Below are 106,518 nucleotides of genomic sequence, written 5' to 3' on the forward strand. Positions count from 1 at the left end.
CTTCTTATATAAGTTGTGTATGGTCACTGTGTATAATGCTGCACTGTAATTTCCCAGCTTGGGATAAATAAAGTCTATCTATCTATCTATCTATCTATCTATCTATCTATTGCATTGATTTCTTTCTTTGTTTGTTTATGCAGAAATGCTCGACAAACAGATGCACAGCAATTTTTTTTTATCAGGACAGCAAATAAACCTGTTGGGTTAGGGTTATCTATCTTTCTTTCTTTCTTTCTTTCTTTCTTTCTTTCTTTCTAGGTATCTGTCTGCACCACCAGCCTCTCTTCATGTCCTTAATTAACCCTTAAAAAAAAATGCACTTCATCCCATTTTAAAACTCTAATTTAATCCAGGTGGTTGCAGTCACAACAATTACAAAAACTCACCCTCCCCCCCCCAACACCTTTTCTTTTTTTTTTTTAAATACAAACCTGCCCCCAATATGTGCCGTGCCGTGCTGTGCCATGATGACCTGCCTATGCAACTTGCACCGACTGCGCATGCTCAGGTTGAGATTTCGTAAGCGTGGACGTGCAGCACAGCCAATGGGAGGCGAACACACATGGCGATACAACAATATAGTAAAAACGTTCATCAGAAGAACTCAGCTTGCTTAGCCCGATAAACAAAAAGATTATTTGATATATGATAAAAAATGAGTGTCAGGTTGCCTTGGCAACACTCACCGGCCCGGATAACGTCGGTTGCTAACGACCACCGCCTCCTGGTACGCTTCCCCGACACAGCTCGTCACCTCGAGCAGCGTCTTCGACTTCCTCAGCTCGCCCGGGACCATTTCTCCAAAAGTCCGCACAGAATCACGTCCACTGTCTCTCCTGGCCGGTCACCGGCTCGCGCACAAGTTACACTTGGACAGCAGCCGCCGCTGTAGACACCGCTTACAGTACGAGTGTCCGCAGGCTATCGTGACAGGTTCGCCCAGGAAGTCGCGACAGTTGGGACAGTCGAACATATCGTCGTAGGGGGCGGGGTTGAGGAGCGGCAACGGTCCAGTTTGCTGCTAAGTTGCGGACGACACAGTCCACGAAAGTGCTTAAATGCTCGGGTATGACGGGACCGTACCGCATAGCCACCGAGAACCAGTCGATAGCTTCTCTGAGGCGGTTCTCCGACGCCAACGTTCGCTCTCTGTGGATAGTTGGCGGTGGTCCTCTCCGTCTTCTCCAGGACGGTTGTCCGGTCAGCCCCGATGAAGAAGCCGCTCCCCGCTCTCCCTCCCCTCCCTTCCGTGTGGATCGACATGTCGTCAAACCAATACAATAAACACTTCTTCTCCTGTGTCTATACATTTCGTGTGTGTGTCCTCCGGCCCCGCATCAGTATTTTAGTGAACACACACTTTTTTTTTTTTTTACATAAAAAAAAAAACACCAGTCACGTGAGCGCCAAACTCGTGCCGTGATTGGTCGGAGCGTGTCTGTTAAAAACGTGCGTTGGAAAGTTTCATACTACGGAAAAGCGTAAAGTTAAGTGACTTGTGCCGATTACACTCAACTATTGTGATATAAAACACTGGGAATATGGCCAGCTAAACACATTATGATGTAACTGCTTGTTGATTATTTATCAGGACAAGCATCCGAAAAATGAGAAAGAAAAAAAAAATGTCTATAACTGGTTGTGTAATATGATTTTGTAACACTTGATAGTTGCACCATATTTAACAATAACAGGTTTGTTTGCTGTCCTGTAAAAATGTGGCATCGTTTGTCAAGCATTTCTGCACAACAACAAAGAAGAAAGATCAATGCATAGATAGATAGATAGATAGATTAGATAGATAGATAGATAAGATATAGTAGATAGATAGATAGATAGATAGCAATCAAAATAGCAATAGTAATAAGTATATTTGTAACAAGTATATACAGCAGTTTGGCAGTGTTGATTTAGTGCAAGTGAGAAGGTGTTTAAACATATGGTTACTGTGTTATAGGTTAATTCTAATGTATTCTAATCAATGCATGTTTGCATGCATGCTGCAACTGGATGCAATAAAGTATCTATCTATCTATCTATCTATCTATCTATCTATCTATCTATCTATCTATCTATCTATCTATCTATTGCATTGATTTTTTTGTTTGTTTGTTTGTTTGTGCAGAAATGCTTAAACAAAAAGATGCACAGCAATTTTTTTTATCAGGACAGCAAATAAACCTTGTTGGGTTAGGGTTATCTTTCTTTCTTTCTTTCTTTCTTTCTAGGTATCTGTCTGCACCACCAGCCTCTCTTCATGTCCTTAATTAACCCTTTAAAAAAATGCACATTCATCTCATTTTAAAACTCTTATTTAATCCATGGCTGGTTGCAGTCACAACAATTACAAAACCCACCCTGCCCCCCCAACACCTTTTTTTTTTAAATTACAAAACCTGCCCCCAATATGAGCCGTGCCGTGCTGTGCCATGATGACCTGCCTTATGCAACTTGCACCGACTGCGCATGCTCAGGTTGAGATTTCGTAAGCGTGGACGTGCAGCACAGCCAATGGGAGGCGACGACACATGGCGATACAACAATATAGTAAAAACGTTCATCAGAAGAACTCAGCTTGCTTAGCCCGATAAACAAAAGATTATATTTGAATATATGATAAAAATGAGTGTCAGGTTGCCTTGGCAACACTCACCGGCCCGGATAACGTCGGTTGCTAACGACACCGCCTCCTGGTAACGCTTCCCCCGACACAGCTCGTCCACCTCGAGCAGCGTCTTCGACTTCCTCAGCTCGCCCGGGAACCATTTCTCCAAGAGTCCGCACAGAATCACGTCCACCTGTCTCTCCTGGCCGGTCACCGGCTCGCCGCACAGCTTACACTTGGACAGCAGCCGCCGCTGTAGACACCGCTTACAGTACGAGTGTCCGCAGGCTATCGTGACAGGTTCGCCCAGGAAGTCGCGACAGTTGGGACAGTCGAACATATCGTCCGTAGCGGCGGCGGTTGAGCGGCTGCGGTCCAGTTTGCTCCTAAAGTTGCGGACGACACAGTCCACGAAAGTGCTTAAATGCTCGGGTATGACGGGACCGTACCGCATAGCCACCGAGAACCAGTCGATAGCTTCTCTGAGGCGGTTCTCCGACGCCAACGCGTTCGCTCTCTGTAGGATAAGTTGGCGGTGGTCCTCTCCGTCTTCCTCCGAGACGTTGTCCGAGTCAGCCCCGATGAAGAAGCCGCTTCTCTCCGCTTTCTCTCCTCCTCCTCCTCCTCCCTGTTGGATCGACATGTCGTCAAACCAATACTAATAAACACTTTCTTCTCCTGTGTCTATACATTTCTGTGCGTGTGTCCTCGGCCCCGCATCAGTATTTTAGTGAACACACACTTTTTTTTTTTTTGTTACATAAAAAAAAAACACAGTCACGTGAGCGCCAAACTCGTGCCCTGATTGGTCGGAGCGTGTCTGTTACAAAACGTGCGTTGGAAAGTTTCATAACTACGGAAAAGACGTAAAGTTAAGTGACTTGTGCCAGATTACACTCAACTATTGTGATATAAAACAGTGGGAATATAGGCCAGCTAACACATTATGATGTAACTCCTTGTTGATATATTTATCAGGACAAGCATCCAGAAAAATGGAGAAAATGGTCATAACTGGTTGTGTAATATGATTTTGTAACACTTGATAGTTGCACACATATTTAACAATAACAAGGTTTGTTTGCTGCCCTGATAAAAATGATGTGCATCTGTTTGTCAAGCATTTCTGCACAAACGAACAAAGAAAGAAAGAAGTCAATGCAATAGATAGATAGATAGATAGATAGATAGATAGATAGATAGATAGATAGATAGATAGATAGATAGATAGATAGCAATCAAAATAGCAATAGTAAATAAAGTATATTGTACACAAGTATATACAGCAGTTTGGCAGTGTTGATTTAGTGCAAAGTGAGAAAGGTGTTGCACACATATTTAACAATAACAAGGTTTATTTGCTGTCCTGATAAAAAAAAAAATGCTGTGCATCTGTTTGTCAAGCATTTCTGCACAAACAAACAAACAAAAAAAGAAATTAATGCAATAGATAGATAGATAGATAGATAGATAGATAGATAGATAGATAGATAGATAGATAGATAGACTTTATTTATCCCAAGCTGGGAAATTACAGTGCAGCATTACAGCATTACACACAGTGACGATACACAACTTATATAAGAATAAAAATATAAAGAACAAACTATACATGATAAAATATCAAAATAGCAATAGTAAATAAAATATTTTGTACAAAAGTATGTACAGCAAATTGGCAGTGTTGATTTAGTGCAAAGTGAGAAAGGAGTTGCACACATATTTAACAATAACAAGGTTTCTTTGCTGTCCTGGTAAAATAAACGCATCTGTTTCTGCCAAGCAATTCTGCATAACCCTAGCATTACTCTACATCTCTCCTTAAGTTGCATGCATAATAACCCTAGCATTACTCTACATCTCTCCTTAAGTTGCATGCATAATTGATAAAAAAAGGCTTGCATACTACCCAAAACTAAATATTTAATAAGGTCCTGAATCCTACATTACACACAAATTGATATAGATCCCTGTAAGAGCCAGGCGACTGGCACTGAAAGACATTTCAACCTTTTATTCTTTGATACTTTTGCATTTTTTATGTGTGCTCCATCTGAGTTAGCAATGGATGGATACTTTGCTTGCACCATATAGGCTGTCCATGTGAATAAAATCCACAACACCGGCCTGAATTTTGTATTAGAATCAGTTGAGAAACACAACAGATGTTTATTTTTTTATTACTTGTGTACTGCAGTGTCCTCTTTACCATTTTATTTTTTTACAGGTATCTTGTCTCATTTTTCTGCATGTTACTTGTTTTAAATGTTACATGCTGTCACTTATCTGTGTAATTATGTATAGGCTCGACCCAGTCCTCCTTTTCAAGACTCAGTATAGCTCTGGCTAAAGAGATGCCTCCTGCAGACCTGCTGTCACCACATGTTGCATGTCTGTCACCTCACATCATCACCTGTCATCTTGTGCAGTCTGTGCACTGTGTGTCTAAACCTGGAACCACTGCGCCTGCTTTGTATAACACAAAGGCTAAAGTTAGTAACATGTCAAATAAAAGAAGAAAGTGCTAAAGCAAACGGTTTAAAGAGAACATGATGGTGTTGTGATCACAACACCATCATGTTCTCTTTAAACCTGTAAATCTTTAAAGATGTTGAGGATAAATATGATAATTTATGATAAATATTTGAGCTTTGAGATTGAGTGGGATTTCTTGAACCCCCTTCAAGTAACAATTCAATAAAACAGATTTATGGCTTTTATATGTGAACAACAATGGTACATAACAGGAATATGAAGATGGCAATAATAATAGCATCAAACACGTTAATCCTTCCGTCCTTTTGGCTTTAATTTTGAGGTCTTAAAAACAGCTCTGGGCTTAAAGAAAACACATGATGTGCTGCATGTGTTACCAAAGTGTTAAACATGTTATTTAACAGCAACAACATGAAAACAGTGCTGTTATGATATTATGGTCCATAAAAACTTCCTCTGCCAACACCATATTGATCAGAAATCACTATTGATAACAGAGTTTATTTGTTTTTGCACACTTTTCTTGTGAAGTTCCAATGAAAAGAAGTGTTCCTGCTGTTGGGGCTCATGTGGCTGTTTATTCATGTATGTAGTGCTAGTGGAGAACTTTGGAAAGCTCTTGCATAATGTAGGTGAGGTTGTGTGAGGCCAAAGGAGGCGTGAACCTGATGCAGCTCTGCATAATATGAGGAGACACTGCTCTCTGGTGGTCAAGGTGTTCATGTACTGCAATAAGACAAAGGCAGAGAAGAGCTACTGGAAAATCTAACTGACTAAATTCTTCTCGAAGAAGTGTCATGACGTCAAACAACTGGGGAGCAACAGGTAATTGAATTGTGCATGAGTGAAAATACATGTGACAAACAAATAAACATATTTCAGAGTTTACCAAAAGTTGAAGAACTAAAGCGACCAAGAGTTTGTATCTGAAACTGTGTTTCATGGGTTTCTGTCATTTGTATGTTCTTATTATTGTGTTGGTAGGGCTCTCTGAACTTACACTCACCTTGTTTTTTTATATTTAAAAGCTTTAAGATTAAATTAATATATTGAATCATCAAAAAATAAATACTTAGTTTCCCCCATCCTCCAAAAACATACACAAGTAAACTCGGCATATATATATTTTGCAAGATGCAGATAATGTTCAGTTGCCATAGCACATAATATACATTTTATATGTTTAAAAAAGTGTGACTATGGGAGCTGAAGACAGCAGAGAAGTTCACGTTGTGGGTGAGTGTGCTAATTGCCCAGCAGAGGACAGTGTTGAACTGTAAAACAGCCATTGGTTCTGACTTAGAGCCAAGTTTAGAGACCCCCTGTGTTTGGCCTGACACATTTCAACAAAGCATCAACTGCATGTCTTCCATGCCTTTTATTCGCTTGAGTGCCGCACAGGAAAAATACAATTATTAAATTGTAAGACAGAAAGAAAATATGAAAAGATGAAGGGCGGCAGGTGAACATCTCGAACTCCAGGCAGAGAAAGATGAATGCTGCAGGCAGCACTTCAAAAAAAACAAATTCTAGTCCAGTTTTTGCATCATTTTTACTTTTATCTTCCTCTTTCACTAAAAATGTTCTCATGATGTGTGCATACAAACATGAACACTGTGATATTTGGATCTGACCTCAGGAATGCCGGTGATTAGGTAATTAAATCAACTCGTGTGTGTGAGAGAGTGTGTGTAGGTGTGTTTTTGCTGGCACAATCTTTTCATACTTGAGTATACGACAACTAATTTTCATTGGACGGACTGATCTGTTCTTTCCCAGCTTAAAAAACTTAACTTCCAGACTTTGGCATTCCTGGAAATATCAAGATATGACGAGGAATTATATGAGGTCAGCTGTAGAAACACTCTGTGACTGAACACTGCGTTATCGTGATGACATACCATTTCTGTTGCAACAACAATACCACAAGAAATCCATCAGAGCATTCCAGTCCAGATGGAGTTATGTGACCCCAAAGTCCCTGTCAGATATTTGGCACACCTGTGGAATCTGTGACCAAACATAAAACTCTTCTTTTACCTGCATGTGATGCGATAAATAAAACAAATCTTCAATAAGCAGGTTTGTGCTGGTGGTGTCAGATATTTGGCACATATGGCAGGCTCGTCAAACCGCTGCGCATGTTCAAGTTATGTAACTTGAACATTTCATGAATTTAACCTTGCAGTTGGTTGAAGCCTGTCATCTTCCAGTCTTGCTTCCTTTCCATCATTATTTCAAAGACCCAGATCAGTGTTGCTGATATTCTCTGGTTCAGGAAAAACAGCACTAACCTTCACTCTGTTCTTTTGCAAAGTGAGTACAGCATTTCTGATAAACGCTGAACCCAGTTTTTGCATGTAAGCGTGCACTTGTGTGTGTGTGTGTGTGTTCATTTATCAATGTGGGAAAACCTTCTGCGCCGGATTCTCAAACAACGGTGCAGGAATGCAGCCCTGGTGCTGACTCTCTCTTGGTCAGCCTTATCTGGCCCTGCATAATCTCCCAAAGGTGTTTGGGTTCCCAGCAGAAGTACATACACATGTACGTGCTAACACATACCAGCACTTCAGTGTACATACACACGGACACACGTAGAGGAATAATAGAAAAAAAGAGGTTCATGTTATTCAAGACAAACATGTTGAACGTGCATTACAAATTCAAAGGCGAGGACATGCATACATCTGTGGTTACGTGTACGCCAGCACAAAATGTAAATATCTTGGCTGTGGGCTTCCACAGTCAAGTTAACACTTGTTTCTGCTGCCACACGTCTGGAAAGTACCGCCCTTGAGATACGGAAATACATAGTTTATAGATCATGATAATACCAATGTTTAGATAAGAACCAAGCTGGAACAAAACAAGAACTGCACGTGTCATCTTGGTGCAGTATGTGCATGTGAAAATATGTTTTTCTTCCTACGGATACGCCTGGTTCTGTCAAGTAATCAGATGCTTAACTGACACTGGTCCCCGCTCTGACCCCTCAGATTCCCCCCTTGTTTTTTTTTTAACACAACTGCCCTCATCCTCATTGAGTCAGGACCAGGCCAGCTGTGGTACAACGTACTGCATTGTATTCTGCTATGTGAAGCCCTTATGTAAGAAACAAGACGAGTGAGATCACCATCTTCCAAAACCTCTGCAGCACACGCCTCTGCGGCCCCACCGATCACGGATTTACTGGTGTGGAATGAGGTGGATGTGACGGGAAGCGAGGAGGGAAATCCTGAGTTAGTCTGGATCCGAGAAGGTGTTAAAAAACTGTAGCGTAAACAAGCGAGTGAGGAGATTATGAAGGATTTAAAGGGAAGAACCAGATTCTGGTCTGAAGAGTCTCCCAGTGTACCCATTATTACATAACTCACAGGACACGTCGTTTTTATTTTAATACATTTAATAGTGCACTTTGATTAACCTGTACAGAAATAATATTAATAAAAAAGATAAAACATTTGTTCATTTCTGTAACACAAAGCTTAACATTTACAATAAAATAAAATAAAATGGTATGATACAAAACAAACATATATCTGAGGTATAAATATATTTGTTTTAAATTAACTGTCATTGCCATGCGTTATTATTTGACAGGGACACAGTTAAAAAGGTACAAACGTTTACGATGTGAACAATGGCTTAGTGAATTAATCCTACAACTCTACATGACGAATGACGCGGAGCCCTCAGATCGAAGCGTGAGCGTTACGTAATGAAGAAGGTCGACTTCGTTTATGAGGACCTCAATCTTTTACTTCTTTTTTTAAAAAATTTTTTATTTTTGAAAACACCGACACAAGAGCACAGAGAAAGAAGCTTACGCAAAGATAGTATTCCTTCCTTTTGAAATCACACACAAACATTCAATCTGCCCTCTTCTTTACAGTAAAACCTGTAAAATCTCCACCTTTATAAAAGGACCATGTTTTCCTCTGTTTACTTCTCATCTTTTTATAGGACTAGCCAGAGGTTTCTGTTGCAAGTTAGAACAATATGTTGTTTTTTTTCTGTTCTCATGTACATCAAAAATCATCGTGGAATCAATATTTTTTTTTTTATATTGAGGAAAAGTTCAATACTTCTTTCAGCTTTTTTTTCCAAATTTGGTCCATTATCGTACATCTGTTGGTCTTAATCCAGTCTCTTAACACTGAGCCTCACAAACTGTCCCAAATGAGCTTTTACTGTTGAATAATTAGCTTTTTACATAACTCATTTAGCCCATTTATCTTCCAATCAAGGTCATTAAACGTGAATTTTAATTCTTCCTGAGGGACTTGAGCAGACATCTATTTATTTACACGTTAGTATAAGAGGATCTTTCTCCGATCGTTCCTTCTCTTTTCGGTGAGCCAGCCACCGGTTCTCGTCTCTCTTTGCCTTTCCTCTACTCTGTGCTATCCACCACCTGTCATCTCACTACATCCGGTCTATTGTCTCTACTCGGTCTGCGTATTACCAGCACATTCACATCTTTCTTCACCCATGGATTCATCAATCAACTGACTATAATATTGTCTACTATTCCTCCTGTGCTTTGCTGTAACAGAGGAAAAAAAAAGGAGCAGAGGTAACACAAGACAGACACAAACCATTACCGTGAACAGGATACTGTATGTACATATTATGCTGCCACTGGAAACCAGTGCGAGGATGTATTTATTAACCGTTTTTGTCGCATTGAACACTCATGCACACACCCGCACACACACACACACACACACTTGCTGAATCCTCCCTTGCTTCTCAGAAGCAATAGCACCCTTTGGATAAAGTTTAAACCTCACATCCCGTATCGGCGACGTCATGTCCTTTGGCCCAGATAAATGTCCGTGTGACATGAGGCCTCTTGGCAGCACACCGAGAGCCCCAAACAGAACAGTCTGCTGTGACAAAATCAGAGCAAATAAAAAGTCCTTCAATCCAGGATCCAGGATTTGTCCTTTTAATGTGACTATAAAGAGACTTGGACCCATCTAGCTCTCTATGTTGGAATGGGTGTAATGAGTCATTTCGAGTCCTCTGGAGGATCCAAAATATGGTCGAGGTTCAAAGGAGCTGTTGAGTCTGTTGTCGCCCACATTGCACGCTGCTTTCTCATTTGTCCATGGACACAGTGAATGAGTCACGTATCCGCGCCACCTCGGCGGCGCACAAGTGTCCATACAGTTTATTGTACCACTCTGGGAAACGACCCCTAAAGAAAAGAAAAGAGACGTGGAGTTAGCTGAAAAACACTGAATGACCACCGAACTAGGTCAAAACGAATCCTTTAGTTTGTCTTTGCTCCTGTCGGACATTCACTCACCTGCAGTCGATCCTGGAAATATGTGTGAGTCTGGACTTGCTGGATCCGCAGGGCTCGATGTAGTAACGTGAGGTGAGGACATTGGCCCGGACGCCTACAACAGGCACGCCTTCATGGTCCACAGATGTACACACAAGGGCACAGGCTCCCTTTGGCAGGTCTGTCGCCCATGTTCTGGTAGAGTGAATAAAGAGTTTGGATTAAAAAACAAAATCGGAATAAGTTGAAGACAAAGGAGGCAAACGGAGGACAAGGACGGGACTTCTCTACCTGAGCACCAGGTGGTCTCTTGTGGGGTGTGGAGCCATGGTGTTCCTGACATACTGGTAGACCTCCGTCCTCTCATCCAGGGACTCCACTATCCGGCTCTCGAGCAGGTCCTCGTCCCAGTGCCCCTGCTCCCGCAGCACTCGTGCCAAAACCTCTTCGGGGCTTGCAGGCACCTCCACGTTCACCTTCCACAGCCGCAGTGGAAACCCATCGTGCACCTGGAGGAACAGATACCAAGTACTTTACAAAGGGTTCCCTTTTTAATTGCCGATAGGTGAAAGCAGAGAGATGACAGGAAATGAGAGGAGACAGGAATCCTGGTTGGACCGGAACCGGAGATCCGGTTCATGGTCACAGATCTGTAAGATACTTGACTTAAGTGGGCAGGAGGGGTTAATGTGGTAAATATATATGAAGTTCAAGCATCTTATGCGTGCTTCCTTCAGTATATCTAATGTCATCAGTCGTATTCACAGAAATTAGACATGGCAATCCAGCTTTAATTTAACGCAACAACAGTCAGGCTGTGTTTCAAAGTCCATCAATGCCCTTTAGTCGAGTCAGCTGCTTCGATTTGCCATCAGATGATTAAAAAACAACAACAACAACAGAAAAACACTCTCTGCGCCTTGTGACTCTGAAACTAGAGGAAAGATAACTTCGTACAGGGGCCCCTTGCGCAACTAGACACAGGAAATGTGTATGTGTCTATGTCAAGCTGATGTCATTCTGGGATAGAGGCCAGTGCTGGGATGGGAATGAGAAGGCAAGGGCTAGGCCAGTTTCACACGGATGTGTTTCTATACAGGAAACCCTAACTGCTGGTTTTCCACTAGATATTTAGAGAAGCAGGAGAGAGTTTGGAAAGGCAGACATGAAGAGGAAAAGGAGAAGACAGGAAACACAGATAGTTGAGTGCCTCATGAATAGTGACTTGTTTACACACTGAAGACAGATTGACTGATGATCTGTATTTTTTCTTTTTATTTGATCACCGCTTTTAGACTCAAGCCCGAACAGATGACGTGTGAAAAGAACAGTATTTTTCTTAATGATGAATAAACAAGTGCTCTTACCTTCCTGCATGCCAGCTCGGCGTGCTCGGGCGTGGAGCAGCTTTCGTAACCCTTAAACTTGTCCTTGGCCTCTTTGAGGTGGGCGTCTAGGCTGTCCTGTAGGAAGGCCCTGTAACCTCCACGCCCGGCCTCTTCACCTGCGAGGTCCTCCAGGCGTTGTGGCAGCAGCGCCTGCTCCACGTACGAGTTCCTGCAGCGGCTCATTTCCTCTGGGATCTGCGTGAAAAGACGAAGGAGAGGGAGGACGATGAGTGTCTGTCCTGACTTTTACATTATGTCGGTGTATGATCAGTAAATGTGTTGATTTGCTTTTTTTCATTTATGAGAAATATCGATAAGTGCCAATGACAAAACTGTTGTTTGTGTGCTCACCTGATATCTGAGTTCAGGTTCATGTCTGTACAAACATTTTGTGACATTAAAACTAGTTTAAAAGCCAATATGCAGCTTACAAACTGACAAAAAACATCTGATATTCATATATATTCTGGATTTCTGAATGAGGGATGAGTTCATTGAGCTTATTTGCTTAAAAAAATGTTTATTTTTCATAATTTTTATGTCTTTAAACTTGTCTGGAGGGAATCTTTAAGTTATAAATGTCCTATGATCAGTCTCTAGTCTCTATTCGTGTTTTGTTTTTGTCAGGAATCCCCACCCTGATTACACTGATACCCTTGATTAGTGGGAAACTGTATTAAGCGTGACTTAATCAATTAAAAATGGAAAAACAAAGCACATCCTATTTTCATCTCCGTGTTTGTCTAGCTCATTCTCATTCCATATTTCAGGTTTAATTGAAGACTAACAATATTACAGTCTAAAAACAGGGTTTTCATTAGATAATAAAAGGCTCATTAGGACGGTGGTGAATTACCAGTCAGTTTATTTCATGGGTCATATTCCTTTTATGAAACTCCACAAGCAAACAGAGATCTAATTAAAAGAAAATAATTTGCGAGGTAATTGGGTTTGCTTGCTGTGTGATGTGAACATGACAGGAAGCCAGGAAGCTCCTCCACAATCTAATTAAACTTTGAGCAGTAATGACCCGCAGTATGCAGCCTTTTAGCATTTACTGTGGCATGTCAGAGATAACTGCACTGGGCAGGGCAACGTTTCAGGCTGAATGGGATCCAAAATTGGATTAGTAAGAGTGTAGTTTGCTGATTATTTCAAGTTTATCCAGTCAAGTGCTCTGCGTGTGGACACACAGAACCACACCAGATGACGTGGTTCATGTTTTTTTTTTTGCGTGTGCTGTATTTTAACTTTAAATGGACAGAAACATGAAGTAAAGCCCAGTTTCTGCACAACGGGGCCATTTAAACCAGGAGCACGGCTGGCACGGCTACTTTATGTAATCATAACACTGCTTGACCAAATGACAGCACGGATCGGATCAACAAATTATGTAACCGGGACTTTGTTTGTTTACTGGACAAACACAGGCGCACAAGGTGTCCAGGTGACATGGTACACTGACATTCAAGCTGTCAACAGACACAACTCATGCACGTTCGCCACAGGCTAGTAAATCTACGTGACATCGTCAACGTTTCGCTTTAACCCTAAAAGCGAGACGTAAAAAAGCTAAAAAGCTACTGACCCGGAAGAGTTTCCTGCACTCCTGGATCATGTGTGCCAGGCCATGAGTGGCAGCCAGGTTCTCATTCAGGTCTCTCTGGTCCGGCTTTCCCAGTGTCTGCTTCCTGTTCATCACCCTTTGACAATGAAAAAAAACAAAAACGAAGAGGGACACAATGAGATTAGAAACAGCATCCATCATGGAGACAGCAGGTGTTAGCGAGGGCAGAGGAAGTGAAAGAATGAAGGTGTTTTGCTTGTACGCCTGATGAACCCTCATCTGCTAAATGCGGAACATAATATGTTACTTAATTAGCTGAAGCTGTTTGTGTGACCTTTCTGTTTCCTGTCTCTCTCCTTTCCTACTCCCCAAGTTTTGCCCTTTTCCTTTTTCCTTTCCCCCCCGAGGCCTGCTCTGTTTTTTCCTGTTTTTGAAAACGTGGATATTACACGTTATATAAGCTGTTCATACAAAATCAGTGACCGGTGATCATTACAGACCGCAGACACACACACACCTTGGCGAGGAGCTCTCCTTGCGCCGCAGCGTGTTGAGGTGGAAGAGGGACGGGGCCAGACAGACTGCCAGGTTGGTGGGGGTCATCTGGTTCTCGCCGACGCTGGCCGTCACGTCGCTCAGCAGGCACAGCAGCGTCCGCAGCGCCTCGCGGTTCTCGTCGGGCAGCAGCAGCACGGCGGCGCGCACCGCTTGCAGACGGAGTTCTTTAGGCATGTCTGGAGAGGAAGGAGGAGGATGCCGTGGCTCGGATTAGCGTTGAGTGTGGAAAAATCTAAAACTAATAACCACTGCCGTGCTGCGTTATGTCATCTTTTTTTTTTTGTGTGTGTCTGCTGGTTGAGTTTGAGTAGAGCTTCCCTCAGCCTGCCAGGAATGAGCTGTGATGGGCTCTAAGTGTCTTATATAAGCCCTACATTTGTGTGTGTGTGTAAACTATATGCTTCATGCTTCATACTTCATGCACAGGACTGCTTTTGTTTCACCTTATATAAACAGTTCCTAATGCGGCCATTGCGATCGCACAGGAACAGAACCTGAACACTGTGAGTCACAGGAGGATGAGCCGACTCTGTATCACACATATCACCTCAGTCCGCAGGTATTTCCTACACTTATCTTGTTTGTTTTCTTTTTCACAGTTTCACAATTTCTTGCTCCATGGCGGGCAAACAAAAATCCCGCTTGATGCAATCATGTTACAGACTGTGCCTCTGCAAGATTCTGTTTACACTGTGCGTGTTCTTACACTGATAAATCTGGAGGAAGGTCTCAGACAGTTTGCTGGTGAGCAGGGGCTCTGGCAAATCTCTGAAGTACTGCTTCAGCATGTCCGCGACGTCGTACGCCGATTGGCCCTCGTAGTTGACTCCTCCCCCGTCTGCGCCGCACGCCTCGTTCATCTGACGGAGAGCTTGGATGCGAGATTTAACTCCAGATTTTCTGAAAAGACCCACCTGGAAAAAAGGACAAAGAGAGGAAGGGTTACATCATGTGTACGCGCACAGAAACCTGATAAGTCTAGCTTTGAACTTTAATTCCCTTATTAGTCTCAGCATTACCACGAGCACAATGTCTGATCCTATCATTAAGGCGTATCAAAAAGTGATTAATGTTCCCAAAGCACATTGAAAAAAAAGCTGCAGTCTGTTATCATAGAAAATAATATTCTTGACTTATCCCCAAATCCAGAGCTTACAGTCAATATAGTTACATCAAAACAGGTCCTGTTGACTGTATTTACGGAGATCTGTGACACCCAGTGGGCATTCTTGTACTGAGCGTTGTCTAGGACCTCGTCGGTGGCCTTATTAGGGTGTATGAAATGGCAGCGTTGGGGAGGAAAAAAGAGAAAAAAGGGCCACTGGCTTGTCCAGCACGAATATTTTCCATGAGCTTTCACCACTTCCAAACAGAGGCGCCTTGTCCTACGCCTCACGAAAAGGAACACCATCACTCTGTTTTCTGTTTTGCCTTCCATTAACAGCGATTTTGCCCGTGCTGCCTCTTTCTCTCTCCTTTACGAACGTACACACACACACACACACACACTTCGAGATACACCTTTCGTAATGTCTCTGCATTAAACAAGACAGACAGGTGATTGAACAGCTGCGCACTCGGACTCTCTCCAGGCCTCACCGCTTCGGCAAACGTGTGACAGAAAAGGGGGACAGACAGAAACTGTATACACACACACACACACACACACACACACACACACACACACTGACTAAGTGGGTATCAGACTTTTTCCGATTCACTGCTCCATCTTATGTAACGGTGAAAAAAATCATGGATGAACATTTGACTGATTGCAGATGTCCTCACATGCTGACATTATGTAAGTTTTGCTCTTTGCGATGGAAACTGAAAACGACACACTGGCAGGAATCTTGACGCTTTATGTACACTGCAATTACACATCTGTCCATCAGTGTGTGTTTACTTGTGTATTTTACGTTACCTGGTCGAGGCACTGGTTGCGCAAATAGCGCATGGCCTGCTGGATTCCCTGAGGGAGGGGCTGTCCTGTCCGCTGGACGATGACTTGTAAGGGCACACCGAACACATTCCTGTCTTTGTAGTCGCGCACCTTGATCCGCTTCATAAACTTTGGCACAGCCCTGCAACATACACACACACAAAAAAAGAGAGAAAACTCATCAACGTCAGCTGGACGATGACGTGGATTTTATGCGAGAACATGACGCAAATGAGAGGAAAAAGAAGAAGCGCCAGTTGATATTCAAACATTTGACGCACAAGATGGATTCAGATGGTTTTCCGTTGAATTCAGACTAAATCAAATTACTGCAAAATCAGCTCGGCTACCAAAGTGTGTGTGTGCTTAATGTGTGTGCGAGGAGGAAGTGTCTGCAGAAGCCTGTCTCCAGGTTTATGAGAGGGGTGGTAGGATGTACGCCGGGGTGCCAGAGGGGGAGGATCCCACTGCTTTATACATCCGCACACAAAGTGTCTGTCTCCCCATGTGTGTGTGTGTGTGTGCACACTTGGGTGCAAGTGAACACCAAGTCTATAACCACAAACCCCAGAGTTGAAACATGCAACTCCGTCCTGACCGTTTCACAAGAATGCGGCCACAGATTTATAGCCGTGTGTCTATCTGCATGGGTGTGAGTGTGTTTAGCGGAAAGACGCTATGCGTGACTCAGGACAAGCTCGTCTTTGTAAGAGCAGCCGTTCACAAGACACGGAGCGCTTCTCTAAACCGCAGTTTAGGAAAAATGGAAAAGGAGCATATTATGATCCACGGCCTGGAATTCTGAATATGTGTGGGCCTCCGGCGACCCAACAAGTGGCCTCTGTCTTTCAGTGATCTTTCAGCCTGTCATAAGACAAGCCGGGGTCATAACGCTTTCTATTCCTGTCCAAGGAAGGCCCCGCGGGCAGAAGGGACAGGGGAAGTCGAAAAACACATCAAGATGATGTGTTTTTTCACTTTAGGTTCATTGGACGTCGTAAAGTTGTATAAAACATTGATGGTAAAGGTAATTCTGGGTGACTCTCAATGTTGGCGGTAAACAAAGTTGTCGTCACATCAAGACTTTTCCCCAAAAGTTCCTTAAAGAAGAAAAAAGGCAACAATACAGATAAAAAGGGAAGGTAGACGTTCGGCACTGGAGTCCAGTAATAAGTAGGATATCTGGTCCCATCAGACCAATAGTCTAAAAGTGGTAGAGAAGGTAGTGGTGGAGGGATAATTGTTGAGGGCCGATCTTTCCAGCCTCCAGCTCTTGTAACACCATGTGTGTGAACTGCCATGATTGCCCCGTTGAGAAAAAGACAATGTACACCCCTTCCCAGCAATTACGGGCCTGGGAAAAGAATGTGAAACCCAAGCTCTGTGGACAGCCGTCACCACACTATACAACAACCTGCAGATGGAGGGGATTGGGAGAAGGGTGGGATGGAGCGGTAGTAGTTGGATGGATGGATAAATTCAAGGGAATCGCTTGTGAGGAACAATTAGCCAGATGCAGAAGCTTTAAAAAAACACGTATACTCTTCTAGTCCACTCACCAACTGAAGCCATGTTTGTTTGTAGGCGTGTGTTTCTCCAGCAGAGCAGTGAGCTGCAGCAGGGAGAGCTTCTGGAGCAGATTCATCTGTAGCACAGACTGGCAGCTAATCTGGAGCTGGGCCGACGCCAAGCTGGGCCGATGGGAGTTCTGGAAGCTTGGCCAGCGGAGCTTCTGTGGCCTGGAGTGCAGGGAAAGAGAAGGAGGCGGCACAAATTGAGATGTGAGAAGAAGAATGTTGATAAAAAAAAAAAAAAGGAGCACTTTGAGTCTTAAGATGTCATGCTTTTATGTACACGTAAAAAAACGAACACAGCCACACACAGTATTTGTAGTTTTATGTGCCAAGTGATCGGGTTTAGGGATTACAGGGATTTATGTACACATCAATCAAGAGACTGTCTAAAAGACTAAAAAAACCCACGCCCCCCGAAATGTAATTCTGCCTGTGGATTCCTGAAGGAACAGCAACAGTCCCCATGGAGACCAGGCAGCATTCCAGTGTATTCTGCACCATTACGTAAGGAGAGAAGTCTCAGCGTGCCCCCCTGTTTATCCTTTGCTGTCACTTTCTTAGAAAACTCTGTTTTGTTGGTACCTCTGTGTTTGTCTTTCTATTGTTTTGTTGTCCCTGAGCTTTTTCGAGCGTTAAGGTAACGTTTGGCAGACGTTTCACAGAAGAAAAGCATGAGCCTGTTTGGAGGGAGCAGGTTGGATTTTGTCTCTTTTAAAGGATCAGTTCACCAAAACAACAAAAATATATAAGAAGTACGTTTTCAGAGAAACCTTTAGTAGATCCTGCGTCAGTCAGAAGACAGTTTAGATGTTCTTTACTGACCTGCTGCTTCTGGTTAGAGATGCTCCAACACCAGAGTCTCTTCTCTCCCTCATCCCTTCCTCTCCCTCGCCCAGCGGGTTTCCTGTGCTGTCTTGGTCACTCCCGTTCTCCGTCTCCTCCAGCCGGTTCTGCAGTGGAGACGATGGACAAGGCGAGGCCGAGTCCAGTGCCGAGTCTGAGTCTCCTTCTTCCTCTTCATCCTCTTCCTCCTCCTCTTCTTCACCGGCCACAGCTTCCGACCAGGCGTTGACGAACCGCTGCAGGCCGCTGACGTGTTGTAGCACTTGCTCCAGTTTGGGTTCGTCTCCCTCTTCTTCCTCCTCTCTCTCGGTGTAGGGGACGTTGTCATAAAAACTGAGCCGGCTGTCGACGGAGCCCGAAGAGCCACGGCGCTGACGTCTACTTTGCCGCCCCCTGAGGATCACCGAGTTCCCGTTATCGTTCCCGTTGTTATTGCGCGAACTCCCGTCCTGCAGGGCTTTGGGGAAGGTTCCAGGCTTGTGACCTTCTGGTAGATAGAAGAAGATCATTCCGTCCTCTTCCTCTTCTTCTTCTTCTTCCTCCGCTTGTCTGTTATTACCTCCGACACTGAAGTTGTTCCTGCGGTTCTGCTCATCCACTGTCATCCCGTTACTAGCTTTGCAGGGAATGGGTGGGGCAGATTTGGGTGGGGGTGTTGGCTGTCGATCTGAAGCTTGTTGGGGAATGCTGAAGGGATCAAAACCCTCCAGATACATTCCTCCTCTCTTACTAGAGCCTGCGGCCGTGCTGTGGCTGCGAGCGCGAGTCACCGGGCTCGGTGTGCTCACTGCGCTTCCACTGCTGGCTTCAGACTGGCTGCTCCCAGTGCTTCCAGTGCTGCCGTTGCTGGTCTGAGTGGAGTAGGATACGGAGCGATTCCTGTTAAGTGTCATAGTCTGAGTGGGATTGCGGTGGTGATTGAGGTTCTGGTTGAGGTTGATACTGGAGATGTCCACACAGTTGAGCCTCCGCAACTTGTCATCATCTAGACCCTCCTTGATGACAGGGCCGCTGATTTCTATCTTCCCTCCGGTGGTGCTCCCTTTCTTCTTTCTCTTGGAGGTGGTGCCACTGCGCAGCCGTAGGCTCTCCATCCTCTTGAGGAAGCTCTTGGCTCTTGAGCGTGTGCTTTTGCCGCTGCCTCCTCCTCTGTCCAGACTTCCTCCCAGTCCTCCCATCCCTGTTTTCACATCGAAGGTGAACTGCCCGAGTGTCTCCAGGGGCGATGGGGGCATCCCATCAGACAGAGAGTCCTCGTTGGCGCATCCTGACCCGCCCGTGCCGGACGACGAACACATGCTGGCTACAGAGCTGGCCCGAGTGGCACCAGCGGGTACAGCTTCATTTGTCAGGGTGGCGGCATGGCTCTTCTCTTCTCCTCTTCCTCCACTTCCGCTGCTGTGGATGGAGCCCACTTCAGGCTGTTCACTGAGGTCGGTCAGCACACTCTCTGAACTGTGGCCTTCGTGCAGGGAGAGCTTTCCTTTCTGGGATACTTGGTCCTTGGGGAATGGCGGTGGGGCAGCATCTGAGGACAGTGAGGAAAAAACCTCCAGCTCATCCATACGGGACCAGCGCTTGCTGTCCCTCTGGAAGGTCCAGCGGCCACTGATGGCACAAGGCTCGTCCTCATCGGAGTCCTCACTCTGGATAGGGGAGAAGGAGGGGATAAGAGAGAGGGAGAGAGAGAGGGAGAGGGAGGAGAAAACAGCAAGAAGAGATGGAAAAAGGGAGAGGGGACAGTTAAGAGTTAGACATTATGCACTGCTACGTTTTCCATTTCTTCTCCAACATTCCTCACCTTGGTCCAGGAAACTTTCTGGAGTTATGGAATTTATTTTATAATTGTTGCACTCGCACGTTGCCTTCTGCACATTCGTGTTCAGCTCCTATTTAGTTACTTATGTTGGTTAGCTCTCATTTAGTCTCATTTGCTTGTCATCATTATTTACAGTCCTTTTGTCTGCTTGTTATTAGATATTATTGTCTTCCTCCATCATTACTCAATTTATTTGGTTTGCACTGGTTGGTATTGTCTGTACTGACAAAGCTACTGGACGTGTCCTTAATAATAGATTAGAAATTAATAGTATCTAAGTAAGCGTACAACATGTACTGATGTATAATCACAATAGCCTTTACATGAGCACATCTAATGAGGAATTCCTCTTGGAACATGCCAATGACATAACGAGACAACAGTTTTGCATAACGTTATCTTAAACTAAGAGCATGTGACTTGATGCAGCAAAGATAACTGAGTTCAGCCAGTGGACACGTCTCAGTCGCTTCCTGCGTGCTTAGACAATACACAACGCAGCACAAAGAAATGACTGAGTCACATATGCACCTTCGCAAAATGCACACACCTCCCCCAGTTTGGTTAATCTATCTCAGGCCCTGGAGGGAGTTCAGGAAATTCCATTATGACCCCCATAGTTCACAATGCAGCCGGCCAGACTGGGGTCGCTCCCACCCCTGCCATCTTTATCCCCGCCGTCTGTACATACGCACACAGAGTGTCACTGATACGCCGCTACTGTCAGTCCTTATTCGTTATACCTCTTTAACGCTAACACGACTTCCTCACAGTTTCCAATCAAAGCGGAGGATCAAACCTCATAAAAACAAATCACAGCCCGCGATTTAAACACCTCCATCTTTCTAAAGCTCTATCTATAATCAGAACTTAGCAAAAACACATCTGGATCTGTCAAAATAAAACTTCTGGAAAGTAATTGACTCGAGGGTTGTTGTTTTTTTTAAAGCAATAATCAGAGCCTCTTTTACAAAGATGCCAGGAAATTAGCACTTTGAATAAAAAATTCCACTAGTAAAATGATCAAATCCGTGAAATCCATGTTCCACTAGTTGACTGCCAGTGTTCCTGTTTCACTGCTCACATGGGCTGCACATACAGGCATCATTAATCACATGTTCTGCAGTGGAAACATGATGTAATTTCAAATAAAAATGAACAAAGAGTGTAATGTATGCTCGCTCCTTACGGGGATTTTATTAAAGTCATTGATTTAAAGAGGACGAGGGATTTTCGTGAGTTTTTTGGATTCCACTGTGACTTTTCGCTCCAGTTATGTTGTCAGGAATGTGAGATAACAGCGGTATGCTATTTATTGTGCACAGACCGTCAACTGGTTATCAACATTCATATCTTATCCTCAAAACCATCGAGCCACCAAAAGATTTACTGCAACGGTGACTGCTTTGAATGTGACACGGAGTCTGCGCAATGAAAACTATTTATTCTTACACTTTGACGCATCAAATCAAATCAAGAAGACTGTGAAGCTGTGAGATGGAGATTTAAGAAAGTGGGAATGTTAAGACACGAGGAGATCAATGCATTCCTAAGCTGTCTAAAGGGGGTGGGGGGGCTCTTCTACTTTTCTCTGTTGACTCCTGAAATGAAAGGTGCCACAGAAAGGGTCATCCTAATGAATACCACCACACACAGAACAAGGATGTTACTATGTAGCACTTAAGGCCATTAGGGAATTAAAGTTGATTTGTACAAAAAAGGAGCAATTCTCGTCACAGAGTGTGCGCCAGTCTAGACTTTCAGGTTTGCTTTAAAACAGGCATAGTCTAAAAAAGTGGGATATTCACAGAATTAGCCTCCCTTCTTTGAAGAGGAAAAACACTTTCCAAGGGGCTCTTTTCCTTGAAAGTGAAATCTAAGAGTCTTGGTGTTAGAAGGGATTACTTAGAAACATAGCATATTGCAAAAGTGCCACAAATGCAGCATACTGATTCCTTTTGTGGTGAACCAGAGGTATGAGGAAATATTTGAGAAAGAAGGGGAGCAGGCATTGAGTAGGGAGGAGTCCTAGTGAATGCAACCCCTTCATTTAGACATTAAAGCTATCCTCCTTCCCCCTAGGGTCCTCACAGCCCAATTGATATAGAAATAAACCCAACAGGTGCCTTCTCATTAAACAAGACGAGAAAAAAAAACACACACCTTTGCGCCCTGTGGCCACGAGTGAACTGATGGTTGAGGTGAGGGTAAGCAATTGTGGTTGGAAGAGACGTGCAAAGGGGCTTTTCAGAAAAGGAGTGGGGTTAATGTGTGTGCACTTACTCTCTTTCTCTGCGGCGATATCTCCAGTCTCATTAGAGCACACTTGTTGAGGGTGTTCAGTCTCCTGCAAAGCACAAAAACACACAACACTGGTTTACATTTAAGACGTTTAAAAATCTTCTAGCCCTCTGACTTTTCCTAAAACGCAAACCTCTCATCGCCAAGAGGATGTATGATGGAAGAAAGGATGAAACAGGATGAAAAACTGAAGAGGGGAAGAGAAAGACAAGAGCAGGGGGAGCGCTGGGTGCACCCAGGCTGCCTAATGAGCTGCTGAAGGATAATCCCCACATGAGCGGGAAGAGAATGAGAGGGAGACAGAAAGGGAGAGAGCAAGGAGAATGAAATCTGCTGGAGTGGCGACGACAACTTGTGGAGGGAGGGGGGGGGCTTAGGCAGAAAGCTTATCCCCCCAGCCACCTGGAGAAGGGGAAAGAGGCTGGTGGTGGGGTCCACCCTCTGGAGAGCTCTTAGACCAGATCATGTAACAATGGAGAGATGAAGGGATGGGAACTGAGGGATAGTTGGGGCAGTGGGGAGGGGGCGAAAGGCTGCCAAGAGAGGAGACATTGAGATGATAGCTTCCAGATGTATGGAGGGACACCTGCTGTGGTTTATTACAGAGAGTCGGAATTTGATGAAGGAGTCAACTCCATTAAAGAGCCATTAACCTTCTTCTCATATGCTAATTAATATAGTGGGGGCACCAACTAGAATGCAAACCCAGTCCTCTCCAATGATACTGTCATTTAGCCCCCTTCATAGACACAAACCAACATTCCTGAAACTTTTAGGCACTCTGAAACCACTAATGCCCCAGTCGGGGAGGCAAATTTTGGAATCTCCTATAACACAAAGAGGCTGAGAATGTAAGGAGCATTGCGTGACCGTAGCAATGCCGCAGTGAAAGGTAGGAGCGAGATATCTGCTTGCCAGGATACAAAAGACTCTAATGACAGAGGTAAACACTTGAGAGGTAAACTCATGAGAGAAGAAGAAGGTATGGGCATGTAAAACTGAATGGAGAGAGGAAAAAGTACAGTGCATGGCTCCAAGGTGCTTATCGTGTCATTCTTTCATCTCATAGGCAACTTTCCAAAGCATGCCTCCTTTTGAAGTCATGCCCTCATGGCTTCATTCGAGGGGGGAAAACAAGAGATAGCATAGAAAAGAAAAAGCGTGTAACATCAAAAGAAAGAGAAAAGAAGCACAAAAGGTTCAGTGTGACTTGAAGTTTCACCTGCAGAGCGCCTCAATAGCGTCCCGATCGAGGAAGTCATGGTCTCTGGTCACTGAAGAGATGTCGATGGGAAATTGGGCATCTAAACATAAAGATAGAGTCAGATCAATGTGGGTATCTTTGTGCCACTGATTGGATCAATGTGCGCAGACAAAACTAAGAATACAACCCATAGTCTTTAAAAAACACGCCCACCCACTCAAACACCCACCAGGACCTTCCGTCCCACCTTCTCCCCCCCATACAGCCTTGATGAAAAGCTAAAAGAGGAAGTAGCGTCTTAGCCGACCAAACAAACACAGCTGCAGCTTTCAGACCTGGCAGGCAGGGGGGATGTGGAGCACAGAGGGAGAAAACAGGGGATTGATTGAAGAATGACAATAGGTACTCCACCACCGCTCAGAGGTCCCACTTCCTTTTCTCCTTCTCGTTCTTTCTCCCCTTGTCTTCCCCATTAACAGGATCACTTTTTTTCGCAGAGTCGCAATGGCACAAAGATAAAGTGTGCCATTAATCATACAGAATATTTACGCAACATAGTCTAGTACGGGTATGGATGGACAGATTTGAAGTTTTCTGGAATGCCCTGACCCAACCCAAAACGGGAATCCTGCATCTAAACCCCCCCAGGCTGCGATGATGATAACAAAATGCCATTCAAGGGAGGCCAGCACCTTCAGCCTACTGTACTGAAACAGGCCTATCAGTATGCTTATCTTTAGTGGGGCAATAGTCTTGACAGCACTGACAATAGAGATTGTCCCACGGATATAAGGGAAGGAAAAATGCTCGCCTGGAGAAGGCGACTAACCAGCGAGTGTGTAAAATCGGCGCGTTGGTTTGTGATTGATTGTGGTTTGGCACTTTTGTGTTGCTGTTCATAAACAGCCTCATCACCTGTGTGCAAACACAATGAGTTTTCCGTTCAAATAGGAACCCTTTCACGGTTAAGTGACGACGGGCAATGACCTGTTGACAATAGCGGCTTAGTCCTGCTGTCATCATCCTGTAGTTACGTAAGGGCAACTGGTGCGCACATGGTATGCTACAGTTTAGTTTTAGGAGTTGCTATACGAAGTGTCAAGAATGTCTGATGTATTCTGGTGAGCATGTATTTAAAACTCCGGGGATCAGGCGATGCTTTCTTTCTCAGCCATTTGTCATTGTATGAGTAACTTTAGAGGGTGCAGAAAACATGTTTTGTGTTTATACTACCAAGGTAAGAAAGACCTTTGCTCCCTCAGAGTGTCACTATATGAGTTACATCATAGTTAATGTTTGGAATATAGTAGCTAAGGTTTATGTGACTTTAATTGCATAAGCAAAGCAAAGTACTGGGACTAAAAAGAAAAGCACAGCCCTCACTCCTCAGGAATGTTATACTGTTTGTGGTGAGTATGCATGCAAAGACCAAGTGTTCATGTTGGTGTTTTGTGTGCTTGAAAAGGACACAGTGGTGTTCTACATGAGTTCATTTATACAACACCAAACGGGCATGTGCTCACAGTTTAGATTTAAAAAAAATGAAAGAACGCTCTTTTAGTAGATCTGCCTGCTTTTAATTCAGATTTCTTTTTTGCCTGTAGACAATGATTGTGCCATCGTTCCCAGTGTAACTGTGGATTTTTCCACATGGTGCCAGTGTGAATAGAATCTGATTTGTCTTTCCTATCTTGCGGTGGGAGAGTGGGTGGAGACGTCTCATAGAGGTCCTTACCTTCGTAAAGCTGGGCGTACTGCGGGAACCCTGCTGCTCGGAGCCAGGTACAGGCCTCTTTGGCTTCAATCTCTGCAGAAATAGAAAAACAAAAAAACAAAGGCACGTTAGGTGTTGTGGGAGATGCTTTAACCCACCTGAAGAGAAATATAACTGAAGTACACATACAGCAACATGTGACACCAAGGCTTAAGTATAAACTAAGCTTGATTTGAAAAATACAATCCTGTCAAACTATCAAAGTAAGACAAAACTCCAACACACCAACAGCTTATCAAATGTGAACCCCCTTGACCTTATTAGCTATCTCACACTCGGCCACTCTCCTCTCACATGCTCCTAAAGCTCAAAGCGTCATTCGTGCGAAGTGTGTTAACTTGCCTCACACCCCAAGTGTGTGCAACTTAAGCTCCTTATCCAGGTACGGTGGTGGGTTTCGTTGTTCACACAGAGATCTCGGACAGAAAACGTCTCAGCAGAGCTCATTTTGTGACATTTTAACGTTTTAAAACTGCTTGTTTGTTTTTTGGATGTCTTGTAAATTCATAAAACTTAAGGAACCTTGACTAGGAGACAATGTTTGCGTCCAGTGTCCATCAGTGCCATTACTACATTTGGACACTGCCATACAAACTGCTCCAAAGCCCCCTTTAAACACAAGGTGTGACATTTGGGCTTGTTGTGCTAAGTACTGATTGAATGTTGGGGTCCACTGTGTCAGAGGAGCCACGGTGATGTCTCCCAATTATCTGCGAAAGCCCTTTTAGTTGACATATGCCAAATGGCTGCAAACACCCCAACCTCCTCAATTGCTCCTTCACCTCCACAGTCAGCAGATTGTAGAGAGGAGGCAGACAGAGGCATGTCTCCAGGCCTTAAGAGCTGACTTTACAATGTCCTCTTTAGTGCAATGACAAGTACAAATGTAGCACAACCTTGAGAAACACTTGTAAACCAAAACCAGTAGAACAAAGGCAGGAAAAGACACTGGTAAACCATGAATGAAAGTGACAACATAAAGAATGACTGCAAAAGTGAAATACCTGCTAATCCTGTTACCGGTGCAGTGAAGTTTGAAATTTAAGGCACAAAGGTTTTTGTTTCAAATTATACAATGCTTGCATTTAGACATTGTGGTGATGTCCTTTAGGCTTTAAATAGGGGTGCTATGTTTGGCTGAGCGTGCCTGAGCTAATAGTAACCATCGGTAAAGAGTTTATTTTATCTTCGAAACATCAGTCCGGCAGTTCCACCTCATTTCGGGACTAAATTACACCAAGGATTCGTTGTTTTAGCGAAAAGAAAACAGAGGCACTACAGAGATGAATGTGCAATAAATAATGTCAAACAAATGTGAAACCAACAGCTGCGAATTGACTTGACGTGGACAAAAGAAAGGTAACCATCAAGTATTGTCAAGACAGACAGGGAGGTCAGAGGAAGACTACTGCTGCTAAGGGTCTGGGCTCAACTATATACGAGCATTTACATACCAACAACAAGCCTAGACGGCAGACAAACCCACTAACAACAAGGTGTGACACGACCAAGACAGGGTCTCCCTTCTGCCACTGCAGGGGCCAGCAGCACACCTCAAGCAAACCGCTGTGACACCAGCATGCACCCGAGTGTCAAATAACACATTAACAACTATGTTTTAACGCTATTCTATTTGACAAATGAGCTCCGTCTCTCCTTGTGGATGCGAAAAGGAATGTCTCAGAAGCTGCGTGTTCGGTGGGTGTGTTGAGCCTAGTATTTTTGGAGCGTAGTGAACCCAGAGGAACCGAGAAACCAAAAGGGTAATTATACCAGCATTCTTGAAAGCGAGCGCTGCGTAGGGCCAGAGATTCTTGTGTCTGCTTGCGTATCTATGTGTGTGTGCACATGCGAGCCCCGTGTGTGTTTGCAAAGACCGACCTCATGTTTAAAGACAAACCACTCAAAAGACAGTAAAGCTATTGAAATGCAAATTGGACACACAAACACATGGTTTGCTTTCCACCCCAAACCCCCAAAAAAGAGAGCTATGGGATCCATTAAGTGCCTTTGGAGGGAAGCTATCCAGTGACACACCCCGATGGGCTACAATATGTGTCAAATCTACTTTAAAGTGACATATTGTGGGTTTGTTGCCCCCTCGGAAACAAAATAATGACTGTATTCACCGCACAGATGGATGAAACCGAAAAATATTTGTCGCTGCACCGCATTGTGTCTCAAGCAAGAATATTTTTCTATCTTTTGTTTGGCTGGAGGAAGTGGACAGGGGCATGGGGCATCTGGCACAAACAACCCTAACAATAGAGCCGCACACATAAACGATCTTACGTATCTGGAATTGGAAAAAAAAAGTTGGATCAACAAAGTCATAAAAGAGGTTTAAAGAATATCTCAGGCACTCTGGTCATAAAAATGTCATCCTACAACACTCCGCCCAATCCTTTACATTTCTGTTTGCTTTAAGAACTCGAGAATCGTGGGTGTATTTGATTTTTTTTTTGTCTTCCCTCACTGTCCAAGCCAATCCCTTAGCCCTCGCCAGGGAACTACCTCACTTCCTCTTCCTGCTTCCCTCGCAGGAAGAGAGCCGAGCGGTGCTGCAGTGGCCGACCACCCGGCTGTAAGGCCCTGCCTTCGTTTGTTCCTGGCCAGATAATAGGCGAGGAGGCAGCCAAGACAAACACCGGCTCCGGTGATTGTGTGTACTTAACAAAAGTCCTCATGGTTAAAGACGGCTTCAAAGCCACACTGGACAAATATGTCTTGCTGCGAGTGCTTAGCACTTCAGTATGTTCCATCGCCGAGTCGTCCTCAAGTAGAAAACTGAAGTACGCTACCTTGATAATGACGCTGACGTTTGGGCTACATGTGCCAAGCTGGCTGAAGTACAAGAGATTATAAAAGTGACAGGAGTCGAACCAGTAGCAAAGACTGAAGCCAACACCAGTACTGACAATACTACACATCAAACCAGTCATGCTACAGTTGACCACGTCCATGTAGTAACTGTTAAGAAAGAAAGCAAGTGCAGGCTACAAGGAGAAACCTGAAGTATCAGCAGCATGTAGTTCCCTGACTTTCTCCTGTTTGATCATCTTATAACTGGTTGCCACCTCCTTGACGTGGAGACACTCGAATACACAAACAGCTGGACAGATTATTATGTGAATATAAGTGCAGACTAGACCAGAGCTGCTGGTCCTCCTGAGGCGGCCACACAGGATGTCTGAAACATGTCCGTCAGGCGGGACAGAGAGACAGATGGATATGTGGCCAAAACTGAACTCGCCTCAAAAAGACTAACTGTTACCGTTATCTGATCATTTAAAGTAAATGTATCACTCTGTGGACAGAAATGCACACAAGTCCTCTCAGCTGGAATAAAAAAAATGAGCCACTCCATTAGATCTGCCTGATGCGAATGAGCAAAAACAACACAGTGAGACACACTCCTTCTCAGTGGGAAAGAAAGATGAGAGCGATTACCAGCAGATAACACGACTATTGAGAGCAAATCCGATGCTAATAGAGATTTCATATGGATCACGAGAGGCTTTTCCTCTGGAATTTTACCAAAGCCTGACCTGGTGAGCGGCCAGACAGGGTGAAGCTTCACCCACTGCCCAGAAGCATCAACATCTTTTTCTCTGCTCACTTTAACTCTGCTCGGCCCTTCTCCTCTCTCCTTTTCCTGTGGCAGGAAATTCTCACAATTGCCGACCATCACAGGAGGCAGCGGGGTCTGGCTCGGCCGAGTCTGAACGCTCAGCTCCAGTGGGACTTTTGTCAGAAGCCAGCAAACAAAGGATGCTGCTCCCCACCTCAAAGGCTCTGCTACATACATGGCAAACTAGAGGTCAAGAGTCTTAATACAGTTATCACCAGGACTGGGACTTTGAAGTTGGCAGATAGAGAAGAATGCCTGACTAACAACTGCTGTGAATTGAGGTGGCTTATCTGGAATTACCCGATCGTTGCCGGGGTCTCAAAGTGCCGACTGTAAAACAACCCAAAAGGCAGGCAGAGGGTTTCTTATCAACTCCAGGTCTGAGTGGGTCATTCTGAAGGAGCTGCAGAGTGGGTCTAGACAGGTGATGTGATAAACCAGGCCAGACTCAACGGTAATCTACAACAAGCAAAAGCCAGGAGCCTGGATGCTGCCAGTGTTTGTCCTTTACCTCAAGGTGACAAGGACAAAAACCCCCTGAGGTGTTCATGAACTTGATGAATGTGTTTCTAAACGATTCACTTTGTGAAACTATTTCACGAATGTCCTTAACAGCTTGAATCCGTATAATATCATCAGGACAACTGGAGATTTTTTTTTTTTTTTTTGACGTGACCAATGTGAAATCCCTCCAGTGCTCTCCTGGAATGCAAAGTCGGGCGATAACAGATTTTCTTCCTGATGGGTATTAGGTTTTGTGATTCCATGGTTGAGACAGCTGGTGTTCCCTGAGAGGGTCTGGCTGTTAGCTAAGTGAGACGATGCCAGGAATATCGCCATCTGGCCCGCCTCAAGCTATGCCCTGTTGACACACACACACGAAAGAATAATGCGGTTACTACCATGGTTCATTCGAGTTATCTACCACCAGCCAGGGCAGGCACGAATGAACGGACGAATACGCATGCAAAACACACAGCTGGCCCACATGGATCATCGGAGAGCCAACTCCAGAGCTCCACGACGAAAGATTTATGCTCACACAGAGAGCCCTAGACGTGGATCAGGTGACCAGGGGTATCCTGATAAGCTTTCCATGGCCAGATGACAGCCTACCTGCAAGGACTCCCCCCTTGATAATATCCATTCATAAACAGATCCCAGGACAGCCAGAGTAAGTTCAGCAGAGCAAAAAAAAAAAAAAGAACATATGTGTCTCCTCACGGGAGAGAGAAAGAGTGCCAGCTGGATGTAAATCTTTCAGATAAGACCTCTGCTGACTTCCTGTTTCACAATGAGTGCAGATGAAGTGTGTTTCCTTTATTCGCTCTTCTCCCACCACAACCACAAACTGCTCAACTGTCCCATCCCTGGCTGAAAGAAATAAAGAGACGTGCAGTAGAGATCACAATGAGAAAAAAAAAGTATTGTGGTTTCTATTTCTGTAACTTGTCACTCATTAAGTGTGTGTCAGTGTCATCCAGCCTCTGCATCAGTACTTTCTGTAGGTAAAGCTTTCATCATCACGCCTGCATGTCTATGAGCACGTTCCTAATGGTTCTATGACTCAACTAAACCTCGTTGTGCTCATATCTGTACCAGACCTGAGGTGGCTGATAAGGAACCATGTGTTGGAACAGACAGTTAAAACAGTTGAGACAAAGGGCCAAAGCCCACAAATCAAGTTGAGCCTGCCAGCCCAAGACTAAAAACAGGATTTAATACAACCACAACGCAGCCCCTCAAACCCCCCCTGTAAGCAAAAGGTCAGCAGGCACGCAAAAGGCGCAGGCAGTTAAACAAACTGGAAGCACCGAGAGGGCAGAAATATCTCGGACTGGTACGACACCTTATAATGACCTTAAAAGACAATTTCATCCGATTCAAGCCGAGCTAGTCTGCCGGTGCCCCCCTTTACACCGTGCGCGTAAAAGGAGAGATGTCGAACAAATGTTTGCATCAAGCAAGAAAGGCACGCTCCATGGAGCCGTGCGTAATTTGCCCAAACTTATAAGTGACTCAGATCTGTCGATTTTCTTCTGAGTTGTGACCAACAGTGAGGACACTGGAGACGCAGAGTTATGCGTAAAGCGGGGGGGATTTCTTATCTGACAGCCCGCAGCGTTGCGCCTTAGAGACGACTTAAAGAGTGTTTGACTTCAAGGTAAAATTCAAATAAAGCTTCAGGGTCCTTAATACTAAAAGCAACTAAAAACATGCACACTGTAGACTTCTAATTACACCTAAAAGTAAGCTACATTTATCCTCTAACAGATCAGAGAACAGGAAACCGCTTGAGTATTGTGAGTGTGTGGACACAGTTTTACTTTTAATATAAAACTACTAAAAAATAATGAATTTACAAACACTTAAGGTAAATGATTATGGGATTGACTTACGTGTTAATATCATTTTCTAATGTCTCGATCGCGACCAGCCTCAGCATAAAACTCCCGGCTGCGCTCCGGCAGGCTACGACTGTCCAGTCAGGTCTACTCCACTGTTAAGGCGAAGCCCGCATGATAAATCCAGAGTAAAGAAAACGCAAACTACACAGTCGGCTGCAAATGTCCTCTGACCGTAGCGCAGGACAGTAAATCCATGGTTATAATTTGATTTGGCTGCGATGAAACACACAATTCCACAATCTTCAAAATCCTCCCAACGCCGAGTCCCTAAATGAAGCGGTCCCCCAGCAGGAATGTGAATGGAGTGTAGTGTGATTCAAGCTTTAGGAATGGGCAACTCTGCCGTGGCTCCACCCCCCAACCCCGCTCCTCTACTCTCCACCTGATAAGGAGCTGGAGGCGCACAGATCCACAGGACAACCTCGTATCATGATGTGTAGGGAGGAGGTTATCTCTTTGACACATTATCTACCATTATATTGCGTAAAAGCGCGCTAATTATGACACCAAATCGCTCTTTTGATTTATCACCTGCGCTTCATCTGTTCACTTGTGTTCTTTTTTATTTATTTCTATGAATTACTAATATAATTAACTGATTTTCTTGTTCTTACACATAAAATCGAAAGTGATTAACTGAGCTCCCCGGGATTCCCTTCTATTCATTTCACCTCCTGCCTCCACTTGAGCCTCAACCACCTCCCCTAATAAGCAGCAATTGACTCTGGAGGTTGGTACCTCAGTTTGCATATCATTAGAAAATAGTGGAGACAACTGAGAGACGCTCTTTTGTGACGCCAGATTAGTCTGAAAAGCGCAAGTGGCGCAGTGAAAAGAGAACTGTTGCAGGTATGGTAATGCCTTTTGGTCCTGCCCCTGTCAGTGGCGCGTCTGACTCACGTACACCACCTCAACACATTTAGTCCTGAACGCAGGCCAGATTTTTAGGAAGTCTTGGTGATGCAAACTCTTTACACAACACTACTTAATCACTACAACTGGAAATTACTGTGATAACAAGATGAATGTAACTTATAAAAATGCTATTTCTATATTAACTTTCCCCGCCAGAATAAAAGTAGTGTTTTTTTTGGCACTGTATTATTTACAATCCATGCCTCATTTGGGGGAAATGTGTTGATGCCTCTCACTTTTACATGAACATGTGTGCCTGCATGGGGAAAGGTCACACATTACTAATTTATAATTGGTCTATTTCAAAACAACCTGTCCGGTTTTCCCCCTCGCTATCTTCAGGGACTTTTCATGCACGTTTTCCCAAGAACTCCTCGCCAACGTCAGAGTTTGGCATGAGCCAGTTCTCTGTTATTGCCATGGTGACACACAGGCGCTAAGATACTGCAAAAAAGAAAAAGAAGGGAAAGCCAGACGAGTCACCATGTGGCAGGGAAATACATGTAATCCAAAGTTTGGACAGCGAGTCGGGGGAAAGAATGATGCAAAAAATCCTGGCTAACTTGTGCCTTCTGTTGTTGGCTGCCACGCTGGTCCCAGCTGACTGAGGAGTCACAAGTGATTCACCCAAAGGAGATGCTGCCAGCTAATAAAGTGAGCAAAATCATGAGTCTCTACAGTGCAGGCATTCATAAGAGTGGGTGGGAAGCATTTGAAGCTTTCGGTATATTAAAATAATGTTTTTAAATGTCTCACCTCCAAAATATGAACGTGGCGTTCTACAAACACGCCTTTTTTTATTTGAAATATTCCTGCATAACACATCAGTGTTTTGTTTAGGGCTCCTGGAAAACCCATGCCAATTTTTTAAAAACATCAAAACATATACTTAACATTTTATCATCTTGATACTTAATGACTTTTCCTAATCTTGAGAGAATAGCTCGTAAACATGATGGCGTTTTTCAGACGTCTGCTACAGAAAATAACACATTACTTCTGTTTGGGGTCTCAGAGATTCCTGCTGGTTAAACACAATGGATTTTCACATGCTTTATATCTGTAATTGGTGTTGACAGTGACTTTTTTACGCAGCGCTACACCTCCCAAATCCCAAATAAGTCTATTTAGTTTTCTGTTATCGGAATTTAACAACAGTCTGACAGACAGAAGACATCCAAACTTAAGTCACTTCACAATTTAGACTGACATACTGTATTTCTTTTTCATCTTTAGGGGGAAAACAGGAATATTTCTTCATTCATAACCTATATAACATATATAACAAGAGATATTTCCTTATTTTGTGTAATATACATACAGCACTGGGGTCTGTGGGAACCCAAACAGAAGTAAAGCCAATGTCAACAAAACACAAGGGTTAACATAGCTTTACAAAAACGTCATGCGGTCTAATTTAAATCAGGAAACACTCCATGAAAGAGTAAGTAAACAATACTATGAATCAGGTGGAGTAATTCAGGACCATGCCGTGAACACATTTTGGCTCAAAAAGTGTTTAGGTTTTTGCTCCATCCAGCTAAAGCATCAGCATTATGTCAGCTGATCAGCACTAATATCTGTGCATAACTTCCAAATAATACGTCAAGAAGAAAGCGTGATCTTATGAGCTCATAAAACAGAGAAAAACCTCTTGTGATTTTTTATCTTAAATCTGTAACCTGGAGGGAGGGAGAAAGATAATTATGGTTTGTTAGTTTGTGTGTGAGAAGAGAGGGAGAGAGAGAGAGAGAGAGAGAGAGAGAGAAAGCAAAGAGAGGAAGGAGAGATGAAGAGAGATTACCAAACAAGGCCAAATCCCCGTGCTACATAAACCCCGACCACCCAGAGGCTGCACCCAAAACCCAGACCTAAAGCTACCCTCGGCTGAGATGGGTCAACAACCCTCGCGCAGAGTTGACGGGGTACACACTCTCGAGTTTGTTTTGTGGTGATAGACGCACAACAATGCCAGAGATTGTTGATGAATGTGTGTGGTAAAGTGTGAGAGATCAGACAAGCAGACTGCCGCTGCTGCCAGTTGCTCCGGGGCGAAATGAGTGTGTCTCTTTTAGAGCGTCTACAATTTTCATTCATCAAAGCTCGCCAGACTCAGGCGCTTGTTTGGCTTATGATTCAGATAGAGATCAAATACACATCAGTATAATAAGGGCTTTGGACAAAAGAGAGGAAATGAGGAGATGCATCAGTGTTACTGCAGGCAGACACACTGGATTAAGCCTGCATTAAATGCAACTTTTCCTTAGAAAGGGAATGCAAATAAACAATTTTCCCCTTTAGGAAAGTTTCAGAGGATTATTTTGTGAGTCATAGTAAATTTTACTCGTGTCTCTAGGTGCTCTAAATTATCACCTTTATTCTGAAGTCAAACAATAAGCCCAGGTGTAAAAGTCAGAACAGACCACAGTTTGATAAGAATTAGCCTCATCAACCTGTTGCTGCTGGGTTGTTGGGTGAAGCTACTGTTGTAGGTTGTAAACTTTACAGCGTCACCTCTGACCCGAGACATCAAGGGAGGGGCTGGTCGAGGGAAAAACAGAGAAAGTGAGCATTAAAAATAATTTAAAAGAAAGACTTTAAAAGGAAGACTTGACTGAGACACAGATGTAGAAGTAAAAAAGGATAAAAACCAAAAACATAAATGTGAGAAAAAGATGAAGATTTTCCTCCAGACATGGAGAGTCCTCCTCTGGGCTCGCCTTGGGGTCCCTTCTTCCACCATTTCTAATCCCAAAACATCGGAGGGCAGGTGAGGGTCAGCGGACGGACGCGTCAGTCCAACACACACACACATAAAAACACACAAACACCCAAGGCCGTGTCAACAAAGACTCACAAGAGAGATAACCAAATTATGGGTCTGCAAAGGTCATAGCGACCATCCTGAAATAGAGATGAACATGTTTAAGTGTCTGAGCTGATTCTTTTTGTGGATGAGAATTTCAGATAACAAAGCCATAAAGATGCTTGTTGCAGCTGATGTGTAGGTCATAAAATAGAGATTAAAGGGGCCTCTATGTATTTATTACAGCGCTATCTTATACATTTAATGTGCACCACCGCTGTCCTTGAAACCTGAATCTGAAAGCCAATGACAAGAGTGTGTCCTCTACCTTTCACTGATGTAGTTTGAGATAATGAGTTTAACTGCTGTGTGTGTGAGACAGACAGAGAGAGAGAGAGAGAGAGGGTGAGTGAGACAGAGGAGGGAGGGGAATAATCTTTTCATAACAGGAATCTCCAGAAATAGCTAATGCATGGTCGAGGGGGGGATCAGCGCAATAAGACACTGATTAGAGAGAAAGAGAGAGAGAAAGAAAGAGAGAGAGAGCACATGCTTTCGTACACACAATGGCGAGGAGGAAGTGTAGGGAGACAGAGGCTTGGACCAGCACACACACAAACACACACACAAACAAAGGAAGTGTGAAGCAGACAAGCGGACCAAATGGTTCGCCGACACCCCCTCCGGGCTTTGATGGACTGACCACGATCACAATAGAGGCAGGAGGCTGACACACACACACTTACACAAACAATGGATCCGTGTTGTACTATCATGTATTTTTCAACCAGGTGTTGAGGTCCACGAAAACACAAAAGCTTTACAATTGGATCGACGGTTTATCACTGAGGTCTTCACGTTGTTGATCGTGGCAGCGAGGGTCTAATTAGACTGTGGCACGAGTGCAAAAATTTAAAAAGCGGAAAAGCGAACCGCTGGAGGAGGGTTGATGGAGATTTGCATTGTGCAGGAATAATGAGCTTCGAAGTGATAGTCTGGAGCGAGGTTTTGTCTGTACTGCATGTCCTTTGCATGCATACACATGCACACAAGTCTGCGGAGGATGTTTATCGTTTAAACAAAATACAGTTTCACATTTGGTGAAGCTAAGCTTGGAGGTCACCTGGATAATGGCCTCTCTTCTTTAAAACAGATTCCTCGTGCTACGTTTTCTCTTATAAAACACTAAAGTACCAAAACAAAATCACAAGTATCAGCTTTTATGTCTGACAGAGACAGCTGACAGATGCTTTATTTGCTATGTGTACACTTCTGCAAGATATGACAAGTGATCTCACTGTATATTAAACACACATGAATACACACAGTTCACACACCGGCTTGTTCACAACAAAGTCTGTAACACTGTTCCTATCCTGCTAATGGTTCTTTTAGTTCATGTAAAGAAGAAACATGATTGGTCCAATCAGTCACCTAGTATCTAAAACACACTGAGCCACACTGGGTCCAAACTCCGTTCAGTTTAATCGGGTTGGGTTGGACGCAATCGCGTCGCCGCAGGTCAACAAGAAGAAATGTGTGGTGATGAAGAGAGTGTGAACTGTGAAGTGAAGGAAAAATGACACGTATCGCTCCTGCACATATTTTTTTGACTGCAGCTGCTCGTTAATTGGTGCCGCGTCATGCTGCTGCCGGCATACTTTCAGGGTCTGGTAGGGTTGAGTACATTTTGGATTGTGACCAATTATCCTGTGGTCTACTGGGGATCGGTCTACCTAGTTGTTCTGTCTGTTTAGGCCCCGGTTTGAGCTCTGAGTTTACTGTAGCATGAGATTTATTGTCCTTTGGTCCCTTTCAGATCAGTCTGGCAAAGGTTTTCCATGGGTGCACTTTAAATCACAGTTATAGCCTTAGCTCCAAGTTTACATTATTATATTTTTAGAAACTCTAACAATGGGAGCGAACAGAACTATTAGCAGCCAGTATCAACCATAAAAAGTACATTTATTTTCCTCAGCTCACTGTAAATCTTTGAGCACGGCTGACATCTTTAAGGAGTAAAATCACATGTTTCCCTGTAAAGCACTAACATATGCGGCTTCTGCTCTCAACCTTGGATTTCGGACAGTGGTGGAGAGAATTATGGGCCGACACTAATGTGTAAATGCTAAAGCAAACAGTGTGTAAGTATACACACGCACGCGTATATGCACACTTTCAACACAGAAGCATACACTGAGTTAAAGACTCTTAGATCCTCTAGTCTACAAATCCATCTCGCCATCATCCGTACACATAAAATATATGGTGCAAGACATGCTGTAGTTTGTCATATTAATACTGTGTTCATTTCGCTGTTCTCTTTGTTCTTTTATGCTTAAACAAACAAAGCCATTTGTATCTTGAAGACATTTTTCACAAAGGAAATCCACTGATCAGCAGCCGTCTCTAAAGCACTGATCAAGATAAAGAAGCCCAGAGGAGAAGACGGATAGATTCACACACGCAGACTCCAGATTACTGCTCATATTTTTCTTATTAGTCATGGAGAAAGCAGATTAGTGATGGTGTGCTTTAGGGTGAGAGAGGGGTGGTAGAGGAAGAGCAGGACAGGGGGCAGTTGCTAGAGGTTCTGGTAAAAAAAAAAGGTGGGAAAAACAAAGAAACATTGACATTAAAAGTTAAATTTAGAGGATGAAAAAACAGTATAACGAAGACGTCTTACAAGTCCAATAAAGTTGGAAAGAAATTACAGGAAAAGAAAGATTGAGAGGACAGCCAAGCTTTTATTACAAGAATAGAAGCTGTCATTTTGTCATTCAGTGTTACAGATAATATGCCAAGTAAGTGGAAACCTCTATCCCAACTTAAAATGTTGTAAAACTGCTGCGGTTTTTCTCCAAATGCTGCTTGATTATTGCCATTAATCTTACTGCTAAGGCTCAAAAACAACATTTTTATGCTACAGTGCAGATGTTACAGGCCTTAAAGTGAATGAAACAAGTTGGTTTGATTTATTTCTACAGGCTCCAACACTGGAGAAATCACATTTCAACACATAAAGACTTACTGTGTGTGTGTGTGACCACATTTTCTAAGAATTACAAGAGGTGGAGGTCTGCTTGGGAAACCAAGTGAATACTTGGGGAGTGGTTAATGATGCCAACCATATGGCTGTGAAGCGAACCCACAGCAACATTTCGAGCTGTTCCGTAATGCCTGGAAATTTCCAGAATTTCTATTCCAAACCAAGTGAGGTCAAATAATCAGTATTAGTATTAATGGAATAATCTCGTGCTGCATGGTTCCCGCTTCTCCAAACTGGTTCATCAACTACATCAAAAACAGTTCAAACAAGATCATGTCATCTTAATCATCTTATATGCTTTTAAAGTTCACAAATCTAATTCTGCCTGCCAAACGTTCATACCCCAAGGCTTTACTTTCCACATTAGTGATACCTCTCTTGCCTTTGACTGTCAAAATACTCAAATAGCATTTCTATAATATCAAAAATACATCTTCCCCCTTTTTTTATCCAACATGGACAAAAAAAATCTTCAGAGTGCTGAGAAAAAATGGAAAGCTCAGTTCGTAGAGATGTAGCTTAGGAACCAGAGGGTGGCCAGTTCAAGCCCAGCATGGACCACAGTATGGAGCATGGAGAGGTGCCTGGGCACCGCCCTTGAGCAAGACACTGAACCCATAACTGCTCTCAGGGTGCCACCACATGGCTGACCAGTAGTCCACCATCTCATTTGCATGTCAGTGAACCCTTTGCGTACTTGTGGTTGGGTCTTTGATATGTGCAAACTATCTTCTACAACTCTGCTGGTGAACATTACGGGATATAATTTAATTCTTCACAACTGTCATATCACCTGACATCATGATGAATTGTCCTCGATAATGGCGGAGTTGGCATATGACTGGAGGAGTTGGCATAGGCCTCAAATGTATGTCAGCTAGCTTTCAGCAGCAATGACTCATGGAGCCTTGGGTGCAACATTCAAGCTGCAATGAGATGACAAGCCTTGCAGCGATACTGCGGAGGGTTAAGTGTGTATGAATGAGGAACAAGGTGGGAATGGATGGATGCTGGCTGTGCCAAGGAGATGGGAGATACTTGACATCAGGGTGAAAAAATTAATGCACGTGTGTGTTTGTGGAATCCGTCCAGGTGAGTGGTATGTTATTATCTTTTTTTATATGTCCCTGTGTGTCCTGCATGTGCACGTCCATACTGAGGTGTCCAACAACACCTTTGACAATAGAAAGTGCAGAACTCTCTTCCCTTTTCTAGTTTCTTTCCTGTTTTTGACTTCTGTCATGGCGTCTCGGACAAGTGGAGCGAAGACCAAATTCCAAAGTACCATATGTCCATTCTCTCTCTGTGCAGAATCAGCCAGTGAGTAACGCAGGAAGTTCATGCTTTAGTCTTCCATGCCCTGACCCGTGACCCCCTTTGAACCCTGACCCCGAGCGAGTTACGTGACAAACCATACAGACATGTAGGCTGTCCCGACAAACACAAACCAGGTTCAGCCCGCAGATAATCACTGATCCAGAGGCTCCTTTGCAAAAGTGCAGCGAGCAGGTTTGACTTTCAGTGATTTCTTCCAGCTCACGACTTCTACTGGCTCCTGTGTCGTGTGTTATTTTTCAGAAGATAAGATGAGAGAGAGTGCTACTGCAGATCAAAGAGAGATGGGATAAAGGACAGACAGCCATGCCAAATCCTATTCCCAAACCAAAAATATGACAAGTCCCTGAAATTGGTTTCTCATCTTGTCTCGCTTGTAGAAAACTCATAGCGACATCTGAAATCAGCTGTGATAATGTAAAACATGTGTTTTCTTGATCTGTTTTAATAAATTCATGTCTGATTAATTGCTTGCAATTGACTTCTGGCACATTTTATTGAACATTTCTGGATATGGGAACAATTACTGAACCAAACAGGATACATCTGGTAACTGCGGTTTTCTGTTGTCACAAGTTTATTACATTTATTTGACAAAGACACTGTAGGTGTGTCTCTTGTGTGACGTCCATCGCAATCTTACAGTTAGCATTTACTGCATAGGTGTGTTGACCTAAGACACAGTTTACTTTGTTATATGACCCGTAAGATTCTTAGAAATATTGAGAAATCCTTGTGTAACTGACAAAAAACTCCCAGTCCCGCTGTGCTTCAAATGATTACTGGTCTGCTCTTCCTCCAGGTAAAACACTTGAGATGAAAGCGCTTTTTCAGTCTCTCATTTTGCTTTCTGTGCAAGTCATTTTCTTCCCTTTAGCTCTGGGCTGACAAATGAAGACAGGAAAGCAGCAATCACCCAGTGGATATTAACTAATTCCTCACATGACAACCTTGACCTACTAAACTGGAGATGGACGCGAGACTTACAAGACAAATGCCTCGCACATGCAGGAATTAAGGAGGATTCGGGCTTGAAATATTTCTCTGTGTGTGCATGGCTGAGCAAACCTACGTAGGTAGACAGGTTTATTTACGTGCTTTTCATATTTTTAAAGGTAGCCTTCTGTAAGCACTGACCAACAAGGAAGGTTTTTGATATGATTATGAAGGGACTTACTTCAGCGGGCAAATCTAAATGTTTGTCTTTATGCATAGCTGACCCAAATCCACTGTGCAGGAATCTAAGGAATCTGGTATATGAAGTCAAATAGAAATAAACAGAATGAACTTAGTGTGTTTAGTAGTTTAAGGCAGCACCCCTGTAGGTATACAGTGGACAGAAACTTGCTATGAATGGACTTTGACACATTTCTTCTACGTAAACAGAAAAAATGGGGTCACTCAGGGTCAAGCACTTTTTTGGTTAATCAATCTTTCTTGAGCATCAACAATAATTTGCATTTGCCCTTAAATGCTTAAAGTTCTCATTCTTCCTGCTCACTTAAATACACTTTAACACTTTATGCGATTAGCCCTGATGCCCCGAACCTTCATTCACCCACTCTTTCACTCTCGGTCCTACACATAGACGCAGTTTGTTTATTTACTTTAGGACCCTAATGGACAGCACTGATGTGCTAGAGGGTGGGAACTTTAGATGATGAACAGGAGCCGCAGTCAGTCCTACGACTCCCCCCGTATCCCTCTGCTCCTCATCGGTCCCTGGGGGATGATAGCTCAGCTCCTGAGTAATGAGGGGGGCTAATACTGTCCAGCTGGAGGTTGGCAGCAGGGACAGAACCTCCATATGCCCAACAGATTGGGCTCTGGCTCTCATGCTGACCCTTCTCTGCTTACACCCTTCCCATTTTTCCAAGAATGAAGGAATAGGAGTGGATAGGAAATTTAAAACAGGGATATTGGAGGGACACCAACAATGCAGGAAAGCAGTAATGGTTTAATGGTTCAAATCAACATGACAGATGCATGAGAATAAAACATTATGTTAGTAGTAGGTGTGATGAAAAGCAATGGACCAGACCACCATAGTGTTGAAGTGTACTGGTAGCAGCTGTGATAGCTTGAGGCGGTCTGCTCAAGTGGGAAATAGCTACGCTTTAGCTATGCCTACTTGAAAAAGACCTACCAACCATAAAAATGTGTTGAATTTTTCAAGACAGCTTTTTAGCAGTTGTCCAATTTTGTTCTTTTTAGCGTGGCCAATGCATGCTGGGATCGACGCAAGCCTCTCTAAGATTATATTGATTGATAAATTATGTTTTATTTAGTTGACAAACACTTCTGACCCTGAAGTAACAGTTGTTGATTCCTTGATGACAAAAATGAAAGGAAGCTGTTATTCCTCCATTTAAATGACAAAAACGTTGCACATTCAAATCACATGAGGCAAGTGCAAGTCACAATGTTGTCAGGCGATAAGAGATTCCTTCTAATACTTGTGTTGAGATGGCTACAGAGAGCTCAAAACACGTCATTGTCTGAAGACAAAATGCTTCGGGCCTTAAAAACCATAAAAAACAAGACAAAATCTCCCTTTGCTTCCTTGCTTTTAGTGCTAATGGCTTTAAGGCAATGAGGCAAGCAAAGGACAAGCAAATAAAGACAAGAGGCTTCTGGGTTACTGTGTTCTGGCTTTATTCCCCCGCAGGTTTTGAACACTATCCTCAAAACTGTCATGCTCATGAGGCTTCAGACGGCAAGGCGTTTCCAGCTCACGTTTCAGTGCGTGCATATTGGTAAGAGCCACTCAAGTGGTTCACATGACAGCTATATTGACCCTGCAGAAAGACAGGCAAAGAGAACTCTCCCCCTGACATGTTTACCATTCATTATGTCTCAAATGAAAGCTATTTGAGGAAGGGACAGACGCACACACAGGAATCTCTGTTAGAAAAAAGGTCCAACGTCACAAAATCAAACAAACCCTCATTTTCATAACATTCCCAGAATGCCTTTTTCAGAGCATTACTGACCTGCTGCTTTGTTTTATAACAAATGAATGAAAAATATTGTGTTCGAGGGAGTGGATAGCAGCTTTGTGACCTTTTGGGGTATTTAGCCCAAGAAATGCTGAACGGACATTATGTTCACTGACCCTGACCTCAGCCACACACACACACAAAAGACATTAAGTTGTCAAAGTGTCACTTACCCAACATGCTAATGCTAAGTGCTCCAATGCTTGTATTCTCACCAGCTGTAAGGAGTTAAAGTGGAGGCTGGCTGGGACACGGAGGGTGACAACACTCAGCCAGTGGCCTTGTGTTCACCCATTCATGGTGGCAAAGGGGTTACGATCCCTGAGTGACTACAAGGTGAAAGGTCACTCGCAAACACCTCTCGATCAGAAGGACAAACGGACATTAAGCGGGGCATTTCACTCTAAAGAGAGATTATGTTGAAGCTCCTTGGAGGTCTCTGTTGGGATGAGCAGGGAACAAGACACAAAATGAAGTTTGGCAATGTCAGCACAAGCTACTCATGTCATAACTCTTTGAAATAGAAAACAAACATCTCAGAAACAGATTTGCGTGTATACAATACTGAATAAACTTGATGCCATTTGGTAGTAGTCCAAAACACAACTTATGATGGATCACGATGTTGCCCTGACACAAACGTTTCCTTTGAGATTCTTAGAAAAGGCTTTTAAAAAAGGATCAGCAAGGGCCCGAAGACATCAATAACTCTTTTCTCAGAAGCTCACCAGAACAGTCGATACATTTTTCTTGGTCATTTTTCAAAGATCCAGACCTCTAACCAGATTTGCTGATGATTAGACAATTCTTGGAATGACATTTCTATGTCCTATTTGAGTGCCAGCAGAACACCACAACTGAATTTTGAGAAAACAATTGGAAGCCATAACATCTACAACACTCTCTATCAGATCTACCAAACACCTGGAGGTCAGTGTAGGTTAAAGTGTCACTTCGAAAATGGTCCTCTGTCTGTAATATGGTCTCAACTGTCAGGGATCTTCGAGTCATTCCTAATACAATGACAAATGCAGGACAGAAAGTATGAGGAGATGGAAAAAGGAAAATGTCTTCGCCCAAGGACCCAGAGTGACTGTCGACCTCCTCATAAATAGAAATACCAGTCACTTTCCAGTGCAGAGAAAAGAAACCAGGTCAGCTATGACATTGAGGTGGTCTGTTATCTGATCGCCATTCTGGATTCTAGAAATCCATCTGTAATGACTTCCCTTCTCAATTTCTTACATCCACTCATTCCTCATATCACACCAACCCTCAGTCCTGTTTCCATTTACATACAGCCAATGTTTCTAATCCAATTTTTAGTCAGGCTACCGGCATGCATCTAAGAATGATACTGTCAGTCACTGGTTGGTTCGTCCAGACTTAAATACCTCTAAAAATGTTGGATAAACATGTGGGATAAACCTATATCATTATTTTTTATTGAAAACCATGATCCTGTGATAAATACTAAGTTTTATTTTCAAACTGTTTCTATGACACATGTAATCTTGTGACCTGCATGGAAAGAAAGACATCCATTCTGAGCACAAGATAAAAATCTCCACCAGTATTTGGAGTCAGCTGTGCAGATGGATGATCATCCTTGCTTGAGGAAATATGTGCCCATGCTACCAATAAATGATACAATCTTGCTTAAATCTAGCTGAAAGGACAGTCGGATGATGATAACCAATGGTGCCTTGTGCGATGACATGTGAGAAAATGGGTCAGTGTGCTTGTGTTTCCGAAAAAAGACTGGAAAAACCACCCTGACCTCTGATCTAAGCAACCTTTCTAAGTAGATTTCATTTAATGTAATGGCAGGTGGTATCTCACCACTTTGTCAATATAGTTAGACATTCTTTTTGGTTCCTGGAATTCACATATTTTGACAATTTAGTTTGTTTTCCCCTGACTAATAGACAGAAACATCTGCCAGCGTTTATGAATCACACGGCAACATTTTAAATGGATAAGAATCCAGGTTAACATTGATATTTCTTGCTGTTATAAGATCTGTGTTAAGACTAATGACTCAAACATGCATTAAAATCTTGTTTGTCTATTTTCTTGTTGGGCAAAACTTAAAAAATCTGTTTAGAGACCAGTACCATCCTTATTAAATCTTGGCCTATTTCCAATAGACAGCCAAATCACAAGACTCCATCATGACTCATTGCTCCAAAATCGTGCAACCAATCAATGGCATTTCAAGGGTCAAAAATACCAACAAGAGCATCAGAATTAGCTCAAAATCCCCTGTGGATTGACTGAGTAAATTAAAGATGGCTAACCCTGCTGCTACAGCGGCAAAAAGCAGCAGACTCACAGGAAATGAAGGCCCACCGGAGAGTAAACAAACAACATACCATGAGATCAGGCACCCCGAGAGGCAGTTAAGTCACCAGAGATGAGACCGTTTTAATGGGCCACTAAAACTTGTTGTAAGTACCCATCTGGAATGGATTCTTGTGGAATGTGGCTGTTTTACAACTAATGACCAGTGACGAGTCGTCACGCCATCATCTTCCTCTTGTCTCACATCACATGTCTTAGTCGACACTGCATCACGAACATGACAGGTACTAAAACTCTACACTTTTAAGATGTCTTCTGCCTTACAAACCAACTATTATAATCTGAAAGCTTGACCCTTATGTAGAAATATCTTCCTTCACTGTTACTCAGGAGTCATATTCTGACCTCAACCTCTCATCTTCCCTTATACCTCGCAGGCGATGATGGATGGATGTGCATGGAGGAGGTGCCAGCAGAGGCACAGGCAGACTCAGAGGGGGTTTTTGCTGAAATTCATCACATGTAGGCTTTTGTTCATTTAAAGGTTGCACATGAAAGCATGCCCATTATGTTCCTGTTGTAATTACAATGTGTTTTGTTCAGGCCTGGCCTTCTTCTTTATATAGTACAGCAGCTATAATTCAGTCTAAAGAAATCATCAAACCACAAATAGTTACACACCATCAAACAATCGTCTGTCTACACTGACACCACTGACAATGTGCTGATGATGAAATTCCTGTCCTTTATGGATTGAAGACAATTGTGCTCTCATATTATTTTATTGTGCAAAAGCCCTCATTGTTTGGAGACGTTTCTAAATCATCTTGCGTCTATTGATCTTCTTGGCACATATCCTTTCTGACTCTCTACTCCATCATCCGCTTTCTCCATCCTCGGTTCTCTTGCTGACAGTACATGATTATTTTTAAAACAGCACCACCAATCAACTCAGTAGCATTGATTAAAGCTGGGAAAGAGCACAGCACGCAGTGACTCAAGGTAATAAAGACAGCTCTGTCTCTGCCAACAAAGCAACACTGCTCCCAACAGCACTCGCACCATTTCTGCTGACGGAGGGAGGAAAGGTGTAGGAGTGGACTGGCCTGAAAGTCTGCGGTGTGAAATCAGACATTCTCCAGTGCCGAGGCAGGAGTGAATTCCACGATGTGTGCAAATATTTGTGCACACCACTTTGGGAATCCCAAGCCTTGCCAAATCAGGAGTTCTGTGAGTGTCGGCTCTGCGAGGATCTGCTCCTCATCGCCGTACAATGTCAATGGACACTTGAAAGAGTGGACGCGTTGTTCCAGCTCAGTTATATCTGGATGCTTGAGTCTGTGAGGGAGACGAGTGTTTGCCCAAGTTCTGTGCTGAACAATCACATCACCTTCCAGCTGCAGCATGGCCAGCCAAATGGGACAATGAGAAGTCAAGACCGTGCATCAAGTGGGCTACTTGTGGTCTTGCTGAAAAGTGCGAGATGTCCCACTCGAGTGATGCTTAGGGCGAGGAGAAACAGAAATCAAAGAAGAGGGTGATTAGGATTCTGGTCACGAATCAGCCGATTGAAGCAAGGCCTGTGGGTTACTTTCTTTCCTCTGCCTTTTCAGGGTCTTTATGCTCTTCTCTTTGCACATGATACAATAAAAACAGCATCAAAATAATTATAAAGCAAAAGAAAAGATTGTTATATGTTGCAATGGTAGAATCTCTTGCTAAAAGATGCTTGACGTGGTTTTTTAAGTTGCAAGCTGCAGAGCTGCTGCCTGGATCAAACATCTTTTCATGGTTCAGACTTTTATGAACGGCAGCACAAATCAGGGATTGCTGGATCAATAAAACAGAGAGGGGTCTTATAATGAGTCAAAAGACACATTGAGTGAGTTCATGTGTTAAAAAGAGAAAGTGAGAAAGGACTGAAGGCGAGGGAGTGCAGCAGAACAAGCAAAGTAAACAAGTTTGGCGTGAGCTTGCTGGAGTCACCGGGTTTAGCAAAACATTCCAGAGTCTTCGAAACAAGCGGCCTTGTGAGTGTACAGGGGCAGAAACAAGGGGGCTTTAAATCACTGAACAGGAACAGTGTTGAAGGACTCTAATTCAATCATAAATATCTCAAAAGTGTTCAGCCTCACACACTGACAGCTTAAGTTAAACGACTACCAGTCACCTATTTAACAGCAGGACAATCAGTCAGAATAACCTGGCCAAAACTAATAAACTGGAAGTGGACAATATGGTTCACTAACACAAGCCTATTAGGGCAGAGATGATATATAGCCTATATCCCTACTGTGGTTTCTGCAATAAAATCTACAGACACAAAAATAATAATGTGATAATTTATTGCACTGAAGAAATTTAAAGACCGTACATTTATCAAAAGGCCACACAATCTCATTTATTGTGTTAATATAGGCTGTGGTTAATGTAGAAATCAAATCCAATTACATTTCTGCTTACAATGAAACTGACTAAAGCCAACCATGCATCATCTCATATCACTCGCTGAAGTGTCAGAGTCTGCAAAGCTAGTTACTAAAAAGACAATACAAATAACTTATTGATTTAAAAAGGTATAAAGTGAGAATGACCGATTATATTCAAACATTCATCAATGTTGAAAACATGGAAATGAATCACAGAGGTAGTGACACTGAAAATCTGATCATGTAACTTTTTCTTTTGGATGTTTCACTATTTAATGAACAGCTGATGATATGACGTCATAACATTTTGTATTGCCATTGACATCTATTGTCATTGGCTGACATGCATATACTTCTGAGCACAGTGGGAACTCCATATGTATGGTTATCAAAACATTGCACATTTTAAGTAAAATGTACAATAGATATATATTTTAGGACATGTTTCATTATTAACTATTATTTCCAAGGTAAATAATTAACTAACACTTTAGGCAAACATGAACAAGAAGAAGCGATATGGTTGAAATAAACTACAGAGGTTGCATGTCAACAGATCTCTATGACAACTGAACTCTCATCTGCTGCTGAAGACCATGTCATATGACTGAAGGCTCTAGAAAAATATAGACTTTCAGTTCGCGTTGTTCAATCAAAATACTACGCCCAAGGTCAAGAATGAACTTTGCCTTAGAGTTACAGTGGTTACACATGGTGTCTCGCTGATATAGAGCCTTGGTTTTGGCTGCAGATCTAATATCAGCGTTTTGCTTCCTTCCTTTGTTTCTGAGGGAGCCACAAGACAAACCTACTTTTGACTGACATGTTTTTGAAGTCAAGAGCTGGATTAAGAAAAGGAAAAGTGCAAAACAAATAGAAAAACATACAGAGACATGAAAAGATGGATGAGGCGGAGAGAGAAAATACAGTATGTCCCTGGCACGTATCCCATAGTCATGTCTAGTCGAGCATACATGTATGCATGCTAACACAATAAAAGAGTCTGTGCATGCTTTTAGGTATGCTCTGAATCACTCACTCACTTACACACCTACATGCACAAACACTGTTTTTATGACTCTCTCAGTAGTCCAAGTGTGGCACGCTTTGCTCATGAGACACACATGGACTTTCATAAAAACCGCTGGCACAAACAGAAATGGCCTTGGCCTACTTTTACAAGTCCACATGACTAGGATGGGATGCAGCCACAAAAGTCGACAGAGGAGCAATTCATCTGCCTTGATAAAATAATAAGGAGGGTGCTATTTATAGGCACGGCAGCTTGACTTAAATGTGAAGACATACTGAAACATGACACTGCCAACAAGGGAATTGGTGCCTATAAGGAATATCACAAGCTGTTCCAAATGAGTGACTTAAGGTGCTCAAATTAAACCACTGGAATGTCGACATGATGAAACATCTTAAGCACATCTGCTGTGGAAAACAGGAAAATTCAAGATTCAATAATTGCTGGAGTGTTGTGGTATCACTTGACATCAAGATGTAGATGGAAAATGTCTCTTTTTAAAAATGTGCTGTGAGAACTTTACAAGATCTAAACAGAGTTAAAACACATTGCGAGCAAAACCACAAACACTTTAATTGTTGCAAAGACCACAAATATATATGCCAACAAACAGTTGAGGATAATGGGCTAAAGCTCAACAGCAAAGCCATGCAGTCGTGAACGTTCAAAGTGAGCCGAGTCATCCCAGCAGTCTTATGTAGAAGGCACACATACTGTTCATATTTGTGTTTATCTGCAGTTAACTTTCTTGTTTTGAGGCTAATTCCCAGATTAAACTTTAATAGTTTTGTCCATTCTTGGGGTGAAAGTATCTTGTTGAAGCTAATTTGTTACACAGCTGCCCGCTGTGTGTTCATTCAAAGAGATTTCTGCTGATGTCACACTGGTGCGCCCTTTCTGACTGCTTCTTTGGGCGTCCTTGAGGCGTGAAATGGCCCTGCTGGGTCCCTGTAGAGTCACATAGGCCACAATAGGACCAGGACATCTGTGTGGTTTAACAGTAGGCAGGGCTTGAGTAGACCGGAACATGCCTATGGATCTCCCACTGGCCCACCCTTAAGCCTAATACAAAAGCCTGGTTGCCATTTAACAATAACACATTCATGCACAAGTAGTGAAGACACAAATATGCACTCACAAGTGGCTCTAAGACATTACAAATATATAAAGAGACCCTTGATTTAATTTATTGTTGTGTGTTTAGGCAAAGTGAGTGTTTTATGACCGCAATGTTTCTCCCAGCTGCAGGATGGTTTTGATAGTGATGTTTTAGGCATATGCTGAAAAACCTTGCATGAACTTAAGGTTTCACCTCATTGGGGGTACACAAGGCTCTATGGATGTCAGGTGGTTTTTGGGTTGGTGGGTTATTTTTGTCCGAACCACTTCGGTCCAGTTGGTTACACACTGACAGATTGCCAACTTCATCTAGTACAAGGCAAGTTTTTGTATGCCTGTGCTTGAGTAGTCGTTTTGTGGTTTGAAAGGGCCCCAGCTGTGCTTGCCAAGATTAATGCAGTGGTAGCTGGGGATGTGGTAATGCAGATTTAGTAGCGCAGTGCAATTTTGGTATTCATTTTGGCATTAAATTGTCTCCAAGAAGACTTAGCACAAACGCAGACAGTCTGCGTCCTTTGTTTTGCTTTAGTAGGTAAATGCAAACACACAGGTCTCTATAAAATTACGCAAACCTCTTAAATGAAAGTTTACTTACAAATTGCTCAAACCAGACGCCAATAGGGACTTTGCAAATGCCTGCCTAGGTATTGTCCTTTTGCCTTCCTACCAACCAACCAACCAACACCTTTTGACGCCCCAAGGAGCCATTAGTGGAGAGGATACTACACCAAAACTTCCATTTCCAGTGCACCTAGGGTCAGATTTACTTATTATGCCTTGAATTCAATTTGTACTTGAAGTCTGAATGTAATTAGTATCTGATTTACTTGGCAGCAGCAAAATTTGAGATCTGGGACTGTATGGGACTATTAACTCCTTAAGTGCAGTTGAGAAACTAACTAGAAACTAGTAGTAGCACTTAAGACAGACGATGCATAATTTCACTGCAACGTTTTCAACTTAGGTGAAGCCAAACACACTTACAGTGCACTATAGAACAGAGGGGGGACTGCTTTCAAATAACTGCTTGACATTTAGGCTTATCATTTAAGAAAACAGTGCAAACTCAGTAATTCAAAATTGGCGTAACATACATACATTGATTGACAAATCTCTGTTGTGCAACAGCATTATCCAAGTGCTGTGATGATAGGCACAATAAACCAAATAAGCCTCTCAGGTAGCCAGCCAAAAAAAAAAAAAAAAAGCAGGAATAACCTTCTTCACCTTGATGCAATCCATGATCACATCACCCAATTCAGTCCTGCAGAAGTGGCTCTGCATTATAAATGAGACTCGGCAAAAAAATATGGGTTTTGTGTAAACATGGCATTTAGAGAGAGAGACTGTTACACAATATCCACGTAAAATGTCCTAGTTCGATGGCAGGATAGTGAACACACACGTAAGTGTTAGCGGGGGGAAAAAAACAGTACGTCAGCATAAATGACACGAAAGAAAATAATTCATGTGCTGAGTGGTGTTGACATAATTCAGCGAGCAGTTATTGTACACTCTGTTCTGAGCGCTGTGTCTATGATCACGACGGTTTATGGCTGTTTTTTCCACTGATTTTGTTCCACTGTGATTGTTTATTGCCCACACCTTGGCATTCATTCAAAACCTCATTAGTTTATATCACTGAGATGTCCGATGACCTTGACGTTGTTAAATGGCAGCCTGCAAAAGGAAAGAACATCCTTCACTGCTCTTATGTGTTTGTGTCGGGTTGAAGATGATGTCACGGCAGTTACACAAGCGTTTCTATGGCAATCTGCTAAAGAATCCCATCTACACTGACGAGCAGCGACAGAAAACGAAATCGAGTTGAGTTGTACCATGAAGTGGAAACACAGCTTAAAGGAAATATTTCACAGGCAGGTATGATGACAGATTATGTTGTTGCCCTCTCTCTCTCTTACGATCTGCCCTGATTCCAGATGCCCTTTGACCTGTCTGAAGATTAGCAAACAGAGCAAAAGGCATGCCACTCATTCCTTACTGTTCTCGTCTTTGAGACAAAATGTGTTCAATGTACTAAACTGACTTCCTATAAAATCAATACGTCACCATATTCATCTTTTCCAAAGGTGGTGGAGCATTGAATCCAGCAGCGTTATTTGAATCATGGAACAAGTCTTTGGCATTTTCAGAAAGAGAGAAATTAACTACGGTAAACTGAAATTCTCAGAACTGTTAATCATGAGCTGTTGAAAAGGCTCGAAGTCCACATGTGAATGCTGCAGTATCCGTTACTGTCCTGTTGGAATATCATACCTTTGGCCTAAAGGGAGGGAACAGAAAAAGATGTCCTCTCGACTTAATATTTCCATTCATACAACTTCAGTGCCAAAAGAGACTCTGTCATGAAAGCGGGTTGATTTAAGGGGGCTCCTGAGGACAATAACCTGACAAAGCAGTGATCTTTTTTGATGACGTCTCCAATAGACAGCGTGCACAAAGGCTGTGAGTGACAGCTGGGCTTTGTCAGTGGATAAACTCGGTGTTCTCAGGCGCATGTATTCCCCTTCAGCTGTAAATACTGCTTTAAATATGTGATGTGATCATAGGTGCAAAAAGGGTGGGAAATGTCAACAAGGATATTGGGTTTCAGGATGCGTGATGCTGCACAGGACTGACATGTAGCCCTTAAGAGCATGCCCAGAGTGTTATTACCTAATGTACATGCGTCATCAAGCATCACACACAACAATAATGACATCTTTAAGTGTTATAGTAAATAACTATCAAGTCGTAGTCGTGTTTTTTCCAAGGTAAGACCAGATCTGAGATATTCTAGTCATATTTAATTGGAAGAAATATATATTTTAATCATACTCATATTGCATTTAATGTATAAAATGCAGTTTAAAGGGTTTCAGATTGACTGACTGACATAGCTGTCTTGGTACAGTACAATGTGTTCCTGTACTTTATGGCCAGGAATTCATGCATGCATGAATTCACACACACACCCTTAATGATTTAACTACATGTGCATTTCCTGTGAAAGCCACATTGTGCCCAGATCTTGCAGAAAAAGAGCAAATAAAAAAAGAAAAGAAAAAGAAATTAGTGTCAAGAGAACTGTAATCGGATCCGATCATAAGTCTTTGACCCACTTACAACTCTTCGCTCTTTCATGTGGGACAGTGAGCAATGTTTCGACAGCCTGACCTGGACAGTGTTTGCCGGTATTTATCACCTGGTTCTCCCTACTTCAATAGAGAGGTTAGGCCACAGGGCACTGACCTCTGGATTCAGTGGGAAAATTGTGTTACCTCCTCCTTTGAAAAGAAGCACAACAGCACCTGCACCGACTTGGAAGGTGTCGAGAATTCAAACACGATGCAGCCAAATGTCATGTCAATCGTGAGCCTCAAAGAGGATCGCGTCTCTTTTTAAAAACTCTTTTGAAGTGGGCTGAACCTGCAGATGATATCTGCCAACATTCCTCAAGAGCAGCTCGGTTAATCCATTTCCTTTGCTACTGCTCTTGAATGATAAAGGCCTCTCTGTATTATTCAAAAAGCACGGTAGCTTGGGAGTTGGAAGTCTATTCTGATGCACTCAGTCCTGCATGTGTACAACCAGCTCATTAGTTATACATGGGCAAAACTCGCTCTGTGGCATTGGCAGGTAAGCCAACAGTGCTATTACAGAAGTCCTACACAGAGAAATGTTTCCATGTACATGCATTCCCACCAACACAAATAGACCAGCTGTCAAACGAAAAATCTAAATGTGACACAAACCTGCGGATAATTATTCTAAAAATGGGCCAAGAAACGTCTGAACTAGTCAGTGCCTGTTTCTCTGAGCTGCAGCAGCACAAGAACATCCAAGATTCCTATTGATCTGTTTGTCAGAAACACTGTTCACTGTACCACAGCCTTGTAGCATATCATGTCCTCTCTCTGAGACAATGACAATGCAGTTTCAGCATCCTGCAGTGAACCTTGTTAAACAGCGTTAAACTTAATTTCTGCACAACGCAGGCAAACAAACATGCATAATGTACGCCTGCTGTGTCAGTCACTGCCTTCGTCACTCACCTGCCACTCGACCCTCTCGAGCTGTCTTGCTGAGCATGTCTAGGGCTTTGGAGGTAGAGGACCTGATGTGGTCACTGAAGGACCTCTGCAGCAGCAGCAGCCTCATGGAGCGAGACATGTCGTTTAGCATCCACCGAACTGTACCTACGTCAGACCTTGTCCCTACACCTGTTCCGGCTCCCGATCGGGTCGATTGATGTGCTTTTGTGGCTTGTCAATGCTCCCTTTTTTCCCACTGCGCCTATTTATTAGCTTGCACGGTATTGTTCGATCATAATCTGACTAATTTCTCCGCTCTATCCTCTCTACTTGTCTATTTTCTGCCTCCACTCTGTTCTGTTCCAGTCTGGACTGTACACTCCCCGTCTGCTGCAGCAAGCATTAGTGCAGTAACTGCTGGGACACATCCAGCGAGTGCTGCAATGCTCTCATATTCTATTCTGCCAGTGTGTGTGCGTGTATATGTGTGTGTAAGTGTGAGCAAGTGCTTTCTGACACAGCGCTCTCACTGAATATCTGAGTGATATAGAGTCACGACGAGCAGCATCTCTTTTTCCCTCTGCTATTTTTGTTTTCTAGCTCACATCTTTTCACATCTCTCCTCTCTTTCACCTTCCTCCTCTCTCTGTTTACACCTGCCCTTCCCTGTCTAGACACAGAGAGCATCAATGCCAGTTATATAACCCACTGCTCTGGCAGCCTGCATGTTATGAAGATCCACCTGTCCTTCTCCAGCAGCAGCAGCAGCTAAAAACGAACCGACGCCAAGAGACAGGAAGTGAGATGATGGAGGGCTTGCGTCACTCAGACAAAGCTGTAGGACAATTAAATGGTTCCCAGAAATGATTTTCCAAAAGGATGTTGAGATGTCAAGAGGTATTTAAAACGCTGCTCTTACTGGCTGCCCCACAGAGACCTCTCAGTTATTCCACACAGCCAATAATCACATTCCTCAGCTATTCAACCATGGGAAATGGGTCCGACGCATGACATGACTTTACTGTAAATGCATTAGGGGAGGAAGTACGAGAGTATAGAGTGTACAGAGCGCGCACACACACACACATGCAAACAAACACAAACAAATGCCACCAGCTATGGAGAAATAGGCATGTACTGTAAACGTTATGTAACGGAAACTTAAGCTGCTGCTGAGATGGACACAAACAACACAATGGAATCCATTACTTAGACTGCTGCTGAGGTGATCGGATAATGCTGATTTAGCTTCTATTAAGCAAGCACAACACTATGGGGTCTACGGAGAGGCTTAGTCATTAGCTACTTACTGGGTGAAAAAATTAAACAACAGCAGAATAGCTTGGAGTAACACTGGCGTCTATAGCTGAAGGGCGAATTCATTATTTCTGCAAAAATCTAAAAAGAGGAATGCATCTTGCGTACCCAAGAAAAATAAAGTACTAGTCATCACAATTTAGTATTTTCTTTCTATCTAGAAAGTCAAAGACACAAGAACTCGCTGATGTTGCTTACAACCTCACAGATAATTATCACTGACTCTGCAGTTCCTCTCACCTCTACAGAGCCTTTTTTTTTTTTCTTCCTTTCATCTCATTGTCTGAGATTTACAGCCCGACTTTACTGTTTTGGTTCAGTCTCTCTGCTCTCATTATTTTCACTTCAATCCACAGCAGAAAAGCTCGGATACATCCACTGTATGCGACCTGCTCAGCACCACCAGTGAACGTCTGACAGCTAGAAGAGCCAGATATTTATCTCAGGAGTTGGTAGAGACCAAATCGGAGCTAAAAAAGAAACATGTGGCAGGACACATGTTCTCCATGTCTGCTGCTGTTTCCTCGCACATCCTCCGTGTCGACTTTATAAGGTGACGACACGTTAATTAGTGTTTACAGTCATTGTTTCGCCACCCCACTTAGTCAGAAATTTACTGACTTTAATCTCTAAAATACTTTTTAGACTGATCACGCTCATACATATGGAGAGTGACTCATTGCCTTGAGTTTATACCGCATGTGCTCGTAGCCAGATTGCCCTCCATTACATTCCACACAAAGCTCACACTTGAGAAAGTCAGGCAATCGTGCTGATTGCTCCAACAAGTGAAGGTAATGTAGCCAGCGTGGGCTTATTGCAGCCTGCTGATAGCATTGTGTTCATCGCGGCCAATTGACTTTATGGTCTCCTAACTGATAAGGCTGGATTCCCGCGTCTTTGCTTTTTCACGACCCTTTGGTCTGCGCTTCCGCAATAGTGGAATGACCTCTTTAACAGTGTTGTAAATGAGGATTAGGACGGGATACAGGAAAACAAACATCCTATAAAAGTATCACGTTTTTACTATCCTCCCTCACACACACACACACACACACACACCTGTTGGACTCAAATGACATCTGAATCAAATTATAGTTTTCATGCAAGCGTGTGAGTGTGTGAGCAAAACGCAAACCATCTGGGTCAGCAGTCGTATCACAACAACATATCAGTGTACTTTCCCTCTCTCTGTCTCTCTACCTGTGATAAGGGGGCAATACACAGACTGTAACCTGGATATGACGGAAAATGTCCTGAAGGGTGGAGGAGAGGGGGTGAAAACAATGGAGTTCTCATACCTCAGGAAGGAAAGACTTGCCAAATGTCCCCTCTGTCAAACAAGTGCACGGTGTGCCAGGAGTGTGTACCTACATCTCGACTCCACAGAACAGAGGCAGGAGAGAGTTACCTGCCAACATACTGACCTAGAAATGGAGACGGGGGAGGTGAAAAACGAGGGTGGGTGGGGGTGTATCTGGGAGGACTTCAAACACTGTATATAAACAGTACGCAAGAGTCTATCATCAAAATGTCTGTGCAAGACAATGCGCTATACTCTATTCTTTACAGCGCGGCCAAAAATGTGTCGGTATCTTGAAGCATGTATGTGTGGGTGTGCCCCGAGCGTGACTGTAATTGTGTGCGAGTCCCTTTGATGTGACCGTCTGCTGGAGGTCTAACTCTGCTATCAAACATACACTCCCTCACCCCTACTGTCTGCCCTACTTTCATACAACTCCACACTGACTACCTGATACCGTCGCACCTTGTGTGTGTGTGTGCCAGTTAATTCAAGAGCTAAAAATACACCAAGATATCAGACAACCAGACTCCTTGAGATATCAAAATATACACAAAATATCCCATATAAAGTTTTATCCAAACAATCGACATCTTGGGTCTCCAGCATGTCCTGGACGACCTCTCCTCCCTGACACCCAGACGAGGGGAATGAAGCAGCCAGGGAAGTGACAGAGCCTGCTGAGCCAGGGCTGATTCATTAGCCCGGGAACAGCGTGGGCATCTCACCACATCAACACTGGGAGATTTACAGTCCCCTGGTTACGGATGAAAGTTCTTGCTGGATCATTTCAGATGAAGCATGGGTTCAAGGTCAGTAATAACGCCCAGCTAAAGTGATAATCACGAGAGCAAGGAGGGACCTGCGCAGAGAAAAAACACTTCTTGTTTGCTTGGTTAGCTCTCGACACATTCTTCTTCTAGTCAGACTAAAAGGTATTTGTGGTAAAATACAGGAAAATAATACCTTTGTGACGGGACTGATGACTTTGAAGCCTCCATGCATTTATGTATGTACAGGCCACACAGTATTTTCCTCATTCACCATTATGCTTCACTACAAAACCCTCCAGCTCCATATCCCTAGAAATTACATGTCGATTCCGCATCTCACGATCTACGTACAACATTTAGTGCCACTGCAGGAAATAGACAGTCCTTGATGTGGTGAGGCAGAAAATAAGGGTGAAGAGGTCTGGGTGGTGTTGGGGTATAAAGCCCATTAGTAGACCAGTGAGTAAAGCCTTTTATAACCATAACCACAATCTTTTCCTCAACATAACCTTGTGTTTTTGTTGCTTAACCATACCATAAGCACAGTTTATTGACCACAACCATGATGATTCTTTAGTCATACCGTAGTTACTATGCAGATATTGCACAAAAAGAGAATTTTTAAATTGTTGGCATTGAGAAAGAAGTCATTGAACATTAATTCAAGGTTTGAATCCCTCGTGTTATCTCGCCATGTTAGGAAATCCCCGTGACTTGCACCAGGATCTGGACCAAAAAAAATAAATCATCCATTCTTTGGGTCGTTATCTTAATTCCCAACAAGTTTCTGGGAAATTCAGACACAGGGGACTGAAAACAATTCTTGCAGATGGAAATTACAATGAATTCATGTAAGAATCCCAATCCAACCTTTTTATATTCTCTACAGTACACAGACTCCTGTTCACCGCCATCCATGCAGTTACTCACAGACCAGGTTCCATAAACAAACAACAGGCACGATGGCCTATATTCTATATAAAGTAATTCCTGATTTTCACGCACAGTAGGTGATGAACTACATACCGATCTAATGAAAAATAAAGCTAAAGTAAGAATAATGACTCGATCCTTCTAAAGGTTTCTTTCTTTGGTGAAGGGGAGACTTTTGTTGTTGTAACTCTGGGAGTTCAGCGAGCCGACTTCCTGTTGTAAATTCCCCTTCATGCAGTGGTTTCCTGTTCAGAGTACCACAGCTAAGGAGACAGATTCCCGAACTCCAAAAAAAAAAAAAGTTTCTGGACTCTGACTCAAGTAAATCAGCGACTTTGTGTCTTTCTATAAATTACTCTTTTCCGGTCTAAAAAAATGTATTTCTGGAACACTTATTGTCATTCACGATGATTCAACATGAAGTCTGAATAAACAGAACATCAAAAGAAAACAACGTGTCAGAGATCTTTCTAAAATTCCAAAATTTCAAGTATATGCACGTATGAGATCAAGCCGAACGATTTGCTTTCAAGGGGAACAGATTGCACCTGCAAATGTATTCACAGCTGAAGTGTGAAATATAAAATGGAATGAGCTCCAACATGTTACAGTACCAGTCTCCACACAGGAAGCCGAGGAGAGAGTGTGTCAAACGGGAGGGGAGAGGAGGAGAGGAGGGTCTGTTTTGGGGAGGGGGGAGGTGTTGAGGCTGGTGTAGACTGACGGGGGGAGGCCAGGAATGTGACCTTGCACAAACACACAGCGACTGCTGTACTGTGCGTGGAGGGGTGGCCAAAATAAGTGGGATACGGCAAGACTCAATCAAAGAACAGGAACAAGTAACAGAAACAGAAACATCAGTCATGAGCTATTATTGACTTGGCTCCAGGCGAGGGGAGCTTTATTACATCTGTCAAAGCACCTTCTCAGATCGGCGCTATGTCCTCAAAAGACATGTCGCTGCCGGGTATAAAGGCTTTTGATGAATGCTAACTGATTCCACTGTGACATTCTCTGAATTACGTGAAATTGGTGTGGAAATTTGCTCATTTTGCAGACTGGACATGTGGCCCGTTCACAAGATCGCAAACAGGGATTCTCAGTCACCATCTGTGTGCTGAAAGGACTTTGTTAGCTGTTTACCCTGGTAATCAAGTCACATACTGTATACCAGATATTTGTCACAACAAAATCACATCTGTGTATCAGTTTTTTATTCAAAAAAAGAAGAGACACCATTCTGTAAGCAAGGGGAAATAGCCTGGCTCACATCATGATCAGACGTTTCTACATGGAATAAAGAAGGTTTATTTATTTTTGTAAAATTTCTAAGTGCTGATTGGGCAAATTATTTTGGGGAGGGTAGCTGTTTCCTCCTTTTTCAGTATTTATGCCAAGTTAGGCTAATGACATGCTGTTCATACGTCTATATTTAGCATATAGATATGAGAGTAATACTGATCATTTATCTCATTTATTTGGACTGAAGCAAAAGATTTTCTTCTTTTGTTTTTAAGGATAGCAACGCTCTCCTTCAAAGGGGACATTTCAAAGTGTGTACTAATGTGATGACAAATAGTGGAAACCCAAGGGGTCGACACTCAGGGCAGGTATAATTTAAAAAAGAACAGCTGCTTTTACCAGTAACTTGAATTTGTCAAGTTCCAAAAAGATGACTGGAAGGGAAATGAGGGATAACAGAGAGAATGAGAGCCAGACAGACAGAGATGATGAGACAAGTTAGTCACAGGAACCACCTACACCCTCACGTTAGAGCGCTCCTCCCACTGAGGGTGCTAAACCACTTCCTCTCTCCTCAGTTTTCCTTTCCTTCGCCTATAACAAGTGCTGTAAACCACGAGGCTATGAGTCCAGGTAAAAGGTCAGGCCTCGAAACCATGTTGTTGGTTGGATGCCCATCATTGTGTTCTGTTTATATATTCCCACTGGGTTATATTTAGATCGAAGGAAGGCGCAGCATGGTGCCTCTAACCTCAGCTACAATCAAGGAAACAAAAAAGATAGACCATTCTTAGAACCAGGAATCTCTAAAGTGTGGCGTTGACAAGCTCCAACACTGGCGGGAGAGAGAGAGAGAGGACTGGTGTACATTTTTCTGTTGTGCTGCAGACATAAGTTAAAAAGTTGATGTCTCTGTAGGTCATGTGCAGACTAGATTAATGGCATTCACATTTTTTGGACAATTCAAGACAGTTGGTTGCGCCAAAGTTTAAAAAATTGTGCTTTTCTGTGATTTCTGGCTTTCATAGATGGAATTATGAACTTCGATGTTGATGTTGAACATAGTTTTAAAGAGAAGTGGCAAAGTTAGAAGGGGTTACAATGGTAAACCCTCACTTCACAGTGACTGCTTCTGTCCTATTCACCCAGTCCTAAAGCTCATGTTACTGAATCCTACCAACAACCAACCACCCTATCCTTCACCTGCTCAGTCATCAGTGAAGTGCGGAACCAGTGGATCAATTGTATGGGGCTAAATGAGTGAGAATATGTAGGATTACTGTTAACTAGAATGAGACTGCAGAAAGTGATGTGCAAGCACCAATACTACCAATCAAAAAATAGATTTACAATATCATCCTCTAACCTTAACCCTTTGTTGCCATTCAATCTGTCCTTTACTCACACAGGGAAAACCTGTCAACTTCCTGGATAAGAGGATGTGAGGTCACAGAGCTAAACAAGCTGCCTTCAAAGATAAGCACGGACTGGATTTGTAAATTCGGCAGTATCAGGTGAACAAATGATAGTAACAACGCAAAGATCAAACTTTACGATCATGTGGTGCATTCCTTCACATCTGTTCTTGTACCTGTGTGGACTGAACTTTCACGTGATGCTCAAACATTTCTTTGTATGGTATAAAAACCTCGATTTAGTTTTGTATTTTCCACTTGCCTGACTGACTTCTCCATGGTTCATCTGTTTACTCAATATGAACAGCCATGATTTGGCCACAATAGTCTTATGGAAGGTGATATTGAGACATCCAAACATTCATCATTTAAAAAGACATGAAAGTTCAGTAAGGTTTTCCTCGATGTGTTCAACGTGACACCTAATAGTCACATAATCAATCAATTTCAGCATGAAATAGATTCCTTTTGGACTTATGTTCCATTTAATTCCACATTTAATAACAAAGATACACATTATATCTCTCATCACGTCACATGCATCATCTGCTAGACCATGCCTAACCAATGATAAGTACGGTCATGCTGACTTGTAGCATGACTTGTCCTTATCGTCTTTAGATGGTATGTAGCATTGAGTGAGTCATGTCATTTCTCGCCATTCCATTCCTGTGTGCAAGCACCCTGCAGGCCCTGTGACGCTCCGGCTTCAGCATCACAGGAGCCCCATAAAAAACACTTCTAAACAACAGGTTGTCAGTTGTAACTCTGCAGCGTGTAGACACATCCTCTTTGTGAACATGAAAGCCGTGACACTGACCACTCACTAAAGGTACTCCCCGGCGCCGCGGGGAGGTCATCAACTGCGCCGTTACAGAGCGTGGACTGTGGAAAACTTCTTGTTGATCACTGGTGTGCTTCCGTTGTCACAGTAATAGTAAAATTAACCATGAATGAGCTGTCATGGTGTGTGATGTAACACTGTCACAAATGTGTCATTCCCAGGGGCTTAAATGAGACACAGAGGGGGCTTTGAAGTGTCACAATGAACACTGGGCTTTGTGCTCCATCAAGTCCCCCCAAAACTCTGCCAAATCACATCGGACCCCCACCCCCAATCCAGAGTCCTGGGTTCCATCAGACGGACTCAGAGATGGAGGTTACATAATTCGCTTAACGGAAGTTAAATGAAGAAAAATGTCCTTCGAAGAACATTCGACCCTTTTGAAGCTTTAACCTCCTTGGAGTGGGCCCAAAAAAGTAGCCATGCTCATGTACGTGCACACATACAAGAACAAAAATATACTGACAGCTTCTGCACATTTCCCATGAAAGGTTTTCAGCAAATGGCGGTAATTAGAGTGAGAGACAGAGCGAGAGCGAGGGAGGACTCCCAGCGGGCCTCGAGACAGCGGGGGGTAATATGAAAGCCTCGTCCCCACGTCGAACCACCTCTCTGGTATTGTTTACCAGCGGGCTGACGACACAGGGGGGGTGTTTAATGAACACTGCTCCCCTGCAGGCTGTCTGAAAGTAGGTCTGTCCATCCATGGTTTCCTGATGACCCTGTGCATTACCGGCAGACTGCTGACAGAGAGGTCGGAGCCAGAATGGAGGGGGCAGTCAGTACAGATTGAGTCTCTTCTCAAGATCGATTCATAATAAAGTGTGCAACGAGGGTGATGGCAAAGCATTGCAAAGTGATGACATAAACATATCAATACTGTGAAGGGTATTCATCAGGAGGAAGTCAGGAGGATCGATAATTGGACGCCTAGAGATGAATGAGTACTACACAAGCCCTGACTCAAAGTGTGCTAATGTTTGTATATGGATGGATTTATGTATTTTAAGCCCTTAGCTGCTCATTCTCTGGAAGAGGTGAATAAGAAATGAAAGCAAAAGATACATAAATACGGGTCAAAAGTTTTGGGCATCAGACACGACATCCAGTCTGGCTCTTATCTTTGAAAGGCGACTGGCTTGATGGTTTTGTAGATGAGTCTAGGATCTTATCTACACTCGCATCCAGTGTCTCACAGAACCAAAGCCTGTCCTCCTTCACTCAACCCCTCCCTCCTTCCTCTGTCGCCCCATGTTGTGAACACCGGACAAGGCTATCAATCAGAAATTGTATCGCGGAGTCTCTTCACATGACACAAGACCAGACACAGACCGGATCAACTTCAGACAAACACTTCTTCCCCAAACGCACATGACAAAATTATGAAAAAGAAATGCAACATAATGCTATTATTTGAGTGTGAAGACCTAAACTGGACATATGAAGATGAAAAAGCAGCAAGCACTCACCGGCTTTTTCTTTCTCAGGGATGGTCGAGGTGCTCTGGGAAAGAGAAGAGAAAAACGGATTAGTTGAGATGTTGATGTGCTGCTTTGCATTCATATCTTCTTTGCGTGTTTGCCCTCCCATTCGAGGGACGTTTTCTGATCTATTAACATCACATCGCAGGGTCAAAGAATAAGCCAGTCTGAGTGCCTTTTGGGTGACTGCAATAATCCTCGCATATCACTGCATGCAGAGCCCTGTCCTTTTATTCATATTGTATTCAATCCAAGAAAAATTAAGTAATGTTTTGCTATACACAGAAATAAGATCATCTTAGAAGCACAAATTGGCCACACACATACACACCAAGAAGGTGCTTTCTAAAACTCGTATGCATAGTTTTCCGTGGTCAATAAATGGTCACGGCAGATAAGACACAACAGACATTTCTAAACAAATACCACGTAATTAAAAGTCTGAACACACTGCACTCTCCTCTGATTCAGTGTTGATCCAACCCTCACATAGACGTGACTGATAAAATCACAACACATTCTGTAGCCATAGTAGATACTCGTCATTCTACGCACGTAGTATTTCCTTCTTTGGCTTTGTTGTGGGTTTTAGAAACAAATAACCAAAAAAAAAGCATCAACACAGGATTTCTGGTAAAAATAGAGTAGTTATTTCATTTTGTAAAGTGTGTGTGTGTGTGTGTGTGTGTGTGTTTATTTCATTTTGTAAAGTGTGTGTGTGTGTGTGTGTGTGTGTGTGTGGCGGGCAGCAGTCACTTGGAATGCAGAGGTCTCCCCTGCCTCTGACTTTTGACCTCAGGTTCCTTGGCTGACCTCCACACCCTGACCTGTTTTAATCTGCACTCTCCTGGAACAGATCACACGGGACAATTGTCTGAAGGAGGGTGAAGTGCATTCTCAATCAAATGAATCCGCGCCTTCGTTGTGCGAAACTCAAATAAATATCTACTTTTCTTCTTCTTTTTTTCCTGATATTCATGTTCAGGTAAACGCCCCCTCCGCCGTGTTTATTTTGTCCCCTCAGGCCTAATTAAAGTGATTTAGCTGTGTCCTGCTGTGACTACTTAGAAGCCTGTTTACCCTTTGGCAGCTACTTACACAGCAGATTCAGCACAGCCAAAACCGCCTAATCACTTTAAAGAACATTTCAACATTTTGGGGAAATACTCTTATACTTGCTGTGCTGAGAGTTACATGTTAGATGTAAATATGAAGCCTTATTTAGCACAAAAACTGGAAATAGGTCCAAAGGTAGCATCCCTGAAGCTTGTTTCTTTAATTGTGCTGGGGTTGTGTGGTTATGCAAATCTCACAGTGACAACAAGACTCTGTAATATCACTGCACAAGCCAAGAAATAGACAGTTATGATCAGCTCCAGCTGCCCTGAAAATACCCTCAAGACAAAGCGGGTACAGCTTATGGATGGATGGATAATCACTCATCGGTTTGTTGGTTTTATACTTTGCATGGATGAAACGAACCAGATACAAAACGTTAATTAGAGATGTAGACTTTCATCGTTCATGCATCGGTCAACACTTTTAACCTACACACACTCCATGGAGTAAAGCACAAGGATGCAAAAGGATGGAGGGCTTTGCCTTCGGGGAAACGAAACATTTCGTATCCTCCTCAAAATCTGCTCATCTCTCATCTTCCTGTGAGCTGCACCAAATAATTCAATACACATATACTTTAATAAGAAATGCTGCCGACACAGTGATTCAAAGCATGTTGCAGAGGAATTTCCTCCAAATGAGTCCACAGTGATTAATTAGTCCAGTCTGATTAACATTTCTGTAGCTCCTTTGATGCACATTTTTCAGTTTCATTATTATTTATTTCAACTTGTACGCAATCAGACTGGGCGTGTTCTCGGAAGAGAAACAAACAGAAAGAATCGTCAAAAAAGCAAAAATGTGACCACAGACTCTTTTTGCGTCTCAAATATCAAGGGGGCTTTTATATTTTATGATGAACCGCTTAAAGCATGACACCATCTGGTGAGAACGGATACAATGCCTGCTTTCATACGTGAGTTTGTGTTGGCTGATTACAGCTGGATAAAGTCTTGTCTTGGTCCCAGTCTGGCTCACACAGATTTTTTCAGAATCCAGTGGGAGAGCTGTCTGCGCACACATGCTATATCTGAAATCTCCCATCACTAGCATAGATACATCTGCTGCATGCGGTGCATCTGCGTGTGTGCATATATTTATGCACAATGTGTGGGCCAAAACAACATTGAATCACTTCATGTGTCGTGTGTGAGTCACAGTGTGTTAAACTCCCCCTGTGGACAAATAGCGTTGCAACTTATTGCTGATTAATGACCTAGAAAAAGACACCGGGGAGAAGCCACAGCCAAACACTCCTACTCACTCCTGCATCATTAAATCACCAGTACAAACAGAGCAACAACACTGAGGTGAAATCAGAGATAAATTTATGCTCGGTGCTGTTTCAGCTGTTGGACTCGAGTAATATTAGCTCTGCTCTTTCAGCCAAAACAGTGTCTTCCCTGCATTCCCCTGTGTGCTAAACGCTGTAGATTCAGTAAGACAACCCTAACAACCTGTTTTGTTTTTGTCTCTATTTATCTCAACTGTCTCCGCTGCTGTTTCAACTTTTAAGCAGTTCAAACATTTTAAAAAGAGGCCATGCTTTATGGTTCGGCTTTAGGATTTAAGAATATTTCTGTACTTCAAATCCTATAAAAAAAGCCAAAATCAACAATAAACTTAGACTATATTTAGACAGCTTATTTATCACAAACCAATCTGAAATCTATTAAAACGCACCGTTGCACTCGGTGTCATCTTCTGTCATTTCTATCCCACATATGCTGTAAATATTAACTATCTCACCAAACATATGTTCACCCGCTTCCCTAACAAATGGCACAATTCACTCCCATTTGACCAACATTTGCTAAAGACTACAGTGCCCAGCTGTTTTGGGGAAATCATTTAGCATTTGTCTAAAAGTGAAACCAGATATTTTTGACCTGTCTGTGTAAAGATTTAAATTTTAAATAGGAAGGAATGGGCTTGGGGCTGAGTGCCACAGACAGGGAGGGGAAGTTGGAAAGTATCAAGACAGGTGGACTAACAAACCACCTGTCCAAGCATTGGCCTTCTCCTTGAATTCTGTTGTGATACACTGAAATTTATCATACACTCAGACAGGACTGCATCAATTCACAAGTGGGTTTCTGCCAAAGATCTGACCTCTTATTGCAGTTTATTTAATAAATACTGGAATTAATATGGGAGGTCTGTGTGGCTTCTCTGCTCAACACTAACAAGTCCACCGGTGTTCACCGTTCCTATTGTGCAAACACCACACCACGGGTTCCTGTCAATGACCCATGAAGTCGCTTACACACAGTGTAAATCTCACCTCCACACAAATGTGTTTTCCCTCATAATGGCAATTACTGTTGAATAAATGCGAGTGCGAGACCACAGAGCCGGACAAGAATGTGAATGAATGGGTACCAGTAAGTACCAGTGTTTTCATAGCACCACGGTCGCATATTTTCCCGATGTTTGCCTGCGCCCCCCTCCACCCCCCGTCCGGCATGCCACAGTGCAGGTTGTCCCAGTGTGGGGTTGTCCAGGCCGTGTCAGGTGTCCACTGGGGAGCTGTAGGCTTGCAGAGCACACAAGCGTCAGCTGCCTCATTTACTGCCACTAATTTACTGCAAGTTGGATGTGTGTGTGGGTGGACAGGGGGGGGTATGGTATGTGTTTGCTTTACACATGTGTGTACGGGTGTGTGTAGTAGCCTGCGAGCATGCCACAAGGGTCATTATTGCCATTACTGTAGCAAGAAGTTTAGTTACATAGGTTTTACAACAACTTAATTGAGTTCGAGCACCGATTTTACAATTTCCAACAGAAGTTGCTACCTGTTTTCAGAAATCTGGGTGACAATATAATGTTTGATGGTATGATTAGTGTTGAAACTAACAAGAAGGGCTGGTTTATATGCTTCCTGATCCAATACCACGGTTTTAGTAGCAGTAGAAATGTGTGTTTTTTCTACAAAACCCCTGAAGAAGTCGGATTTCTTCAGTGTTTAACACCGTCTAAACAAAAGCAGCTGCACAACAACAATTCCAGATTGGCAACATTTTCATTTAAACCCCTTAACATCCAATTTTCTCATTGAATGTTCTGACTATATCTAATGTATTGTTTATCGTTCCAGCTCTTCACTGAGTCTATATGTTTACACGGACAGACTCCACGTTTTTTGTCTACGGCCTCACCGTTCCATCAAACTGAAATGTTCCACATCTTCCACCTCATTTTAGACTCATTTTCTCCAAGTTCAGCCCAAAATGTTTGGTATCTTTGGAAGGTTTTAGGATCACTAGAATGTAAAATAATATTCTGGGGATTTGTTTTTACTCATTCACTGGCGGAGGAGCTTTAAATATGGATTCATTGGATCAAAGAATCAGTAAAGAAGAGTATGAAGCTGACTAAATATTTGGTGTCAGTGCCGCTGGGATGTTTAATACTCCGTCCTGGTAACAAACATTATTTTGTTTTTCAGTAACAGACACATGGACGTGCTTTTCTGTATGATTTAATCGAGGACGTTAAGCAAGCCATCGGCATGTGGTTCTTGCACAACAAATCTGAGCAGTCCACCATGCCTTTCTCAACTCCACCGACACCCTCTCATCCCCAGCCTCCCCCTCCTCCTGCACTGCAGCTGCAGTATGTGTGTGTGTGTGTGTTCATAAGAGTGTGTGTGACCACCCATGGTCTGTGCCGGGCAAAGGATTAGGGGGCTCAGGCTAACCCAAACCCTTTTTCTCCACCACTTAACGCAAATGGCTAAATTGGTGCAGATGGCTTATGGTCAGGTAAGCTGGCGGCTCCACAGCGCTAGACGTATAAGGTGACTGTGATAGTGCGCGCGTGTGCGTGAGTGCATGCACACGCCTGTCCGGGGCCTTTGGAGATTGTAATCTGGAGCTCATTTCTGGTTTTTGACTGGCATGAATGTGCTCTTTCTGCCCCGCACTTATACAAGAATTTATTCTCCATGCTCTGTCGACCCCTGAGTGCACGTGTGCAGGGAAACGTGGGAAACAATTTCATTTCAGCCTTCTCCTTGAGGAAAAGTCACCCCCTTCCCCCCAAAACCCTTATACTTTCTCCCCCGCATCCACATTTTAATAGTTTCCATATGTCACACTTGAAGTGTGTCAACAGGAAGTGATGCGATGACTTGGTGTAATGATGCGTTGGAACATTTCCTGCAGAAGATGTATATTAGCGTCCAGATGTTGGATTGGAGAGCGATTTGAAAAGAAAACAACTCGCAAAGAGACTTGCAAAACGTCTCAGTAACACGTATCGACATTTTCTACGACGCTGAAAGAGCACGTGAAATCTATAGCACGAGTGCGTGCACATTCAGTCTGTAGGTGAGTTAGGAGGTTAATGATTTTACCATACAGGCTGTGCGCTCACACACACACACACACACACACACACACACACACTGCCAGCTGAGGCCTCGAGCTCTCACTCAACCTTGAGTCATGAAATATGTTTTGTATGTGGTGACTGAAAGAGTGTGAGGAAAGTAGATATGCGTGCACACACACAGACATACACACATTTGCCTTTGTTTACAAGAGTAAGCCAAAGCAACAGGCTTCTGGTTTCAGGCGGTGTCTGGTGGGATTTAGTGCTGGGCCCCTGGAGCATAAACTGTGAACTGTCGACTGGCCCTTTGGAATCCGTCACCGGATGAGACAGTAACGCTTAACTTCCTCCCAAAAGGCAAACTAACCGGTCATCACTAAACCTCGCATCTTTGGTCATTCATACAGGTGTGCATGAATAGAAACAGCTCAGATTTCAGGCGTAACTTCACTACATGTGACATATATGTGTGTTTGTGTGTGTGTGACCTCAGTGAGGCTCTTGGTTGGTTTGGAGCCAATAAAATGGTAAAATATGCTAACTATGTTACACTATATAACCAATTTAATAAGCATAGTTTACTTTTTTATATTAGAGGTAACATAATCAACATAATTTAGTCTTATTTATATGTAATTGGGTTGCCCGTTTCATCTGCAATTAGCAAACAAGAAAAAAAAAACAATGTGACAACAATACTGTGTGGATTTTTTAAATCTAACTTGAACAAGAACGTTGAATTAACTATCAAAAAGAAGAACTGTCTTACATTTAAGATTCTGACAAAAACAGTTTGTTTTTTTTATCGTATTACAATGTTGCTTTACATGTCGGCTTAAAAAGTTTGGAAACTGATGGTAACAATACACGGGACTGTTTTATTCCACCCACTGACGACACTGATGAAGACAAAATGTGTCACCTGTTCCCAGACCTGGCTTTTGGTTTTGTGACATTCAATAAAGAACGCACCGTCTCATTTTAAAGACAGCTGCATTCAGATGGACAGCAGAGTGTTGACTGTAACTGTAAACACACCCATGTACAGTTTCACATGCCACGATAAAATATTTCACATTAAACACATTTTTAAAAAGCTGAAAAAACTAAAGCCAGATCGATCGTCCACCAATCTTTATCATCTGATATTCAACAAAAATGCAATCAGTGGATTTGGATTAATGCTTTTGAGTCACAGATCTTTAAAAACAATCAATGATGCACATTTGTTTACTTCTCTAATATGATACCCCACAGATCAGTGACTTACAGTCGGCTCCCAAGGCTAACAAAAATGTATTAATCTAATATCACGTCCAACTTTAGTGATCATAAAATAAAGGGTATGGAATCAAGACCAAACATTGGATGTGGATGCCAGGTTTGGAGCCACCACAATGTGGCCTTCACCAGACTATGTATTCATTTAAGGCTAAAAGTTAGTTATGGAGGAGTCAGCAGTCAGTAAATGCCAATATTAAAGATCAATTTCCAATAAATCTACATTTAACTTAAAACCAAATATGCCAGGAACGTGCTCATCAAGGCCAGAAAGAAAAGAGAAGGAGAGGTGGTGATAAATGAGAGAGGGAGAACAGAAAAATTTCTGATTCTGAACATTATGATTTTGGTCAAAATATAAGCCAGCAGTATGTGGTGGATTAAATTTTATTAAAAGGGGGCTGTTTTCAAGGTATTCCAGTACTTGTTTTTGTTTTAGTACTGCATTCACCAGCAGCTATAAAAAAAAGGAAAAGAAAAAGAAAAACATTTTTATTGGCATTTTTATTGTATCGGCAATCTGAATCTGTGGCACAAAAAAAATGTGATCGTGGCATCCCAAGCGAGTAGATTCCACTCCTTCCTTAGACAACACGCCTGAGGGCAGAGATGATTAACTGAGTGAGACACTCAGGTGTGTATTGGCTGAGGTAATGTAACTTCAAGGCAAACATGAATGAAAAAAAAAACGCAATCAAAACAAAAATGCAAACACATGCTCCGGCCAAATGTCCCAATTAAAGCCTTAAATCACAAGCCTGAATAAGTGTTGCCTAAATTGCACCTGGTTTTACAATGAATTCCTGTGTACATGTTTCAGCATCGATGAGTGTGTGTGTGTGTGTGTTTCTGAGAGTGCATTCAGTTTGTTTGTTCCTGCTGTGATTTATGGCGGTTCATTATCAGCGGGCTGCAGGGGTGTTTCCAGATGCCTGCGTTTTCTAGTCATCCTTTTGATTTACTGTCAACAAGTACCATCATCCTGCAACTACTCCCTGCACTTTTTACTGTCTCCATTACGTAATCGATGTTCGTTTCACTTCGTTGACTCTGTGCGTGCCATTGACACTACCAACTAGGACTCGTTAGCAACAAACACAAGCCGGAGTGATGTTTTCATGCTGGATGAAAAACTGTGATTCATTTAAAAAGTACCAAAAACCATATGGAGCCAGTAAATTACACTGGTGATTAAGCCGTTGTGATTTAGGCGTCATACCACAGTGTGTTGTCGTTAAGAGAGAGAGAGTTTCTAAGCACAGGGGTGTAAACACATAAATTTATGTAATGCTCGACTTCCACAAAGAAGCTAAAACAGGAAACTCATTCTGCGAAACAATTAAAGAAATCATCTCAAATCCACTTTGACAAAATGTTCAGTATGAGCCAGTAAATGTCATGTTTTGGCTTTTGTGCTCTGCGTTTAGTTTTTCTGACAAAAAATATTCACTATATCCTTCTCTGTCCTGTTCTTGGAGTGCTTTATGCAACGGCTATAGCCTTGAATCGACAGGAAAAACAAGATTTCCTTGTGGGGGTTGAGGAGAAGTTCAATTTTCCACATCCTGTCCAAAACACAAGCCTTTTTTTTTTTTTTTTTTTTTTTTTAAACCACAGCAGGTCTGTGTTTGTCTCCTTGTTACAGCTGTGCTCAGCAGAGGAGTGACCTTGGGGACAATGACACCACACAAAGCTGAAAGCACGGCCATGACCAGAGACACTACTGGCACCCCTTGTCAGACTGAATGGCGGTCGGTTTCATAGCTCGCTGACTCATTATGACCTACTACAGTTTTTAAGCCAAATATGTGGGTGGAATGTAGGCAAACATAATTATGCCTGCTGCACATGGTGTTGACTGTTGACCAAGGACGGCAGACAGCGTGAGCAAATGTAGAGATAAATAATGGGCAGGGAAAGTAGCTAAATATTGAGTCTTTTATCTGAGCGGTGCATTGGGAAGGTGTGGTTTGGATAAAGGATGTTTGGGGACTGTGAGGCTGCCAAACCGAAACACAGAGGAAGGACAGAGCAGAGATCTGCTAGTGACCTTAGCACGCAACCCACAGCACTTCTATTGTCCAAGAGACCACAGACAGATAAAGAGCAATGTAAATACATAACCTACTGACAGGCAATAAAGTTTTTTCCATCATTCTAAAATAGAAATATCTCTCAATCAATCATCCCCCTAGAAATCGCTCAAATCCAGACATGACAAAATTCCAGAGAGTGGAAATCTGGTACTTTCATAATTCACTGTGAAATAGCAGCAACCCTACAAAGGATATGACACAAGTTGTGTTTGGAGCGCTGTTGCCGTGGAGAAAGAATACAGATCCAAACAATGGGTCAAAGGTTGCCCTGTTAAGGAATGTTTACCGAAGCTAGAGAGGATGAGGGTAGGTACGGGGCAGCGCCTTACCTGTCACCATATGCATGACATGTAAAACACTCCTGTGCTAAATTTAACAGACAGCCATGGTCTGTGCCTCGTTCTGGAGCTGAAGGCCTTTGGGGTGGGGGGGATTCGGGGCGAGCACATCTCGCCGGTGGGAACGCTCTGCGCCGAGGGTGACTGATATGTTGTTTCCGACTGTAACATTCAGAGGAAGGTGGTCAGGGGTCAGCAGCCTCCACCCGCCTCTGTGGCTTGGCACATCCTCTGCAGCCACAGAGCTCTAAAAATAGAGCCACATAACAAACGTCTCTCACACCAACTTAGATCGGTCACTACAGATTACACTCATAAAGCCAAATTAATGACTAATACTACTGTGATGAATAATTATACAGATTCTTTGAAAAATAATAACAGTGATTTTTTTTCTTTAAAAAAAAAAAAGTCCAAATTTTTCACTTTAGGAGCTTTAGGAAACTGCAAGATACACTTTTTCTGTTTCTTTTTTAAAATATTTAATAGTCCAAACAATTAACTGAACAATCAATAAAGACAATAATCATTAACTGCAGCCGTAAATATAATATAGAGCCAAATCAACATACACAACAGTCTATAAACCAAATAAACGCCACCTGTTGTACCACAACAATGCCAGCTAAATAACATCCCAAGACACCTGCTACACTAAGCAAGTAATAGAAACCTGCCAACAAAAACACACTGGGCAAAGAATAGCAGTTCCAACATTGGGGGAAACCTGCCACCTGCTGTGGCCCAACATCCGCTAGATGTTAGCCCCACATCGATGCAAGAATAACAGCCACCTGCTGAAGGCCAACAATAGCCACCAGCTAAGCTAAGCCAAGAACGTACTCACTTGAACCCAGTGCCTTATCCACGACTGTGAGTGAACAAGACCGTACATGCCAACTGAATGTCCAATCATCACCGACATATACAGCCACATATCACCACTTCACATTTATCATTGTGACATGAAAGACAGGAGGTGTCGGGGGATAGTAAAAACACAAATACCAGTTACCAGCTCTTCTCTAATCCAGCTTAAGATGGAAGGAATGCAAATGCGCAATGATAAACACTTCACAATCTACAGAGCCTCTGCAAGCATAACCCATATCAAAATATCACACACACACACACATACCAACCACTCCTCTGCAATCATCCACAAGACATGAGATGAGACAGTCACATTTCTTTTCCCCCTGACTTTCTGTGTCAACACATTTCTGAGGTTTACATCCATTCTAATGCCCAGATGCACATCTGCTGTTTCACTTGCACGACCCTTAATCGTCTTTTTTTTTTCTTTCCGCACTCGACATTGAACAGCAATGACAATGACTTCAGTCCGCCAAAGTCCCCGCATTCACCGATTGGACAAGATGGTGGTTCAGAGCCATTCGAGCTGCTCGCTCGGCTTGGCGAGGCGTCAGCAGATTTTTTTTTTACACATTTCTTGGCGGTCTAGAGGACAGAAAGTTTTCACTGGAAAGGAGAAGACTGAATTAACACTATACATCAACTGAAAGTGACTGTACACATAATTTAGTTCCTCACACACCTAAACGGCGCTGAACTCACTCATCAGAAACCAGAATTTCAGATTTGAACCTGACTGACCTTCCGCATGGATATATTTATCGTGGTGTTTTATATACAGTCTCAAGGTTTGGTTGTAATAGGTCAACATATTACTACTACTTTCATCTTGACTGCTTAGACCTCTTCTTATAAATCACATGAGTGTGCACAGTAGCAATTTCTGTGTTGCTTAAAAAGATAAGTTGTTTGCGGTCCTGTGTAAACTTGCAAATGCTTTCTTGTTGTGATTGATGTCAAGACATGTTCGAGGCAACATGTGCAAATGCTAGTGAAAAAGCTTTTGAGTTTTATTACCTGGCATCAGGGTATGATTTGATTGTTTGGATGTGTCTATTCCCTGGATACAGGATCCACAAACTAAATGGGACATCTTCCAAAAGCCCTAAAATAAATCCTTCTATTCTGAAGCTGTGTCGTCTGACAACAACAACTGCTCAAGGTGTTATTTACTCAAGTTCTGGCATTCACACGATGAATAATCTATAAAATCATTTATGGATACAATGTCATGGTTAATACTAGAAGAAAGATTGAGATTGTTTCTAATTATGATATAGGATATATGAAGTTAAACAAAGGTTAGACGTTCTCGTCGACATTGTTTTCTTGTGTGATCATAATACATATGTTGTCCTCTTGTAAAACACAACGGTGATGTCCAGTTGATCTGAAGCTTTAAACCCCGGTTCTTCCTCACATCTGCCGTGTGTTTACATCATTTAAAGGATTTGTATTGTCTAACTAAAAAGATTAAGTGGGCGTCACAACACTTTGAGTCTGAAAGGACTCAATAGTCCCCTGCTACTATTAACCACTGAGAATCCCCTTCATGAAGTCATCATCTCTTTGGCCTCAATCAATCACCCAACGGGGCCTCCACTGTAAAAAGCCTCCGATTAGGCGCAGTGAAAGCAATGTTTACCCAAGCTTAGTGAGTTACCTTGGGTTACTGCAAGAATGGAGGTTGTGGAAACAGTTGGCCACAGACGTAATACATCATAGGGTATGTTGGTCCGTGTCCCTTAAATTAACCGTCACACGTGAGCGAAATAAAGCGAGGAGAGTTGTGACGTGCAGCAAGACAAAGCAATATCAAGAAGGAATTGGGAGAGATAAATCAGGAATGTGAGACGTCCTTTTCGTCAAAGGAATTCTGACATTTCACAGTTCGTATTGTTTTGCTCTGGATAGATAAGAGGAACAGAAATAGCCCGTTCTGAATTTAGGGACATCCCTTTCTGCCTTGCTATTTTATAAAGATAACACTAAGTGATAGAAGCTGTCAGGGTTTTTTTTGTTTTACGTGTCAAAGCTTGTTTGTGTGCTCAGTCCACTGGCTACCAGCCTCTTTCCCTCTGACCTCGTTCTGAAGGCAATAGCACCGCATGGCTGACAAAGTCATTAAGTGAGCAAGCAAGAGATTTGAAGTCGCACGTCTCATTTGAAGCGTGACCACCCCCTCCCCGCCGCTCGCTCCCCGCTGCCCTGGCTTTTCACCCCAAGACCCTCCTTCTGACCCCTTTGTTGGGGAGAAGTGGTCTAGATCTTTGGAACTGGCTAATTATAGAGTTTTAACGTCTGCTTGGCTAAGCCCTAAGTGCTGGGGGACATTCCTACAATTGGGAGATTCTCTATGAGTTTGTGTGTGTGTGTGTGTGAGTAGGAGAGAGCCCTTGTGTTTACTGTTTTCATTTAGGTTTTTGTACAACTATGTCCCAAGAGAAAGACAAAAAAGCTTTATGGGAGACATAAAAGCTGTTGCTCTGTGCTCAACTAAAAAACATTTCGGATCATTTGAAATGTTTAAACGAGGGAAACCAGCAACCTCTATAAAACGGCCACAGCTATGCCCAACTGATATTTTGGAGGTCTTAAAATCATCATTAAAATTCATAATTCCTGTAATTCCTTATATTATATGAAAAACTGTTGTGATGGTAAAATAACATTCATACTTTCAAAATGGAGACACGCAAACCTGCCAATTTCAAATACGCTGAAATACAGTAATGAAAAGTGAAGGAGAGAAAATAAAAAAGACAGTCATGATCGATGGTGAGGCATGACACAGTTTACTGCATAATGACTTACCCCACTCTTTGGTTTTGCTCCAAGGGCTGGTGTAGATCCTGAAGTGGAGGCAGAAGGAGACTGTGGAGGGTTTTGTAATGCTGCTGTCAAAGATCCTAAATCAAACTCCTGTGCAGGGGAAAGATGCAGGCATTACTTTATACATATTAGTTCCATGAATGTAAACACAAAGCACATTTCATCAGTAGATGACTGATGCCTACTGTCCATAGACATTGCTATGCCTCTTACTGACCACTTGGGGACAGTTAAGCTGTTGGCAAGCGAGGCAAGGCATGAAATAACGTCACGTACCAGGAGCTGTCGTCGGTGGGGGGTCGGGGTGCTGTCCATGGAAGAGGTGGCACTGAGCGCATTCTCAATTTCCTGGTCCAACTGGTCCAGCTTCATTAGCAGCAACACCATTGAGTCCAGACGCGCATGCTCACGCTGAACAAAGAGATAAAGGATCATAGATTTATTAGGACAAAGTATAACAGCGCTTTATTTATGACCCTTTGTGAATCACATGTCCAAGTGTCCTTTAGCACGTCTGCCTCCATCGGTGTGTGAGTGGGTGAATGAGAGGGAAATCGTAAAGCGCTTTGTCCATTAAGGTAGAAAGGTTCTATATAAAGTAGTCCATTTACCACAAAGTTATCGTTTATTTATTATCCACCATCAGCCTCCCTCCTCAGTTATACGAGGATGGGGAAGGTGGCAGCACGGTGAGACCAGAGATGACGACAGACAGCGGTAATATACCGTACAGCTGGACGAATCAAAAACAAAACATCTATGAGATGAGATCTTGACACGCACAAGATGACAACTTGACAACGCGTCTTCCTGCCTACTGAAGTGTTCAGTGCGGTGATGGCTTACTCGCAACTGTCAAAGGGGAAATTACCCGAGCATACCTCAAGTACACAATCTGAAAAAAAAAGGTTCATGCAGTGATGTCTTTGTGTTTTCAGTCTTCTAACCACTAATAATAATACTAACAATAATAATAATGATAAATCAGTTATTTGGCTTATCTTCATTTGCAAGTCAACCAATATCTATCTATATTGTGTTGAGAAACATCAGGTATGACTGCTTTACTAGACTATTTTTTCTGATGTGTGCATTTATGGAGGTGACTACCTTTTTCCCATCAACTCTATCATTTAACAGTTATACAGAATAGAAGTATAACTAGCAGGTCATGCATTTTATAGATTTTTCAGCTTGTTGACTGCTTTGCTCATCAGTATGACAGGACAGTACTGCTAAGTGACTAAGTGACTACAGAATTAGCTCTTACCCACCTAATGATCTTTGGTTTTACTTTCATATACATCAAGTAATCTTGATCAGAAAACATCATCATTATATTAAAAACTGATCTGACAACCATCAGTTACATCAAACTTACAATTAATACTTCATCTCCAAACAATTTATGTCAAACTGACTCCATACAAACTCTGATTTGTAAACTGTGCTCATCCTCCTTTCCCCTACTTCTCTTTCCTTTTCCTCTTTGACTGCTGCTAAAGACTCTTACCCTGACACGTTCACCCTTCTCCTCTCTGCACTTAAAATAGTCCTGGTTGTTTCCTCTGTTTTTTTTAAAACACTCCCTGTGCGTTTTAATGTTTACAGTTTTTGTGCCATCTCTGGTCCATTTTTAATCATATGGCTTTTCCTCTTAGTCCTCTAATCTGCACTGCTCAATTATCCAGTCTAGCGCTGTGATAAGTCTCACACTGACCTCAGGTGGTGTGTCTCCAGTAAGACAGGCTAAATGATATACAATCCAGCCCACCTTCACACTCCACCTACCACTCTGTCCTTGATTGCTATCCCTTAATACTGTTTTGTTTGATGCAATGTAAGCCCTTGTCTGAAGTTCAAAAACGTGTAAAAATCCCTTAACACGGCATGTTTTCATTTCCCTCTGCCTCTGTCTTTAATCCTGGCTCCGGGTGTGGCTCTCTGTCTGAGCTTCTCTGCCGAGAAGAACCCTAAGAAATTACATCACATGGCTCGCTCATTAGTCCAAACAAACCTTGCTACAATCTCCTGGAGCAGACCCCGTTTCAAGACTTTATGAGGGTGATCTCATGGGTCACGAAGCCACCAAGATTGTATGTTTGTGCAAAAGAAGAGAAGCATGTTAACGTGTAAATGTGAGCCTGGTTTTCGTGTGCTGTTTTTTGTTTCTAGGTGAGAAATCTTATTGGGTTATATAGGATAAAGTAAGTGCTTTATACATAGTTAAGTTTACAATGGGTGTGTTGTGATGACAAGATTCTTACGAGTGACTAATGCTGATATGTGTGAGGTCGACAGGCTTATGGATCCTAGATAAAAATCTGCATCATGATAAACAAGTTACAGCTCCAACCCCGCGCCTGGCTCCCAGCCCCAATCGCTAATAACGTCTTATGACTTGTGCTTACATTTATTTTCCAGTTAGTGCCCAATTAGCCTGTCAAAAGCAGTTCCTATTGGGTTTGCTGATGGAGCAAATAAGACATCGAGGGCCATGTGTCTCATGGAAATGTGTCTCACATTGATGCATTCATTGGCATTCCTAGCTCGTGGCAGCGCGCATCGCGACGTTCTTTCTCCCTGGCAAAGTATCACAATGAAACATTGTATCGTGGTAAAACAATGACATCTTTACGAGGCCTCGCTGAATGAACAAAAGCATCTGGCTCGAGATGGCAACAACAACCACAAAACGGCGGAGTAAAAAACAAGTGCAGTGCAATGTCAGGCGCCTCCGAGAGGCAAAGTTTTTTCGGGGGCATTCTGGTGGTTTGGGTGTTCTCGGAAGGTTTCTTTTCTCTCTTTCCCATCTTTTGAGGTTTCTGTTACATTCCTCTCCACTTCCTGTTTTTTGAGATGGGAGACAGTTCCCACACTGTTTGAACTCTCAGACCCCTCCTTCCCCTTTTCCTTGCTCTCTTTTTCAAGCCCCCTCTTACAACCCGGTGGTCTGCATCCCATTTCTCAGACCTGTCCATCGAAACTCGTCTTTTATTTCTGGGCAGAGCTAAAACATCGTGTGGAGACAATTATGCATCAAAATACCGTGCATGCACTCCTCTCATTCATGAAGTGACCCAACAACAATATGACAAAAAAAAGGCAAAGAGAGAGAGAGAGACAGAGAGACACGGGGAGAACACTGAGACGATGGTGTTGGTGGTGTGCTGCTGTGAGATAAACGACAGTTGAGCCAGTTTGGCCCTGAGGTCAGGATAAGGCCTTGTTGCTAAAACAAATAAACGCAGCAACAAAGCTCAATATCAGGTTAATCTAAAGCCATTATGCAAACCAGATGGGCTCATTTAACAAACTGAATCTGGAACAACAGCATGGTTCACCGGGGACATAATCATTAGTTAGTACGATATCTTGTCATCGATAATTCCAGGTTGCTGTTGCCCTTGTCCACTCAGAGATAATAACATCAGTTCTGTAATTCTCTTCACGATGTCTAACTTTTCTTTATGTTACCTCCCTTGGGGATGACAGTGTTAATTCACTGCCTAAATAGTTTTCTGTCCTTCCCTAAAGCACATTTTTTCTGAGTAAACTGGCTTCGTACTGTATGTAAATACACCCCATGGTGAAAACCCTGTGGTGCAGTCAAAGAGGATCACCATATGGTGGATGGATTGCCCTTGGCGCCTTTCACTTTTATGGCTGAAGTCTTCTTTTCGAGTTCCAGGGGCCAGTTTTTTTTGGTTATTTAATCCAAAGGTTTAAAGTCATCCTAAGATTGAAACTGGAGCCAGTGGTAATAAACGTGGCACTGGTTTTCCATGTCCCTACACTGGACTATGATCTCTCGTTTTTTGGCAGCTGATGGGAGTGATGTCAGCTCTGGTTATGACTAATACCTAAGAGGGCCTCCAAAGTTTCTATGCTGAAATAATGCAGTGATGATACTCGAAAATCTCCAGGATTACACAACTAAGAGGCTCTTGAGGAACACAGATTTTATAGTTGTTGACTTTTCTTCCAAACCCGTTGTGGTAATGCGTATTAACAACATGACATCACACATTATCTGTGTAGATACATACAGAGCTACTACACTGACAAGTTAATTTAATCCACAGCTAAAGCAACAATAAATTCTACCTCCATGAAGGTTATGACGTTCAGGTTTTGTATTTCATTGTATTGCATTATACAGAGAGGGGTTTCTGTTATTTAACTCACCCTTATTCATGTAAAGTGGGTGGCCAAAATAACAGAAACACCTGTCATTGGAGCACCTTGGTCACCCAATGGTTACTGTGCATGTATCCGCTCATTCTTCCTGTCTGCCTCTTAGCTGTTAAAACTGTAAATTAAAAGGCAAAAATATTACCTCACCGTATCTAGTTATATATATATATACCTGATAAACTACCAACCCAGCCTATATAAGCGTAAGTTAAAAACACAGTCTGTACAAATCATCACCAATTCAGCATATTGTCGCATGTGTTGATGGATATCATATCACAAGGAAGATACATAAAGCTCATAAATAACTGATCTGATTTTGTTTATTTTATGCTGATATTCAATGCAAATTAATGATTAACACAACTAAACCTTGATATTTGATATTTCAGGTAATTGTTTGCAATGCAAAAACAAAAATTCCAAGTCCAATTTCTGTAACGAAGACACTAAAACTGTGCAAAGGCGCAACTTTGAAAAACAACTCGCGCCTGGATTGTCATATTAAACTCTGTGAGAGTCTCTGTTTACAAGCAGATGATCGTCCTCAACAAGAACGTTATACAAGACTTTAACTTTCCACAATATGGTACTTGTCTAAACAACATGCCTGCTTAATGCGGCCAGCGTTGTAAATAATGGATTTCTTGTTGTAATTCCAAAAAGGCAAACGCTGCAACTTCTTATAGTGAATAAATACTGTGTCAGTTCCCAGGCCGCTGCTTTTGTTCTAACAAGTCGTTGCACTGTACGGTATCTAAAAAAGCACGCTGGCTAGCAGAGTGTAAATAGTACAAGATACTGTATTTGCTGGATAAAGCGGTTTAAGCCTTTCACCCCTGAGATTACTGGAGCTTCCAGCCCACTCTGTGTTCATAGTCTCCATGCCCTTATAGGACCTTGTTTTGCAATGAGTGGTTGAGAAAGAGTAAAACATTTCACAGATCCCCCCACTCACAGATCTGTAAGCATGTGAGAGTGAAGTCATTGTTTTCCGAGACGTTTGCCAGAGTGTGGGACAAAAATTATTTGTCTGCTGTGTATGCCCAGTAAGTGTCAGCTCATTTTGAAAAAAAGAACCTAATTGCGTGGTGCTGAAGACAAATCGAATTTAAATATGATCCGCTGCACCGCTTCCACGTCTGTTTTAAATATAGCCTTACCTTTCTCATGCGCACTTTGACCACGTTGTCCTCTTTCTGATCTCCGTGTTCATTCGTTCCATCTGAAACCGGACTGGCGAGTTGTGTGTCACCGTAAAAAACCTTGTGTGTGTCCTCATCTGTCTCCTCCATTCTGGAGACTGACGCTGCCGGTCTGTGGTGTTCCCTCTGACCATCTGCCACCTCAGAGGCAGGTGACTCACTGAAGTAACAAGCAGAGGCCTCTTGGTTGCCATGGTGTCCCTCTGGTAAGAGCTCATCGTTCACCTCTGCAGAGCATGGTGGCGGATTTTCAGAGTGATGCTCAGTAGCTGGGTGTTTATCACCAATGTGGGAGTGCTGAACATCTGGATTTTGGGTGAAATCTGAGTTCCTTTGAGGATTCAGTACAGGGGTGTCATCTGGCTCACTGTGGCTAACCTCTGGGATAGTATCCAGTTTTGAACAGCTATTTTCCAACTGCTGAGCTATGGTTTGATCTGCACAAGCCGAATCTTTGGACACTGAGCTTTCATCAGTGTTTTCCATTGGTTGACTTAGGGAGGTCGTCGTTTCCACATACTTGTCTGCACACTGAGTAATGTCCGTCTGTATGGGGTTTCCTTCTGAATATCCAGTATCCAGTTTTTCAGATGACATATTGCTGTTCACTGTCAAAGAACAACACTGACTTTTGAAACAAATATCAGACGTTGTGATTGGCCCATACCTGACTTCTGCTTTCTTCTCGCTGCTTTCTGTTTGTGTATTTACCTCTCCCTGAGGCCCGATCATCACTGTCCTTTCAGCGTTATGCTGTTCCAACACTGTCTGGTAGGATATTTCACAATCGTGAGTCTGATCCAATACTCCATTGCAGTCATGACGATCCTGCTCTGCTCCTTGAATGTCTCTTGAGTGATGTTTTAGTCCTGTATTTTCATTTAGAGGCTCTGAGTCACTTAATCCATCCAGCTTTTCAGCAGAATCTGCACTCCAGCCTTCGGTTCCTCCTTCGTCACATACTCTTTTTACCACTAAAGTCACAACTGGTTCTACAGTTTTGTTAGCCTGTGACATCCCGTCACCACCCTCCATCATATTAACAGAACTGTGCAGCACACCAACAGGTAAGGTTACGCTTGCATCAGCGTGGCCAGGGGTGGAAATCTTCTCTTCCTCTACATCTGGGAGGTCGGTTTGAGGTTCCAGTTCAGCAGCAGAAGACTGGTTTAGTGTGTCCTCAGAGATTTCAGGAGGTCTGCTGTAACCCTCTGTATGGCTCTCCTTTGTTTCCTGATGATTTGGAAGCTTGCCAGGCTGTTCACCAGCAGATTCAGACAGTGGAGACTCATTGTTTATAGAGATAGAGATGCATTGTTGCTCTTCACGAGAGATATGTGGACTTTTAAAGACATTATCGTCATTGCAGATGTCGTGACTCTGCCTACTCTCTGTGCCAACTTCACCTTCGCCATTGACAGTTTTCTCGCTGTGACTGCTGCTGTCAGTTGCACAAGAAACGTTTGCAATAATTGACATCCCACTGTTTGAGTTACAGTGAGACTCTCCAGAATTCCCAATATTTGTGGTTTGGAGATGCTCTGATTCAGAGGCCCTTTGGGGAACGTCAACATCCACCAAAACACAAGGGCCATAAACTGACTTCTCTTGAAAATCCAATGGAATTTTTACATTGCTTTCCGTTAACTTCAGTTCTTCTGATTCAGTGTCATCGTTCACTACAGAAGTTGTCACATTAAGTGTCTGAACCAGGTCCTCCGTGGGCAGCTGGTGGCAGCCCTCTGGCATGGAGGCACACCTCGTCCGTCGGCCTTGTTTGGAAGCTCCCGCTCCCATCCACGGTCCCTCGCTGTCCACCCCATGACAGCAGACCAGATCCAGATCATCATAGCTATATTGTAATCCTGAAGCATGAGTCACGTGCTCCTCCCAACTTCTTTTCCGTATGGCTACTGGCATGGTGGACAGCCAGTGCTATCCCATACAGCTGTTTATGACGCCAGGGAAAAGCCGAGAATCAGATCTGCTGCAATCCAGAAGAGAAATGGGGGTTAAGAAACAACCAATGATCCCAAATTATAAGTTTACAGTAACTGAACGTGCAGATGACAATATGGTAAATAATGTTTCACTTTTAAAGTAAACAGCCAGGGAGTAGTGCATGAAAGTTCAAGAGGGGTGTAATTATAACACATTCACAATTTCCTGGAAAGTATCAACTCTTCTGGATCTGTACAAGATAAATGGATTCCCAGTTTTGCTAATCTAACATGGGAAACTGATATTTTTAAGCAGAGCTGTGCCAAATCTCACATCACAACATGCCAAATATTGAATGTGCTCGATCTTGAACAGTTGCCTGATGTCTTAATAAAGCCAACAAGGCTGCTAAAACAACAAGATAACCACCAAGATAAACGCAGATGCTCCTTGTTTAGCTGTAACCAAACCATCTTGTCATATACAAGATACACATCATCTTCAACTGTGCAAAACTGGTCTGAAGCATTCAGGCTGCTGGTTAACTGTCACTTTGTTTCTACTCATGCACTACCGCAAGCCAACATTATCATAATGCATACTGTGGGTCCTATCTCATGAATCAAGCCAAGCTCTATACGGCGCTCTGTTTTTTTTTTCTCCCTCTTGTTCCAGGTCAGAATGTACAGAAGCAAAAGAACACAGAGACTCAGCAAGCAGGATGTACTCAATCCAACTGAACATCTGCTGTATTTAAATGATTTAAATAAACATACAGAAGATTAAGAATAAGGAAGTACGGTAGATAGGAAATCGTGGCTATACTGTATTATACAGTGAGTGACTGTAAACTATGGAGCAATAGTTTCAATAGAGTTTCTGAATCATTGTTCATGTGCATCAATCAGGTTTTGAATGTTCTGAAGTTAAATAAGTAGTTTACACGTTATGTCACTGAGCTGCTTCTTACCGAGTAGTTTCTTAAGCAGTGAAAGTCATACCAAAGTCTGAGACAGGTGTTTTTTCTCCACTTTTCACCTTTTGTTTTCTCAGGAGAAGAGCTGGATGGCACCATCTGCACCCTGTGGCATGAAGCTTGCACCTTGTTATTATTTAAGAGTACAAGGTTACAAAAAAGAAATGTCCCAAAGCAGTTGCTTCTTCTGCTTGTCCTCGAAACCAAGTGCAAAACGGACACCTCAATACATTCCAGATATTTTAAGACGGAGTAACAATGTTCACTTTTTGTAAATTCTCCAGTGATGAAAGTTTTTTTTACAATATAATCCAGTAGCTGTACATACAGTGATTAAACACCAGGTGATAATCCAACAAAAAGGTTACAGATCCAGTATTTGCTTCCATCCAGAGATGTTTTGTAAGTCTTTTCATTCATCTACCGAAAGCAATGCGTCCACGCATGGGAGTCAGTTATGAATCCATCTCTTTTCAAGTGACTTGACATATGTTTTATTTCGTAAGCTCTCCTTAGTCTAGGTTTCTGCAAGCCATTTTCTGGACTCCAGTCAGTATCTCCACTGTAAAACTGTCGGAAAAGCAGTGAAGCCCCCAAAGGCAGGCAGAAAGCCGGGAAGCAGTGAAAAGTCCAAAGACAACTTCCATCTTGATCACATTAGGGTTTTTGCTGACGCTGAATGCCGAAGAGTCGGGGTGGTGTAAGAGGGGCCGGGTTTTCTTTCCCCCACTCCACCCCTGCTCTCCTCCGTTCTATCCCTTTTCTCATCAGGTCCCCTCCCCGCTGGTTTTGACAGGGAGACTGAGTCACATCCTAGGAGCCCCATCCCCCGTCTCACAACTTACCCAGCACACTATATGCATTTATTCACTCCACCCTCCTCTAATGTACTCACTCCCTCTCTCTCTCTCTCCTCTCACTGTTTAAGAAACTTCCTCTCAGCTCCTTCCCTCAAAACCTGTCTCTTTCCTTTTCTCAGTGGACGTTTTTCTTCGTTCTGCCTTTGCTCGCTATTCCGCTAAGCTGGGCAAGGCTCCCACCAGTTGATTTTGATTAGTAACAGACAGGCTGCCTTGTAAGACCTCTGGCTGCGAGCCAAGAGAGATTGCTCTAATGTTTTGGCAGTTATTTCTGAGGCATGCTTTTTCTAAAAAATTGTCATCTTGTAACGCTACAAGTATTCTTAACCAAACACCCTGGTACCAATGGAAAAAATGCAACGCGAGATATCTTCACAGACAAACTCTGAGAATGTGTTTTTCAAATATTTTGAAAGAATATCTGAAAAATATCGAATAAATCTCTTTAACAATGTGGTACGGCCACGGGGACGACTTTGAAACTGTTATCAACCGGATATCTTTGTTTCAGAGTAGACCTAATGGAAAAAAAAAAAACATTAAAGCACCCAAATGCCAGCAATTCATTTCCTAATATAGTCATCTGTTAGAGGCACTCAGCAGGAAAAAAAAGACAAAGCCGGGGATATTTACAGTTGATGTCACTGAGACATTTTAAGACAGATGTTAATCAACTCATTTTGTCTTAAAGGTTTAATTGAGACAGGGCTTATAAAGTAAATGAAACAATTCATAGACTTCCATTTCCATTCCAGACCTCATGATTCAAGCTGTGACCAAATTTATCAAGGCATTTTTTTACAGTAGGGTCAGAGGCACAAAAAGAGCAAAGTGCCAAAGCAACAGGGACAATGCAAGCACAAGAGAGAAGTGGAATGAAGCCCCCTCCAACTATCCCCGCAGCCCCGGCCTCTAACCTCTAGGTCATCCAGATGTGAGGTGAGGCTCTGGATGAGTCTTTTCTTAGGGGCCTCGCTGGGAAACTGTACACTGCCGTCAAAGTTGGCTCTCCGGGGACACAGATGTTCGTACTCAAGGGGAAGGATCCAAGTTCAACAAGACTCCTCTGCAGCATGTCACATGATGCGCTCTGTGGTTACGCCGAGCGCAGTGTAACAAAATGCAGATCTTTTCGGTCACAGTAGCTTCCATGTGGATAAGGGCTGGTGATTGAAGTGCAGAGGCCGACACAGGGCATGACTCAGGCTATCCACTCATTACCTCCTGTGGACATTTAACATGGGCCTATAATTTAAAAGGCAAAGTCTCCCCCCCCTTTGCCAATCCGACCATCCTGCGCAGCCACAGGGCAACTGGTTTACGTCACAATCGGATCCGTTAGTGACACTGTGCGAACACATGTTCAATAAACAACATGTGTGTAGTCCCACATTTGCCCATCAGCAATGTTTCTGAATGTGCGTTTGTGTGTCAGCTGCAAGAGCATCAAAGCATGAAAATTGGAGTATTAAAACAAAATGTAGCTTGAACAAGAGTCTACGGCCACAAGAGCGGTTTTGTGAGGCACCAGCTCATATGCTCACAATAACAACATACAATTATGCTTATCACATATCATTTTTTTAGCGTGTTCACCGTGTTAGTTTAGCTTATCAGCATGTCAACATTTGCTAAATACCACTAGACACAATCCAATATTTCGATATTTTTACTCAAAGTCACAAATTTAAACCTTGTGGCTAAAGCGGGAGGATCGCTAAAGTCACGAGAATACGTCAGCTGGAACGGCGATACAGCTGGTCGGTATAAAATTTCATGGCCAGCCATCCAACAGTTGCTGAGATATTTTTGTCTGAACCAAAGTGGTGGACCAACCGACAGGCCCGAGATTGATATCCCTAGAGTCATGCCACTGGCTTGGCTAAAAATGATTCACTCTCAGGCTGATTTTGTGAAGTCATAGCCAGAAAGTATGACGCTTTGTACAATAAGCAAAATATTATTCTGACATACTGTGAGCTCTCTTCTCTAATCTGCGTGGATGTGTGTCGCAGTCTATTTTAAAATCTGTCCAAATGACTATGTTCTGTATCTGAGGGTTATTTCAGTGTTTGTGTATCTACTTGAGTCATCGTTACAGGCCAGACTTTACGCCCCACATCACAGAGGACGAGCATGAACATTCTCACAGGCACGCAGCATCACTGGTCACATGTCTAGAGTGGTCACATACATGGTTAAGAAAGACCTATTCATGATTCACCCTATAATCCCCCACTGTTCAACCCCTCGACTTCTTAAGTGGAGCAGTGAGGGCCCAAAGGAAACAGCCTCACATTCCTCACTGATATAGTTTATTATTGGAAAAATAAGCCAGTCTAAATCATGGGTACTGAAGAACACACAGTGTTTGCCCATGTAGGAAAATGTAGGTGACGCTTGTGGAGAAAAAACAAAATCCTGTCCCTCCTATAACTGAATCATTTTGAGCCCTTGCGTACACAAAGACTGCTTTGAGAAGATTTTTCTTGCACCCTTTTTTAAGGTTTCTTTAAATAACCATTTTCTACTGTACTTGCCTAGTAGTTATGCGAAGTTGTAAAAGCGGATCTTGGGTTCATTTACACTAAAAAGGAAAACTAAACAAAATGCCAGAATCTCATCTGAAGATCTAAAAATAATATCAACAAACCACACCAAGATCCTTGCAGTCCTTTCCTGTCACTTGCTATGCCCTGTGGTGAACAACTCCTTTTCAAAAGCCTACAGTCATGCCGGTTTAAATAACAGCATTTGAGGCCTGGGCGGGAACTTGAGCAATCTTGAATGAAACATCCCAATGTGGATGATGCAACTTCGGAGCATCTAGAAAGCCAGCTGAGAGCTTTGTTGCTGTCTTAATTAAAAAAAAAAAAAGTCTTTAATCATCTGTGGATTTTAACTAGCTTTGCTTGTGTGGGTTTAAATGCAAGAAGTCGTCGTGGGAGAAACCGAAGGGGGGCCGTGGCCGCTGATCTTGGGTTATAATATGACTGTTACCGTGGGAACAGGAAGTGCAAGTTATTGAGGATACAGACCATAACAATCTCCAGGCTAAAATAATCTATCTAATCTTCTTGTGAGAGGATCTGTGTGTGTTTGTGTGTGTGTGTACGAGACACAGGAGAGTGTGTATGTGTGGGTGGATTTGTTTGTGTACGTCTGTACATCTGTATATTGTAACATGTTGTTTGGTTTGTCAAGTCCAATGATACCGACTTGTGTCATCTGGGCCTTATATTTTTTATGACGACAGTGGAAAATACTGTCTCACACGCTGAAAATGTCCCATCGGTGTTCACGTTGTACCATCTGTTCTTGGTTTTTTAGTACCCTGGCGTGGATAAAAGGCCTTGAGGACCAGTGGTGTCACAGTGAAGGGGACGCTGAAACACCACTGCCTTTACTATAAACAAACATCGTGCTTAACAGCATTTGGCCAAACTTATTTGGGATGACTGTATACTTGACTGACTGCAAAAATAATGCATCTCATGTGATTGGAGTATTAAATATCTGGGTAAGAGCTTAGCCTGCTTTTTGAGACCCCTGGAATCAATACACAGGCTTATTGGGGAAAAAGGACTAATGCTAATACCGATAATACCGATAATTCCAAACAAGACTTAGATAAAGACACAAAATGGAGACTTTGTGTCCCAGAAAATCCCATCTCTAAGAAACAGTCTGTAATTGTGACCTCATCCTGGACAAGCAGACATAAACAAAGAAAATTTGAAAGAACTCTCGAGTCTTTGAAACTCTTTCTTGCTGCCTGTGCCTCACTCCACACACCCTGGATCTTCCTCTTCGAAGAGACTCACCTCTTGTATCTCTACCCCTATGTGAACAGTATCCTTGAGTTTGCGTCTCCTATGTGACAAGAGTGTCCTCTTTTTCAAGTTCTTCGTTGCGTTGGCCAGGTCCTATCAGTTTTGGAAGTTTCTTGACATCCAAACAAAGAAAAGAAAGATGCCGTTTCTTTAAAGAAAGTCGGAGAGTAGGAATACATTGTGCAGACAGATGCAGTCTGTGTTCTGCTCGGGCAACCTACCTTCCTCTCAAAGAGACAGTTCCTTATAGATCAAGGCAGGGGTGGGGTGGCAACAGCTGAACTTCATCTATGTAAACAGATGCCCCACAAAACTATAACCACCTGCACCTGAGCACATTCTCACACTTCTATAAAATGCGTGAAGGAATGCACAGAGCCATACCTACAGATACACGTGACACTGACATGTGCATTGGCATTGAATGTACTAAACGTCACGGGACTGATATTAAAAATATGAGGCCATATGCTTACAAGCAGATGTTCAGCTTTGCTCATGTCTGTGAACTTTTTGTTTTTACGAATGTCAAGAGCTTGAATCCATATTTTTGCATATTGAACCAAGATAAAACTACAAACTTCTTCTCTGTGTGAGAAGGCAATTGTGAGTGGCTCACAAAGAAGCTCTTGTTAAACTGAAAAGGGAGTAAAGAAAGTAGGTGCAATGTCGACAAATGACTTTTGGAATCCATCCTATCCTCCGAAGCTTGCCATTTTATAACAGCTTGAATCTTGAAAGTATCTGAGGAACGAGGCACATAATATTTATCCTCTTGTCTTGTTGTTTATGGGGAATAATTTCTGAGCTTGAACAAGTCCCTGCGAGGGCCAGAATAGTGACATATTACATCCCCCCACCCAGGATTCTGCAGAACATATGCTGTGCTGGCATCGACTCTTCCAGTAGAGATCCAGGAAAACGTGTTGTTCTTGGACACCGTTGCCACAGCAGCATCAGCAGGAAATACTTAAGACAGAGAGTCAGGAGATGAGGGGCCAGGAGTTGTTTCGTTATTTGATGAGAAGGACCTCTGAACGGTTATGTTTCCGCTCCATGTTAGTTTAAATTTCGGTTCCAAATGTAACCTCCCAACACCTGCCCTCGTTCTGTCACATATATTCACGAAGGATTCCAAAATATGTTCCTGCTCCTGCAAGATGTCAATATCCTCAGATTTATATCAACATCTGTCTGGATTGCAGAGATCCTCAGACGTCTGAGGATGCAACTGATAAGATTGCCACAGTTAAATATTTACCTTGCCTTCCGGTCTTCTACGCAATGCAGAAGAAAAGTTTATAGTTGGGAGGGAAATAAGAAGCAAGGCGGCTCTTTCTTTACGAAAACCGTCTGACATTCCAGCCCACTCAGGACGTGTGGAGGTCAGGAAATCTTCAATAAGAGGAGAAGAAACTTCTTGAAAAACAGGCAAGCAGCAAAGATGCCTCATTGGAAAAGATGAGACCTTAAACAGCTGACTCTTGCCAGTATTTTTTTTTAAATAGCATGTCCAAACGACTGAACAGAACAGAAACCAAGTGTTTCAGGACAAAATCTACATATAATAATCATATAATAATAATAGATTGGATCCCACATCACTAATCTTTGCCTGGACGTCATATGTGTGCCTCTGCAAAGCTTCTACCACATGCAGTCAGGTGTGTGAGGAGGGAGCTGGAGTCAGCAGGTATCCTCACTCAGGTGTCTCTGAGCGAGATGAAGTCCTGTCGGCTCCCCAGCAGCACGCAGAGCTTACTGAGTCTGACTGTAATCAATCATAAATTAGCATTTGATGGAGGGAACTGGCTGTAATAACAAGACACGGACTGCTGGGGGCGACAAAACCTCATTTTTTAACCAACGTGGGGAGCTGTACATGTAGAAATGCGACCATGTGATATTAGATGTTTAAATTTGTACATGTAGCTGGATTATTTTGAGCATATTGTGAGAAAACACGTGTATCACTTTAAAGGTAAAAGCAGCTTAAAGTGTGTGAGCCACTCAAACTTACTGTAAAATGTGAAACTAACGTTTATTTAACGTCACGAACAACCTTCAGTGTAATAATAAGTGTATATTTTAAAGAGAGAAACGAACCTTCAGTGTAATAATAAGTGTATATTTTAAAGAGAGAAACGTACATGTATAAATAAACTGTAAACTGTGAACCTGACGTTCATCATTACTCACCTGTGTGGGTAAAATGGCAGCCAGAAAACTGCAATTCCTCCATGGATAAAGTTCATTTCAGCCAATTAAGCTTCAATTGTTCAGTTTTCTGCCACTGTGACAGACACTCCTGGCCACGCTGCTGGTTACAGTGTGTCCACAGGGAACAGCTTCATTACAGGTAACACTTTCATTACTTTATTAGTCCAGTAAACGGCGCCAAATTCTTCACCTGAGCTCGTCTACCGACCGGTATGCTGCTTTCAGGGCGCCTTGTAACTTCCTAAATCCTGCATGAACCTCTTTTTTTTTTCAATAATATAAGAATAATATAGTTATTTTAGATTTGCAGTCTCTCCTTTGACATTCATGTTGTCATTTAATAATTTTGGGGTAAACCTTAACACTCTTTACCATGTATATGTAGCCTATTCGATGTAGTTACTTTATAGTCATAGGTTTTGATGATAATATTATTTGTTTTATTTAATTATTTAGATTTTTACTAGTACACAAAGCTAAATATGTGATATATCAGCATACATCACATCACCCTGCAAATCTGTGCAATACCTGCTCATTATAATGTATTTATTTATTTATTTATTTATTTATTTAAGCACTGTTTACATTTTAGTCTGTTGTACATAGATATGTGTATACTGTCATATCCGCCTACCTCATGTACATAACATGCACCAGTCCTTTATCCAGTATATGTCTATAGATAGATACATGTATCTATATATCTTCATATTTATGCACACATATATATATCTTTTAAATATGTATATATTTATGTTTTATGTTTATGTCTGCACTTTCTTGTCATGTTCCTTGTTAAACTGTATTTATATACCTGTACTGTATGTACAATTGAGAGTCAATTTCCTCATTTACCTGGCCGATAAAGTGATTCAATATGAGGTATATAACCTGATTTAATTATTGAGGTTCTTTCAACAAAGTCTTGTAATATTTTCACAGAGATAAAAAAAAAAAAAAATGAAGAATGAAAATTAAGTTTTAATGGCAACAACAGCTGCTGAAGCTCCTAATTCCGATTTTTTTTGGGTAGTCCATGAAGGCAGCATAAGAAATGTACCTGAGTCTGGGCGTTTCTCTGCAGACTGTTTGTTAGTTAGAGAGCTTAAACACAGCTGTGCATTCGTGTTTGCGTCGGTTAAAGTTAGAAAGCGACAAGGAAATGGGAACTCCTCCAAGAGGGGACAAAGTTTAAGCAAAGAAAAAAGAAAAAAGCCTGGTAAAGTTTTAGTTTCGATAAGTTAGAAGTTGCCCTGCCGGTCGGTCAACATGGGTTGCTGCAGCAGCTCGGAGGTGAGTTGTTGTCTTGTTGTTGTTTTTGTTGCTTTCAAACTTGTTATTCACACAGAGGACTCTTTAGGACAACGTGAGTCACGACGTCACTTCTCCAGCTGTAGCAGCAGCTGATTTTACAACAACAACAACAACAAGAAGAAGGAGAAGTCAGTCTGCTGGATTTTAGGAGCGAAGCAAAGGGCGGACACTGCACCGCAGCATAAAGGAAGTCTCAGTATCATCTTTCCTCACATATTTCTTTATGCCTTGGCAGGGCAAACGTGACTGGAAACCGCTGGAGGATCGCAGCTGCACGGACATACCATGGCTCATCATATTCTCGCTGTTTTGTATCGGGATGGTAAGTTTTCAGGTCAATACACACAGAGGAGCCATTTTAAAACATGCCACATGCCAGGCAGCTGAGGCTGATGTGTGGTCTTTTACAAAATCTGGTTTAACTGTGTTTAAACTTTTTTTTTTAGTGTTGTTTGTGTAGCTGTAAGATGTATTTCTAAGCATGTATCCACCCAGTTGCTATTAATGTGATTAATACTGTATTATAATACCAAAAAAACATCATAATCATCATGAAAGTATGATTTATTTCAGTGTTCTTGCATTAGATTTCATAACTTTTACCTAGTTGTGCATAATAAACAACAAAAAAGTGAATTTATACCCATCTCTGTCTATTAACACAGCTTTTTTCTTTAATTGATGAAAGAGTATGTATAAGACAATCACTGCACAGGAAGAAAACTTTGATTTTCATCTTCATTAACATCCACCCATGAAACAACACAGTCCAAACATCTAAACATGGACATATACAGCCACAACCATGTTTAGAAAGGAGAAAGATATAAAAGATTATTGAGAATAAATGATTGAGAAAAATAGAAGGCACAGTCAACACCAAGAAAGGGTGAAATACATGAAAAAAATAGATAAATAGTAATAAATAAATGTAAAAATACCAAAAAAGGGGAGCTATATTTTGTAGAATTTGTTCTCTGATCCCTGAATAATCTAATCTTCTCTAGATTCATGCGGGATGTCTATATATCAATGTGAAGGAATAAGGGGGAGCTGATTAACACACATTTTAAATAACATTTTTTGGATTACTACGTCTAAATAAATGTCTTATCTGCATACTCGGAATTTTTGCACACTTCCTGGTAAATATTTGCAATGATTCCTGCACAAAACTTCACTTTCATTTAAAAAAACATATTATACGTATGATATTTGCGTCTTCTAATACTCGATTTTCTTGTTATGCATCAAAACATCAACACAAATTCATCACAAATTCATTCTTCACATATGTGAAAACCTCCCTGGTATTAAACCTGTAGCTGATTCTGAGTGCATGCTTACGTGCTGCCGACCAGTCGATGGATGCATAGAAATAAAGTTGTAGGTCAGTGAAGTTGGTCACCTGTGTATAACAGCCCAGGTTTGGTTGAAACTGATTCAGAGAAGTGTCGATTCAACTTTGAAGCCTGTAGTTTGTTTTCCTGTTGAGTTACATCATGTAATAACTTATGTAATATTCAACCCACCCTCACTGATGTAAATATAGTAGTATAACAAGAATCAGATCAACAGATCTAATCTAAATACTAAATCGACTTCTTTTTAGACTGCATTATTTGTAGTTAATGTAGGTTTACCATAAATCTGCAGGTGGCAAGCATCTAAAATTTTGATTTTGGTGTTTTAGTTTCTTAAATTTGGCTTAAAAATAACCAGTTTGATTATTAAAGTATGAAATCTTTATCTTTCATGTTATGCTGAAGATAGTTCCACTTCATCTACTCTCCTCTGTGTCATCCGCAGGCTTGTATTTGTGGCTATCCCATCGCCACAGGAGCCGCCTCCAGGCTTATCTCAGGATATGACAGTTATGGAAACACCTGTGGCCATAATAACACCAAGATTGAAGGAGTACCTCACAGTGGCCAGAACATGAAAGAAAAAAAGTAAGATCCGACATGTGACACAGCTTTATTGCCTGCATCAAATCCCTGCTGTCCCTTAAGTATATGCATTTGCTCTGTTTTCCTGATTCACTTACAGGATCTTGATTTACTTACATATTAAAGCAGACACATTGAAACCTTGTTCGCCCTCTGTACTTGAGTGTCGGTGGCACAGGAGAAGACATTGGGCATTACCGTTATACATGCAAGGGTTGCATCATGTAATCCTAATCTAATTTGCCACAAAGGACCGCTTGCTGTCTGTGTAAACACTTCAGTTTACCGCCTCTTCTGACTCACATAGTTGCGAGGGTCGAAACTGTGCAAACCATGACCTAAGTGTTAAGATATTAAGAAAAAACGCCCAGTGTTTGGTCTTTTCGAGCAACCTTATCCGCATAAACCGAGATATAATTAGTGTGAAGGTTAATGTAGATTAATATCGCCAACACGGAGCCACACTGACTCATGGTTGTCCTGCTGCTGCTTGAATACCAGTTTGAGTGTGTGTCCCTTTTTAAAAAAAATATATTTTCTCACCAAGAGTCTAAATAAGATATTTTTTTTAATCACCGAGACAAAATTGTCACTTTGTCCTCTTGTCATAATCCATGTGAGGAGTCTTTCATGATATTCCTCCTTTTTTTGGGCTCCAGCTACCCATCAGCATGCAGCCTGTAGGCCTCAGCTTTACTGAAACAATGGGTCATGCTTATTGATGGGCTGATTGCCCATGGAGGCTTTGAATAAAAAGGCGTTTCTGCGACAAAGAAGGATCTGTGTGGCGGCGCTGTAAATGTCACCATCTTTCATTTTCTGCCCAGGCAGAGCAGTCCCAGCTGGCATAATAATAACAACATAAAATGAAAATTTTCTTCAATGTGTGTGTTTATTTATTTTTTTGTTTAATTTGGAAGGAACAGCTAATCTGAATTTAAATTTTTTGTCCCCCCTTCAGGTATGTTTTCTTTCTTGATCCTTGCAACCTTGACATAATTAACAGGAAGATTAAGTCCATGGCCCTGTGTGTCTCCAAATGTCCGTCCACTGAACTGAAGACATATGGCGAGTTGAAGCAGTTTGCTCTGAATAATGGTGAGAAAATATTTACGTTTCCATTACTTTATGATAAATCATAGATATGACTAGAATATACGTTTCATTACAACATCTGATCTAATTTTTGTTTTGTTTTTTTGTTAATAGGATCTAACCTCTGCTCCTATGATATTTATCCTTCAAGATACCCAAGCCACCCGGATAGATTCACTAAATGTCCCAAACTCCCTGTTCCACCAAGGTAATCAAACATGTTGTTTAGATTTGAATTAAATATCAAAATTAAGAGACTTATTCGAAGGTGGGACAAAGATTTAGGGAAGCCGATGTGGATGCTGTGTGTTTTTAATGACTTCACTTGGAGTGGAGACAGGATAGACTCAGTCAGACTTATACATGTTCTAGCACCAAAGAGAACCAAACAAATACACAGATATAGTCCGCCACATTGCTCTGCTATCCACTGTAAATAAATGTTCTCCACCTGTTTCATGTTTGCAGTAAACCTGTCCCAGTATTGCACCGCTGCATTCCCGTGGATATCAGCTGCTATGCTGAATTCGCACAGGGGTTCATCACGTTCGTCAGCGACAACACCGTGCTGCGCCGCGTCATCGCGGGCGTGATGGCGAGCAAGGAGATCATCATTGGCCTTTGTCTGCTGGCTTTAGGTATATCACATCGTTAATGCATGTAGATATTCTCACTGATTACTACTGGTTTATTTATTCACTTGTTGCTGCTGCACCCGCTGCTCAGCCGTAACTACTCAGGAGAAGTCAGCAGGACGGCGACTTTCAGAAGAGCGAGCTATTTTTATCCTTAAAATAACAGGAAGTGTTTTCAGCCATTGCATCCGGAGAAGTTCAGCCCACAGGCATGGATTTAAGGGCTGCTGTAAATCTTCTACGGGTGCAGTGATAGAAGACTGAATTAATTTCAACATCTTTGAGTTCAGTTGTTTGTCAGAGCTACATAACTCATAGCAGTTTCCCTTCGCTGTCATCACTCACTCACCCACGGCTTAATTATGTCGCATAGTTCAGTGTGTTTTATTTATGTTTGAGATGTAAAGTAACATTTTATGAGATCTTCCCACTTTTCTGCAGCTCGATGTAACTTTTTCACGTTAGCAGTGTTGTGACTCATGATACACTTTGTTTTTCCTCAGCTCTGTCCCTGATCATGATGGTTGTCATCCGTTACATCTCCAAAGTGCTGGTGTGGATTCTAACAGTGCTGGTAATCATCGGGTCTATAGGTAACTTTCAGAAGCGACACATATGTTCTGGCACTCCCGAATAAGTTGCGTTATGCTGCTGGATGTTTTTTGTTTTTTAACTCTGATTTTTTTTTGAAGGTGGGACAGCCGTCCTCTGGTGGCTCTATGTGGACCACAGGAATGCCCTGAATAATAACACTTTATCAGTATTTGGGAAAGAAGTGGCCTCGGACAACGTCAAGGCTCTGCTCGTTTGCTCAATCGGTGCTACAATTTTCACGGTATGTCTGAGTTTGTGTTTACTCTGTAGTCCACTTCAGTGATTTCATTAGCTCACTAGTCTTTGTCTAACCCCTCCAGGTGATTCTCCTGATTGTGATGTTCTTCATGAGGAAGCGCGTGTCTCTCACCATCTCCCTGTTCCACGTGGCTGGTAAAGTGTTCACCCACCTTCCTCTGCTGGCCCTGCAGCCTGTCTGGACCTTCCTCTGCCTCATACTCTTCTGGGTCTACTGGATCACTGTGCTTCTCTTCCTCGGGACGTCAGGTGTGGATGTTCGATTCATAGATTTGTTGGTGTCAGTGCGGCACACAGACTAGTTTCTAGCATCAGATGTGTTAGTGGTACATTCCCAAACAAGTAGAATATTAAGTTTGTTACTGGTGACATTTTGTCTCGGTTTGGCGGCATGACTAAACTCCCACATTTGGAATCCTGTGCCAGTCTCGTGATGGGGGAGGATGGAGTCAAAGAACAACTTCTCTCTTCGGCTCCCACTTCTTCTTCTTTTTTTTTTTCTTTCTACAGCTGATTTTTAATTCATGCAAACTTGTTTTTAAAACAAAAAGGGCAGCCAAAGAACATCAAAACATCACACTTTCTCACTCTATATGTATATTTTTTTGGTATATTGTGGTAAATATGGAAATGTGGTTCATCATATTAACTGCAAACTCCACAGTGACGCCTTCTTGATGTGTTTCTCTTGGCTGCGTTAGATAAATGAAATTCTTGACTCGTCTGACCTTCTTCCCTTCAGAAGAAGATGTTGCAATTATGAAAAAAAAAATAAGCTGACGTGCATCTCAGATAGTTTGTCCCCAAGTTAATCTGGGAACCGTCACTATGAAACAACATCGAATCGAGTCGAGCTCACAAAGATCAGTGGTGCTTGATGAAGTAATTTATCAACTCCAAGTAAAAAGAATGATAAGATGATATGAAAACATGATATGACAAATATATTTCCTCACAGGGACGCCGATAAAGAACAACGCCACAGAAGTAGTTGAATATCACATGGAGGGACCTCTTCAGTACTTGGTGTGGTATCACGTTGTGGGTCTCATCTGGATCAGCGAGTTCATTCTCGCCTTCCAGCAGATGACCATCGCTGGAGCTGTGGTCACCTACTACTTCACAAAGTGAGAATTCGAACGCACGCATGCTTCATGTCGTCTCTGCTGTTGTGTTCATGTCGATAACTCAAATCAATCTATCTTCCATCTTAAGGAATAAGTCCCAGTTGCCGGTTACACCCATCCTCTCCTCCATGGCACGAACCATCCGCTACCATCTGGGTACTTTGGCCAAAGGCTCCTTCATCATCACGCTTGTTAAGATCCCTCGTCTCATCCTCACGTACATCCACAGCCAGCTCAAAGGAAAGGTGAGCTGTGAAATTCTCAAAAGTTTGTTTTAAAAAAATGTGACATCATGTCCTCGTGTTGAGCCTGTAAGTGTCAGTTATCAGCGGTTTTCATACAGTACATGGATTTTCATAAAGTTTATTAACTTTTTCTTTTCACAGGAAAACGCCTGCGCTCGCTGCATGCTGAAGGCTTGTGTCTGCTGTCTGTGGTGTCTGGAGAAGTGTCTCGCATACTTAAATCAAGTAAGTCACTTCAGTGTATTAGTATTAACTGCACAGCGGAAACACGATCCAGTGCATTAACAGCGTACGTGGACATTATTTCAGAATGCCTACACCGCGACAGCCATCAACAGCACCAGCTTCTGCACCTCCGCCCGCGACGCTTTCGTCATCCTGGTGGAGAACGCCCTCCGAGTGGCCGCCATCAACACCGTGGGCGACTTTGTCCTCTTCTTGGGAAAGGTACCACACAGAGATATACTCTCTTCCCCAAATAAAAGGCAACCTTCATGTATTCTGACTCTGCTACCCCCCTCCTCCCCTTCAGGTGCTCATAGTCTCCTGCACAGCTTTTGCCGGCGTCCTGGCTCTGAACTACCAGAGGGAATACACCGTGTGGGTCCTGCCTCTCCTCATCGTCTGTCTGTTTGCCTTCCTGGTGGCTCACTGCTTCCTCTCCGTCTTCGAGAACGTGGTCGACGTTCTCTTCCTCTGCTTCGCCGTGGACACGAAATATAACGATGGCAGCCCCGGGCGCGAGTACTACATGGACAAGGCCTTGATGGTGAGAGGATAGTGTGTACAAAATATGACGATGCCTCAAGGTCACTGCAGTATCATCCTTCTGCTCCCGACACTGTCGTATCACCCACTGTAGGCCTGATATGTCTGTGAGCGTCACACCTCATTTAGAAAGATGTTTTTAGCATCTTACATAATGTCAAACTCTCGTTTGTCCATCGCAGTCGAGCGCTGCTCTGATTTACACGTCATTGTCAGCTGTGCTATTAATATTCTAACTGTTTCACTTCCCCTAATATCCCTACTGACTCTGATGAATGTGTGTGCTGAGCTCTGACAGCAGACTTTGGACCGCCGCAGTGTGAAATTCTTCTCTCGGCAGCGTTTTTAGGATTGAAATCTTCCGTCAAACGGAGCTGATTGTGGAGCGTTTTAGGGCAATTTTAGGGCCCTTGACGCCGCTATTTAAATCTGGCATTCATCAGGCGGAGTTTATCCCACCTGGAACACTTGAGACACTTGAGGTGTTACTCTGTGGTGCTGGGCCTTTTTTACCACGACAAACTGTTCATATTTCTCGCCCAGAGATCAGTGAAAAAGGCACACTTGGTCTTAGTGAATCCCATACAGTGATCCTGTGTAATGCATATGTGAATATTTAACAACTCATAGAGTTAAATAACTGATGGATACTCTTAAACTCTCTTTCCCTTTCTAGGAATTTGTTGAGAACAGTAAGAAAATGGGTTGGCACAAGTCAGGCGAAGGAGATGGACGGGAGATGAAGCCCATGGTGAGTTGACAAATCTTTGTCTCCTTCTCACTGATGCATGTAAGCTGGAAAGTGGACTGAAAAAAAACTGCGTTCTTGCCTCATTCAGAGCATGAAAGCCGATCACTAGGTTGGTGTGATTCTAATATTGTGTTTTGTTGACATGTCTTGCAGGCACGTGGAGGTACTGTGGCTTAACACATCGTCAGAAAAACCAGCAATTAACTCCACAGGGCCATAAATAAGAAAATAGTGCACATCACACAGAAGCTAGAAAGTTTCAGCTTAAGATTCACTGAGTTTTTATATTTTAAGAAAACAGTCTTGACATTAATACGGGTGTAATATGGGTTTGTGTTATTAAGATTAGTTTGCTAGTTTTTCTTTTTTATAACTTCTTACTGTATTTTAAATAACATGGTTTCACATGTTTGTCACGTCACTAGTATTAGCTACAACTGAATTTCTAACGATGTTTTGTCAAAACACTGTTCCGGTTGTTTTATTACCTTTTCAAAAGTTTTATACTTAAATAAATTAAAACACAGAGTTTCATTGTCTGATATTTTGTTCCACTTTTATAAAAGCCTGCACACAGAACACATCAAACATAATCACGTCACGTTAAGTAAACGCTGTCCAGGATTAAATGCTGCCGACTTGTAGTCAGCAGGGGGCGGCAGATGAATCAAAACGTACAAATATTCCATTTAATGTGAAATAACTTTAACAGAGAGTGCAAATTCAGTGTAGATTGTTTAATAGAAAAACAATAATTCAATATTTTTTTCTAGTTTTGGATATTCTATAAGCCCGTGGTGATATCACTGTTAAATCCTTCCTCCTAAATCTCAGGATCAACTGACAAATGACAAAAAAAAGTGACGTGCAGGTAAAAAAGTCAAAAGTTTTTGAGTCATGTAAACAAAGTGCAAGCATTTCCAACATGAAAAAGTCTAAGTGAGATCCCTAAATGAGTTCCTGAAGAGATTTCAGGCGATTCTAACGAAATGAATGATGTTATATTTCATTATTTTGATGTAAAATATTCATCTTAAAGATTTTTACCTGCTTACTGTCAATAAACGTAACAGAAAACTGAGTGACTGAGTCAAACCGTTAGACCGTGAAGCACAAAAACAGGTCAACTTTGCTCCAAGTGTTCAGCTGCGGAGTCTAACTAGTTTTAACCACGTGGGGGCAGCAGATCCTGTGAAATGAATGACATTTCCACTGAGTCTCACTGGATGTCATGTCCTTCAAAGGCAATGAGAACAAAATTAGATGTTAACCTCATATCGTGGACTAACTAAGTTTAGAGAATTCACTTGAGGGAGATAAATCGTCTTGCCATTTTGGTTTCTCGTCACTGTCGTCCGTACTTCACGTCATGATAGAGATTTGATTCAGTAAAGATGACACCTCCAGGATTATTGGAATGCAATACATATATCTGTATATAACTGTTTTTTGTATATAACATGTTTTAATGTCTGTTATCTCTGTTTACAAAGGGAATTTTTTGCATGTTTCAAAAATGTGAATCCAAAATAAAGGTTTTTTTTTCCATCAAAATGTAACCAGACAATTATTAAAGTTACCTTGTACATTAGAAATATTTCTAATCACCCAGGGAGGATAATTCTGATCCCCATGAGTGTCTCCACAATCTACTAATGTATAGATTACTGCCTCACCCCCTCTGGTTTCTCTCCAGTCCAGCATTGACCAGACAAGAATCAAGCCACTAAGCAGTTAGAGCTTATTGATGTGGAAAGCTCTCTCTCTCTCTCTCTCTCTCTGCGCATTGCTGTCCGCTTCCATAAAACACAGGAATCCAGAGGAAAACGGTTCGATAGCTCGCTCGTGAGTCACACCTAAGTGATTTCTGTAGTATTTACCGACTAACCATTCCCGGAAGCCTTTTGTCATTCCTTAGAAAGACAGGAAAACATGTTGTGCTGGAGGCACCACCTCGACAGGAAGCGGCAAGATTTGAGCTTGAATGGGGGAATGTTTTCCCTAAATGTTGTATTTCCATCACTTCAGTAATGATGTTTCTGATGACGTCGGTCATTAAAGTGAACAAAGCAGGCATCAATCACTTTTCCCTTCCTATGACAGCCACACCCTGACAAAAAAACATCCTTTGAAATAAGACTACTTCCAATGATACTACAAAATATAGATTTGCAGCATACTATAAAAGTAAATAAACGTATTTTTTCAGCTCTATTTTTACATTTTAAAACTTCTATCTCAACATATTCTGACGTACGTGTGCATTTTATTTATTTACTCTGCAGAATAGGTGCCCTATATCATCCTATAGTGTTGTCAGCGCGTGCAGCGGATGAAATAATGAAATAATCATTTGCTTCTTGACAGAAGCTCTAAAGCTCTGACTCAACTGGTAAATAGTTTACAACCATTAAACCTGCTCCACGCCTCTCCACCCTCCTATGGATGTGTATTGTTTGCGCTGACTCAGACGCAGTAACATGAGCCTCTTTAAGCGCGTGTGTGTGTGTGTGTCAGAGTGTATTGACCAAACAGTGACTTAACCATTAAGGTGAGCCCATACTGCCTTCCTCAGCAGCTTGCAGATGGAAGCTCGGCTCAGGCCTTTTTTTTTCTTAATGCTGCTTGCATTTAGGATACAAACAAGACTTGAGCATTGAACAGATGCTCACAATGCTGCTGCTGTTGACATGAAAACAGAGAGTGAACTTAGAATAAGAGGAAAAAAGACCACACCCATGCACAACAAACAAAAGATCACACCTACTGGGGTGTGTTTCGGAGTAGCCCTGGGTGATAGGGTGGAAATATGATCTTAGTTTTCTGGTATTTTCTTTACAATATTGATAAACCACTACAAGATGAGCATGGAGTGCTTAAAGAGATAAAAGAAAATGGAAATTTGAGCTGCAAGCCTGCTGATTAAGATCATGTAATATGATTGAAATGAAATGGAAACACATGAGATGACGAGTTTATGTCAAAATCAATATATATATATATCATGTCTTAATAACACAGACCGCGCAGGTGGTTAAACATCATACAGCAACAATACCTCTTCATGTGGAAGTGATAAAAAAAAAAAAGAACCTGCGTCACAGAGTGTTGCTTATCCAAGAAACCTGATTTCAGGACATCATAAGTGCTTCCTGCAAATTGAGGCATTTCCCATCAGCGCTCAGTCATGCTGTCTGCCCCATACACTGGCAGATCACTTTTATACTGTTGGACTGCGTCCCAACAACAGGCTGTCCGCTGTGTGGAAATTAGATGGTATCTCGGGCATAGTTCTACGGTCAGCACATAACAGGCTACAGGAAAAAGTGTGTGTGAAAATGAACATTTGATATTTACCCAGTGACTTCCCTATCTGGAGCTCCTGTTGCCAACACACACACACACACACACAGATTTACGCATTGTGTGTGAGTTCCTGCAGCCTGTGTACACTGGTGAGCTGGGTTAAGAAAGAAAAAAAAGAAACATGTAGTTCTCACAGCAGAAAACAAGGGGAAATCAACTCATCCAGGTCAACGAACCTGCCTTTTAATTCCTTTAGTGTTTTGCCCTGCATGTGTTTTACCTGTGCTTCCACTGCGTATACGTATGCATGCATGGATGCATGTATGCCGTGGGTGTGACGGCAGCTCATGAAATATTCACCTGTTCCTCTCCTACATAATGCATTAATGTTCCTGCACGCAGAATTTGTTGACTCCTGACCACCGCCAGCTTTCTGCACGTTCAACTTCCACTTACGGCAGCTGTGTCACCCTGAAATAGCAGGAAATGATGTGTGTGTTTTCTCAGTTCCTTCATATTTATAAAATTAAACTCCCTTAAACTTTTATAGCACAAAACACCAGCAGCCTGTCAGCCGTTTTTTCCCCCTAAATTTAATCAACAGAGAACTGAAACTAGACATGGAATAGAAACTTGCAAACTCGGAAACGAGACACGGGTCGTGTCTGAAGTAACACTCGTGACTACGCAGTCAAGCAAACATTGGTCAATATAGCTTTTATTTCAGCAAATCATACATACACTGTAAAAAATGCATCTGTATCATATCCTTAAAACACTATCAGAGCTGTGATGACAGTGTGTGATTGAGTTGAGAGTGGCTACAGTGTCTGAGGTCATCAAAATGATTTTGCATGTCATCACACTCATGAAACGGCACACTTTAAAGACTGAAATGTGTTATTTCTTATCCAGTTCGTAAAGTGAATTGAAATTCCAAGTTAAAAAGTAATGAGGGGAGCAAAAAAAAACAAAAAAACCCAAACAAACAAACAAAAAAACTAACTATTTAACAGTTAGATGGCACTTTTCAGGTCTTAACATGGAATTTCAACAGATGTTTGATTTATTAAATGAAGCCCGATGGCAGATTAATAATTGTAAATTAACATAGGAGGCTCAGCAAAATCCCAGGTCTGCATAAAAAGTCACAGGACTCATCAAGAATGCACAAATCTGGGATCAGTATTCAACCCTGACAGATATACACTATAAGTAGTTAGAGCAGATCGGGTATAAATCAAGCATTAAACAAATTAAAAGCAAAAAACACTGTAAGATGATCATCTTTTTTTCATTTTTTTTCATATAAAGCTGTCTAAACCAAAGCTTCCTCTAGTCAGTGTACTAATATATAAACCGTTTTTCAAATCCAGCAGGATCTAAGTGTTTTTATGCCTTAACTGTTATTATTTCTGTGCTTCTTCTACATTCTAGCTATCCTATTTGAACAAATCAAGAGATCTGAAATATGGCCTATTAAAACACCATCATAAGAGAGACCCAAAACACAAGCCATACCAAAACCCAAAATGTAGTATCCGAAGCTTGACGGTGAAGCCACTCTTAAGACGAGCTTAGGTCGGTCCGGTAAGCATGCTTCTTCTCCCACTATTCCCACCATCCGTCTGTCCTCCACCAGTAAAAGGCACACCTTACCTTTTACCCCCCCTGCCAGACATTTTCAACAGGTCTCCATGGCTCTGTGGTTTCATTACTGACTGTGCGAGAGATTTATTCTGTCGAACACGTTTAAAGTCCAAGAATTTAAAACATCAAAACTCAACGTTGGAGCTCGCTGATGTATTAAAGGTAAGTAAACACGTTTTTTTTATTGTTGTTTTTTCTTTAATCACACAGACTCGTGGTTCGAGAAGTTTATAACTATGCAAGTGCAGTTTCATCTGTACACGGCTAAGGGAATTTTTCACCCTCAAGCTCCCATTATATATATATATGTGTGTGTGTTTATATATATATTTGATTTCCCACAAAGGTTTAGCCTCTGGTTCTACAGACTGAAACAACATCACGCAGTATTAGACATGCTACGACAAATCTGTTTCATCTTCTGTATTCATCCACCAATGGATTAGAAAAATAGATAATAATATTTTCCCCCCCTTTAACACCACCGGGCCAAGCGGTAATTTGTCTTTCCTTGTTGCCGAGCCTTTGAGATGATTTGACTTGATTTGTGTCTCTGTGAAAACAGCTAGTATGTCGGTTCTGATTGTTATCCACTACGGGTTTTTCTTTTTTTTTGCCTTAATTCTCCTAATGAAGCATGTCTAACTCTTATCTTGTTTTTTTCCAACACAGTTACAGTCACAGTTACAAATCAAGATCAAAAGAAACCTAAAGAGTGCAATATTCTCTTATCTACATCATCAACATCCCACCTATACACAGGAGCATTTGATAAGGAGTAAAAGGGGGTTTGGGGAGAGGAGAGGATGAAGGAATGAAGGAGGGTAAATCTCTTTAACATTGCGCCTCAGGCATCAACACACTCAGGCATCGGAGTGCTGCACAAGGACAGGACACACTAGAAGACATGGACTTGTCCAATGAAGGGAGAGGTCTTTGCACACGTGACCAAATCCAAAGCGCTGGACTGGTTGCCGATTTAGTCCTTGTCATGTTCTCTGGTTGGCTGACGCACAGGTGAACGAGTGGCCAGGTGAACCGATCATATTTTTATACTTAGAGAAGGAAGAGAAATCATAAACGTTTGCCAGGAATATTTTTTTTTTCTTACTAATGAACAAACAATACATAGAGAGTAGTCCATAGGCTGTTAGTACGATTAAGTAATCTGCCTGGGAAGTCACCTAGAAACGTGCAGTTTGACCAAACAAACAGTTTTCTCTTTTTTTTCTTTTTCTTTTTCCCAAAAAAAAAAAAAAAAAAAAAAAATTACGACAGGTACTCGTCGTTGTCGTCATCGTCGTCCTCGTCCTCGTCGTCCTCGTCGTCCATCCCTGCCTGGTCGTTGAGGACGAAGGAGTCTTCGTCGTCGTCGGTGAACAGCGAGTCTCCGCTGCCGAGATCCCCGGAAGACTCCAGAATCACTCCTGGGAACAGACAAAGAACCAGATCTTACAATGAAAGGAAATCATTTCAGGAAATAGAAAACTGACACCACTTTCATGTCAACTGGTTAACTTAGTTTAGCATAAAGCAACCAAGCCTGGCAACCTCATAGTGAGAATAAAGCTCCGGGTAAAAACGCAGCACTCATGATGAGCACTGCGGGGGGCAAGGATAGATATAAAATCTTCTGTCCTTTAATTGAACCAGAATAGGTTAATGAAAAATAAAAAGGGAAGAACGTTTCAGAATAAGTAAAATCAAAATAAAAGATGTGTGGGGTTGTAATGAAAGAGAGAATCTAGGGTTACTATTCAGGTAAGGCAGCGGGAGTAGTATTTAGGGTTAGGGTTAGGTTGGATAATCCCCTAGTCCAGCTTGGGTGCCTAGGCCGAGGATGCACAGGGACCCAGTCTCTCCGAACCCAGTTCGGGTTTTGAAGTTGGGGACCTGCCTAGCCGGCACAGTACTGGTTGTAAGATGTTGGCACATCTCCCTTTACTGACTACCCTTAGGGTTAGGGTCAGGGTTAGG

The 106,518-nt window shown here is 42.4% G+C and overlaps 4 protein-coding genes across 11 annotated transcripts in view; 1 reads left to right on the plus strand and 3 right to left on the minus strand.

Annotated features, from left to right (window-relative positions):
* Nucleotides 1-3,369, minus strand: part of lonrf1 (LON peptidase N-terminal domain and ring finger 1) — a 14,241-nt gene extending 10,872 nt beyond the window's left edge. The window contains exon 1 of the mRNA XM_019256993.2: nt 2,657-3,369. Within this exon, the coding sequence (XP_019112538.2) occupies nt 2,657-3,251 (595 nt within the window). The 5' untranslated portion in view covers nt 3,252-3,369. The remainder of the gene's footprint in view (nt 1-2,656) is intronic.
* Nucleotides 3,370-8,881: 5,512 nt separating this feature from the next.
* dlc1 (DLC1 Rho GTPase activating protein) lies at nt 8,882-84,733 on the minus strand. Of its 5 annotated transcripts, none has more exons than XM_027282646.1 (18): nt 83,928-84,733; nt 80,975-83,003; nt 75,891-76,025; nt 75,597-75,704; nt 62,726-62,759; nt 25,329-25,400; nt 23,612-23,693; nt 22,372-22,435; nt 18,245-19,915; nt 17,412-17,581; nt 15,835-15,994; nt 14,617-14,824; nt 13,870-14,086; nt 13,374-13,488; nt 11,765-11,980; nt 10,689-10,906; nt 10,419-10,592; nt 8,882-10,307 (listed from the first exon to the last, which is right to left on the minus strand). In XM_027282646.1, the coding sequence occupies exons 2-18, from the start codon at nt 82,934-82,936 to the stop codon at nt 10,208-10,210; spliced, it is 5,706 nt and encodes a 1,901-aa protein (XP_027138447.1). In that variant the 5' UTR covers nt 82,937-83,003; nt 83,928-84,733; the 3' UTR covers nt 8,882-10,207. The 5 variants fall into 5 exon arrangements, with proteins under 5 accessions (XP_027138447.1, XP_019112530.2, XP_019112533.2 ...); XM_019256985.2 differs by having other exon boundaries at nt 17,412-17,591; nt 18,249-19,915; nt 83,928-84,730; XM_019256988.2 differs by lacking the exons at nt 62,726-62,759; nt 75,597-75,704; nt 75,891-76,025; nt 80,975-83,003; nt 83,928-84,733 and adding an exon at nt 53,451-53,572 and having other exon boundaries at nt 17,412-17,591; nt 18,249-19,915.
* Nucleotides 84,734-91,906: 7,173 nt separating this feature from the next.
* slc44a1a (solute carrier family 44 member 1a) lies at nt 91,907-100,657 on the plus strand. The gene is made up of 16 exons (XM_010743847.3): nt 91,907-92,142; nt 92,399-92,485; nt 93,973-94,115; nt 95,074-95,210; nt 95,322-95,415; nt 95,676-95,845; nt 96,346-96,435; nt 96,535-96,677; nt 96,757-96,943; nt 97,653-97,821; nt 97,910-98,066; nt 98,208-98,291; nt 98,376-98,513; nt 98,599-98,835; nt 99,511-99,585; nt 99,739-100,657. Exons 1-16 carry the CDS (start codon nt 92,119-92,121, stop codon nt 99,760-99,762), a joined length of 1,959 nt encoding a protein of 652 aa, XP_010742149.3. The 5' UTR covers nt 91,907-92,118; the 3' UTR covers nt 99,763-100,657.
* Nucleotides 100,658-103,591: 2,934 nt separating this feature from the next.
* Nucleotides 103,592-106,518, minus strand: part of spock3 (SPARC (osteonectin), cwcv and kazal like domains proteoglycan 3) — a 23,257-nt gene continuing 20,330 nt past the window's right edge. For all 4 annotated transcript variants that reach the window (XM_010743849.3, XM_019256992.2, XM_010743848.3 and 1 more), the window contains one exon: nt 103,592-105,968. In XM_010743849.3, coding sequence (XP_010742151.3) covers nt 105,811-105,968 — 158 coding nt within the window. In that variant the 3' untranslated portion in view covers nt 103,592-105,810. The remainder of the gene's footprint in view (nt 105,969-106,518) is intronic.

The sequence above is a fragment of the Larimichthys crocea genome, chromosome X (assembly GCF_000972845.2).
Source record: "Larimichthys crocea isolate SSNF chromosome X, L_crocea_2.0, whole genome shotgun sequence".
Lineage (NCBI taxonomy): Eukaryota > Metazoa > Chordata > Actinopteri > Sciaenidae > Larimichthys > Larimichthys crocea.

What these genes read in the sequence shown, in the direction of transcription:
- dlc1 (XM_019256985.2), bottom strand. Translation starts at nt 82,936, where the DNA reads ATGCCAGTAGCCATACGGAAAAGAAGTTGGGAGGAGCACGTGACTCAT. An exon ending in AACAAACATGGCTTCAGTTG is followed by an intron (nt 15,995 to 17,411) that starts GTGAGTGGACTA and finishes TGTATGTTGCAG; the next exon opens with GGCTGTGCCAAAGTTTATGA. An exon ending in CCGAGCTGGCATGCAGGAAG is followed by an intron (nt 10,907 to 11,764) that starts GTAAGAGCACTT and finishes CTGTTCCTCCAG; the next exon opens with GTGCACGATGGGTTTCCACT.
- slc44a1a (XM_010743847.3), top strand. Translation starts at nt 92,119, where the DNA reads ATGGGTTGCTGCAGCAGCTCGGAG. An exon ending in TCTCTTCCTCGGGACGTCAG is followed by an intron (nt 96,944 to 97,652) that starts GTGTGGATGTTC and finishes ATTTCCTCACAG; the next exon opens with GGACGCCGATAAAGAACAAC. An exon ending in GTCACCTACTACTTCACAAA is followed by an intron (nt 97,822 to 97,909) that starts GTGAGAATTCGA and finishes TTCCATCTTAAG; the next exon opens with GAATAAGTCCCAGTTGCCGG.